The 136576-nt window shown below is 37.9% G+C and overlaps 12 protein-coding genes and 1 long non-coding RNA gene across 18 annotated transcripts; 6 read left to right on the top strand and 7 right to left on the bottom strand.

Moving 5' to 3' along the window:
- Window positions 1-24716: 24716 nt before the first annotated feature.
- Window positions 24717-29519, bottom strand: LOC110756254 (uncharacterized). 2 transcript variants are annotated; one of them, XR_002526650.2, is made up of 6 exons: window positions 29220-29519; window positions 28912-29107; window positions 28136-28691; window positions 27052-27470; window positions 25366-25695; window positions 24717-25096 (listed from the first exon to the last, which is right to left on the bottom strand). XR_002526650.2 is itself a non-coding variant. In XM_021957662.2 (5 exons), exons 1-5 carry the CDS (start codon window positions 29275-29277, stop codon window positions 24985-24987), a joined length of 1341 nt encoding a protein of 446 aa, XP_021813354.2. In that variant the 5' UTR covers window positions 29278-29515; the 3' UTR covers window positions 24717-24984. The 2 variants fall into 2 exon arrangements, 1 of the variants encoding a protein (XP_021813354.2); XM_021957662.2 differs by lacking the exon at window positions 25366-25695 and having other exon boundaries at window positions 29220-29515.
- A 3204-nt stretch (window positions 29520-32723) lies between these two features.
- LOC110756246 (uncharacterized) lies at window positions 32724-33467 on the bottom strand. The gene has a single exon (XM_021957648.2). The coding sequence runs from the start codon at window positions 33321-33323 to the stop codon at window positions 32802-32804; it is 522 nt and encodes a 173-aa protein (XP_021813340.1). The 5' UTR covers window positions 33324-33467; the 3' UTR covers window positions 32724-32801.
- Window positions 33468-45211: 11744 nt separating this feature from the next.
- On the top strand, window positions 45212-49068 carry LOC110756247 (protein FAR1-RELATED SEQUENCE 5-like). Its single transcript, XM_088245761.1, has 4 exons — window positions 45212-45656; window positions 46019-48313; window positions 48391-48885; window positions 48961-49068. Exons 2-4 carry the CDS (start codon window positions 46028-46030, stop codon window positions 49066-49068), a joined length of 2889 nt encoding a protein of 962 aa, XP_088101887.1. The 5' UTR covers window positions 45212-45656; window positions 46019-46027.
- Window positions 49069-50476: 1408 nt separating this feature from the next.
- Window positions 50477-51153, bottom strand: LOC110756241 (uncharacterized). The gene is made up of 3 exons (XR_015826118.1): window positions 51090-51153; window positions 50683-50818; window positions 50477-50504 (listed from the first exon to the last, which is right to left on the bottom strand). It is a non-coding gene; the product is annotated as an uncharacterized LOC110756241 (long non-coding RNA).
- Window positions 51154-53725: 2572 nt separating this feature from the next.
- On the top strand, window positions 53726-57250 carry LOC110756243 (leucine-rich repeat transmembrane protein kinase family protein). The gene is made up of 2 exons (XM_021957644.2): window positions 53726-56546; window positions 56735-57250. Exons 1-2 carry the CDS (start codon window positions 53981-53983, stop codon window positions 57040-57042), a joined length of 2874 nt encoding a protein of 957 aa, XP_021813336.1. The 5' UTR covers window positions 53726-53980; the 3' UTR covers window positions 57043-57250.
- Window positions 57251-57394: 144 nt separating this feature from the next.
- EMB3003 (2-oxoacid dehydrogenases acyltransferase family protein) lies at window positions 57395-61807 on the bottom strand. The gene is made up of 6 exons (XM_021957646.2): window positions 60727-61807; window positions 60019-60210; window positions 59833-59920; window positions 58243-58313; window positions 58044-58127; window positions 57395-57955 (listed from the first exon to the last, which is right to left on the bottom strand). The coding sequence occupies exons 1-6, from the start codon at window positions 61597-61599 to the stop codon at window positions 57851-57853; spliced, it is 1413 nt and encodes a 470-aa protein (XP_021813338.1). The 5' UTR covers window positions 61600-61807; the 3' UTR covers window positions 57395-57850.
- Window positions 61808-67463: 5656 nt separating this feature from the next.
- On the bottom strand, window positions 67464-68144 carry LOC148291296 (uncharacterized). Its single transcript, XM_088245760.1, has one exon. It carries the CDS (start codon window positions 68142-68144, stop codon window positions 67464-67466), a length of 681 nt encoding a protein of 226 aa, XP_088101886.1.
- A 4010-nt stretch (window positions 68145-72154) lies between these two features.
- LOC148291295 (uncharacterized) lies at window positions 72155-72895 on the top strand. Its single transcript, XM_088245759.1, has one exon. It carries the CDS (start codon window positions 72155-72157, stop codon window positions 72893-72895), a length of 741 nt encoding a protein of 246 aa, XP_088101885.1.
- A 41950-nt stretch (window positions 72896-114845) lies between these two features.
- On the top strand, window positions 114846-123051 carry LOC110756251 (5'-3' exonuclease family protein). Of its 3 annotated transcripts, XR_015826310.1 has the most exons (7): window positions 114846-115261; window positions 116134-116286; window positions 117104-117338; window positions 117739-117961; window positions 118100-118242; window positions 119449-121222; window positions 121401-123051. XR_015826310.1 is itself a non-coding variant. In XM_021957658.2 (6 exons), exons 1-5 carry the CDS (start codon window positions 114917-114919, stop codon window positions 118239-118241), a joined length of 1098 nt encoding a protein of 365 aa, XP_021813350.1. In that variant the 5' UTR covers window positions 114846-114916; the 3' UTR covers window position 118242; window positions 121401-123051. The 3 variants fall into 3 exon arrangements, 2 of the variants coding, with proteins under 2 accessions (XP_021813350.1, XP_021813348.1); XM_021957658.2 differs by lacking the exon at window positions 119449-121222; XM_021957656.2 differs by lacking the exons at window positions 119449-121222; window positions 121401-123051 and having other exon boundaries at window positions 118100-118298.
- On the bottom strand, window positions 119251-121231 carry LOC110756252 (D-cysteine desulfhydrase 1, mitochondrial-like). 2 transcript variants are annotated; one of them, XM_021957659.2, is made up of 5 exons: window positions 121136-121231; window positions 120607-120801; window positions 120424-120534; window positions 120062-120153; window positions 119251-119591 (listed from the first exon to the last, which is right to left on the bottom strand). In XM_021957659.2, the coding sequence occupies exons 1-5, from the start codon at window positions 121205-121207 to the stop codon at window positions 119570-119572; spliced, it is 492 nt and encodes a 163-aa protein (XP_021813351.2). In that variant the 5' UTR covers window positions 121208-121231; the 3' UTR covers window positions 119251-119569. The 2 variants fall into 2 exon arrangements, with proteins under 2 accessions (XP_021813351.2, XP_088101650.1); XM_088245524.1 differs by having other exon boundaries at window positions 119251-119498.
- LOC110756249 (DNA polymerase epsilon subunit B) lies at window positions 121815-126660 on the bottom strand. 2 transcript variants are annotated; one of them, XM_088245523.1, is made up of 15 exons: window positions 126455-126660; window positions 125312-125538; window positions 125013-125190; window positions 124767-124920; window positions 124535-124666; window positions 124209-124286; window positions 123813-123917; window positions 123627-123707; window positions 123398-123528; window positions 123207-123301; window positions 122988-123087; window positions 122647-122761; window positions 122418-122528; window positions 122136-122231; window positions 121815-121958 (listed from the first exon to the last, which is right to left on the bottom strand). In XM_088245523.1, exons 2-15 carry the CDS (start codon window positions 125478-125480, stop codon window positions 121815-121817), a joined length of 1689 nt encoding a protein of 562 aa, XP_088101649.1. In that variant the 5' UTR covers window positions 125481-125538; window positions 126455-126660. The 2 variants fall into 2 exon arrangements, with proteins under 2 accessions (XP_088101649.1, XP_021813347.1); XM_021957655.2 differs by lacking the exon at window positions 121815-121958 and having other exon boundaries at window positions 121986-122231; window positions 126455-126659.
- A 1546-nt stretch (window positions 126661-128206) lies between these two features.
- LOC148291294 (uncharacterized) lies at window positions 128207-130211 on the top strand. Its single transcript, XM_088245758.1, has 4 exons — window positions 128207-128992; window positions 129076-129228; window positions 129322-129980; window positions 130196-130211. Exons 1-4 carry the CDS (start codon window positions 128207-128209, stop codon window positions 130209-130211), a joined length of 1614 nt encoding a protein of 537 aa, XP_088101884.1.
- A 1-nt stretch (window position 130212) lies between these two features.
- LOC148291293 (uncharacterized) lies at window positions 130213-131607 on the top strand. The gene is made up of 5 exons (XM_088245756.1): window positions 130213-130526; window positions 130611-130695; window positions 130767-130862; window positions 131057-131211; window positions 131463-131607. The coding sequence occupies exons 1-5, from the start codon at window positions 130378-130380 to the stop codon at window positions 131605-131607; spliced, it is 630 nt and encodes a 209-aa protein (XP_088101882.1). The 5' UTR covers window positions 130213-130377.
- The last annotated feature ends 4969 nt before the right edge of the window (window positions 131608-136576 follow it).

Here is a 136576-nt window from a genome sequence, read left to right as displayed (position 1 = left end):
TGTTAGACTGTAAGGAAAATTCATTCATCAATATATCATACGACCCTTGATTTTCAAGGCGCCGGAGCATCATCCTTGTTATCCGCTCATTCACCCCATGTATCATACGACCGTCGCTCCCTAAGCAGCGCGCCGGAGCACCGCCCAAAACCCACCAACACCATCACTAAACGGCCTTGTAACTCAGGCCGTGAACCTAACAGCCGAGATTAGTTCCTCTCTCGGCTACAATCGTTTGATTAGAAGACGAGTCCAAACAGGCGCACCACTTAACCATTCTATCCACATCAACCATCTCGACACAAGGTAGACCGTGCTGGCACGCCCGCGCACAAATGCACTGCACCCAAAAGCAGGAAGCCGCGTGTCAACGCATATCCCCTCGGCCGGGAAACCCAGGCCGTGAGATCTGCGCGGTAGACAAGAGATTGTTGGGGTAATTTCAAAGGTCAGGAGTTAAGAAAACAAAAAGTTAGAATCTAAAGGGTTTAGCTATTATGTCTAGTTTATGAGTGGATGTTAATGTGAGGTTTAGTGGGTAAAATATTTATGATTATGTTTAATGTTGGGTTAATATTATAGCCTATAAATAGGCGTTGTATCCACTCTATGTATTGTGAGTACATGAGTGTATCAAGTGTGTGTTGTAGTAGAGTATTTGAAGTATCAATCTTATTGAAGTTTGTCTCAAGTAAGTTTGTGTAGGAGCTCTGTGTAGCCTTTGGGCTTCAGATCTCCAAAAATATGTTATTTATTTAGTCCGTTATATTGTATTTCCCCCTTCATATTTAGAGTGTATGAGCATAATGCTAAATCCACCAATAAAGCATAGAGGACAATTAAGAGTGATAAACAATAAAAGAAATCAAGAGCCAGTTTTATCAAGATTTTCATAACCCAAGAGGCAATTCTACTTATAAGACTTCCAATATGTCTTGATTTGACCTCAAGTGCTTGATTTGGATAAAATCCCATAGCTTATGAACCGCTTTCAATAGGTAAAATATAAAACATAGAACATCAACTTCCGAAATAATTTTTGTTTGAGTACCCTACACTGTTCATTAGAGGACTGTACAATATAAAACACAAAAGGGCCCTCATTTCAATATAAAAAATATGCAAGGAAAGAAACAATTTTTAGTTACCTCCCATCTGGATTATTTGGAGACGTTACGAATGTACATTTAGGTTTGTTTACACTACTACAAAAAGGGCAACAGACGACCAGTAAACAACGACGGTAGATCAAAAAACCGTCGTTGTTTTTTAAAAGACGACGGTAATATAAACCCGTCGTAGAAACATACTTTACACACCTAAAAAACCGGTACATGTATAGATATTTTTAAACCACGACGCACCAAATTAAAAAAGCGTCGTCTTATTACAAAGGTATTTTTCAGAGTTAAAATCTGAACCTAAAAACAACGACTGCATCTATGAAATCACCGCCGTAGAAAGTAAAGACGACAATATAAAAATAAGACGCCGTGTTAATTAATTAATAAACACGACCCAATTTTCTTAGTCAGCGACACATAAATTCAAAGGAATCTACGATGGTTAATTACAAAAAAAATCGCCGATTTAAATTAAGTTACCACGACTGTAAATATAAATTTATCGACTTTTTAATTATACTATACTACGACGGTATCCATAATTCTACCGTTGCATAATTTCACTAACCACGACGGTTTGTTAAATTAGCGACGTACAAATTTTTTACCATTATTCGTCTATCATTACCAGAATGAACTCTGTTCCTCATCATAATCGAACAATTATTCATTTTTTACCATTGTTCCTCATCATAATCGAACCAGAATGAACAAAGGCAATGCTTTAGAAGTGGATGATGTGCCAATTACTCTCACAAGGAGTTTGAGGGCAAGAAGCTTGTCTCAGCCGCCAAGGAAGGTCTCAAGCTTGATGAGAGTGAAGACGAGGCAAAGAAGAAGGAAGAGTTGAAGGAGAAGTTTGAGGGACTCTGCAAGGTTGTGAAGGATGTTTTGGGTGACAGAGTGGAGAAGGTTATGAAGGATGTTTTGGGTGACAAACAGAGGTGAGAAAAAGTTGAAACCCTAATTGAAAAATGAAGATGACAAAAAGACAGAAAACCCAATATTTATAAAAAATTCTTATATACCACGTCGGTTTTTTTAAATTACCGACGTTTATAAGATAACATAAACGTCGTTTAAAATTAAATATAGACGTATAAATAAATTAACAACGACGCTATATAAAAACGACGTTGTAATTTTTTGGAAAATTAATTTATTGTGTAATTAAAAAACTTACACGTCGGTATGAGTAATTAAAACGACGTGGTTATTATTGAATATAAGGTCGTTGGGTAAATTGGAAAATGACGATTCATCTTTTTGAAGAAAAATGCGTCGTGTAATTCGATTTAACAACGTCGTTTCATTAAAACATACCGTCGTGTAAAGTAATATTATAGGGCAGTGTTACCACTAGCACCGTATAATGTTTCATACTAGGGCGCATACTATTAATAGCGTCGTTTTTATGAAACGGTTTTTTATTATTTTAAACTTTTCGCCTTACTGACCCATACTTGCACTGTTTCCAAACCCAAGAAAAACTTTCAAGCTTCTCTCATTTTTCATTTTCAAAGAACTGTTTCAAACTTTCAAGCTTATCTCCGAGAGAAAACTTTTTGTCTTCCTCTCCTCTTCGTCTTCATCTCTGAACTGAAACACCAAACTCCAGGAGAAAGCTTTCATTGCAAGCAAAGGGTAAGCATTTGTAGAAGGATTTTTGTTCCTGTTTTGCATGCGCATATCATTTTCGTTTTTTTAAATCTTTTTACATTTTTTCTTTCCAAGTTTGATAAAATTTGCAGACAAAGACAGAAAGTTTCCAAGTTTGAACACTACTCTGGTTCTTTTACTTCAACTAAATAAGACGACTGTGGCTTGTTATTTACGTGGTTAGATATATAGACCACGACGGTTCGTCAGTCACCCTAGCGTCGTGTGAAAGTGTTCTTCGTTGTTTTTTAAAATGATATTTTTTTTTTTGTATTTGATTTTTAAGGATATATTCATCGCAGGTTTGATTTCTCTGAACAATGGTTTTTGTTTCGAAAATCTTTTTAATTATTTTTCTGTTGAAAATATTTTACGTTTTTCTTAATTTGTTTTTGTGGTAGAGACGACGGTATATTAATATTTACGTCGTTTTATTTTCATACCACGGCGAATTTTTATTATTAACGTCGTTGTAGTATTTAATACTCTGTTTTTGATTATATCATAAGACGTCGGTTTTTTATTATTGACGTCGTTGTAATATTTTATCACGTCGGTGGTTAATTACCGTCGTGAAAATTTATTATTACGTCGATTGTTTTGTTCTTACGTCGTTTGAAATATTATAATACGTCGTAGTTTATAAATAATCGTCGTGTTTTTTCTTAATTTCACTGATATATTTTCACTTGCAAGTTTGATTTGTCTGTAACCATGGTTTCTCAATCCCAAAGTAAGGAGTCTGGCTTGAAAAAAAATGAAAGTAAGGAGCTTAGAGTTGTAAATCCTCAAGCCAAGTCCTCGAAGAAGATGAAGTTTGTTTCATCTTCTAAGACAGAACCAGCCAGCACGGCAACTATTTCTGAGAAGGCAAAGTCAGGTCGGGGTATGAGCACAATGCCCCGTGTTGTGAAGAGAAAATTTCAGAAAATTAAGCCTGTTGTTGAGTACAATGAAGAAGGGAAACCATTTGGCCTTGCACATAGTGAAATGCAGTCCTACATTGGTGTGTTGGCACGCTCTAGAGTCCCACTTGTGGACAAGAAATGGGCTCAAATATCCAAGGATATAAAAGAGCAGATTTGGGAAGCCGTTGACATGGCTTTTGTGGTTGGTCAAGGGGGCAAGCAAATGGTGCTATCTTCTGCCGCCAAGAAATGGAAGGATTTCAAGTCTACACTAACGAGGGTTCATATCCTTCCATTCATCAAGGAGAAGGAGAAATTAAGGCAACCCCCTGAAACATACAAATTCATAGAGAAAGCTCAATGGGATGCCTTTGTAGCTTCAAGGTTATCTAAAAAATTTGAGGCTGTGCATGGGGTACAATCACAGAGGAGGGAGAAACTTGAGTACAATCATCGATTGTCTCGAAAAGGATATGTTGGTTTTAAGGAGCAATTGAAGGAAATCATGCCTGGGGTAGATATTGATCGATCTACCTTATGGAAAAAAGCTAGAGAAAGACAAACATGGTAACATCCCGGATCCAAAGTCTGCAGAGAAAGCAAAATTAATTGTAAGCCTACTCACTCTGTTTTAAAAAATTTATTACGTCTGCTGTTATATTTTTACGTCGTGTGAAAAATATTACTACGTCGAAATATTTTAAAACGCGTCGTTAAAGGTCTGAATCTGGAATCACTACTCTGTTTTTGTTTGTGCCTGATAAATCTCGGCCATCAGCAGGCCGAAGGAGCCTTTTATCTCGGCCCTGGCACTTGTTTGCAGAGGCTGAAACGCAGCGTTTCGACAGGGTACTTCGCCTTCTTAAAAATAAAAGAAGGAAATGCTAAGGCACGATCATCTCGGCCTCAAGCATAGACCGAGGCCGAGGCCGAACAAATTTGTGGCCAAGGCATTAAAGGCAAATCATCACGTGACAGCAGGGTCCCAGGCTTCATTTAATGAAGTAGTGCCCACTTGCGCACTTGCGCTCATCACCATACTTCACGATCCCAAATGTCGATTGGATTGCCCACTTGCGCTAATCAGACTCCACTATGCGTAAATTCAGCCTCGATTACTCATCCAGGGACTCTTCCTATAAATACAAGACTCGAGCTACTTTCAAAGGGTTCAAACACCAAAACAAGCCTCCCACGGAGCAACTTATTTTCTTCTGTAATGCACTTTCAATATCTTTACTTGCTTTCCTAGGAGTAGTGTTAGGTTGTAAGCAGAATCCATTCATCAATATATCATACGACCCTTGATTTTCAAGGCGCCGGAGCACCATCTCTGTTTGTTCGCTCACTCACCCCATATATCACACGACCGTCGCTCCCTAAGCAACGCGCCGGAGCACCGCCCAAAACCCACCACCAACACCATCACCCAACGGCCTTGTAGTTCAGGCCGTGAACCTAACAGCCGAGACCAGTTCCTCTCTCGGCTACAGTCATTTGACCAAGACGACAGATCAAACAGGCGCACCATTCACCCATCCAACACTCACCAAAACATCAACGCACGGTAAACCGTGCTGGCACGCCCGCGCACAACCGCACCACACCCAAAAGCAGGAAACCCCGTGTTAACGCACGTCCCCTCGGCCCGGAACTCCAGGCCGTGAGATTTGTGCGGCAGACACTTTTGGCACGCCCGGTGGGATTCTTGTCAAAAACTTATGATGGAAGCCAGCATTCCAATCACGACGGACCGCATGGCCAGGTTCATACAGAGACCAGCAGTGATGGAAGAACTGATGTCCAAGCAGGCCTACAGGATAGAAACATCCTTCACGGCCGCAATGGACAGATTCTCCTCCGAGTTGCGGACACTTTTCCAAGAGGAGATGCCGACGGCCTCGCCCGCATTGTCTCCTGGAGCTGGACAAAGAGGCCGAGAGCACGAAAGGGCCGAACCTGGTGACAAAAGCAGCAGTCTCGGCTTCTCTGACCATGCCGAGGTATTAGGTTACGGCCAGCACTCTCTACGACCGGCTAACAGCTGGGGGCAGGCCCAGCCTACAAGGGCGAACCCCGGGCCAAACCAACCGGCAAAGAAGGCATGTAGCCCACTCCACGCTCTAGCCAAGGCTTTGAGGGGGAGTCCTACGATGTCTACGACCGAGAAATTCGGCCCAACCCCTACTTTGGCCGATCAGGCACGGTCCGGCCAGAGCAGTATGACCGAAGCGTCACCACAACAATACGAGCAAAAAGGCACGACTGCTCCGCTATCATTGCAAATACACGTTTCGGCCAGTCAGACGACAATACAAACGCGCCCAGGTTCCCTCCATGGTATAAATCAGCAGAACCAGGTGACTATACCTCAATGGCTAACCGACCGAGATTATCTCGGCCAAACCCACGGCGTCTCTATAAAACAACTCGGCCCGGTTATGACGGCCGAGCTTTACGTTCAAACGGCCCAGCATGTAAGGCCGCAAAACGGCGTGCAACAGGACAGACCGCTTCAAAGGCTTCAATCCGAGCACATCCGGCCTGTCACAAAAGACGGTGTGATACAGGGGGAACCGGGGGCACCCGGTTACCCAAGACCGTGCCTACCAAGGGGACCTAGCGAGCGGCACAACTTGTTTCCCAAAGTTTTTTGGGCCAGCCGCGCCTCAGAGAATCCGGTCGTGGTCACGCCTCTCTATATCTTGGCCGACGGCCATGACCCTAATAAACTATTAGAGAGAAGGGTTCGAGTCCTTCGGGCTGTCGGGCAACGTGGCCGAAAGGGGAAGGCTCACTCACAGATGATGCTCAGGAGATCGAAGAAATCAGGGCGGTCGAAGCTCGACGACTACCACTCGGCGCAAGTTCAAAAGAAGATGGCACCGAGGACCTATGATAAAAAAAGTTAAGAAAAAGAAAAGAGGGAGGTAGGTGAACAATTCAAATAAACGGTGCGGTCAATATAAAGCGAAAAGACATGCATTCGGTCATTCAGAAAAGGAGGGATCCACCCTATATTCATGTTTTGAGAGATCATTTGTACAGAGGGTTAGAACGGCCAGTCGAGGCCGAAACGGTACACAGATGTGTTAGCCTAAAAACCAGGGTTTTACTCCGGCTTTCATAAACGTAAGGGCCATCACTTAGGATACAGGTGCGGCAGGGTAAACCCAAGGCCGTCATTACGACCAGTGGCCGGGCCGTGTTTCTGGATATAGGCGCAGCCAGGCGTGGCCAGGACCGGCACTTCGGCCACGTTAAGGGCCGTCACCCCGACCATGGTAAGCGGCCATTCCTCTGCCCACGGTAAGCGGCCGTCATTCTGGCCGAATTAAGGGTCGTCACTCCGGCCATATTGAGGGTCGTCGCTTCTGCCGTAGACGCAACCACGGTACTCAGCCGGACGAATACAGCCGTTTTGAAGTCATCATGCCAGGTCGTTCCATCTCCGTCAATCACTTTGCAGTTCCTCCTCCGCTTCGCACGAAGGAATGTCGTCTTCTTCCACGAGAGAGACGGAATCTCGGCCTTTTTTTGCCCCTGGCCCACAACGACTTTCCAGAATAAAAGACGATTAGTGGACGGCAGAGAGGGAGAAGCCATCTAGGCCAGGCCAAACTGCCGAGTCATGAGGATCAGCAGAGGGGATTTTTTTGGTTTTTTGGAAGGGCTGCAGCAGAGGCTATTAGGGCAGAAATTAAAAGAGAGGCTCGGAGTAGCTTTTTGAAAGGGATGAACTCGGGGATTTTTGGAGTATGAAGAAAGGGCGAAGGAGTTAGGTTTTTATACTCATACTGGAGTTCGAGATGAGGGGGTGTGATTCTCGTAAAACGGAATGGCCCGACAGCATATTCAGAGCACGTGAAGTTATGGCAGGAGCCTGGCGGCCGGCGATTCGATTCGCAAGAGAAATGATGGCTCGTGCGAATAAAGGGGGCAATGGCGTGTTAAAGGTCCCGCGACCGTCATTTCACTTGACAAGGTGAAGCGACGCCTTGGGCAATAATGACCTGTGCGATGTGCCCCGAAGCGTTAAAAGCGCCGACTGACTGACGCATTTGATGCCCCAGTTGTCAATCACTTCAGAAAGGAATGTAAAGGGTCCATCCCTTGGAATCCATTCGGCCCCTACCCATGCCGAGGCCGAAGAATCCAGGGATGTGGGGGCAATGTTTGTGCCTGATAAATCTCGGCCATGAGCAGGCCGAAGGAGCCTTTTATCTCGGCCCTGGCACTTGTTTGCAGAGGCTGAAACGCAGCGTTTCGCCAGGGTACTTCGCCTTCTTAAAAATAAAAGAAGGAAAGGCTAAGGCACGATCATCTCGGCCTCAAGCATAGACCGAGGCCGAGGCCGAACAAATTTGCGGCCAAGGCATTAAAGGGAAATCATCACGTGACAGCAGGGTCCCAGGCTTCATTTAATGAAGTAGTGCCTGTTTAATGCAGCAAAACCCATTGGCCACAAAGTAGCATTTAATGCATGAGGGAAGGTGGGAAGTGACTGAAGTCAGGATTTGGTGATGAAGATCAGAGTGATTAGACGTGGACATTCTCACAAAGATTCTGACAGCTTGAGATGTTGGTTCACCAGGTATCCAGGCAATAAATGCGTCTCCACGGCCAGAGGTTCAAAACCCACGATTGAGCGCAGCGGCCGAGATTCCAAATGTCGATTGGATTGCCCACTTGCGCTAATCAGACTCCACTATGCGTAAATTCAGCCTCGATTACTCATCCAGGGACTCTTCCTATAAATACAAGACTCGAGCTACTTTCAAAGGGTTCAAACACCAAAACAAGCCTCCCACGGAGCAACTTATTTTCTTCTGTAATGCACTTTCAATATCTTTACTTGCTTTCCTAGGAGTAGTGTTAGGTTGTAAGCAGAATCCATTCATCAATATATCATACGACCCTTGATTTTCAAGGCGCCGGAGCACCATCTCTGTTTGTTCGCTCACTCACCCCATATATCACACGACCGTCGCTCCCTGAGCAGCGCGCCGGAGCACCGCCCAAAACCCACCACCAACACCATCACCCAACGGCCTTGTAGTTCAGGCCGTGAACCTAACAGCCGAGACCAGTTCCTCTCTCGGCTACAATCGTTTGACCAAGAAGACAGATCAAACAGGCGCACCATTCACCCATCCAACACTCACCAAAACATCAACGCGCGGTAAACCGTGCTGGCACGCCCGCGCACAACCGCACCGCACCCAAAAGCAGGAAACCCCGTGTTAACGCACGTCCCCTCGGCCCGGAACTCCAGGCCGTGAGATTTGCGCGGCAGACAGTTTTTTGTAATTATATCATAAGACGTCGGTGGTTTATTACTGACGTCGTGTTAATATCTTAATAACGTCGGTATTTAGGTAGCGTCGTCTGAAATATTATATTACGTCGGTTGTTATGTTATTGAGTCGTGTGAAATATTATATTACGTCGATATTTTTATAAATACCGTCGTTTGTTTCCTTATTCTGACTTTTTATTATGTCTTTTTGTTAGGATGATTTGCAAAAGCAGGTCTCTGAAGGCACTCTTTCTCTGTCAGGAACCAATGATGTTTTGACATTGGCTTTGGGTCCCGAGCATCCAGGAAGAGTTAGAGGGATATGGGATGGGATTTCCCCTAAGCAATACTTCAATTTACCTAGACAACAGAAGGTAAAGTTTGCTGATCAATTGAAGGAAAGTGTAAGACTTGTCCTTCAAGAAGAGACTTTGAAAATGGAGGCTAGATCAAGGGAAGAGAGGTTAAAGATGGAGGTTAGGACTAAGCAATTGGTAGAAGCTGAGAGGGAAAATTTGCTGAGTCCGCTTTCCAAATACATCCCCAATTTTGATCCAAGCGTGCTGAAACTGAATACAATGTCCCAAATCCAAGGGCAAAGTCCCAAAAATCCAATGTCGGACAAAGCAAGCTGCTCTGGGGCACTTGATGTTAGAGCCCTTCAATTTGAGGAGGATACTGCCAAGAATGGGGAAAAGCATGAAGAAATGGTAACGTTTTTGAACTTTGAATTCTCTGTTTCTCTGTTTATATTTACCGTCGTGTTAAAGTTATACCACGACGCATTTTTTATTAAACCGACGTTTGATGTTATTTAGACGTCTGTAATTATTATACCGTCTTCTATTAACGTTTACCACGACGGTTTATTTATTTGTTTTTAATTTTTGTACAATATCATTTATATATTTCTTTATTTCTTAAAACAGATGTCCGGGGAAGTAGAAAAGAGAATAGAAGGAAAGATACTTGAGATAGTTGAACAGGTAAATTCTCATAACTTAGCCTTTTTCATTTTTTTTTCAATTCTCATTACCGTCGTAATTCTTTATTTAACGTCGTTTAATGAATTTTACACGTCTGTAATTATTACATACAGTCGTCTGTTATTGAGTACCACGACGGTTTAATTTAATTTTTTACTTTTTGTACAATGTCATATATATTTCTTTATTTCTTATAACAGAAATCCGAGGAAGTAGAAAAGATAGTAGAAAATATAGAGGAAAAGAAAGATGAAAAGGTAAATTCTCATAACTTTGCCTTTTTCATTTGTTTTCCAATTTTCAGACGTCTATATTTTCTTTAAACCGTCGTTTGTTTTAAATTTCCACTGCATTTTTTATTTAATTGAATGTTTAAATTGTTGTACAAGCTTTCTTATATATATATCTCTTTATTTATTAAAACAGCAATCCAGTGTTGGAGAAAAGCAAATTGAAAAGGTAAATTCATTAATTATGAATTTTGCATTTGAATTAGACGTCGGTTTTATTTAAACGACGTAATAAAGTATTCATTATGACGGTATTTTTTTGGGAGTTTCACTAAAATACCCAAAATGGGGGCTGAAATTATAAAAATACCCAACACCCAAAACACTTTATAAACATACCCAAAACTCATCATTACACACACTCAAAATCCATTTATAAACATAACCAAAACCCATCATTACACACATACCCAAAACCCATTTTGGGTATGTTTCTATGTTTAAATAGTGCTTGGGTATTTTTATAAATACATGTCTAGGATTGGGTATTTTTATAAATATCTATATTTTTTTCCCCGTCGTATAACTTAATTTCAGACGACGTTTTGTTATTTAAACCGTCGTATTTATTTATTTACCACGTCACTTTATCTTGCTTTATTTCTTCAAACAGGATACTGAAGTACCAGATTATTCAAAGCTAGAGTTGTCATCTTCTTTACAATCCCTTTGTAGCTATGTGGAATCGACACTAAAGCCTCAGGGGAAGGCTATGACCTTTACTATTGAGAAGGAGGTGTTTGGCATAGATCGTAATACCTTCGTCTTGCATGAAGATATTACCCAATTTGCTGGCATGGAGGAAATTGGGGCTACTGTAGTTGCAGTATATATGAGGTTTGTCCTTATTTTTATATTCATTTGACACTCGCCTTTATGTTGAAAAAAAAAAAACACTCATGGTTTCAATTCATATATTTAGGTGCCTATTTGATCATTTGAAAGCTGCAAATATGGTAAATATAGTTGGCTTTATAGACCCTGCTCTAGTTAGTGCCGACGCTGGTTCATTAACTGAAAGATCACGTATCGTATTCAGTCGACTTCAAAAAACAGATGGTGAACAGATTTTCCTAATGCCTTACAATCCAGGGTTAGTCTCCAAACAAAAAACAGTATTTTGTTTGCTCTGCATATAAAACTATTTAACCTTTATATTTATTTTGTGCAGCCGTCATTGGGTCTTGATCATTGTGAGAGCAAAGAAGGAGACCGTCTATTTTCTGGATCCACTGCCTGGCAATCGAGTTGTGGATGAGGAGGGGAAAAACATAGTGAACAGTGCTTTAAAAATGTATAATTCACATATAGGCAGAGTGGGCCGTAAAGAAACTCTTTGGAAAACTCTGCCCGGCACTCCAAAGCAACCAAGCAGCGTAGAATGCGGGTATTATGTCATGCGTTTTATGAGAGATATCATAAAGGATACTTCCCTGGAATTTGAGAAGATGGTAAGAAGAAAATTTTCATATTTATTTTTATGTGGGTTTTTATATTATCAACGACGGTAAATTAAAAATACCATCGTTTAATATATATACTACGTCGGTAAATTAAAAATAGCGCCGTCTGTGAGATTAATCTTTGTTTATGGACTGCAGTTTGCCAAGGGAAAGGATCAAGCGCCATACCCCCAAGCTGCCATTGAAGAAGTTAGGAAAGAATGGGCAGAGTTTGTTTGTGTTCATATGGAGTAGAGGAATTTTAGCATACTTAAACATTTTTATAAAATGTACAAATTTTGTTAGAATTAGACAAGTTTTTGTACAAAATTGGTTAGAATTAGACATAAACATTCTTAAACATTCTTTTTTTCCCTATGAATTTCAAATAGGTTTTCATTATTTTTAAAAAACGGAAATTGTGTGACCGACGTGTAAACGCACTTGCAACGACATAATTATATAGAATACCGTCGTCTTTATAACTATCAAAATTCATAATATTCATAATAAATTTAAAATATAACCAAAAAAGGCACCGTCAACCTCCCTGTAAATTTGTTGAGGTTTTCATGTTGTGAAAAACCCAAGATCATGCTGAACCAAATTTGTTGAGGTTTTCATGTTGTGAAAAACCGTAGTTTTTTAAAAAGACGTTGTACACACATAACAACGTCACAGTTTTAAAAAGCGACGTAAAAGGTTTTTCAAACGACGTTGTTGGTTCTATAGACGACGTTGTTTTCTTGATTTTAGACGGCGAGAAGTTAATAGTTGAGGTCGTGGAAAATGGTTTGTACGTCATTTTCTGTGTAAAAATGGCCATGGTTTTAACTTTAAACGACGTTTGTTTAAAAATTACGTCGTTTATTATAATTTAAAACGTCGTTAATTTATTAACGCCGACGTGGTTTGTGGGTTTTTAAAATAATATTTTATTCTATTTAATTCGAAATATTCATAATAAATTTAAAATAAATCCAAAAAATGCAACGTCAACTCCTATGAAGTCATTGAGATATTTTCTTCCCCCTTAAGCTTTAAAAAATTAAGTTTGAGTTATACAAATTTAAAATTACCACCAAAAAGAAAAATGCTTTCATGAGTCACAACATCACTTATACTTTAATGGTTTAGGGTTTAGGGTTTAGGGGGATAAAGGTTTATTTTTGGGGTTTAAGGTTTATGGTTAATATATATTAGGCAGTAAAACCATAAACCTTTTTCTAAAATTATTTAAACATATATAGGGTTTAGGGTTTAGGGTATAGATGTAATAAGCGTCATGTTTATTTATATTGTTAACGACGGTTTTTTTGTTTTCCGTCGATGATTATCGAAGGGCGCATTTCTAAACCGTGGTTTCTTTAAAATGACGTTGTACACACATAACAACGTCATAGTTTTTACAAAGCGACGTAAAAGGGTTTTCAAACCGTCGTATTATAAAGTTATAACGACAGTAAATAATTCATAACTGACGTAGTTATCACAACTGTCGAACAACTGTGTATTTTAATAAACCGACGTGGTTACTTTGGGGTTCTGAAAACGACGTCGTTCTCTTTTTAATACTCGCCAAATGAATTTTGGATTTCCGATGTAGTTATGACGGCGCTTGTTTATCTAAACTGACGTTGATTAGTCAAATATGACGTCGCTATGTATATTAGAACCGACGTGGAATCGAGGATATTTTGTTTAAATATGATTTTTTCACGCGTTTTTTAACTCTCAGTTTTCAATTAGGGTTGCAGAATGATTCCTCACAAGACCAAGCATGGGTTTGCTAAATCCTCCTGTGTAGCAAGGGTGAAACCAGCTTTAGAACCTGCATGGGTTTGCAGCCGCACTCAGGTGGTGGTGGCTGTAGTGGGTTCCTGATGCTCCTTATGATAAGATAAAGCCCTAAACACTCGCGGAGACGGACTCAGGTGGTGGCTGTAGTGGGTTCCTCCCAAATCAGAGAAAAGTCTATTCATTCTGAACCTCAAGCCCACTCCCAGCTTCTTCCCAGCCCCCACTCTCCCCACCCCAAAGGCACAACCCACAACAGGTTCTAAGGCTGGTTCCACCTTGCTACACAGGAGTTTTGAAGTTGATCACTGTGGAAAAGGGGACTACAATGTAACCAGGAATCGAGGAGTGAGCTTTTCACACTTTGTTGATTTTGATTTTCTGAAATTATTAGATATTCATCTGTGGCTGTGCAGGAGCTTGAGAACAAGAGGAAGGAGAGGGCCCAGCTTGCATATGAGAACAAGCTGAGGGTGAAGGCAGAAAAGAAACCACGATGTATTTGCCAAATTTGTGTACATATATTGTGTAAATATTGATCAATATTTAACACGAAGAGATTTGCCTTTTAAGATGAAAATGTTGTTGAGGATTGAGAATTAAATTTTGTTTTGTGTTAATAAAGATATTACCAAAATAAAAGAAAAATTAATTAATTTTAAAAAAGCTATAAAAATAAGACGGCGGTTTACAGAGAAGGCAGATAAATCCATAATATTAACGCCGACGTGGTTTGTGGGTTTTTAAAATAATATTTTATTCTATTTAATTCGAAATATTCATAATAAATTTAAAATAAATCCAAAAAATGCAACGTCAACTCCTATGAAGTCATTGAGATATTTTCTTCCCCCTTAAGCTTTAAAAAATTAAGTTTGAGTTATACAAATTTAAAATTAAAACCAAAAAGAGAAATGTTTTTATGAGTCACAACATCACTTATACTTTCATGGTTTAGGGTTTATATAAATTTAGAAAAGGGATTAGGGTTTAGGGTTTTATGGACAAGATATTTTAGGACATAAAACCCTAATCCCTTTGGAGAAATTATTTTTAAAAAATATATATATATAATTGTGGTTTTATTTATTAGGGTTTAGGGTTTAGGTTATATTTGTCTATTAGGGTTTAACGACGGTAGTTTGGTTTTGCGTCGTAAGGATATTTACAACGACGTCATTTTTTAAATAAGCGTCATGTTTAGGTTGAACTTTTAACGACGGTTGTTTTGTTGTTTCCGTCGATGTTTTTTAAAAAGCGCGCTTTCTAAAAATTTCACCTTGACCTAAAATTTTCAGATTTCGCTCTAACTCTTATACTTGTAACCCTGAACCAAGTTGGCCATAGTCTGTGACCTAAAACATTTCGCTCCGCTCTCTCACTTCAACTCTAATTCAAAGTTGGGCTCTTCGTCGAATCCAAGTTGGCCAAGTTTACAACTCCGTCGAATCCAAGTTGGCCATAATCTGTGAGCTCTGCCTACCTGTAAGTACAAACCTTAATCTCATGTTTGTAAATTCATTGAATGATATTCAGTTCTGTGGTAAAGGGTTTTGTGATTTTTTAATGTTGTCGACGGTATGGGTTAATGTGTTTAATGTTTAATGTTTTCATGAATCGTGAATGGATATAATGTTGTCGGATCTTTTAATCACTCTCTGTTATTATGAATCGGGAATGGATTTAATGTTTTCATGCTTAGTATATGTTGGCTTCGTGCTTAGTATACGTGTTCTTAATACCCAACATAAAAATTAATGTATATGTTGTGTTCTGAATATATTTTGGGTTCTTGAAAATAAACTGGGATTTCGATATCTTTTTATGCATACGACGACGGTTTTTTTAACAAACCGTCGTTTGTAAATATATACCACGACGCAGTTTTTAACTACCGTCGTGGTTCAAGTTCGCTGGCGTCTATTTCTTGCTAGCATTAGACGACGTTTTTTTAAAACCCGTCGTCTATATATGTGTAATACGTCTTTTGTTGTTTAAAAACCGTCGTCTGTATACTATATTATTTGCTATTAAAATCTTATATAATCTGCTATAGTGATAGTCATTGCTTGTCTTTTCACCTTATTATAGATAATAGGATATAGTGTCGGAGATGGATAAGTCATGGATGCACTCGGATAGAAGATCGAAGGCATATGAGTTAGGGGTGGAAGCATTTTTGCAATTTTCTGTAGAACATCTTCTAACTACAACGCATATCCATTGTCCATGTGTTAAATGTGCGAATTTGAAATTGTTTGGGGTTGGAATTATAAGGGATCACTTATACTTTAATGGAGTTGACCAAAGCTATAAGAATTGGACATTTCATGGAGAACCTTGGGAACCAACTACTAATGCTAGTAGAAATGTTGAAGAAGATGATGACCATAGTAGGTACAGTTTTGTGTCTGAAGAAATAGAGATGGATGATAATGATTTTGGTGATTTTGGATCCGATCCTTATGAGTTTGCTAATGTGATAATGATTTAAAATCTTTGTGGGATGGGATTAGAGGAGTGTATGATGCACACATAGGAGAATACTTTACACTCAGAGCTGCATTACTGTGGACCATTAATAATTTTCCCGCCTATGGAAACTTATCTGGTTGTGTTGTTAAAGGATATAAAGCTTGTCCAATATGCGGCGATGATACACCTAGTCACAGGTTGAAAAATGGCCACAAAATTTGTTACATTGGGCATAGAAAATGATTACCAATCAATCATCCATATAGGAGGCAACGTGCAGCTTTTAATGGGAAACCTGAATATGGCACGCCTCTGGAGCCATTAACGGGAGAAGAAGTGCTGCATATGGTTGAAGATATTAATTACATATGGGGCTCGAAAAAAGGGGGAGGTGGAGGTGAAAATGATGGTGACAGAGTTTGTTGGAAGAAGAAGTCAAAATTCTTTGATCTTGAGTATTGGAAATACCTTCCAGTGAGGCATGTCCTAGATGTTATGCACATTGAGAAGAATGTTTGTGATAGTATCATTGGTACATTGTTGGAGATCCCTGGAAAAAATAAAGATGGGATTGCTGCTCGGTTATCTTTATTGAACATGGGGGTCAAAACTGATTTGCAACCCGAGTATGGAGAAAGAAGTACTTGTTTGCCTCCAGGGCCTTGGAATTTGTCAAGAGCAGAGAAGAGAGCGGTTTGCAATTCTTTCTATGGTATGAAGGTCCCTGAAGGTTATTCTTCAAATATAAAAAATCTTGTATCTTTACAAGATTCAAGACTTCTTGGCCTTAAATCACATGATTGTCATACCTTAATGCAACAATTGCTCCCTGTGGCAATTCGTTCTGTTTTGGAGAAGCCTGCAAGGTATGCAATAACTCGTTTGTGCTTCTTCTTCAATGCTATATGTGCAAAGACAGTTGATGTTTCCAAGCTAGATAAGTTGGAAGAAGATGTAGTAGTTACTTTGTGTTTGCTTGAAAAATACTTTCCACCTTCATTCTTCGATATCATGGTTCATCTAGTAGTACATCTTGTCAGAGAAGTTCGTCTATGTGGGCCAGTATATTTTAGATGGATGTATCCGTTTGAAAGATATATGAAAGTTCTAAAGGGGTATGTTCAGAACCATACTCATCCCGAAGGTTGCATTGCGAAGCGTTATATAGCTGAAGAAGCTGTAGAATTTTGCACTGAACATTTATCTGATATTAGTACAATTGGAGTGCCATCAAGTCAGAAGATAGGAGTTTCAAAGCCATTATCAGGTTGCACAGTGAGCGTAGTTGATCGGGACCTGTTGAACCAAGCACATCTATATGTCTTGGAGAATACGAAGGAAGTCCTACCTTATATCGAGTATGAGTTTTATTCTTTAAGTTTCCATTTTAAATTATTCCTTATGTTAAATTTAAGGTATGCAATAATTGATTGGGACCGTAATGCTTGAATTTTTCGTGTCATGTAAGGAACATATGATCCACATTAAGGCCGCTTATCCAAAATTTAGAAAGAGAACAAAGTGGCTGCAAGATAAGCACAATAGCACTTTTATTCAATGGCTACACTTCAAGGTATATGTTATTCAATAACATATTGGACTTTTAATTTTCTTCTTTCTATGTTAGATTGAATTAAGATATGATTAATTTGAAGGTTCAAAGTGAACTTGATGAGGGAGGCAATGATGGGGTATCAGAAAATTTAAGGTGGCTAGCAGCTAGTCCAAACATGGTAGTGCCATTATATAGGAGCTATCTTATTAAAGGTGTTAAATTTAACATCAAGGCACAAGATGATGTGCGGACAGTTCAAAATAGTGGAGTTTATTTACTTGCACATACCATGCAAGTTGCTAGTGCCAAGGATAAAAACCCAATTCTCTCAAATATGGGTTTTTATGGTGTCATTCAAGAAATTTGGGACCTTGACTACCAAAAGTTTACAATCCCAGTCTTTAGGTGTGATTGGATAGATAGTACTTCCGGCCTTGTAGTCGACGAACTTGGATTTACCCTTGTAGATTTGAGTAAAATTGGACATAGGAATGACCAATTTGTTTTGGCTTCTCAAGTCAAACAAGTATTTTTTGTTGACGACCCGATGCATCATGGTTGGTCGGTAGTGTTATCAGCGCCTAATAGAGAATATAATGATGTTATTGGTGATGATGTCTTAGGTGATGTGAGAATTGAGTATGAGCCATTTACTAGAGGGATGCCAAATGTTGACACATTTGATGAACTAGTAGGTGAGTTTGGGAGTCAAAATATTCGAGATAGGTGTGAAGATATATGGATTGAATGATGCTCTTGTAATTTATGAAATTACTTATGCCCTAAACAGCACTACTGTATGACATTAATTTTGTAATAAATTGTAATGTGTTTTCTTCACTTTCATTATGCAGGTTTTGGCCACAAAACAATCAGTACATAAAATACTGGTTCAGTATTATAAAACGACGGTCCTCATAAAACTGTGAAAAACAGACGTCTGTTTTCATAAAATTGTCAATAAAAAACGACGTTTTGGAGCATTCAACGACGGCATTGAATTTACCGACGTCTAAAAGCGAAGTAAAATTGAAGAAAGACGACGGTATTGTGAAACAGTTATTAACGATATCACGTCGGAGAAGCATAAAGAGCCGACATGTAATTACAAATAACACGACTCCAGTACCATAATACCGACGTCTAAAAGGACAGATATCGAACCTGAACGTTACAAAAGACGACGTCTTAGAGCATGAACTCGTCCGTAACAAATCAAAAATCGTCGTCTTAAAATTTTACCACGTAGCTTGTTATATCAAAAACGAAGTAAAAAATAAACAATTCACGACGTAATTTGATATCCAGAGGTAAATTTGTCGACGTAAAAAGATATTTTGACGTCGTTCTTTTACAAAAACAACGTTATATTAAATATCCACGTCTCTTTTTTTATTCTTATGTCGTTACATATATTTTCCACGTCAATTGGCTGAAAAACTTCGCCGTCTCAGATATATTAGACGACTATTATTTTGGTAAAGACGACGTATAAATAGAGAAACACGGCTGTTTTTTACATGATCACGACGTTGTATATAAAATACGACGATGTTTATAGAAATAAATATGTCGTAAGTCATGAGCCTAACATATTTTCCACGTCGTTTATTTTATATACAATGAAGTGGAAAAACCATTTCACGATGGTTATATAAATATTCCCGACGTCGTATAGTTTAATAACGTCGTATTTTATTTATTTAAAGACGTATTGTATTTATTTACACGACGGAGTTTGTATAAAATAGGTCGTCAATTCTTATCCTTGACAATTTTTTGGCTCATTTTTCAGTATACAGACGTCGGTTTTTTTTTTGTAATGACGTTGTTTGTTAGAACAACGACGGTGATGTACCCTAACCGCTATTTCCACGTCAATATTAATGGAAAAAATGAAGTGGAAAAAGTATTTCACGACGGTTATATAAATACATTGGACGTCGTATATTTAAATAACGTCGGATTTAATTTATTTAAAGACGTATTGTATTTATTTAAACGACGGAGTTTGTATAAAATTGGTCGTTTATTCTTTTCCACGACAATTTTTTGGTTCATTTTTCAGTATACAGACGTCGGTTTTTTTTGTTCATGACGTTGTTTGTCATTACAACGACGGTGATTTCGCGTCGTGGTTTTACTTTGCAAAAGATGTCGATCGATTTTACGACGGTTTGAAAACCCGATACACGACGGTGAATTTCCGTCGTCTTTTGCCTTTTTTGTAGTAGTGTTATACCATAATTCTCGGGCCACTAAGGAGACGACACGTGAAATCGGTAAGGCATCGGTCGGCACCTTCGGACTACCGCATCTTGAACACGTGGAACATTCACAGTGAATGTCTACAATCCCACATTGAAAATCTACACAACATGCACACCTCCCAAGACTTATAAAAGGAGCACATGTCCCAAACCGGAGGTAACTTGAAGTTTCGGCATATTTAGCCATTACTTTGTCCACACCGGTGCCCTAGAAATGCATGGCTTAGGGTCACCATTTACACAAATGGGCCAGTCCAAGCCTACATGTACAATCAGGGCAACCTGTAGTTCAAAACATTAGATCAAGCTTAAGCCGGGGCATAGAGCATATCTTAACAAAATAATTTTTTTCCTCTCGCTCTCAACCCTAACCCCTTTTCCCTCCCCCAAACCAACTCCTAGTGCCACAAGTCTTTGAAGAGGGGAGGAGGTCACCCTTTCTCCTCCCTTCTCATTCAGTCTCTTCCTATCCTCTACTCTCTTTCCTTTTGCTCTCTTTTATTATGAGAGTTTTCTCTCTCCTGTGTGAGAGCTCTTTCTCTCCCTTTTGAGAGGTTTTTTTTTTCTTGTTGTTTGTGGTCGGCTCCTCCACACATAGGCGTGTTCTCCCGAAGCTATGGCTCGGATATGAGGTTGTCTCCTCCAAAGCTCTCTCCACTTTGGTCGATGGCAGCATCTCGGTGCCGGTTCTTAACCACTATTCTATGCTCCTCGACTCCACAGATGTTGTTTTCACTGGTCTTCCTCAGTTGCGTGTTGTGGTGTGGGGATGCTTTTAAAGTTCAACATGCACTAGATTCTTGGATTATGGGAGCATGGCTTGTTCAGCCCCATTCTTCGTTCAATTTTCTTGTTTGTGGTTAATCCTCCTTGGTGGTGGTGGTGGCGGATCTGCGATGGTCGTTGGTGGGGCAAAAATATTATTATAAAGACGTTCTTCTCACACACACATAACTATGATGTCATGGAAATTTGAACCTGAGACCTCTAGTTCACAAGTTAAGGCTCATTCCACTGGGCTAGACCCCTTTGGCTCTACTTTTGTGTGGTTATGGACTGTGTTTATGTATTTGAACCTTAACTTAGTAAATTTCTGTTTTGTATCTTTATGTTGGCCCATTTGCTCTGCTTGTTGAGATGGGCTACTTTGTTTGCGCATTCCAGATTTTTTAATTTAGGTTCACAAGTATTCAAGGTACAATTGATTCAACTAAAGCAAGTTCTTGTCATATCATATATCCATAAGAGGAAACTTGAAAATGAAATGAAGCCCCATGAAAACATGGTCCTTCCATCCAATAATCCAACTAGTTGATCCAGATTTAGTACCATTTCCTAGCATAATAAACATCATAGAGTAAGAAAAACCTTAACAAGATGTTCGTGTGCAGCAATGACGGTTTGGACCGTTAGATGTAAGCAGATCTAAGGGCTTTGTCAAAGAAGAAAATGGGAGCTTCACTATTATACCCACTATAAGGGCCTAAATTATATTTATAAAAAAAAAAAACCTACATGAAATGGACTTTAAAAACACATTCAAAACCCATTTACAACATAACAATGAGGCTCTGAAGTTCCTATAAATTACAAAATTACCATCAGTTTTCTTAAAACAAGTCCAACCCCAAAACTTCACCAAAAAAAAATCCAAAACACTCAAAACAAGTCCAGCCCACATTTTAAAAAAAAACCCAACCAAAAACAAAAGAAATTAATAATGCAAAATCAAAGCAATCATGCAACCCAAGGAGTCATTATCGTTGTTAATATACCTTCTACGACCGTTAATACACAACCCAATCACGCAACCCAAGCTGATTGTTAATACACATTCTACGACTATTAATACATTTTGTATTACAGTTAATACACTTTATATATGTGTTAATATCCTTTTTTATGATTGTTAGTACACATTCTAGATAATACACATTCTACCACTATTAATATGCATTCTACAACTATTAATATACTTTTTTATGACTATTAATACACAATCAAGATACTACACATTACGCAATACTTATTACAACATTAACTTATTATGCAAAACACGAACATATATTATGCAATACTTCATATTGTACACAAATCTTCTTATTAATTACGAAATTCTAGCATACATTAACAGTTTTGCTCAAGGATTTCATGCTATTTTGGTTTGGCACTAATTTCGAAAATTTTCTTTATATCAAGACATTGAGCTCGTCTCCACGAGCACATAGGCGCAAATGGCACGTAATTTGAAGTTCAAACGAGGAAGTTAAGTTGGTTTAAAGTTCTAGGGTTTTCAAAAAAAAAATGTGTTTAAATATTATACGTGAAAAACAGGGTGTTGAGGCCCAAAATGTCACGAGAAGTCCAAAGATATTTAAAGCCCAATATAACATATAATGTTGGTCATGCGTTAATCCAAAGATATTTAAAGTCCAAAGATATTTATTTTGAGAATTAATTCATTAAATAAATATAGAAATAGTGTACATGCCATGCCAAACCAATAATAAATTTTTCCTATGTCAATAGGTTCATGTGCTTCACAGGGCTTGCACGAGGGGTTGTGGTGTGGAAGGTTATGGAAGTCCGCAAGGCCCATGGAAGCTCTTGGATAATGGAGACTTTAGGCTAGCTACTTGGAAGCACCAAAGTCCAAGCCCATTACTTAGAGTTCTCCAATGTGGGTGAGCAAATGAGATATCCTTCAAGCACTCCCTCTGGAAACAAACCAATTCTGACACTTCCTTTTACCCACAGGAAATAGTCTTTTTCCAATGCCTAGCTTTGCCTATTGGAAATAAGAATGTCACAATGCTCCCTTTTATCCATTGGAATTAGGTTGGTTCTAACACTTCCTTTTACCTATTGGAAACCAAAAAGAGCCTTCACCTTCTATAAATTGGGAGGCATTGCCCAGGCAAAACCAACTCCTCTTGGTTGCTGCAAGCCTCTCAGCAACCATGAGAACTCACCCTTCTCTTAGCTACTGCAAGCATTCCAACAGCCATCACAATCATTCCTGAGCTATCAACCTCCATCCTTTGGCTGCTGCAAGCATCCCAGTGACCATCGACCAATTCTCTCGACTGCTGTAAGCTCCCAGCAGCCATCACAACCATGTCTCCTACTTTTTCATCCTTGAAATCTATCATCTTCTCTATAAAGCCTTACCAAGCATAACTCCAAGCCTTTCCTTCCTCCTAGACCAAGCTATAAACACCATATCCTTCAAGCCTTAAGCTTTTCCTCTCATCCTCTTTCTCTTGACACTCTTAAATCCCTATAGCCATAGCCACAAACAACAAATTCTCAACACCCAAACTCAAGCATATCCAATACCAAGCCAATCACATGCATTCTCATTTGCTAAACTTATGGGTCTTTAGCTCCCACACTCCAAGCTCTCATGCCAAGCTCACATAATCTCAGTTCAACATCAACAAGTCATCTTCAACCATCCAGAGCACGACCAAGCAATCGTCAAGCTGCTACAAAATCTACTCAAACCACTCATCCATTCATCCCCATCTCTCTCCCTTTCTCTCTCTCTCAAAAAGCTCCATGCCAGATCTGAAACACCCATCCTCTCTAGCTAAGTTGAAAGCATAGTCATCACCTTCTTGGAAAGAAAACGCAGACATCACAAGTTCATTGTTTGGCTGCCGAAAACACCCAAAATCTCAAGCCTTAATCCTATCTTTATGCTCATTTTCTCTTAAAAGACCATGCTAAACCCTAAACATCACCCAAGCATTTTTGTAAATCACCATCCTAAGAGTCAAGCATCATAATTAACTTTCTCTGTTTCAAGAAACCTATTCAAGTTGGTGGGAGCAATTCCAGAGCTGTCGGAAGATATAGTCTAGCTACAATTCCAAGCTTTTACCTTTCCAACTCTCTCTCTTGCTAAACTTATGGGCTCTTAGCTCCCACGCCACAAGCCTCTCATGCCAAGCCTAGTAATATCTTGATTCACCAAAGCAAACTCTCATGCCAAGCCTGTACAACATTAATGCACCATCTCCAACTCTTTCCAGAGCGGCCAAAAACATCAACGCAAAACACGCAGCCGCTGGAAGAAGAACAAAGTACTCCCCTGTGACTTGCTTCTCCCTCGGGATGCTTTGGGCCTAGTTCTCGCTAACTCGGAAAAAGGGGCAACGAAGGCTTGATTCACCACTCTATGGAGGTCCAAGAATCAACAAGCCTGAACAAGCCTGAACAAGCCTTCCAACGAAAAAAGACCCCAACACAGGGCTACACAACCCCTTGTTTTTCCAGCGACTTTTCGGCACCGTCCATTCATATTTTGGCCACGAGTCCTTCACAAAAGTTGCTCGTCATACCCTCCCCTATCATCTCCTCAAAAGACCTAACCCAAAAAGCCAATGTTTCCATCCAATTTTGGCTGTAAAGGCCAACGGTCGCTCAAGTGTAGCAGCACGACCAGCCAGCTTCTGACCCGTTTTTAGGCCGATACATTCATCTATTGCCAAAACAACTTTCTAGTTGACGACACCTTCATCGGAGAAACACAACCGCTGATAGAGGGCTCCAAAGTTCACTATGCCAGAGACCACAATTTCAATATCAAAATAAGAATTTAAAAACAAAACAAAACAAAACAAAATCTAAATCCAAATTAGAAGAAATCCAAAAACATCTCACCTAAAGCAAGGGGAATATAGGTATTTTAGATACTAAGTAAACTAATAAACTTGCCAATTGGCCAATTTTGGATTTGTTTTTTTAGTTTCTTTATGGTAGTAGTGGCCTAAATGTGTTTGGTTATAAATTTGTAAAAGAAAAAACCCATGTCCCAGGATCCTGACCCTTAGAAGGTCCAGAAAACAATTCAACAGTGGCATGTGACCTGGAAAAAAATAATTAAATTCAAAGTGTGTAACCAGATACTGCAACCATAAACTTCCTTTTATTGCCTCATAACATCTAATATTTCTTTCTTGAACAGTAATTCTGGGAGAGAAAATTCTCAAATACGAAAGATAATAAACAAAAAGCCTCCTCAAACACCCAACCTCATGTGAACCATAAACTTGATTGTGCAACTATTCAAATTTCAGCAGTATGTACAAGCTAGGTGTATTGACCTTATATGCCATCACCACCCTGACAAAACATTAACATACTAAAAGTTTCATCGTTACCGAGACAAAGATTACAGTTTTCTAAAGATACTGATAATGCCAGTAGCAAATGACTTCATATTCCCCCATAGAGTTGATTTACTTGAAGGCTCTGCATCTTCAGCCTGCCTACCAGGAAGGTCTCTGCAAAATGAATAATTGTGTATAACATCTTACGCAGAAGAATATATGGGTCCAAAAAATAAAGAAATGATGGGATACTTTTAGGTGAAATAAAAGAATTCAAGACATGCCCATAGAACATAAAGCTAAGTAGATTAGACATATTTCAGATGGGATTAGCCTATTAAGGCTTCAACTACATATGATTCTTGTATAATGACCCTTCGCCATGGCAAACAAATGTGACAAGGCAATAACTAGGTTAATTGGTTTTCTAACTATTGACTCACCCACAATCCAAGGCTGGTGGTTGAGCGGTTCATTAACATCCTCCAACCAGAGTAGAAGAGGTAAGATACCAAAGTAAGATTTGAGTTACTAAACTTAACTGCTGCCTGATGCACAAGGAATACAGCCAGAGCCTCAGAGACCAAACTAGAACTCATTCAAATAGACCCACCTAATCCAAAAATGAAGACCAATCCAGAAGAATCATATTCAGAAAATACAATCCTGTCATGCCAACTCCTCTTCTCTATCTTCAGAGAACCCTTTGTTCTTCTCCCACCAAACCACCCAAGTAGATGCCAAACAGCACAGTTCCTAACCGTGACATATATCTTCAAAAGATACAAAGAGAACACCATTGCAAATTAATTTGTCTGGGATCTTGACATCAAGCTATTCACACCACCTTTCAAACTGAGAGAGAGAGAGAGACAGAGACAGAGACAAAGAGACAGAGACAGAGACAGAGACAGACAGAGAGGCAGAGACAGAGACAGAGAGACAGAGAGACAGAGAGAGTGCAACTGCAAATCAATTTGCTGGATATCTTAATATCAAGCCATTCACCTTTATCTTGGATAAACAAACAAGAAACCAAATCATATTATTCTGTACATTCTTGGTGGATTGCTTGCCCGTGTTACTCTACAGTTTCTCTTGAGAAATAAAAATTTCATCTTTACGTTTTTTTAAAAAAACAGTAATCTTCCAGTAGACACATGTATGAGCAAAAGGAGAAAAAGAGGGCCACAAGGTAAAAAAAAAAAAACCAGAATAGTGACCCCCACTAGTAGTATCAATAGAGAAGATGTTAAAAGGTAATCTGGGGTCATAACTCAGAAGCACAGACCCACAAGAATAAATTCCATTTCACACATTAATTGCACATGAATGAGCAGCGCACAGTAGTCAGTTCAGAAGAATAGTTCAGGCGTGATCTTTGAGCTCAGATTGTAGACAGTCAATTTCAGTTATTTTCTTCACACATTAATTGAACATGAATCAGAAGCACGCTGAGTTCAGAAGAATAGTTGATTGTAGCACTTCAACTATTACCATATGCATGACAATCTAAGCTAATCATGGTATGAGAACCCAGGATGGGCCAGTTCTGTTTAGTTGTGTAGGATCAAGCAGGCACATTCAACTTTGTACTTACAATTTTAACCACTCATCTTTGCATTGGACATTTTACTATTGCGCACTCATTGACTGCTGAAACTTAAACAAAGTGCGAAGTCACTTGCTTATAAATATAGTAAAGTTATAGAATAGTAAGCTGAAAAGGAAGGGTTTGAGCAAATGGTTTCAAGGTCTTTCCTAGCATGTTAAATGGGTCCAAAAAGTTAAGAATGGCGGAACTGGGGACTAGAGTAGATGAATACAAAAAAATTTGTGTTGATTATGGTTCCAATTAATAAAGAAGCCAAATCCATAAACTAATGATGCACCTATCTCCAACGTTTTATCTTTCTGTCTGTGGTGCCAGCCTCCACAGCTTAGTGTGTCCAATACCATGTTTTAGCTCTATAGCAGCAAGCATACAACAAATGTCTATGATTTTCATGTGAGCACATCTTAGGGGCAAAAATACATCATCACATTGCTTGTGGAATAACAGCAGGTACTGCAATGTCAATGATAATGACATTACTAAGTTAATAACATACTGTACAAAAGAAACTTACTTGGGAAGTTTGTCTGGCTGAGGGATCTCTTCATATTTCTCTCTTTTACACTTTAAATCATCATAATATGGTAGATCTTCTAAGGCATGTTCTTGTTTTTTCATATCCTGTGTATCACCAAAACTTGGAGGAGAGGCTCTATTAGCTTCCCCTATTGGCAGATCTTGTTCTTTTGCAACAAAATCTTGTTTGTCAGCTTCAGCTTCCGCTCTTTCACTATTCTCAGATTTGCCAAATGGATGAGAAACAACCTCAAATCTTTCTTCTGACAGTTGACGTTCTTTAGAAATAGAATCAGAAAGATTCTGCTTAGCTTCCTCCTTACCATTACCAAGTTTATCAAGGTCTTTATAAGAAGATTCCACAGAATCCACTTTCAGCAAATTACTTTGTGTTACAACAAGATCAGAATCACTTCCCTGCAAAAAAAAAACACAAAAGATATAACTATAAGTTTACTAATATGGAACATCTTCCACGCATCGGAGAAGCAAAAGAAATTTATTTATGGTATAAACATGATATTCGACATACATGAAAATTTTAAAAGAATCAGTGAGCCAAGGTTTAATGAAGAATCTAGCCATGCACCTCAAATTCAAAGAACTTGTGTGGATAAGGGTCGATTCGATATCATAACACATTAGGACAATAATACAGACGAGAAGAAGAAAATAATGCTTAATATAAAATTCATGCAAGAACATGAAGAAGACTCAGGATGCAACATTTTTGTATGCTTCTACAAAGGTTATAATGCATAAGCATAAGTTATTAAAAGTTTACTACAGTACTGTAGCCTTAGTCTTGCATTAAGTTGAAATTTAAAAGAAGAAAAAAAATAATATAGTGTTATTGATATAGGACTTCATATACTAGGACAAAAATATGAGTGGTAAGAAACCAAGCCAAGTGATTCACATTAGGCTCCAGACAGACGCCATTTAAACCTCGTTGAACACAAGCCATGTGCAAATTTCAATTTTTTTTAAAATCCAAATAGGATATTATTGGAATCATACCATACCTGAACAATGGAAATATAAAGAATAAAACCAAAATTTGATTAATGCCATATACTTACTTGAGTGGTAACCTCTTCAGACAAGATCTCAACTGAGGAGGAAGCATGTGCCTCTTCATTGGCTTCTAAATGCCTGCCACTGGCATCTGCTGACACCCCATAGGTTGAATTATCTTCAACTCCAGTCAGAGATTCAATTTCTCCAACTTCTTCTTGTCCTGGAAGATCAGTATCATATGCCTCTTCAGAATCATTTTGAACACCCGCATCTGCGGACACCTCAGAGATTGAATTCTCTTCACCTTGAGTCAAAGATTCAATTTCACCAACATCCTCTTGTCCTGGCAGATCAGCATCATATGTCGCCTCAGAATCAGTTTGAGTGCTGGCATGTGCTGACACCTGACTGTTTGAGTTCTCTTCAACTTGAGCCAAAGATTCAATTTCTCTAACTTCTTCTTGTTTTGGCATATCAACAGTTACGGGAGACCAGGGAGACATCTTAGCTTTGTATTGTAACTCCTGAAGGATGCTCTTGACCACATAGTAAGAGCCACCCAGTTCTTTCTTAGCACATGAAACAGTAGGGAATGCCCCAGCATTCATTGCTCTGTACCTGAAAATAATGACCAAAGTACCTTCACTTAAATCCCTAATGATAGAAACCCAAAATGAAATTGCAACATTCTACAGCTTATTCAATTTCACCAAATTAATCAAAGCTCAAATTCATGACAAAACTCTCTAAACAACAAATGTCCATAAAAACAATCAAGATCAGCATTTCAAAGGAACAATCAAGATCAAACACTACAATATTCATATAATATACTTACTTGTTGACAAAGGGTTCAAGCATAGTTTGGCGCTCTGCTTTAGAAAGTCTTTTCCCTTTAACTCTGCGGACATTTGGGTTTGGTGCTTCTGCCACTGCTTCTGCTTCTGCTTCTGCCTCTGCCTCTGCATCTGCCTCTGCAGCTGCAGCGTTAGCGTTACCAGCGTACGGCCTTCCACGCCACCCACTCAATAAAACTGCCAAAACCCAAAAAGAAAGAAATACAAATAATCTTAATCACGCCATATTTTTCACGTACTCTTTCAAAAAATTATATATATGTGTGTTAATTAAGAGAAAAGAAATTACCCGATTTGTTCAGGTGCTTGTGGGAGTTGGAGGAAAAAGTGAGGCTTCTTCGTAACATGCTCTGTGGCGGTGCATGCCCTATCTCTACAAGGCTACAAGTACATCCATGGAAAGTAGGATTTCCATGTCGCTCTGTCTGATTGTCTAAAGCCTTTGATTTTCTCTGAAAGACAAGAGGAAAGAGAAGAGAACTCAGAGTAGCGAAGGGTTTTAGGATGTTTTTGTTTTGGGGGTCTCAACAAAGTTCAAAAGAGACGAGTACAAGAGGGGCTTCGGCTGTAACCAAGAGCCATTCAAGTTTGAATTCGTCCATAAGGCCCATACTTTGGAAGGGTTATTTTGAACCTTTTCTTTGCTCTATGAACCCAACTTTGTAATGAATTTTACCTTTTTTTTTTCCTCAACTAAAATAAAATCTGATTGTTTGGGAGTAATTTCACCATATAATCACTTTGGCTTATTTAAAGTAATGCCTCTCAAAATTCCAGTCAAAGCTCACTTTGCCTCACCAAACTTCAAATAGCCCATTTTTTCCCCTTTAACAAGGGAGTTTGGATCCACTGTCCCCAAATTGGTGTTCCCTCTATGTACCCTTTATGAAATCTTGACATATGTCCCTCAATTGAACAGAACTTAAACCCTGCATAAGGGCAGTTCCAGCAACAACGGCTAGGAGGGGGCGCTAAGGGGGTTTAGGCCCAAAAACGTTTCTAGCAACAAGGGCTGGGGGGGCAGCTACTGGGGCCCACGAAACCAGGCCAGCCCTCAGGCAAGATGAGCCCTAATTCAAGCTCGGGTTTGCTGACGTCAGCAACAACAACAAAAAATTAAAAATAAAAAAAATCTTCAAATCATGTTATCCATCTCTAGTACCACAGCCATTCACCTTATCATCTGTGCATCTCATCGTTCTTCCTTACTTTAGTACTTTTCTGATCTATTTTCCATTTGATTCTCAAAGTTGTGGCCAAATCTAAAGAAAAAGTTGTTATATTGATTAAAAAAACTCAATTATTCAAAGGCAAAATTCTCTCTCAAGCTTGGCCAATTTTGTTTTACTTTATTTGTTATGTTATATAATTGATATTTTTAATGTTTTAAATTATATAAAGGTAAGTAATTTTTTTTATTAATTTTTGGTCCATACTAGAGGTGGGTTCCACCTTACCTCATCATCAAGATTGGTGGATAATGTTTCATGTGTACGAAGTTACAAAAACACTATTGTCACGTCATCGAAATTAACATACTTATGGTTGGAGTTGACGGTACGGGGCAAAAAGGAACATCAAACCTTGGTCAATGTGGGCCATTTGAAGTTTCAGGGGGCATTCTTAAGTACTTCTTGGTCATATAAGTGCTCTTTGGAGAAGCATGTGATATGTGCTTCTTCAAGAAGCACTCCCAAATGCTTTTTCAAAAAGCACTCTCAAGTGCTTTCTTATGAAAATTTTAACATTTTTATAATAAAAGCACTTTTACTAGAACCACTTATGAGGAGAAGTGTTTCCTAGAGAAGCAGTCTCAAACGAATCCTAAGAGATTATGGGAAGAATTTGTTTGTGATAATATGTTAGGTGTGTGAAGCTTCATGGGGATGTGATTCAATGTGGTTGTGCATTTGATTTGTTTGGGGTAGGGGCAGGCTTAGGTGGCTGAGATGGTGGTTGGGTTAGGTTAAAGGGATGTGGTGGCTGGCCAGAGTTGGGCAATCGGGTTGGGAGGAGAAAGGGAGAGAGAGGTTTTATTTTAATTTTAAATTTTAAATTTAAATTGTTTATTTTAAAAAGGAATGAATTTTTTAAATAATTTGTAGACCGAAATGTCCTCAATAAGTAACAGCAATTAGAAGAACTTAGCAAAAATTGGGCAATGTCCTCAAATTGCTTGGAGTTGAAAACTACAGGGGCAAAAGTGACCAAATTGAAACCACATGAACCTTAGTGGTGAAAGTGGTCAACCACATGGACCAAAAATGATTTTTTGCCATTACCTATTATGAAGGTATTCTATCTATTGTTCCATTTATTTAGAGGGGATATTCTCTCTAGAGCACTGAGCTACTTTAATTGGCTCTAGAATAAGGAATTTTGAGTTTTTCCCCTCACGTCGTTTTTAGTTATGGATTATGACTAATTTAGTACTATGGGCCCGACATCTACTGGATGTCGGACATACATTGTGCTTCTCACAAGATCTACACAAAGACACTAGGTCTTGCCATTGCGTTGGGCATGCCCTATCTTAAATAAGCTAAGCACAAGCCCTACCTAAAGGCAAAGAATTTTTGGGTATAATTAGTTGGCCAATGGGCTAGGCCTATGTTGTCCTATTATATTTATAAGTACAAGAGATGGTTTATAGGGGGTTTCTCACACACACACAACTAAGATGTCATGGGGGTTCGAACTTGAAACCTCTGGTATGCAAATCAATGCCACTTTCAATTGGGCTAGACCCCGTTGGCAATGTTCCTATCATTTTATAATCATAATAAAGTTAAACTTTTTTTTTTTTTATCGAAGAGAAACTTGATTAGACTTCAAAAAATACAAGTAAACACATGAACATGATATATAAAATATGTTGAAGAATATAAGTCCCACATCGGAAATTTGACTAAATAAAATATAAGATATAATGAATGGTTCCGCTACTAATATCATCGAGGTCTTTTGTAATAAAACCTCACACCTATTGGGCTTTGTAAATGGTTAAGTTGGGTACAATATCGGTGTTGCTAGTAGTGGGCCGCTGACTCGTCTCTCTGAAATTTAACATGGTATCAGAGCGGGTTGAATGGCTGGGCCTGAAATATTGGGCATTTACCCTTACACCTTATCCAATATGTGATGGTCACATGTTGGGCTTCAATATTTACCCTTACGTCTTACCCAATACGTGGTGTTCACATGTTGGGCTTGAATGTTTGACTCCGATATGGACTTAACCACACGTGTGGCCCACTATATGGTGGTTCTATGTGAAGAGGTGTGTTGAAGAATATAAGTCCCACATCGGAAACTAGACTAAATAAAATATAATATATAATTAATGGTTCCGATAATAAAATCACCGAGGCCTTTTGTGGTAAAACCCCACACCTATTGGGCTTTGTAGGTGGTTAAGTTGGGGACAATATCGGTGTTGCTGGTAGTGGGCCGCTGACCCGTCTCTCTGAAATTTACAAAACACCAATGATAAAAGTAGACAAAACCAGAACTAAAACTACTGACCCACGTTCACCACTTATTATACTGAGAATTCATTTTATTATTCACTTTATTATGCAAGTAAATTACAATGTAAAACTAAGATTGAATGAAAGATTTCTTTGTATCAGAAAGGAATAAAAATACAAGCTTATCCTTACAGATTATAGAAAATGCACTGAAATGAGATCATATATATGTAAGCATGACTTGGTCAAGAGTGACACCTGATCCTTCTTTATATTAAACAAACAATAGTCTATATTTATGATCAAATTATTTACAATAAATCAGCACTAGTATGACCCCATTTTTTTTTATAAAAAAACAAGAAAGAACAAAAAAAAATGATTGAAGGTAGACAATTTGATCACCATGCATTTTTCTTGAGTTTGTGATGAGAGTTATGGAGGAAGAACAGCCTTTTCAGGACCTTCATAACCGCCACCACGCTAGGCTTCCTGGTCGAAAGCACATGATCACCATTTGTTTTGGTCAACTTGAAAGCTTTAACACAACCCAAGTGAAGCATCTCTCTTGACAACCCACCAGAATAGTCCGACGTCGTATTACTTCTTGACTTCAATTCTTCGTTGAAATCCTCCCAAAGCATGTCCATCTTCTCCTCCCCATGATCATGATCCCTACTCTCTTGATCTTTCTCCACCATTTTCTTGCCGCGTTCGATATACGAAAAGCTCTTTCTTCTCTGATCACAATACTTTACATTGACGTTGACGATCTCTTCTTCTTCTTCTTCCTCTTCTTCCTCGCTATGATTTTGATCATCTACTTTGGAGCTGCTGGCTGCAGGAGACAAGCGCCACAAAGGGGGTGAATCGATGGTGCAAGGGAATTTATGAGTGGGGAAGCTGAAATCTTGTGTGGCCATGGATTGGTTGATGGTATTGGAATGAAATAGAACATTAAAATGATGAATATACAGGAGTTGTTTGGTGGTGGTTGTTCCCTAAAGTTTTAGTTCAACTGCTTCTCCGGGTCACATTTCTTATTTATTTGATAAAATAGGATCAAGGGTTGGCATATTAGGGTCCCCTAGTTGTTGTATTTTCAAGGTAGATTTAATTTCTCTCAAGTGGACCCCAACACTTGCCTTAAATGGTTTTGGCACTGCTCAAATTTTAGGCACATCAAGGTTTTCTTTTCAGGTTCATTAGCAATGTAGTTTTTCTAGTTTACTCAAATTAGGATAAGACTAGAATTTCTATGTGCCTTTGTCAATGGCAATGAAACGATTTTTTTTTTTTTGGTTCAATTTGAAAGGAGCAAAAGGACATCTCATCTACCGCCGGATTGAAAGGAGGAAACACCTTCTCTTGTTTTGATATTTTCGGAACAGTGGTGTTGACTCTGGACTCACTGAAAGGGACTGCGTTGCCACTTTCTATTTTTGTAGGGGTTTCTACGCCTAAATTTCAGTTACTGCACCACCAAGTTAAACCAATTGTCTGGTACATCTCATGCAAGTCCAACTTCTAATGACAGCAATATTGGGCTGACGAGGCTCTACTTTTATTACGTGCAAAGATAGCTATGTTATTGGCCTAATTGTTTGATTTTTGTTTTTATAGAATTGATATTGGGGGACGGGTTTTCTCACGCACGTTGTTAAGGTGCCATTAAGGTTCGAACCTGGGGAGATTCATTATTATACCCAATATAGGAGCTCAAATTATAAAAAAAACCCGATATGAAATGGACTTTAAAACACACCCAAAGCCTATTTACAACATAACAAGAAAACTTTTAACTTCTTTTAAATTACAAAACTGTCATTGATTTCTTAAAACAAACTCAACCCCAAAACCTTATAAAAAAGCTCAAAACACTCAATAGGGCATCAAAGTAATTTAAAAATCAAAATTAAATTCAATAGGGTCAACTGTTATTTTTTGAGTTTTTTTTTGGATTTATTTATAGAAATTAAATGGTGTAGGGTTTATTTATAGTTTTAGTGCTAAGAATGGCTCATAGGTTTTTGCATACTGGGATATAGGTTAAAGAAAACATGTTTGGCTGTTAGGAAAGTGAGGAATCAACAAAGAAAAGATAAACAGGTGAGATGATCAAAGACTCTCATGCTTTTATTAGTTTTTTTATTTCTACACACAAGTGATATTAGGAAGGGGGGATTCAAACCCCTTGCTCACGCCTTTATTAGTTGGACTTGGACCAAACCCAACTGGTGATTTCCAACAGGTCTTTTTTTCGAAGAAAATAAACAAAACTACATGTGAGTCTAAATAAAACACTTCTGATCAATGAGCTCCTATTTGAGTCGATTATTTCCAAAATCTAATTCAAGTTATGAACAAACCAAGGATCTTACAATTTATAGTTTGAGGCATTTTAACATGTTGGTCCCTAGATAGGTGCATTCTCATTTCTAAGTGTGGCAAAAAAATTCATGCACTATTCAAATTGGTCAAAATAATGGTGGAGTCATGCATTTTTCATGGGAAGTAAAATATTTAAAAGATTAAAAGTTCCAAACAAAAATTTAGACAACCAAATACCTTTAGAATCTAAATAATAATAATAATAATAATAATAATACCATTCATAATTCATGAAAAAAAAAATACAAACAAGCTACAATTATTTGTAACAAAACATAAAGTTTCTTTGAGGTATTTAGTCGAATACATGGTGGATCCAGTGTTTTAAAACGTTAAGGCGTAAAGCAAGGCATTTTATCGAAAGCCTCATTGCGTTGAGGCGTAAGTCTTTTGATTTTTGTTTTTTGTTTTTTTTAAAAATGTATTAAATTATAAATATATAAACATATATTTACAAAACATGAGCATATATGTAAAATTATAAATACGGCATAGCAGTCTTGGGCCCTATATAGCTGGTTGAAGTTCTTGGGCTTAAGCCTCACATGCATGTTTAAAAGAAAAATCTCATTTTGAACAAACAATATAATTACCCAAAGCCTATTTTAATACTATTGCCTAAGACCCAATACTCATAAACAGACATAAATGAGGGGAGCTTCTCCAATGCGAACTCCAAGATGCGAACTCCAATGCGAACTTGTGTTTTAACTGTTGGATGAAGAGCGAAAAAAAAGAAAATAAAGCACACAAGTCATCCAACGGTTAAAACACAAGTTCGCATTGGAGTTCGCATCTTGGAGTTCGCATTGGAGAAGCTCCCCATAAATGAGACTGTGTTTCATAACAAGTGCACAGTGCACTCCACATCTCCAATCAAATTACAAATTAAAAAATTAAACAAACCTAACAGCACACAATGCAATGTCCTTTTATCTTCCCTAGTCAAATTATTAATTTTATATTTATTAATCAGTTCTTTCTCCCTTCTGATCACTGTTAAGCTCATAATTTCATACATATACATGCCCTATTTACTTACTTCTTTTGCTTAGTTTCTTAGATTTCTAAGTTATTTGCCTTCCTTTGTGTGTTTTGTAGGCAAATAGAGCAAGAGAGCATAATTCATGCAATTCAAGCATGTTAAGGCCTAATTTGGATGAAGGGAAGAAGTGCTTAAAGACAAACTCATTTTGGCTACAGCCCCCTGCCAGTCCAGTTCCGTAGGTCACATTGCAATATTTGTTTCAGCAACCTACACAGCTCGGATGAGGCCACATTCTTCATGAAAGTTGTTCCAATGGGTGTATACTATAACATATCCAAAATTCAGTCCCATTGGATAAATATGGAGTCTGTTACCTAGCAAACACAGAGCCATGCTCAGGATGGATTTTATCAGCGCGCAAAATGAGTTAGCAATTTGTTTTGGCCTTAACTTCCTCCTCCGACCTTGGATTGGCCCAAATGATATATGGCTGGAAAGAAGACATTCTGAACTTCAAGTTTGAGTGCTTAAAGTCTTAATTTGCTTAAGGGAAGCCCAATTCGTAAGCCCTTGAAGTTGCTGGTCATGCTGACCTCAGGATGAGCTATTATTTCTGGTTGGAAGCTTGGTCATGGTGACATGAAGATGAGCTAGGGCTGCTGGTGGGATTTATTAGTGAAGTGCATCAACCATTTCAGATTTTATAATGCAAGTGTTGTATGCATTAGTGAAGTGCATCAACCATTTCAGATTTTATAAAACAAGTGTTGTATGCATTAGCCATACTTAATTCAGATTTTCAGCTTCCTTAGGCCTATATATAGTGAGGTTTCCCAAGCTTGTAAACACACCCCAAGGGGGGGAGCTCTCAAACACTTCTCTAGAGCTCCTTTCCCTTCTCTCCCTCAAATTCTCTTAGTTTTCCTTTCTAGTTCTCAATTGATTGTAACAAAAATCCTTTTACTAAATTTTCCTTTAAGTCTTTCCAAGTTCTACTTTAATTTTCATCATTATGTAAATTCTTTTCTTTAGTCTCAAGTTTGATTAGTTTCCAAGTTTCAATTATGGTTCATGTTCTTATTCATTATGCTTATAAGTTAATATGCTAGTTTGAATGATTGATCACCATTAAGGCTTGCATGTTAGCTATCTTGGTTTGAATTAAGAGTATACACCATGCTTTAATTCGAATTGAACTATGAATAGGAAGAGTATGTATGGACATTCGACAACAGGGATTAGATACATGCTTGGTTGTTTAAATTGTTCTTCTATGCTTAATGGGTTCCTAATGCTTAATTTTAGGTTAGACAACAAATGATCAAATTAGGGAATTAGGAACACAAGGTTATGACCAAACACCATGGCTTAATCATACATTAGCTAGAATCAATCCGTTAATCTAATTGAACTTGGGAACTTATCTACTTGAGTTAGTTATTTTCTTTCTTTCTTGTTTTATTTATTTCCTTTCTTTTTCATTTCTGTTTTGTGTAGGGAAATGAATTGGATCATTCAATCACCAATCCTCGTGGGATCGACCTCGCACTTACATATGCTATACTACCAAACGGCTCGTGCACTTGCGAGTATCACAAGTTGAGGATGCAGTTGAATCCATTTTGGTGCAGCTGTATCTACGCAACAATCACCTAATTTTATATTTATTAAGGAAGTTGATTTTTCCACTCCCTTTTCCTCCACTTATACTCCTTTTATTAATTAGTTTTCTATCTTCCGTCCACTCACCTCTCTCCCTCTCTCCCAAATTCATCTTCTTTCCCACCCCCCATACTTGAAGAACACATAGAATAAATTTCTAGAAAACACAAAGAAGTTGAGATCCCAGCCCTAAGTAGCAGAGCAACTGTGGGAGAGAGAAATTGTGCCTCGATCATGCCTTCACGCCTCAACCAGCAAATGGGCAGATTCCGGCCTCTCCAGGGGATTTTCAAGCAAAAGAAGGTGCAATTGCACCTCATTGCGCCTTTGTGGCTCCACCACTAGGTCAAAACTAACTAATTTGAGCAATTTAATTTGGGTTTGGCAAAAACCAAGTTTTAGTTGTGGGCTTTGGGTGAACTTATGTTTGGCGTGAGCTGAGCTTAATGTTTGTACTGGGCCTTATGTCTAGTTTGGCCCTTTATGGCTTTTGTCCTTGGCCTTTTGTGGAGTAATTTTTTGGACCTTACCGAAGTGAGAAAGTTAGAGAGAGAGAGAGAGAGAGAGGATAGGCCTGCCTAAGTGACGACCTCTATGTAGTGGAAGTGTGTGCGTGAGTGTAAGTTTGTGGCTTTTTCAGCTCGTGAGGATGGCAAGGCAACCATGCATGCACACAGCCGTTTTACTGACCGGCTAACGTCTCCTTTGCCAAACCTGCCATACTTTCAACGGTCAAAAGTTAAAAATAAAAACAAAAACAAAAACAAACAAAAAAAGGAATTAACTTTTACTCCCATGAGAAGAAAATTTATTTATTTTAGTTTTGATATATATATTAATTTATTAGTACCGGTGTCTTCATAATTCTTTTGGAAGACAAAATTATATCATTTACCAGTTGAAGACATTCAATGAGTTAAAATAATGTGGTCCCTCAAACACTAATCTTCGTATCTAGTAAGTACCTTAATTCTGTGTCCCTTTAGACACCTCCTGCTTCATATGGTCTTGAGAAGGGAGAGTTCTTAGGAAAATGGAAGAGTACCAGCTCATGCTTCTATTCACGTGCAGAGCTTGGTCACCACCCTCCTACTTCTAACCTGCAGAATTTAAACCATCTAAAAAAAATTCTAAATGTACCCACGGAAATACTTTTTATACCCATATATATTACAAATCAATTTATAGATATAATTAAGACAATTTATGACCGTTTACCCTCTGAACTGTCACCTTAATCGAACTTACCCCCCTATATGTCAATTTAGCACCTGAACTACATGAATTTGCTTATAGATCTTCTTTTTGTTCTTTCAAATGTCGGAAATGGGTTGGGTCTGTCTTTTGGAATTGTTGTGGTGCTTTGATTATGTGAAATAGGGTTGGTGTGTTTTTATTTTTGTGCCAAGCTATTAGGGAAGATGAGGAATGGGAGGGAAATGTGTTAGAATGACTATATTACCCTCTAGTTATGTTCCACGTGAGGCTCATGTGTGAATTTTGACGGAATTTTGGATGAAATCATCTGAAATCTTACGGTAGGGGTGAAATTAGCAAACTCATGTAGGTAAGTTCGATTAGGGTCATAGTTTGAGGGGGGAAACGACACATTGCTCTATAATTAAATATTAAACATATAAACATATTTATTTACCAGCACATAGAAACGAACTCAAACATAATTAATATAATAATAATCCAGAAAAAATATATAGGTTTTCACAACCTACCCCCTTAAAGAAAATTTCATCCTCCAACTCAAACATAATTAATATAATAATAATCCAGAAAAAATATATAGGTTTTCACAACCTACCCCCTTAAAGAAAATTTCATCCTCCAAATTTCAAAACTAACTAGAATTAGAGAAAATTTGGTGTACTTGTTTCTCATCTCAGACTCTAATTCCCATGTAGCTTCCTCTACGTCTCCATGTTGCCACAAACCTTTAATTATTGGAATTAATAGTCTTCGTGCATAGCACTTGCTTTTTGTGATCTAGTATCTTAATTGGTATGTCCTCATATGATAATTGTTCATCCATCTTGAGTTCTCCCCAATCTATTACAAGAGACGGATCCGTTTCATACTTTTGAAGCATAGAAACATGTAAAACATTATATACACCCGAAAGTTGAGGTGGTAATGTTTACTTGTAAGCTACTTCACCTATCCTTTCCAAAATTTCAAATGGTCCAATAAACCTCGGTGCTAATTTCCCGGTCTTTCCAAACCTTTTCATTACTCTTTGTCTCGACACCTTAAGAAACGCATTATCATGTATATCAAACTTTATTGGCTTTCTTCTTCGATCTACATAGACTTTGGGAAGTTCAGAGATGTTGTTTAATAATCTTAATCTTTTCAATAGTCTCTTATACCAATTCAAGTCCTAATACAATTTCTCCCACTTATGTCCAACATATTGGACGAATGTACTGATAAGTAGTTTGATAAGTAGTTTGAGAGGTCCTAACTAGGTCGAGCAAGAGTGAGCAGACAAGAAGATGGACAACAAGGTGACCAGTAAGTTGGCATGTCACAAGCATCCGCAAGCCAAGGTCAGAGCAGGCGAAGTCTCCAATCTAGATTGAGTTCAAGGACCAACATGCGTGAAAGCTGAGCCCGCTACTCGACATCCTCGCTCGCCTGGACGCGCAAGTAAATGTTCATGAAAGGTTAGGCCCTCAAGGAGGTCAACCTAATGACCCTCACAATGAGGATCGTGAAGAAAAGAGCTTCTCCACTTGCTCCTGAAGAACCAATTCTCGTCGACAAGCCACAGGGAATCCCTCGCAAGCACAGTACACCAATATGCCACCTAGACTGGACAACCGAGAAGGTTAGCCCTTGCAAGCCAACGAGGAAGTCAACCAGCACCGCCCAAATCATGAAGGTCGCCGACGTGACCAGTAGGCCATGCGTGGAGAAGAAGTCAAGAAGCTCGTGAATAACCGGCTTTGAGACTTAAAGATTAGCATAAATTTCGAAGATGCTCTACACATGGAGGTAGACCAAGCAAACTCCACTCCTTTAACTGCTGAAATCAAGCAAGTTGCTCCCCCAAAGCGATTCTCAACTCATTCTTTCACACACTCTAAAGCACTTCAAGAGTGTTATGATTCTCTACAAGGCCGAAGACATGTTACTGTGCAAGGTGTTTGCAATGACCTTACGATGAGCAGCCCAAGACTAGTTCCACACCTTGCCATCCGGGTCAATCAGCAACTTCAAGGACCTAGCTTACGTCTTCACTCAGGAGTACACATCTTATCAAACGATCAAGAAGAACCCTGACCACATGTTCAACTTGTACAAGAAGTCCAATGAATCCCTCAGAGATTACATCAAGAGATTCAAAGCAGAAAAGACAAATATTGTAGGATGTGATGACCAAATCGCATCCTCTGTTTTCAAGAAAGGTCTTCCAATTGAGCACGACTTATACCGTGAACTGACTATCACTGCCAGCCATACTCTGGCAGAGGTTTTCGCGACCATAAAATGCTTGGCACTCTAGGATGAAGATCGAATCGCCACGAAAAAGTCTACTAAGTAGGAGGATTAGCCGACTAAGCAGGCAAGTCAAAGAATTGACAGGTTCAGTAGCAGGAATAAAGACAAACGCAAGTCGCGCCCACGATGAGACGCTGCAGTAAAAGAGAACTATACCAAGTTCTCCATCCCCATAAATCAAATCTTAGCCCAAGTGAAGGACAAGCCTTGAGTAAAAAGATCGACACCCTTGAAGGGAGACCCGGACAAGAGGGATACTAGAAACTACTGTGTCTTCCATGGGATGCATGGATACAACACGAATAACTGCTTTGCTTGGAGAATGCACCTTGAAAAATGCCTTTCACTGCCGCCATGCATCACCATGCCGAATGTTGATTCCTTTATTTCTTCCCCTGCTTTTGGTTCTACTTCACCTACTACTTCACCTACTACTTCTCCTACCCCTATTGTGATGGTTCATACTGAATCATCCACCAAACTACCCTTGGGATTCAAATTGAATGGATCCAACTATGCAATTTGGGCTTCGATGATCGAACTCTATGTGTTGAGGCCCAAAAAATCCAAGGCTAGGCCCAAATATAATCTCGGCCCAATGCTATACCTTATCGAGAAGAAACTCGATTTGGGCACACGAAAGTTTGTCATATGCGCTTGCACACATGCCACGCCAAGCAAATAAGCAACACGCCACGCTACAAGCTTAAGTGGGCCCAAGCCATGCAAATGCCTAGGGCTTGCTGAGCGGGTTGTGGTATGGATGGTTACGAGTATTTGATCGGTTCATAATTGTATATCATTTTGTACCCTTCTAGCTTATGATTTGGTTATGTTTTTGAGTTAAACTTGTGCTTTTAATCCTTTTTGTGTTTATCTTTCAGTTCATTGAGCTTTAGGTAATAATGATGGCTTTAGAGAGCATAATTCATGCAATTCAAGCATGTTAAGGCCTAATTTGGATGAATGGATGAAGAGCTTAAAGACAAACTCATTTTGGCTACAGCCCCCTGCCAGTCCAGTTCCGTAGGTCATATTGCAAGCTTTGTTTCAACAACCTACATAGCTCGAATGAGGCCACATTCTTCATGAAAGTTGTTCCAATTGGTGTGTACTATAACATATCCAAAATTCAGCCCCATTGGATAAATCTGGAGTCCGTTACCTAGCAAACACAGAACCATGCTCAGGATGGATTTTTGTCAGCGAGCAAAACGAGTTAGCAATTTGTTTTGGCCTTAACGTCCTCCTCCGAGCTTGGATTGGGCCAATACTTGTATGGCTGGAAAGAAGACATTCTGAACTTCAATTTCGAGTGCTTAAAGTCCTAATTTTATTAAGAGAAGCCCAAGTTGTAAGCCCTTGAAGTTGCTGGTCATGCTGACCTCAGCATGTGCTGGTTGGATGCTTGGTCATGGTGAGCTAGGTATGAGCTATCATTTCTGGTTGGAAGCTTGGTCATGGTGACATGAAGATGAGCTAGGGCTGCTGGTGGGATCTATTGGTGAAGTGCATCAACCAATTCAAGATTTTCTAATACAAGTGCATCACCCAATTTAGATTTTCTAATACAAGTGCATCAACCATTTCAGATTTTATAAAACAAGTGTTGTATGCATTAGCCATATTGAATTCAGATTTTCACTTCCCCTAGGCCTATAAATAGGGAAGTTCTCTAAGCTTGTAAACACACCCCAAGGGGGGGAGCTCTCAAACACTTCTCTAGAGCTCCCTTCCCTTCTCTCCCTCAAATTCTCTTAGTTTTGCTTTCTAGTTCTCAATTCTAGCTTTCTTTAATGTTTTCTTAGTTGTAATTTATTTTTCTTGTAATGTACATTCTTTCTTAAGTATTCAAGTTTAATTAGTTTCCAAGTTTCAATTATGGTTTTTGTTCTTATTCATTATGCTTATAAGTTAATATGCTAGTTTGAATGATTGATCACCATTTAGGCTTGCATGTTAGCTATCTTGGTTTGAATTAAGAGTATACACCATGCTTTAATTCGAATTGAACTATGAATAGGAAGAGTATGTATGGACATTCGACAACAGGGATTAGATACATGCTTGGTTGTTTAAAATGTTCTTCTATGCTTAATGGGTTCCTAATGCTTAATTTTAGGTTAGACAACAAATGATCAAATTAGGGAATTAGGAACACAAGGTTATGACCACACACCATGGCTTAATCATACTTTAGCTAGAATCAATCCATTAATCTAAATTGAACTTGGGAACTTATTTGCTTGAGTTACTTTCTTATTTTCTTCCTTCTTTCATGTTCTTTGTTTTTGTTTCTGTTTTGTGTAGGAAAAATGAATTGAATCATTCAATCACCAATCCTCGTGGGATCGACCTCGCACTTACATACGCTATACTACCGAACGGCTCGTGCACTTGCGAGTATCACAAGTTGAGGATGCAACTGAATCCATTTTGGTGCAGCTGTATCTACGCAACAGTATTCACAAGGCTCATTGATGGTCCAAGGAGTGGAAGTTTTGGGCTACTTGGGAGCACCAAAACTCAAGCCCATTCCTTGAGCCCAAACATATGGGTAAGCATGAAAAAAAAACCTAGTAGCCCATCACCTTAAGAAAACCTAATAGCCCATAACACGTGAGAAAATCCCACATTAGCCAAAGCTTCCAGCAGTCTGACGAAATCAAAGGGAACTCACAAGCCGCTGGAAACAAAACAGCCTAGCCCAGCACCTTATAAAATATCCAACGTCATGCATCTCTGTTAAAACTATATCACAACCAAACCACCAAAACCAAGCAAACCCATGTGCTGATCACCTTTTTGACCAAGCACCCTTACCCATTCTTTCCTCTTCAAGCTTTGGTGAGAAAACAAGAAACAAAAGTGGGCGGCTCCTCACCCACATGGAGAAGCCCAGCTGCCTGAGGACCTTAGAACCCCAAAAAGCTGCGTGCCTATGGGTTCAGGCTAAGGAAATTTCACCAAACAAGAGTAAATGGAAGAAAGTGAGGAAAAGGGGAGAGGGTGGCTTGACAAAATTAAGGTTTTTAACGCCTATAAAAGGAGCCACTTTCTTCCCAGCAAAACACACAACAAAACCGATCGAAGGCAAGCATCCCCTCTGGAATCCTTCAATTTCATGCTTTGTTCTTCCATCTTCCTCCTTTCTCTCGCTCAAAACCCACATCCAGAGAGAGCAAGCATCATCTCTCATCTCTGGAACCCTCCGATTTCAAGCCTTGTTCTTCCATTGCTTCCCATTTTCTCTTCTGTCAAATCGCCCAGGAGCTTGACGAAGCTTTCGTCAAGCTGCTGGAAATATGCTAAAGCCACCCATGCTTTCATCTTCTTCCTCACTTTCTCTCTCTCATAACACATATCCAGAGAGCAAGCTTCACTCTCATCTTCAAAACCTAGCAATTTTGTGCACTATTCATCATTCTTCCCCATTTTCCCTCTTGGCAGAACTGTTCCAGTACTTGACAAATCCTCCCAAAAACTCTCTCTTCCCCTTACTTCGAGCCTATGTTTCTCATAGGAAACCCAAGCCTTCTCTCTCTCATGCTAAACTCACAAATGCTCAGCTCCCATGCCACAAGCTTCTCATGCCTTGCCTAAATATTTATCTGCAAGCAATTGGTCTTTTTTGTTGGTGAAGATAACTAGGGTGTTTCCTAAGGCTACGCTACCCTTTCGAAGCACACTTGGGGTTTGATTCTCGAACTCAGACACAAGGGGCAATTCCAGCCATTTGCTCTTTACAGCAGCCCAAGCCCATTCGTCAAGCTGCTAGAACGAAAAAGCCCCTACACTATGCTACTTCACAAGGAAAATTGGGTTACCTAATCGGTGACTCTGATGCCCCAGATTCCAAATATCCACAATTTGGAAAGTAGAAAATTGACGATGCTACTGTGAAAAGTTGGATGTTGCGCACTATGGAACATTGCTGTGAGCTTTGATTTGGTTTGTCAGTTGTTTCACTAATGGTTTATGACAAGACCTCTACAATTGTGACCTTCTTTATAGTTGTTCAATTTGGTTAATGTCGAGTATAGTTTTCTATGACTTGCTTGTCAAGTTGGGCATGTGAAACATCTTTGTACCAACTTGAGGGGGGTGTTAGCGAGTCCTTACTTAGTTAGGATTTTGGTTCTTTATTATGTTAGGATTTTTGGTAATTTATTATTTGTCTAGTCCTATTATAATTGAGATTTATTTCCCATTGTAATTTAGATGTATTTTCTATTGTAATTTAGATTTCAATAACGCTACGGGCACCAACTTATTTACCAACTTTTGGATACCAACACATGTGGCACATGATATGGCAACACATGTCATCTGCCATCTCATCTATTTTAATCACATAATTTGTTATATAAATAAAAGAATTTCACACAGCAAAAATAAAAACAGAAATAAAATAAATTAAAAAAATAAACCCAGCCATTTAATATTTATTGTCCTTCCGTCTTCCTCCTTCGCAAACCCCCCCCCCCCCCCCCCCCTTCCTCTTCTGTGAAAAACCCTAGAATTTCAACAGTTGGCAGCCACCAATTGAAACTTCTCAAATTCAAAGCACCGAGCCTTTGTGGTTTAGCGTTAAACCACCTTCTTCCTCTCTGAAAAACCGTAGAAATTTAGCAGTCCTATTGAAGAATCGAAGCTGTAATCGCACCATTCTACACAACCACGATAACGTCGTCGATAGGTATGTACTTGAGCATATAATAGACAGTGATTCATATACAAATAGACATGAATATATGCAGATACGTTCTACAATAGCATTAAGCTTAATTAGTTGCAGCAATCACATGCGTTTTTCTTGTTGGACCAGCAATGGCATGGTTTTTCTTGTTGGACCCTTACGAATGGTTGCATAAGCTTATTCATAATGACATAAATACTCCTAAATCTTGATGACTTGATAATATGTCCTTACGAATGATTGCATAATCTTGATGTTTGTTTTTTATATGAGTTATTCTTTTTTCTTTTCTTTTTTTTTTCTTTTTTTGTACATTTAGTTTGTAAGGGTTCTAATTTGAGTTATTTGGCAACACTTACTAGGAAAAAAATATGAATAGAATGGAAGATATAACATCTTTAGAAGATAATTCAAGTGAGCTCAACGAAATAGAAGATACAAAATTTTTGGAAGAGAACTCAAATGAACTCAATGAAATGGAAGATGCAGCTAATTTGAAAGAGTATTCAAGTGCTGTGAATGAAATGGAAGATCCAACAAATATGAAAAATAAAGTGAAGGACCCAGAGGTTGGAGCAATATTTGATTCATTGGAAGAGCTAGTTGAATATTACAAAAATTACGGGAAAGAAAAGGGGTTTGAAGTTACTATAAGAACCTCAAGTAAGGGAGATGGTGGGGAACTGAAATATTTGACTTTGGCATGTTCACGTTCCGGAAAGTCAAAGTGTAATTCAAGGAACTCCCTTAAGTTGCATCCAATAACAAAAACAGATTGTCAGGCTAGAGTTAGAGCATGTATATGCCTTGATGGAAAGTGGAAGGTGTGCTCTTTTGTGCTTGAGCATAATCATGAGCTCAGTACTCCAAGTAAAACTCGGTTTTTTAGAAGTAGCAGAACAATCAAGCCATATATGAAAAGAAAGATAGAAGTGAATGATCGAGCTGGGATAAGACCGAATAAAAATTATAATTCTTTTGTTTTTGAGGCAGGTGGCTATGACAAATTACCCTTTCTGGAGAAAGATTGTAGAAATTATATTCAAAAAATGAGGCAATTACGGCTTGGAGAGGGTGATGCTACTGCAATCCAACAATATTTCATGAAGATGCAAAGTAGTGACTCAAATTTCTTTTATATTATGGATTTGGACCAAGATGGTCGATTAAAGAATGTGTTCTGGGTAGATGCAAGAAGTAGAGCTGCATATAGGGAGTTTGGTGATGTTGTGACATTTGACACTACATATTTAACAAATAAGTATGACATGCCATTTGCACCGTTTGTAGGGGTGAATCATCATGGGCATTCGACATTGCTAGGATGTGCATTAATCTCTAATGAGGATACTCCAACATTTACATGGTTATTTCAATCTTGGCTTACAAGTATGTCTGGATGTGCTCCCAATGGAATAATAACAGATCAAGATAGAGCTATGCAAAATGCAATCGAGATTGTTTTCCCTAATACACGACATAGGTGGTGCTTATGGCATATAATGAAAAACATACCTGAGAAGTTCAAAAGCTACACACAATACGAGCCTATCAAGTCTTCCTTCAAAAGTATCGTTTATGATTCGTTAACATGTGAGGAATTCGAAGAAAGTTGGAATAGATTCACTAAAACATATAACCTTCAACAAAATGAATGGTTAGATGGATTGTATAATGAGAGACGACGATGGGTTCCAGCTTTTGTGAAGGATTCGTTTTGGGCAGGAATGTCTACTACACAGCGTAGTGAGAGCATGCATGCATTCTTTGATGGGTATGTTAATTCAAAGACAACTTTGAAGCAATTTGTTGAACAATATGAGAATGCTTTGCATAATAAGGTGGAAAAGGAGAAGCTAGCAGATTTTGCTTGTTTTAATTCACGGGTTCCTTGCAAGAATCGCTATGAATTTGAAAAGCAATTCCAAGATGCTTTTACGATTGACAAATTCAAAGAGTTCATGGATGAGTTCGCAGGTAAAATATATTGTGGATTATCATCAGTTAAGGAAAATATTGCCCTTGCAGAATTTCTAGTATATGAAGATGTCAAAGTTTGGGAATGTAGTAAACGTGTTATTTTCAAGGTAATCTTGAATGAGGAAGCAAATGAGGTGAAATGCAATTGTCGACTATTTGAGTTTAGGGGAATATTATGTCGGCATATAATTTTGGTACTGATTGAAAAGCAAATTTTTCGTATTTCTGAAAAGTATATTTTCAGGCGATGGAGAAAGGATGTAAAAAGATGTCATACAAAAGTGAAAGTGAGTTATGCTGATTGGAGTTCCAAACCTGAAGCACATCGCTTTGAGAAGATGTGTAACTTATTTTATGAGGTAGCAGACATGGCAACAAAGAGTGATGAAAAATGTAATATGGTGATGGGGTTGGTAAATGATTTGAAATTGAAGCTAACATCGAATGAAGTTGTCAGTGAAAGTAATCAACATGAGACCAATGTGATTGATGGGGCTACACAAGTTGACAAGTTTGAGGATACTTCAAATGGGGGTTGCAAAATTCTTAGTCCACGAGTTGTCCGAGGTAAAGGTCGTCCCCCATCAAAACGGTTACAGTCAAAAGTTGAGAAAGTTATTCAAAAAAGAAAAGCAAAGAATATACAAATGAAGTCTAATGAGAAAAAACTGGAAAAGGTTAGTAGATATATTGTTATTGTTAAATTCGTTAAGTTTTTTTTTTCCTATTAATAATTCATATTTACATGCTGAAGGATTTTGGGAGAACAAAAGGTTTGGGCAATGCTTTTGATACATCGTTCGATACATATATGCATATAGAGAAATTCCCTGAGGGTATTAGGAAATATATCACTCACCAGACTGAAGTTCTTCCGGATGGTAACTGTGGATATAGAACCATAGCTATGGCAATGAGATTTGGTCATAATGAATGGCGTAGGGTACGCAAGGATTTGTTGCAGCAACTACAAGATATGTCTTCTATTTTTAAGAAGTGTATTCGGGAACATAAACGGTACTACGAGATTGAGCGAGCGCTAAATTATTTTGATGATGGATTTGCACCATTCTTTTCTTGGATGACCATGCCTGATATGGGGCATATTATTGCCACATGTTATGATGTGGTTTTAATTCTTCTAAGCATGCGTCAATGCCTTACATTTCTTCCTTTCTCAGTTCAATCAAGCGAAACCAAGCTACGTGAGATTGCTATTGGTTTTGTTGACGATGATCATTATGTCCAGGTATGAATTTATTTGTTTACGCTACATAGTTTAATTTTATATGCAATGCTTATTTGAATGAATTCTTGTTTGTAGGTTCATTTGTCTCCAGATCATCCTATTCCACCAGTTTCTAGAATGTGGCATGAACAAAGTGACATATGCAATGTAACACATTTGTACTCGAGGTACCAAGTGTTGTGAATTAATGACTAACTCACTGCCCTTTTAAGATCTTGTTGTTGATGGACTTTGGACAAAGAACTCAATGATGGATGAGTCTTACACACACACACAGAAATTAACCAAGCACAAATGACACAAGTGTTTATAGAGGTTCAGCAAATTGCCTACATCCTCTTTGGTGATCACCTTGAGAAATTTCACTAATGAAGATAGGTTACAACTTTGGTTTACAAAGGAAACCCCCTTAGAACACTACCCTCATAATCTGTTTCTCTCACACCTTTGCTCAACACCTTGATACACTTAGAGAACTCTCTTGCTCTCACCTTGGTTTTTCTGAACAAAGCTCTCTAAAAAAACTCTAACTTGTTTCCAGCTTTTGCCACTACATTAGTTCAACATTCTTTCTCCCTTGTGTTATCTTACTTCATCCCATTACCTACACAAGCCAATGGACAAGAGATAGGATATCTGATTGTCCTCCACGTTCTTTCCTTTTAGTCACCACTTAGACTAAGGGTCAGATTAGGTAGGTAATACAATCCCACTCAGCCACCTCCATTAAACCAGAAAATGGAGAGGAGATTAATCAAAATAGGATAACCAATTAGCCATGAGTGCTCTCCCAACTATCCAGCAGGTAGTCAACCCTCTTTTACCTCAGAAGTGATCCATTAAGCACCTGCAAACTCGTGGAAAGCGATAGCCATTGAAAAGACAGTTGAAAATACGTAAGCAAAGCATCACAGCACGACTGGAGCGACCGGTCGTCAGGAATGGGCGACCGGTCGCCAGAAGTTTTCCCTCCAGACTTTGAATCTGCTTCTAAGCGACCGGTCGCAAATGTCCAGCGACCGGTCGCTCGTGTGCCTGCGACCGGTCACAAAGAACTAGCGACCGGTCGCTCGTCGATTACTTACGAGACTTCGAATCTGCTTCAAAACGACCGGTCGCAAATGTCCAGCGACCGGTCGCTTTTAGGCAGATTCAAAATCATCCTTTGAGCGCCAAAAACTTTGTATCCTTTTAGGTGAGCCATTTTTTTCCAACACCAAGCGCGTGTGGATGCATTTCAACAACTTCCGGGAGTGGAGAATGTAGCGACTACAGATATGGTCATCCTAATGACTGACGAAAATGCACCCACTACAGAATTGCGATTATAAATCTAAGAATTCTAGTTATGTACTTATAGTTGTTTTCGTAGTGGGACAAACTTCATAACTAATCAAAACAATAAAAGTTCCATGAGTTCTAATACTCCATTTTGTTAATCAAGTTTGTATTGTCGGTGAACTTCAAATTGTGTGGGTGAAACCTTGCAAATAAGCTCATGTAAAGAAACCTTGCAAATAAAAAGAACTCTCATAAGCTTCTGAGAAATTGTCGATGAACTTCAAATTCAGCGTCTGAGACATGCAAGCTAAGTGATTAGAGGTCCCCAACATTGATACCTGCCCATAAAACAAGACAGAATCAAAGAATGGCATGGCCAAAGGTTATCCCAAGTGATTAGAGGTCCCCAACTTTAAATTGTCGGTAAATGACAACCATTATTCCAATTGCTAATGGCAAAATTTAAGACCCCTCCAGAAATTAAAGGCAAAGAAAAGATCATGCACAGAGCTTTACCTTCATGTGTTTTCTGATACATTATGTGTTCAGGTTCAGCATCCGATTTTGAAATCCTGTTTCTTCTCACCGCTATTCAATATGGATGTTAACCAAAGTACTTTCTGTTTCCATACCTCAGCTCAGCAAGATACTTCTAAATGCAAAGAAAAAGAAATTAGAAGGTGTTGCAATCATCAGGAAATCTGAAAAGAAAATATTATCGCGATAATTCTTCGAGAAGAAATCATGTGGAATACTTTCAATATATGTACGCATGCATTTACTGAATTCACAAATATGAAAACACCTCTGAAAGTCAAAAGAGCACCAAATAAACAACAATAGAGGAATGTGTCAATCCAGATACTCCAGGTGAACCTTTCCATCTCCCCTTGCAAATGTCTATGAACAATGGTAAACCCTACCTTGGAAATGACACGTAAAGGAACCTTGCAAATGAAAAGCTTTCCAAGAGAAGGTGTTGTCCTGCAAAAAGAGTATTAATTATTATTCAGCATTTGAGACTTACTAGAAGGAGAGAATTTGTTGAGCAAAATAATAATAGAAGGAGAGAATTTGTTGAGCAAAATAATAATAGAAATCAGATTGAGTTTTTGTGTGTTTTTCTGGAAAATGAAATTCTAGGGTTTTTCACAGAAGAGGACGACGTTATCGTGGTTGTGTAGAATGGTGCGATGACAGCTTCGATTCTTTTGCTAAATTTCTACGGTTTTTCAGAGAGGAAGAAGGTGGTTTAACGCTAAACCACAAAGGCTCGGTGCTTTGAATTTGAGAAGTTTCAATTGGTGGCTGCCAACTGTTGAAATTCTAGGGTTTTTCACAGAAGAGGAGGGGGGGGGGGGGGGGGGGGGTTTGCGAAGGAGGAAGACGGAAGGACGATAAATATTAAATGGCTGGGTTTATTTTTTAAATTTATTTTATTTCTGTTTTTATTTTTGTTGTGTGAAATTCTTTTATTTATATAACAAATTATGTGATTAAAATAGATGAGATGGCAGATGACATGTGTTGCCATATCATGTGCCACATGTGTTGGTATCCAAAAGTTGGTAAATAAGTTGGTGCCCGTAGCGTTATTGTTTAGATTTCTTTCCTATTTTATTTAGGGTTGTGCTTTCTCATAAATAACTCCATATTAGGGAAGAATACATAGTTGAATATTTGCCCTACTTTGTTTGACTACCAATTCCATAGAAATGCATATTTTCAGCTGGATGCAAAGCTCACATCAACTTCATCAAGCTATAGACTAGAGATTGATGATATCAATTGAGATAAAATATATAGCTAAGCCTAAGAAGATCTTAGATAAACAACATGTGTGATTTAGACCATCATACAAGATTCTTCTTGTTTGAAAATCAATTTTTCATTTTAAGAAGATGAACTTTTTCCCAAAACAACATTTGTAACGAACACACTAAGGGCCATCTACGACATTTTCATATACATAAATTGATTCTCCATTGATCACTCATGTGCCTCCATACGTCACTCATCAAACCAAATAATCAAAATATTCATAGGCTACTATAGCAAACACATAAGGCATACATAATATCTCGAGTCTAAGGATTAACTGTATTGTTGTAACATATAATCTCTTATTTGACACGTATATCATAGATTTATGCACAAAAAAAAAACTATGTCAGCATATCTTCTTCGGTGAACTCCTGCATTTTGAGCACTCGTGCACTTGTCTTAGTGTTTTCAAAAATGATCTCAAGACTCGTAATTGTCCCAATTGAACAATGCTAGTCTTCATGTATGTTTGTGTATATAATGGAAGTATGAATGTTTGGTCGATATTGTTGAAGAATATAAAGTCCCACATCAGAACCATGGCTAAATAAAATACACTATATATTGAGTGGTTCCACTATATATTAGGAATGTCTTCACATTCTCTGGGATCATATATTAGTGTGTGTGTTTTTTTGGGTCAAATTGATCATATATTAGTGTTATTCTTCATTGCCGCCCATGAACCTTATTTATAAATTATATAACCACAATAATGTTTAGCCATTTAATTCATTTATTAAAAAATATATATATATATATATATATATATTATAAACGAATTGTCTCCCATTATGATTCTTAGTCAAATGATTGACTTTACAGATTAGAAAGTGAATTGCGCACTCAGTCGTTAGTGAAGGAAAAAAGATCTCTTGCAACTAGACAGGGTCAAGCGATATTATATCTTGCAATTTCTATAGTTGCTTACCGCACCAATAACCCAAGCCGCCCTAGTTTTTACATCAAACCCTAAAAAAGGTTCATTTTCTCTTTCACGTAAAGAAGTTGACGTTTGATTTTAGGACCGAGAATTTTGTTAGAATCACAATGGTGGACATTAGACAATTTTTTATATATAAATATAATCTAAATTACTCTAAACTAATCTAATGTATGAAGAAGAGAATTCAAATTTGGCTATAAGGATACGACTACGAGCACACTGTCCTAACCCACGAGCGTGACATTAGACCACTTGTGGGAAAAAAACAATCAATACAATCAGCGTGACATTGGACCACTTGTGGAAAAAAAAACACAACCAATACAATCAGCAAGGAAAGTCATTAGCACCTAGTATTGTTGAACGTGGAAAAAAGGGCAGATGGAAGTCAGTCTTTTTCTTGTGCACACAAACAAACCCGGTTCAAACAAAGACCAACGGATCATTCACGGCATGATCAGATCATTCAATGGGGCACTTGTCTTCTCTCATGAGAGTAAAAAATTTTCCACAAACAAACGATTTTTAGTGGAAACTGCACAAAAAATTTAAAATTAAAAAGATAAACTCCCTCCCCTGTCTCTGGTGGGTTCACAATTTTCTAGTCTTCGTTTTTTTTGTTTCTCTTTTTTGTTCTTTTCCATTTTACGCGTTTTTGAACAAGCTTAGTAGTCAATCATGGGCTCCACACTGGCCACTCATTTTTAAGTCTGAGTCTCGAAGTCTTAGTCTTTGTTGAGACCCAGCAGTCCAGTCAACTCCACTCCCAACATTTTCTTCTCTTTCCCATTCCCACAAATTTCCATTTCCCCAAAAGCCACACGACACAAACATCTCTGTGTCATTCTCTTTTTCCTTAAATCCTTCTATATTTTAAGCCCTCTTCTCTCATTCTATGCTCTCTGGCCACCTTCTTTCTTCTGTCTCCTCCTCCCCCTGAAATCACATAAATTATATACAAAATCTAACTCACATGCCTTCTTTGGTAATAGAAAATTGACGTGCAAGATAAAGACACATTCTTTACTTTGGCACACAGCTGAAATGACCAGGTATGGCAGCACCACCTCGCTTCTCTCCTATTTCTATTTCTTCTTTTCCTTGTTTTTCTGCCCTATGGTGTTTTCTGAACTATCCTCAAACCAAAAAACCACTATGATCAATCTCTCCAAGAGTCTAAATGTCGCTAGTATTTCATGGGATATCAACAAAGAGCCAAACCCATGTTTGTGGAAAGGAGTTACCTGCCAGCCCCCCTCCAATTCATCTGTTACCCAAATTTCCTTATCTGATGTTCCTCTATCTTCCTCAGATTTTCTGCCCCTTGTTTGCCAGATTGAGTCCTTGCAGATTCTTGATGTTTCAGACAACCATCTGAGAAAAATCCCATCTGGGTTTCTCTCAGATTGTGGAAAACTTCATGGGCTAAGGCTACTCAATTTTAGCTATAACAATTTGGAGGGTTCTTTGCCTGTATTTGTTGGTTTTGCTGGGTTGGAGTTCTTAGACCTGTCTCATAATAACTTGACTGGAGCCATTGATTTAGAGTTAGATGGGTTAGTTGGGCTCAAAAGCTTGAACCTTAGCTTGAACCATTTCACTGGCTCTGTTCCTACCCGTCTTGGAAAATCCAAGGTTTTGAAGGAGCTTAAGCTTTCTATGAATATGTTTCATGGTATAATCCCTGCTGAAGTTGTGGGCTACCGCAATTTGACTCTGATTGATTTTAGTGTAAATAATATTTCTGGGTCTATTCCTGTTAGAATTGGAGAGCTCTCCAAGTTGGAGGTTTTGATTCTGTCGTCCAATAATTTATCTGGAGAAATCCCACAAAGCCTTTCCAATATCACAAGCCTTACCCGTTTTGCTGCAAATTCTAACAAATTCAACGGTCCAATTCCTGCGGGGATTACAAATCATCTGAGAAATTTGGACCTAAGCTATAATACCTTAAGTGGGTTGATTCCATCGGACCTTTTGTCTCCAACGAATCTGCAGACTGTGGATTTGTCTAATAATAGGTTAGAGGGATCGATACCGGCAGCAGCTCTATCTAAGAGCTTGGTCAGACTGAGATTGGGAAGCAATTCACTTAATGGGACGATCCCTTCTGCAACAATTGCAAGGTACCAAAACTTGACATACTTGGAGATGGAAAACAATAGCTTGAGTGGAAGGATTCCTCCTGAATTGGGTTCTTGCCAGAGTTTGGCACTGTTGAATTTGGCTCAGAATCAGCTGTCTGGGGCTTTGCCAGTGGAGTTGGGTAACCTTAGCCATCTTCAAGTCTTGAAACTTCAATTTAACAACTTGTCTGGTGAAATCCCAATTCAAATTACTCAATTGTCGAAGTTGTCGATTCTAAATATCAGCTGGAATTCTCTGAATGGTTCAATACCACCTTCGGTTGCAAGCTTGAACAATCTCATTAACATGAATTTACAAGGCAACAATCTCAGGGGTTCGATACCGAAAAATATTGTCTCCATGACTTCTCTGATGGAACTCCAACTTGGACAAAATCACTTGAGTGGTGACATTCCAAGCATGCCAATTACTTTGCAGATTGCTTTGAATCTCAGCAGCAATCTTTTTGAAGGACATATTCCGGAAACTCTTGCCAAGCTCACGGGATTAGAAATTCTGGATCTCTCAAATAACAAATTCTCAGGTGAGATACCCACATTTTTTGGGCAGTTGGGAGCCTTGACGCAGTTGATACTTTCCAACAATCAGCTCTCTGGAAAAATTCCAAAACTTGGTTCTTGGGTCTTCGTCAACGCAAGTGGAAATGAGGGTTTGACTAACTCTACGACACCACCAAGCACGTCACCGGAATCGAAAAAGAAGGGAAAACCAATTGCACTGACAATTGTTCTCGCAGTTGTAGCAGCTGTTTTTGCTGTTGGAGGGATCACCATCATTGCTATATCACTATCACGACAAACCACAATCAGGGTTAATGATGAACAACCACAATCAGAGGAAGATCTTCCTGTTCCTGAGGTCCTCCAAGGCAATCTCTTAACTGCAAATGGTATTCACAGATCAAATATCGATTTCACTAAAGCAATGGAAGCAGTTTCTGACCAGTCAAACATTGTACTGAAGACTAGGTTTTCAACTTACTACAAAGCCATCATGCCGTCTGGATCAAGCTACTATGTCAAGAAGCTTAACTGGAGTGACAAGATATTTCAATTGGGCAGCCATGATAGATTCGCAAACGATTTAGAGGTCTTTGGGAAACTAAGCAATTCCAATGTCATGACTCCTTTGGCCTATGTTTTGACTGTTGACAGTGCATATCTGTTCTATGAATTTGCTTCAAAAGGAACCCTTTTTGATGTTCTTCGCGGCAGCTCAGGTGATGACATGGACTGGGCAAGCAGATACAGTGTTGCGGTTGGAGTAGCTCAAGGTCTTGCTTTTCTTCATGGGTGCACCCCACATCCAATACTCCTCCTCGACCTGTCAAGCCGAAGCATTTTGCTGAAGTCCCTCAAGGAGCCTCTGATTGGAGAAGCTGAGCTCTGTAAGGTGATTGATCCCTCAAAGAGCACTGGAAGCCTTTCTACTATTGCTGGTTCTGTTGGCTACATTCCTCCAGGTCAGCAATTCTGTGACTTCACCTTGCAGTAACATAAAATTGTTTGTCATTCCTGACTTCTCAGTTTATTGGCTTTGTTTTCTCCTCAGATATGTGTTAAATTCTTTATTGCCTTGTACTTGAGTAATTTGGTGGATGTAAAAATCAGTTATTGTGTCTAAATGTTCTTTTTTTTTTTGTGGTGGCAGAGTATGCATACACTATGCGGGTAACAACGGCCGGGAACATCTATAGCTTCGGGGTCATTCTGCTGGAATTGCTGACCGGAAAACCAGCAGTTAGTGAGGGGGTTGAGTTGGCCAAGTGGGTCGTAAATAACTCAGTGCAGCAAGATAAATGGGATCACCTTCTTGATTACAGTATCAGCAGGACATCAATTGCCGTCCGAAGCCAGATGCTTGCGGTCCTGAAAATCGCTCTTGCTTGTGTTAATGTATCACCAGAAGCAAGGCCGAGAATGAAGGTTGTTCTTAGGATGCTGCTGAATGCAAGATAAAGTTTAAGCGCCATGAGAGAGTCAGTATTAAACAGCAGTTTCATGCATAAGATGAAACCCAAGTTTTCGTGTGTTCCTACTACTACTAGAATATTAGTAGTACTATGATGTTGTGAAAAGCTTATGTGCAACTATAGAAGTAAAATGTATGTAAAATATAGAAAAATTATTTACTGAACTGAAATAAATTTATGCTTTCCCACTTCAACTAGAAGACCAAAACTCAAGTTCCTGCCGGAACAGCATTTCCTCCATGAATGCTTTGAGCGGTTAGCTTTATGCTGGTCAGGCAATTTAGTAAGGAAGTTCAGTTCAATTTTCTCAATATTCCAACGTAAGTCAAATCGACAAATTTCCAGCAGAACTCTTAGAGAAAATTTTATTAAAAATAAATAGGAAATTACAACTAATCGCTTCGTGAGTGCATTTTGCAAATGTATTTGACTAGCAATACATTTGATGTTAAACGCTTCAGCTACAAATTTCATTCAATCGACCCATACATACTGTTACAACCCTCAACAGCCGGTTTTCATGCTATAGCCAACAGAAGAAACGAAAACATAAAAAGACTGATACTGTAAACAACGGCCAGCCGGAATTCATGACAACCTTTGACGAACTAAAACTAAAACTCAATATGCATTTATATTCAAAATTCTTTTCCTATTCTTCATTAAATTGACCAATTATCCCACCAAAGCTAACTGATTAACAATCATAGAAACATGACTGGGATCACATTGAGGAAAATCCCAGACAACGTGATAGACAAGAGGCATCCGTTGGTGCCAGGACATGTCAGAGACTAGAAGGTAAGATCTTTGGGGTCCTCAATAATCTTTGCCAAGGTTTGCAAGAATGAAGCAAGATCAGCACCATAAATTATACGATGATCAGCGGTAACATTTACCTGTAAATAATTGCATGTTGCAAGAATTAGATTTTCTAGTTAACTTTAATTTATTGTACAAATTAAGTAAAACTTTTGAATATGTTACCTGCATTTGGTTCTTCCTACCAATCCGACCATCCTTAGTACCCACAACAGTAGGCTGAGATGCTCCAACAGCCATAATTGCTCCCTGTGGAAATTGAAACCAGAAACACTCAAATATTAAAAACCACCGATTGAACACATACATCTTAAATCTCTAATAGATAATCAAGCAGGAAGAATGTATAAAAAGTGACGCTTACAGTTCCAGGTGGCAGAATAGCATCAAACCGATCAACACCAAACATCCCAAGATTAGAGACAGTGAAAGTACCTACAAAAAAAGAAAACAGTTATTCTACTGAATCAGACATAGAAAGTATGGCCACTTGTTTGAACGTCAAAAAAAAAAGGTATAAAAGATCATATAAGTGCATAATAAAAAAGTAACCATGTAGGCATACTGGCCACTTGTTTGAACGTCAATAAAAAAAAGTATAAAAGATCATATAAGTGCATAATAAAAAAGTAACCATGTAGGCATACTGGCCACTTGTTTGAACGTCAATAAAAAAAAGTATAAAAGATCATATAAGTGCATAATAAAAAAGTAACCATGTAGGCATACTGGTAATCTTGTAAAATTTCTAACTGCCTTCACCATGTAGCATAAAAACTTTTATAATTGCCACAAGTTCGGTAGTGATGGATCCAAAATCTAAATGATTGAATGATCATTATATCCCAGAATCCATCAACTAAGGTTCATACACCAAAACTTAAAAAGTAAAATTAGGAAGAAGAATGGCAGAAGCCCTGAATTGCCCAAAACCAGACACAGAAGGTCCTCAGGTACTCCACCATAGTGGATTTCTCTTAGTGCCTAATATAAGGCAGCCTAAAATTTAAGGGTCAGATCCTTAGAATGCAACCACACAAAATTGTACCACTAAGAAAACCTTTAGACACTGTTGCCCTAATGTGCATCCTCGCTATACTGATGCTCTGAATTAAAAAGAAAGACAATGAGGGAGAATTCTACTATCACAGCCAAAGCTTCTTTGTCAATCTTGGAGTCGAACAAAAGTTGAGACCTCAGAGAGCCAAGATTGAGTTGGAGCATCAAATTGAACCCACTTACGAATCCGGCGGGTATTAATTTGAGAACTGGAGGAACCTATGTGACAACCTAATTATACAAGTCAAGGAGAACATGAGACTGCTGATATGCAATGACCTTGTCTGGGCATTGTTGCTTGGGTTAAACAGACACAGAACTGCATGAACAATGCTCAACTTGTTCTCATTATTCAGCTGTGATATTCAATTTCATACGACGGTAAGGCATAAAATTTAGTTAGTCTTTATCATACTTTAGCTAAATTTACCATACTTTAGCTAAATAATTAAAAGTTCTGGAAGGGAAAATTATTGACATCCTACAGACTTAAGTCCGGGATATAATTCCAGATGTGCTGTTGATTTAATGGATGAGAACTTATGAGAAACTTAATCCTTGTTTGGATCATGCAGTAAGAATACACCAAAAAAAAAATCAAATCAAATGGAACGTCAGTGCATATAAATTTCTCTATTGTCCAAGTGAAATTAATTTCTTTCATATCAATTACATCAAATGAGACAGTAAACAACTGTCTTCCCACGTAATAAATTTGATAGAAATTATCATGCATTTTGAAGCATATTATAAAAGTTTTAAAAGCTTTTCACACGCAAAGGTCTTTCATTTTGCAAGTAACAGAAAACAAAACATGACAATGTAATGGACAATATACCAAAGAATCTCATGTGTTCAACATATTATTTATCATTTATGCAAGTAATAGTAGTACCTGTATTGTATTCATGAGGTTGCAGCTGCTTAGCCCGGGCCTTATCAACTAACTCCTTCCACTTTCTTGACAATGAATATATGTCAACCTGACCCATTAAATATTTCTAGCATCAGGACCACCAACCACCTTCCCAAAACAAAAGAAACCAAAACTGCAAAGCATGGAACATTTAAAGGCACAAACCTTGTCCGCATCCTGAAGCACTGGTGTAATCAACCCACCATCGATTGCCACTGCTACTGCAATATTAATGCTGCTATTATAGGTAAAGCTCTTACCATCCCTACAGCCAGAGTTGACAACAGGATGTTTAACCAATGCAAGTGCAGTCGCCTTCGCGAGCAATGCTGTCATGGTAACTCCCTTTGACTTGATCTAGAAGTAAATTATAACATCCACTCATCAGAACAGAATGACATGGTAGCATTAATTTATCAATCTACAATCCTGATTCAGAATGCTCAAACAGTGAGCCACATTCTCGATCAGAACAGAATGACATGGTAGAATTAACTTATCAATCTACAATCCTGATTCAGAACACTCAAACAGTAAGCCACATTCTCGTAAAAAAAATGCTACCTTAGTAAGGAAGCAAGCACATACTTTGGACTACAATAGTTTGCATTTAAATGGTGGAAAAAGAAATCTCTTTTTCATAAAAATGTCAAATTATCAAGAAGAGGTTCAAGTTTAATCAAGCAAACCATGGAAAATGTTGGAACCCAAATTACCTCAAACCCATACTTTCAGTGTAGAGCATGAAATCTTTATGAAGCAGTATGCAAATGTAATGAACACTGAATTTGAATTTTAAACTAACAAAATCCCAATAAGAAATCCGCATCTTTATTTGAGAATGTGAAATGTTTATATTTCGCCCAGTGTTACCTTTTTGTACAGAGCATCCAGAGCATCAGTGGTGATAGTGTATCCCACTCTGAAAGTAGGCACTGAGAGACTCTCAAGCATGTTCCTACTCACAGCCCCCTGCATTGTTGTAAAAGGCACCACCGTCCCCAACTCAATCCCCGCCTCAGCCGCCGCAGCAGAAGCCGACTTCCGAACGCTTGGTTCAGGAGCGACCTCCGTCACCTGAGCAGCAAAACCTTCCACATCCTTAGCCACAATCCTCCCCAATGGCCCAGTTCCCACCACTGCCCCCAAATCCACCTTCAACTCCTTTGCCAGCTTCTTCGCATACGGCGATGCCACAATTCTCTTTCCTCCCTCGGATGCCGGGTGAGTCGAAGATACCGCCGCCACAGCCGCCGCCTTAGGGACCACCGCGGGACCTACATTATCCGGAATTTTCTCCGGTTGCGGCTCCGGAGTTGCTGCAGCTGGAGCCACTGTTGGTGCTGCTGATGAAGAACTGGCCTTGGCCTTGGCCTCGGCGATCTCCTCTTCGGTCTCAGCCAATAGAGCGATAGCTGAACCGACGGCGGCGACGCCGCCTTCCTCGACCATAATTGAGGCCAAGTAACCGTCGTAGAAAGTCTCGACGTCCATGTCGGCCTTATCGGACTCGACGACGACGACGCTCTCGCCCTTGGCGAGCTTGTCGCCCTCGGATTTGACCCAAGACACGATCTTGCCCTCAGTCATGGTAGAGCTCAGCGCCGGCATGAAGATCTCGCGAATCTTGGCCTGGACTTGAAGCCTGCTCCGGCGCCCGGAAATGAGAGCCGGCGCAGAGGAACTAGGGCTCCGGCGGAGGGTTTGAGAGCTGGGGAGGAAGGAGGTGTTGAGAAGGTGAGCCATTGGTGTAGGCTGTCAGTGAGAGAGAGAGGGGGAGAGAGAGAGAGAGAGGAAGAGAAGCTCACAAATTAATGGGGAGGTTTTGTTTTGTGGGTTTATTTCATACTTGTCATTTGTTCTCGAATGCATCGAAACGATGGCGGAGGTTCCAACTACTTCACCGGTGAGTGTGATGAGGTGCCTTTGCTCTGCTTCGTTTTTGTAAACTTTTAAATAATAATTCGGAAATTTACATAAATACCAACTGAAATTTTAGCTTTGTGCACAATTAGCACCTAGATTTTTAATTTTTATTATTAACCACCTAAACTATGCAAAATGTTACAATTTATCACCTACCTTTAACTCTATTAAAGTTTCCGTTAAGTGGAGGAGAAATGTGTTGAAATGGAGCGGGGGAGGTGGTTGGATAATTAAGCTGGTTTGTTTGTTTATTTCTAATTTTTTTTTTTTAAGTTTTGTTAGTTGCATACTTACGTAATTGCCTAAAAAAATGTCATATATTTGCATCATGTGACTTGATTTAACGAAAACTTTAGGGCATGTTTATTAATCAAGAATCGGGATAAGCAGAAATCAAGTTAAATGAGAATCGGAGTCATGCATTCTAATTAAGTTGTTTACGAAGTGTTAGGCATCAGAATGAAAATAAAACTGGTTTCCATTAAAACCGTTTACTATTGTCCATAATCGTAATCAAAACCAATTTGATTACCAAAATGCCCTTGTATAAAACAATTTTTATTTTGTTAAACTAGTTACATAATTTATCAAATAATTTTTTTTTTGAGAGATTCACTATTATACCCAATATAGGAGCCCAAATTATTAAAAACAAACCTATATGAAATAGACTTAAGAAACACACCAAAAGTCCATTTACAACATAACAAAAAGGCTTTTAACTTCTTTTAAATTACAAAACTGCCATTCATTTCTTAAAACAAACTTAACCCCAAAACCTCATAAAAAAACCCAAAACACTCAATAGAGCATTAAAGTAATTTAATAATAAAAAATAAATTTAATAGGGCCAGCTGTCATTTTTTGGGTTTTTTTGGGGTTTGTTTATAGAAATTAAATGGTGTAGGGTTTATCTATATTATTAGTGCTAAGAATGGGTATATGACTAAATAACTTTTTTTAAGACACATTAATAATAAACCAACTTTATGTATTATAATAGTAACAAAAAAAAACTAATAGCAAAAAAGAAAAGAAAAAAAACGAGATCTGAACGTTTGGTAAAAAAAAAAAAAACGAGATATGAAATGGAAGAAGAAGAATGTGGCGATATGAGAGAGAGAGAGAGAGAGAGAGAGAGAGAACCCAATCCCAGTGAGGAGGCACACCACACACAAAACACAGGGGTATTTTTGTGTTATTAGTAAAAATAGTTGATTCCCTTTCACCCTTCTCCAATCCCACCTCCTGTGTTCTTGGAGCATTCGTGGGCTTGGCATTCGGCGAATGCTCTTATGCCTGATCCCCGTGTTCAGGTTAAGTGGCTAGGCCAGTTTTATTATTGTTGCGTGGTGTTTTATTCGTTCTCCCCTTAACTGATCTTTGATTCTCGGCCTATCTCAAGAACTATGTTTTCATAGGAGGTTTCCTTTATCAGTGTTGAGATGATATGGCATGTTTGGGGGCTTTTTTTATTTATTTTCTTTCCCTGGCCTATTTGCGGTAAGTCTCTTCTTTGTGTTGCTCCTTGCAGATTTCTCTTCTTTCATTGCCAATTGCTATTGGAGGTGGCTGGAGATGGTATGCTTAGTAGCTATTTTCTTTCGTCTTGGCGTATTGTGTTCTCTGTCGGATGTTCGCATTGTCTTGTGGTTGTGCAAAGGACTATGATTTCATAGTAGGACTCTTTTGACAGTTGGATTGTGTTGTAGTGTTCTCGTCGGAGCTCTTTGCATCAAAGGTCTATGTGTCAGTTTGTTGTTTTATTTTATCCTGCTCTAGCATTGGTCCTGCGTGACTGTTTCAGACTCTCTTGTTAGTCTATGACATGTGTGATACTCTTTCTTACCCCGAGGTTTGTCCCTCAGGAAGGTTTTAACGAGGCCATTATTTCGTGTCATTCTAAGTATGCTACTTTGATTCTATGAATGAATTCCATTTCTTAAAATAAAATTTAAAAAAAAAAAAAAGGCAATTCAAAACCAAAATTATAAAGGAACATAATCAAATGAGAAACTCAAAACAAATAAAACATACACAACAGTGCAAACAAACAATGCATATGAAACCAAAATTGAACTACTATGCAATGTTTGATATTGACACATAATCTGAAGCAATCAAACAATCAATGAAATAAAAAAATGAAGGCAGAATCTGCAATGCACTATCCTAAAAGCAACTCGAATTAAACCAAACACAATGGAGAATGAAAATTGAATAACATTATGATGTCGAACAAATGGCTGAATGGATTGAAGAAGAATTGGAGCGAAGAAGGGAAAAAGGAAGCAGCGGGAATTTACAGATTTGGCGTCCGAGCTTTGATTGGGTCGCATAATACCTTCTCGAAAAGGGAACGACGTCACGAGTCCAACTCATTTCTTTGCTATGACATATGGTGGATTTTGGGCTTCTGAGGTCGTTTGGCCTTCCAAAAGTGCATTTAAAGATTGTATTCAATTTACAGACTTTCCGTTTATTTTCTGTTAAGTTTTCAATAACTCCCCAGGTCAGTTTAATGGGTGAGAATGATGTATTTAGTCAGCCGTTATGCGTGGTTGAACCATTCTGAATTTTTATCAAATAATTCAAAGAGAATTTCTCTCTAAATTCCTGGTGGATTCCAGATTATTGTTCTTCAGGGTTTTCGCTTGAAAACCTATTTGCTTGTGCTACGTCACATGAAGACTAGTGTAGAAACATAAACGACAATGAAAACCAAAACCAAAAACATAAACTACATTGTATGCAAGCATAATCCCAAAACACATAAACTACGTTGCAGTGTCTTTTCGTCGATGTTGGTGGTCGGTCTTTCTAGTTTGTTTTCGATTTCAGAGAGTGAAATTTCAGAGTGAAATTTTCAGAGAGTTTTTTAGCGATATTTTGAGAGTGAAGTGGGAATATGAAGAAGAAGGGTTGAGCGATTTTTGATGTCGTAGCGTGAGTTTCGACGTGGGCGTTGCTGTCGTTTGAAGCTGATGTTGTTTTGGGTGTGGAAGTTATTGGGCATGATCGTGCTCTTGGACATTACGAGCATGGGCTGTCGTTTCATGTGAAAAGTTAGATCTTTTGTTGTCGTTTTGATGGTTGGTGGAAAACTGGAGGTTTTGACTTCAAATGAAATAACGAATTATTATAAATAATTATATAAAAAAGCTATAATTGCAAATGTTGTAATTTATAGGATTTGTTAGTTGTAGTTTGGTAATTTGACGTTAATTTATTAGTCATTAACCTAAAGTAAATTAGATGAAATTACTGTTAATGAAACTTTGGGCACAGAAAAAAGCTCGAATGCAACAATCTGAAGAACACCAAAATAATGAAACACAGAAAATGAACATCCAACTATAAAATTACTCCTCCATCATGGTGAGGCTTTTGTCGGGCTGCTGATGAGAAACCTTGACCTTGATCGGTAAGTTGAACAATGGATCTTGTTGTAGCACACTTGGAGCTTTGACAAGCTAATGCTTTGTTCCAACTCTTTTGCTGCCTCCCTATGCTTATTGGCCTTCTTGCCCTTCATCCTGCTCAAGTTTTTCGATAAATATCTTAGTATATAAAAACCAAAAACACCTATTACCAGTGGCGGATCCAGGATTATGTGGCCAAAGGGGATTAGTGTAAAAGTTCCAAAATTTTTCTACAATGAAAATAATGCTAAAAAGATAGAAAGATAGTACTTCCATTCAAAATTCATAACAAAACCAATAATACAAGTTGCATTATAGTTTCGTTATCAATACAAACAAAAACATATCTCTGTTGCTTCGGATTCACTGCACCAAAATGGATTCAGCTGCATCCTCAACTTGTGATACTCGCAAGTGCACGAGCCGTTTGGTAGTATAGCATATGTAAGTGCGAGGTCGATCCCACGAGGATTGGTGATTGAATGATCCAATTTGTTTCCCCTACACAAAATAGAAATGAAAAAAGAAAATAAATAAAACAAGAAAAAAAGGAAATAACTCAAGCAAATAAGTTCCCAAGTTCAATTAGATTAATGGATTGATTCTAGCTAAAGTATGATTAAGCCATGGTGTTTGGTCAAAACCTTGTGTTCCTAATTCCCTAATTTGATCATTTGTTGTCTAACCTAAAACTAAGCATTAGGAACCCATTAAGCATAGAAGAACATTTTAAACAACCAAGTATGTATCTAATCCCTGTTGTCGAATGTCCATACATACTCTTCCTATCCATAGTTCAATTCGAATTAAAGCATGGTGTCTACTCTTAATTCAAACCAAGATAGCTAACATGCAAGCCTAAATGGTGATCAATCATTCAAACTAGCATATTAACTTATAAGCATAATGAATAAGAACAAAAACCATAATTGAAACTTGGAAACTAATTAAACTTGAATACTTAAGAACGAATGTACATTACAAATAAAAGTAAAGTAGAACTTGAAAAACTTAAGGAGAATTTCAGCACAAATATTTCATTACAACAATTGAAAACTAGAAAGGAAACTAAGAGAATTTGAGGGAGAGAAGGGAAGGGAGCTCTAGAGAAGTGTTTGAGAGCTCCCCCCCTTGGGGTGTGTTTTGAAGCTTGAAGGCTTCTCTATTTATAGGGCTAAGAGGGAGGAACAACATGATGAAATCCAACACCACCATTCCTCATTTAATACAACCCATAACTCACACTTCATCTTGTCTATGTTAGTGTGGTTGGAATCAATCTCATCCCATACTTCTTTTGCTGCACCTCAAGCTTTCTTCACATGGGATCAAAGGTGACCAATTGTGGCTGCCTTTTGCTGCCAACCCATGTGGTCTTCTTTTGGTTGTTGAACAAAAACGAGTCTTCTGAACCAGACTTGGTGTAGGAAGGCCAGAGGTTTCAAAACTTATCCAATGGGGCTCAAATTTGGATATGTTATAGTAGACACCCATTGGAACAACTGCTATGAAGAAAGTATTCCCATCGGAGTAGTAGAAGTGTGCGTTTTGGGCCTTGTAATTTGGCTGCCGAACAGAGACTGGAATTGACTTCATTTCATTTATGCTTTACATGCATGCACATGCTTTCTCTTTAATAGCTCCATCATGTACCAACTTGATCCTTTAGACTTTCATAGCTGGAATGCCTCTCCACTTCACTCATTATGTTGGATCCAAAGTCAATTGCAGCATGGGTGAGGCACATGGCTTAAAGGAGGAGACAAGGCTCAAAGCTGGCAGCTGCAAATCCTCCTGAGCATGGTTCAGTCTTGGACGGGCTAAGGACTCCACATATGTTCAATTGGGCTGAATTTTGGATATGTTATACTAGACACCCAATTGAACAACTTCTATGAAGAATGTCTCCTCATCCGAGTTGTGCAGATTGCTGAAATGAGACCCGCAAGGTGACTTACGAAACTGGACTGACAAGGAGTGTGGCCCAACTTTGGTTTTGTCTTTAAGCTCTTGCTCTTATGCCAATCAGCCCTTAACATGCATGGATTGCATCAAATGTGATCTCTTGCTATTACCTACAAAACACACAAACAGAGGTAAGTGACTCAAAATAAAGAGAAACTAAGCAAAATCACTAAGTAAAGAAGGCAAGCAAGTGTATGAAATTATGGACTTATCAAAACAGAAAATGGATTAAAAGCACAAGTTTAACTCAATAACATAACCAAATCATAAGCTAGAAGGGTACAAAATGATATACAATTATGAACCGATCAATCTCTCAATGTAAACAATCAAGCTATCATTCAACCATTGATCTCCCATTCTGTTGCGAAGTGGATTTTTAATAATATTCATGGCGGAAAATGCCCTCTTCACTAAAGCAGTTGGAACCAGTAAAACCAAAGCCAATGTAAGAAGCAAATACACATAAGGAAATATTTCATGCATTCCTTTCTCCACCATTTTTTCCGCAAGACTACTAATCCCTTCCAATTGAGAAAAATCACCACTCGAATGCATATGATGAACATAAACACCAAGTTGATCTTCAAGCATCAATAAGTCTCGATCCGAAAACTCATGAGGATAAAATTGAGCAAGACGAACTAGCCTTCGTTTGTCAAAAGCTACAAAGTTATTTTTCGGACTCAAGCATGCCAAACAAGTAAGTAACTCAGTACTTACCTCGTTGAAGAGATCATTTAATTCCGCAAGTTGCCCATCAATTACATGAATAAAGATCTCCACACGATAACAATGATAATTTGTCTTCATTGGAGCATTACGCCGTGATCTCCCTGGAATTACATATTCCTCATCCATGGTAAGAACTGTAATATCGTGTTTGTCACAAAACGAAGATGCTCTATTAACCAATTCTTCAAACTCATTATCCCTCATCAACTGCAGGTTTGCCTTGCATGTTTTCACTAAACTCATTGCACTCACAATGTCTTGATCTTTCTTTTACAATGCTAGAGACAAAGTATTTGTTATTCCCAATATAGCTTTCATTAAAAATAAGTGAAACACAAACTCAAAAGATTGTATTTCTCTCCATAACTTATAGGCTTCACCCGAACTATCATTAGAATTATCATCAACAATCATTTGAAGCACATTCACCACATATGGGAACATAGAAATGATACTAATCAACGTACCATAATGTGAGTTCCATCTTGTATCGCCGGCACGTTTGAGACTAGTTTCTTGATTTAAGCCTCGCCCCGTTATAAGACAATCATTTTCAAAAGCTTTCACTAGCTCTTCTTGGTATTGTGCTCTAAGTGCATCGCGACGCTTACAAGATGCTCCAACAACATTAACCAAACTATTAGCCGTTGTGAAAAAAGAGTTGACATCAATGTTTTTCTTTGCTACCGCAACAAGAGCTAGTTGAAGTTGATGAGCAAAGCAATGAACATAAAATGCACAAGGTTGTTCTCTCAAAATCCTTGTCTTAAGGCCATTGAACTCACTTATCATATTACTAGCTCCATCATAACCTTGTCCTCATAACTTGAAAAAGCTCAAATTCCCGGAAGAAAAGAATTCATCAATGGCTTCCTTTAGTGCACTTAAAGTAGTGTCGGTTACATGTTGAACCCCCACAAACCTTTCAATTATTTGTCCTTTGTCATTCACATAACGCAGCACCATCACCATTTGCTCCTTTATTGAAACATCACGTGCTTTATCCACCATTATTGAAAAATATCTATCTTTTACATCACTCAAGATAAGACCAATGGTTTCTTTAGTACAACAATTGACAAGATCTTTTTGAATTGAAGGAGCTATTAACTTTAAATTTCCCGGAGCATTTTCCAACACAACATCCTTCACTTTTTCATCATGATCCGCAAGAAATTGCAAGAGCTCTAAATAATTGCCCTTATTACTTGATTGCGCACTTTCATCATGACCACGAAAAGAAAGACCTTGTCGTAACAAATACCTAGTGCACTTGAGTGATGCATTCAAGCAAGTGCGACAAGCCGTGCGAGCTTGATTTGTTTGCTTGATCACAATTGTTTCAATGTGTGTAGTTTGATGCATCAAATTGTAAGCAACTTCTCTAGCTTGGTTGTGAACACTACCAACCGGTCCAACATGAAGATTAAATCTTTCTTTCGTCTTCTTACAATTATTAAAGCCAACCTTAGTGAATGCATCACCACCCACTCGATCAAAATTAGATTTGAAGAGATAACAATGAAGACAAAAAGGTGGCGGACGATGGCACAAGGTGGTGGTGATTGGCACTGGGCCACCAGCGAAGAGTTGATGGAGGTTGATGGAGGTTGGGAGGGAGGTTAGGGTTTGAGAGGGTTGGAGCTGTGAAATTGGGACTGAAAGGTTTGGAGAGGCGCTGTGCAGAGTTGGGGTTGGGTAAGTGATGTTGTTCGTTTTTTTTTTATTATTTATAAACCTGGCCCAAAACAACGTCATTTTGAGGCCAGGTCAATTAAAAAAAAATTGATTGGGCCTTGGACCAAACGATGTCGTTTGGCAAGGATCGTTTAATAAATAAAAAAAAGAGCGCAACACGCAGCGCAGCAAACAGATGAATTCTTCGCCTAGGACTTTCGTCGAGCACTTGGTGTGCATACAAGGGGGATTCCAGCAACAGTCCAAGGGGGCTTTCATGGAGTCCCTTGCCAACTTTCCAGCCTTCCAAGAGGTCGTCTGACACCTCTTGTCCCAACGTGCGTCCACCCCTGCTTCCAGGCATGAAAGCGCGTGTGGATTGGCTAGTAAGTTATAATCCACGAATATCTACAAAAACTCATTTATGGTCAAATCGAATTGAAGATCCATCTTCTTAAACATTTCCAATGAAGTAAATCGAAATACAATCGGTTCTTAAGCCTTCCATTCACTTTGGATCTTAGTTACAACAAACTGACTCGGTCTATTTTGGCAGAGTTTGAGAATATGAGAATGCTCCACACGATGAACTTGAGAAACAAACAATCTATCATTTGGAGATATCCCTAAAGTTGTTTCCAAGATAATAAAAAAAATTCAAAAATGGGGTGCTAGCAGTTAGTATCGAAAGCCTGACCTCCAACAACCATGACTTTCCTTATGAATCCATTGTAGTAAAAACGCTACTTCTTTTCTATTTGCATAAACAACGTATTTAGATGCTACTTTTGTTTTTTTAATTGACCTGGCCTCAAAATCACGTCGTTTTGGGCCAGGTTTAAAAAAAAAAAAAAAAAAAAAAACCGAACAACGTCATTTACCCGAACTATCATTAGGATTATCATCAACAATCATTTGAAGCACATTCACCACAGATGAGAACATATAAATGATACTAATCAACGTACCATAATGTGAGTTCCATCTTTGATAAGGAAAGTTGATTAGTATCATTTATATGTTCCCATATGTGGTGAATGTGCTTTAAATGATTGTTGATGATAATCCTAATGATAGTTCGGGTAAGTGACGTCATTTTGAGGCCAGGTCAATTAAAAAAAACATAAGTAGCATCTAAATACGTTGTTTATGCAAATAGAAAAGAAGTAGCGTTTTTACTACAATGGATTCATAAGGAAAGTCATAGTTGTTGGAGGTCAGGCTTTCGATACTAACTGCTAGCACCCCATTTTTGAATTTTTTTTATTATCTGTGAAACAGCTTTAGGGATATCTCCAAATGATAGATTGTTTGTTTCTCAAGTTCATCGTGTGGAGCATTCTCATATTATCAAACTCTGCCAAAATAGACCGAGTCAGTTTGTTGTAACTAAGATCCAAAGTGAGTGGAAGGCTTAAGAACCGATTGTATTTCGATTTACTTCATTGGAAATGTTTAAGAAGAAGGGTGTTCAATTCGATTTGACCATAAAGGAGTTTTTGTAGATATTCATGGATTATAACTTACTAGCCTATCCACACGCGCTTTCATGCCTGGAAGCAGGGGCGGACGCACGTTGGGACAAGAGGGGTCAGACGACCTCTAGGAAGGCTGGAAAGTTGGCAAGGGACTCCATGAAATCCCCCTTGGACTGTTGCTGGAAGCCCCCTTGTATGCACACCAAGTGCTCGACGAAAGTCCCAGGCGAAGAATTCCTCTGTTTGCTGCGCAGTTGCGTTGCGCGTTGTGCTCTTTTTTTTATTTATTAAACGATCCTTGCCAAACGACGTCGTTTGGTCCAAGGCTCAGTCAAGTTTTTTTTAATTGACCTGGCCTCAAAATGATGTCGTTTTGGGCCAAGTTTATAAATAATAAAAAAACGAACAACATCACTTACCCGAGCCCAACTCTGCACAGCGCCTCTCCAAACCTTTCAGTGCCAATTTCACAGCTCCAACCCTCTCAAACCCTAACTTCCCTCCCAACCTCCATCAACTCTTCGCCAGTGGCCCAGTGCCAATCACCACCACCTTGTGCCACCGTCTGCCACCTTTTTGTCTTCATTGTTATCTCTTCAAATCTAATTTTGATCGAGTGGGTGGTGATGCATTCACTGGGGTTGGCTTTAATAATTGGAAGAAGGCGAAAGAAAGATTTAACCTTCATGTTGGACCGGTTGGTAGTGTTCACAACCAAGCTAGAGAAGTTGCTTACAATTTGATGCATCAAACTACACACATTGAAACAATTGTGATCAAGCAAACAAATCAAGCTCGCACGGCTTGTTGCACTTGCTTGGATGCATCACTCAAGTGCACTAGGTATTTGTTGCGACAAGGTCTTTCTTTTCGTGGTCATGATGAAAGTGCGCAATCAAGTAATAAGGGGAATTATTTAGAGCTCTTGCAATTTCTTGCGGATCATGATGAAAAAGTGAAGGATGTTGTGTTGGAAAATGCTCCGGGAAATTTAAAGTTAATAGCTCCTTCAATTCAAAAAGATCTTGTCAATTGTTGTGCTAAAGAAACCATTGGTCTTATCTTGAGTGATGTAAAAGATAGATATATTTTTCAATAATGGTTGATGAAGCACGTGATGTTTCAATAAAGGAGCAAATGGTGATGGTGCTGCGTTATGTGAATGACAAAGGACAAATAATTGAAAGGTTTGTGGGGGTTCAACATGTAACCGACACTACTTTAAGTGCACTAAAGGAAGCCATTGATGAATTCTTTTCTTCCGCGAATTTGAGGTTTTCCAAGTTACGAGGACAAGGTTATGATGGAGCTAGTAATATGATAGGTGAGTTCAATGGCCTTAAGACAAGGATTTTGAGAGAACAACCTTGTGCATTTTATGTTCATTGCTTTGCTCATCAACTTCAACTAGCTCTTGTTGCGGTAGCAAAGAAAAACATTGATGTCAACTCTTTTTTTACAAGGGCTAATAGTTTGGTTAATGTTGTTGGAGCATCTTGTAAGCATCGCGATGCACTTAGAGCACAATACCAAGAAGAGCTAGTGAAAGCTTTTGAAAATGATTGTCTTATAATGGGGCGAGGCTTAAATCAAGAAACTAGTCTCAAACGTGCCGGCGATACAAGATGGAACTCACATTATGGTACGTTGATTAGTATCATTTCTATGTTCCCATATGTGGTGAATGTGCTTCAAATGATTGTTGATGATAATTCCAATGATAGTTCGAGTGAAGCCTATAAGTTATGGAGAGAAATACAAGCTTTTGAGTTTGTGTTTCACTTATTTTTAATGAAAGCTATATTGGGAATAACAAATAGTTTGTCTCTAGCATTGTAAAAGAAAGATCAAGACATTGTGAGTGCAATGAGTTTAGTGAAAACATGCAAGGCAAACTTGCAGTTGTTGAGGGATAATGAGTTTGAAGAATTGGTTGATAGAGCATCTTCGTTTTGTGACAAACACGATATTACAATTCTTACCATGGATGAGGAATATGTAATTCCAGGGAGATCACGGCGTAATGCTCCAATGAAGACAAATTATCATCGTTATCGTGTGGAGATCTTTATTCATGTAATTGATGGGCAACTTGCGGAATTAAATGAAAGCTTTGTAGCTTTTGACAAATGAAAGCTAGTTTGTCTTGCTCAATTTTATCCTCGTGATTTTTTGGATCGAGACTTATTGATGCTTGAAGATCAACTTGGTGTTTATGTTCATCATATGCATTCGAGTAGTGATTTTTCTCAATTGGAAGGGATTAGTAGTCTTGCGGAAAAAATGGTGGAGAAAGGAATGCATGAAATATTTCCTTATGTGTATTTGCTTCTTACATTGGCTTTGGTTTTACCGGTTCCAACTGCTTTAATGAAGAGGCAATTTTCCGCCATGAATATTATTAAAAATCCACTTCGCAACAGAATGGGAGATCAATGGTTGAATGATAGCTTGATTGTTTACATTGAGAGAGATGTTTTTGCTTGTATTGATAACGAAACTATAATGCAACATTTTCAAGATATGAAAACTCGTCGTGGACAATTGTAACTTGTATTATTGGTTTTGTTATGAATTATGAATGGAAGTACTATCTTTCTATCTTTTTAGCATTATTTTCATTGTAGAAAAATTTTGGAACTTTTACACTAAGCCCCCTTGGCCACATAATCCTAGATCCGCCACTGGGTGCTTATATCAAATTAAAAAGAATATATGGTTTTGAACTGCAGGTCCAAATTTGTAGTAGTATGATATTGTTCATGATGTATATTTTTCAACCCAAAATCATAATACATATGCACTAGTTGCAATATCGATTTGGAGGTTGACACAATTAGAACTTCAGGTTCTAGAATTTACCTACTTTAATGCACATGTGGCCGAAACTTATAGTTTGGATTATACATAATAAGAACTTCGGGTTCTAAGATATTTGAACTTCAGGTCATATGAGGAACTTCAGTTCCTTAAATATAAATTATTGAAATGAAAACAAATAACTGAATATAACAATAAAAATAAAATAATAATTAAAATATTGGAATAAAATAAATTGTTGGAACTTCTGGTTCCAAGTTAGAGAAAAATCAAAGAACAGCAAGTCTTGATTTGCTTTTTGAGAATTGCAGAACTCCAAGTCCTTGTATAGATATTATATGGATTAAAAACTAAAAGACTTCGAATCTTTATTTAATTTTATAATATAGGGACTTCAGGCCCTTGCATAAAATGAAAATGAAACTAAAGAAAAGAACTAAGTAAAAAAAAATTACAACAAAAATTAAAATATTGCAATAAAATAAATTGTTGAAACTTGTGGTTCCAATGAAAAATAAATCAAAGAACTTCAAGTCTTCATTTGCCCTTTAAGAATTGGGGAGCTTCAAGTCCACAAATATTTATATTATAAGGATTGAAATCTAAGGATCTTCTAGCCCTTACATGATTGAATAAGAACTGAGGAACTTCTAGTCCTCCATTAATATTTATATTATAAGGATTGGAATTTAAGGATCTTCTGGTCCTTACATGACTGATTAAGTACTAAGGAAATTCTAGTTCTCCATTAATTGTATAAGAGTTTAACATCTTCAAACCCTCTGTCAAATGTATAAGAGATGGGGTCAAGGCTTCTCCTTGCATTTTTCTTTGTATTGTTGTCTATGTAGTCATAAGAATTAGATATTGTAATTCATATCACATTGATAAGTGATAGAATACAAAATCTTGATTTTAACGAAAATCATGATTCTCTTACAAAAAACAAAAACAAAATATAATTTCAATACTTAGGTAAGATAAGAATATGCAAATCAACGTAGTAATAGAAATTCAAATAAGAAACTTATCTATTTGGAATTCAATATTCATCTCGATAAGCTTTCTTCTCGTTACCACTGATCACATAATTGGCAAGCTCATTGGTGCTTGAAGAGTAATCGTGTTGATAACGTGTTATATAACTAAGGGAAATTTTTAGAGAGAATTGAAAAGTAGAGAAAGACAATAGAATTTGTGTCAATCAACTTGTATATCTCCTCCTAGTAAGACCTCTTATTTATCGGCTTACAGTGATAAGAAGACATTAACAACTCATAAATTACAAGCCCATAACTATGGTATTTAGTGTATAAGTTACATAGAATTAGAAAGGGTGAATGCTAAGAGGTATGGTGGTCATCCACCAACTCATGCATTTACAACAAAAAAAGCTATTTTAGGAGCTCTCTAAAATATCTCAACTCCAACCATACTCCCTAATTTGGAGAGTCATAAATGCTTTACTTTTTTTTTTTTGTCATAAATACTTTACTTCTTTTTAAATTTAATTCTTGATTTGCAATAAAATGTTCATATTCAAATACTAAATATTCCCAAATAATAAACTACAAAAACAATTTAAATTTAACTCCCCATTCGTTTTGCAAGAATTTCCATTTGGCATCCCCTATAATAATTTTCTAACATTGGAGGCATCCTAGTTGTATCTTGTGACATTATCCTTTCTTCCTCTTGCTCATCTCTTTGTCGAATTTTAGCTTGCTCAATGGTAATCTTTTCTTGCTCTTGAATAATAATCCGTTCTTGAAATTCCATTCTCTTGCGCTCCATTTCTTTTTTTCTCTTCTATGTATTTTTCTAAGAGTAATGAAGTAGGCGTAGTCATTTTGTCATAAATTTTAATGCATTCTAACGACTATAGCACCCAATATCATGTGCTGGTCTACCACTAAATATCATTCTCAAAAATTTGATTCATCTCAATTCATTTTCTTTTTTAATACTAGTTATGGCTATTTACCATTTAGTAGATATTCATGATGATAATTCTGAAGATGATATACTAATATTTGTTGTAGTGGCCACATAAGAAGAGCAATTGGCTTGTAACACCTCTGTCCCAATTTAATCGTTTTATTCAATTTATCTATTTGTGAAATTACAATTTTGCCCTTTGGGGCAGGGTCATTTTGGTCACTTTTTAATCTGTTAGGATTTTGGGGAATTGAGTGGCACAATTGTTTAGAGCTCGTCGATACGAGTTCGCAGACACGCGGCACACTCAATTTCAAGTTGTACCAAACTCGTAAAGGTCAGAAAACTGAGAGGACGTAACGGTAATTTCAAATTTGTCAAAAACCCTAAATACCCGATCAGCTCTTCTTCTCCTCAGGTTCTCTCTCTCTCTCTCTCTCTCTCTCTCTCTCTCTCTCTCTCTCTCTCTCTCTCTCCTGACTCTTTCTCTCTCTTCTCTCTCTCCTCATGCGTGACGCCGCCGTTTTAGACGACGATGAAATCGTCGTCCAGCTACCAAATTGAACAAAACCACCACCAAAATTCTCCCCTCTCTCTCTCGTCTACCCATCCCACCTCTTTTCCTAGCTTGAAAACCCGATTTGAAGCGGTTGCATCGACTGGTTTTTGAGCAGTTTTTAGGTCGCCGTTTTCGGCGATTCTTGTGACGATTTCCGTCAACCAAGGTATGGCTTCATCCCCTTGACGTGCTCTAGCTGTTAGTATAAATTTCTAGGATCGATTTTGAGGTTTTAGAGCTTGTTCAAAACATCCACTTAGGGCTTACAGTTTGGGTTCGATCCGGCTAGCTCTGACCACTTTTTGGTCGTGGTCCAAGAACCAAAATTACTCCTCTACTTGCACTTGACATTTTGGTATAGGTATTGTAGGGTGTTTCGAGAATTTTTCGTCACCGGAATTTTCTCAAAACGCCCATGTGCTGCTGGCGGCTGGTGGTGGCACGTGGGCCACTGTGTGGCTACCCATTACGTTCTAAAATATTCCCTCTGTCGTCCTAAGCCGATGGTATGCTCGGATTTGGAATTGGTTACCGTTTGACAGTCAAACGGTTATTGCACCTAATATGCCATATCCAGGTTTAATAGGTTTAGACCGTTCGATCAGTTCCAATTTCAAATATGTTGCTCTCTATACCTCTAGGATAGTGTAGGAACTCGTGGATAAAATCGGAGTCCCGAATACTCCGAATCAATGATTCTAGTATTAGGCGAAGCGATCGCTGTCTAATCATGCGATTGGCTTACATCAGACCGCTCGATCGAGACCAAACTTACAGGACTTGTTTAGTGGACTTTGATGGACCCATAAGAACTTTCAGATCGGAAATTTGAGGTCGTGGGCCCCACTGGCCCGGTTGACCAATATGGGAAGTTTGATGGCCTGGTTGACTGCTAGTTTTCCGAGGTCATTCCACCCATCGAAAGGCGTTAGATTGGCCTTAGAAACTCTCCGGTAGTCGTGCACACTTACTTTGAGACCTGGGAACTAGCGTTTGAGTTAAAGTTAGTTGTTGGGTACACGTATTAATTAAGTCCGTTTATTCTCTCGATTAGGTACTCTTGCTTTGCGTATTTCAGAGGAAGAGCTCTCTCAGGATTGAGCAGCGTGGACCTGTTATGAGTGGACATTTTTTTTTTTTAAATGAGCATTGTTTTTCAAATATGGAACTGCATGCATAAGTGAGATTGGGTTTAGAACTTGGCTTATTTGGTTTATTGGGATTTGATATATGTTTTGACTTTGGTTTTATAGTATCTTATGGGATTACTAGAACTTATTGTTAGTTATAAAGTAAACAAATTTTGGGTTTTGGATTATGATTGTATCGGAATGTGACATGGGTTTTCCAGGGATTATTATTGTTATTATGGTTATTATTAAAGTATATGGATTGGGTGATATGGGGTTTGATTATGAAAGTATTTTATGGATTGCCTTGCATATATATATAATTTGGATTATTTTGATTATTGAGTTTATGAAATTATAATATTGTTTATTTTGTGGATTATAGTATTTTATGGAATTATTGGAGTTTATGAATATTTTGAGTTATGGATATGATATATGGAATTATTTGATTTGGATATTTGTGAAAACAAGTCTTGGAGTTCGGCTATGTTATTGGAAAGAGTATAAATATTTGGGGATTGAGTTATGGATGCTATTAATGTTGGGATGTCTATGTATATGGGATTGGGTACATTGGAATATTTGGAATTTGGGATATGGTTATAGTATGTGAGTTGGGATGTGGAATACGTTATATTGGAGTGCTTTTAGCACCACCCTGTGCATCTCCCCTTGGATATTGGTTACTTTACCCACACGTGGCGTTGGATTTTCCGGCGTGTGGGCTCACTTGGTTAGTATTACTTTATCACACGTGGTGTTGAATTTTCCGATGTGTGGTAAAGATCTGGGCACCTTTGGTCGGGTGTGCCATAGGCCTTAACAGGCAGTTTGCGCACGTAGGACATGGTTTGGTTTGGCCACAAGTGGCGTTGGATTTTCCAGCGTGTGTGTTGTAGAGTGGTAGTCCCTCGGTTGGACAGCTTATCCATAAATGCAATGTAGAAAGTTGAAACCCTGCGGGCTAGTCAAACGATCCCCGTGTTGGATTGTTTCCCCAGTACAAGTATTGGTGTGGAAGTTATACTATATATATATATATACACTATTACACTTTTATTCTTATCTTGTTTAGTGAGGATCCTTCCTCACTTGTTGTGCCTACTGATCGGTTCATAATTGTATATTATTTCTTACCCTTCTAGCTTATGATTTGGTTATGTTTTTGAGTTAAACTTGTGCTTTTAATCCTTTTTGTGTTTATCTTTCAGTTAATTGAGCTTTAGGTAACAATGATGGCTTTGGAGAACATAATTCATGCAATTCAAGCATGTTAAGGCCTAATTTGGATGAATTGATGAAGAGCTTAAAGACAAATTCATTATGGCTACAGCCCCCTGCCAGTCCAGTTCCGTAGGTCATATTGCAAGCTTTGTTTCAGCAACCTACATAGGTCGGATGAGGCCACATTCTTCATGAACGTTTCTCCAATTGGTGTGTACTATAACATATCCAAAATTCAGCCCCATTGGATAAATCTGGAGTCCGTTACCTAGCAAACACAGAACCATGCTCAGGATGGATCTTATCAGCGCGGAAAATGAGTTAGCAATTTGTTTCGGCCTTAACTTCTTCCTCCGACCTTGGATTGGCCCAAATAACATATGGCTGGAAAGAAGACATTCTGAACTTCAATTTAGAGTGCTTAAAGTCCTAATTTGATTAAGAGAAGCCCAAGTTGTAAGCCCTTGAAGTTTCTGGTCATGCTGACCTCAGCATGTGCTGGTTGGATGCTTGGTCATGGTGAGCTTGGTATGAGCTATCATTTCTGGTTGGAAGCTTGGTCATGGTGACATGAAGATGAGCTAGGGCTGCTGGTGGGATTTAGTGGTGAAGTGCATCACCCATTTCAGATTTTCTAATACAAGTGCATCAACCATTTCAGATTTTATAATTCAAGTGTTGTATGCATTAGTCTTATTGAATTCTGATTTTCACTTCCCCTAGGCCTATAAATAGGGAAGTTCTCTAAGCTTGTAAGAACACCCCAAGGGGGGGAGCTCTCAAACACTTCTCTAGAGCTCCCTTCCCTTCTCTCCCTCAAATTCTCTTAGTTTCTCTTTCTAGTTTTCAATTGTTGTAATGAAATCTTTTGTGTTGAAATTTTCCTTAAGTTTTTCTTAGTTCCACTTTACTTTTCATTATGTAAATTCTTTTCTTTAGTCTCAAGTTTGAGATGGCTTTGCCCGGGTACGGATTTTAATTGAGGTTTGGATTTGAGGTATGAAACTAGACGGGTATGGTTTCAAGAAAAAGGGAGTTATTTAATTTTGTATTTTATACTTTATATAAATGGGGAGAATTTTGGACAATTCTATTTCGTGGATTTACATTAAGAATAAAATGAGTAAGTTTGTGGTTTCCAAGAATTGAGAAGTATTAATTAAATGGTTTTTCACCATCGTATATTCTGCTATAGGTTTACTGAAATGAATTATTTTCGAGTAACAGTTCGTATATATTATGTGTACAAAACGATTCCGTAGCTTAGTGTTTTTACATTATTTTCTAAAACGGAGGGGGTTATTATGTTGATTAAAGACTTATGTTTAAAGCTTATTTTTGTCCACTCACATTTCTATTTTACGCCCCACAGGTCCTAGAACTCCGAGGTCGAGACCACCATGTTGAGGCATCATGGCTAACTGCTCCTGTAGGAGTCCTGCCTTTACTTTCCTTTACTGTTATTTTTCTCGGGTTGTAACTATAATTCTTTAGATTGCTCTACAATGCCCACCAAGGGTTGAGGTAGAGGTCGGAGGCCTACCTGGTAATCTATGTGCTTTTGCTTTATGCATGCTGGCTGTTATGATATTTTCTACTGTTTTTGATAGGTGGAAAAATTTGGGGAAAGTCCACTTTTCAAGGGAGACTCTGTCGAAATTTCAGCAAAAGTCAACTCGTTTATCCTTCAAAGTTGGGGCTAGTAGGCGTTTTAGTAAAGTAGGTCCGGCATCAGGTTAGTGTCTGACAGGAAGCAGAGTTCGTCCCGGATTCCAAGGAGGAATCCGGGGCGGGTCTTGTCATGGCTAGCCAATTGACATCACGAGGTCGCACTACAGTTCCACCTAATAGAAATGGCGATCATCAAAGAATATATCGTGATTATTTTGTTGAAAGGCCTGCGTAATTCTGCAGAAAAAATAAAATAAAATTTAATACATCATTAAAATAAATGTTTAAAATAATAATAAAATACAGTAGCATTTAATTATAGGGAGTCAATAGGAGCCCTTTCTCTCTCCTCAGATTTAGGAGCTCCTAGAGATCTCCCTATTTTAGGAGCTAGATAGGGAGCTTGATTGGAGGTTGGTTTTTTCAATTCCTCCCTATATTTTAGCTAAAGAGGTGGTTTAGGGAGCCCATTGTGAATGCTCTTATAGACTTAGGAAAAGTGTGACACATTATGGGATTAATGTGGTAGACCAAAGTATCCCAAAATGGACAAAGGATGAGGGGGTGGGGCACATGGGTTCTTTAAGGGCACATGTGTAACGCCCCCGACCCAATTTAATCATTTTATTCAATTTGATTCAATTTATTTAATTGTGAAATTACAATTTTACCCTTATGGTGGGGTCACATTAGTCACTTTTCGATCCGTAAGGATTTTTGGGGTTTGCGTGGCACCATTGCGTAGAGCTCGCTCTCACGAGTTCGTAGACACGTAGTGGACTCAAATCGGAGTTTTAACGAAGAAGTTGTGGTCAACGGAAGTGCAATGGCACAACCGTAATTTTTTTGAAGTTGGATTTCAAAATCAGGTCAGCTCTCTCTCTCTTTCCCACGCTTTCTCTCTCTTCCCCCCCCCCCCCCCACTCTCTCTCATCCCGCACATCGCCGCTGTTTCAGACTGCGTTTCCGGTGCCGTCCGGCCACCAAATTGCGTAAGACCACCTCCAAAATTCACCTCTCCTCCTCCTCTACCCAACCCAGCCCTTATCGGAGCTTGAAAACCCCTGTAGCGTCGACTGTGTCGACTGGAAATCCCAATGGTTTCCGATGTCATTATGGCGACTCCGGCCTCAAAACCGGTCGATTGAGGTATGCTTCTTCATAGGGATGGAAATTTTCCCCGCGGGTAAGGGTCTTCGCGGGGATTCGACCCTAATGGGTCGGGTATGAAGGACAAAAAACCGTTATGGGGACGGGTACGGGGAATTTTTTGGGTATGGTGTTCGGAGAGGGTCAGGGATGGTATTTTAATCCCCAACCCAAACCCTCCCCGTTTAGAATATATATATATGCTATTAAAGTGATTGTACCGACTAAGTTTTATATTTTATATTATTATATTTTATATTATATAATTTATACAAATCTTAAGCCACACTACTTATTTATTTAGTTCACTTCCAATACATATATAAACATTCTTATATTGTCTTGTAAGTTTGTATTATATATATTCATTATCTTGTCTTAGTATTATTATTTTTTCAACGAAGAAGTTATATATTGGTTTTTTCTTCCCTAATGGGGCGGGTCAGGAAACCCATTCCCCAATGAAGGTGGGGATGGGGAATCCCCGATATGAATATTGTGGGTATGAAGGCGGGGATGGGGGAAAAAAAGCTTAATGAGGATGGGGATAGGAATGGCATACCCACCCCCAATTCGACCCATTGCCATCCCTACTTCTTCATCCATTTTTCGTGTTCTAGCTGTCTGCATAGGTGGTTTGGATCGATTTGGAGCCATGAGTGTTCAATTAGAAACCTAGGTTTTGTCTGACTTTGGTAGTGTTTTCCAGCAAGCTCCGATCACTTTTTGGCCGGGGTCCTGATCGGTGCATATTTACATATCATTTTGTACCCTTCTAGCTTATGATTTGGTTATGTTTTTGAGTTAAACTTGTGCTTTTAATCCTTTTTGTGTTTATCTTTCAGTTCATTGAGCTTTAGGTAATAATGAGAGCTTTGGATAGTAAATGATGCAATCCATGCATGTTAGGGCCTAATTTGGATGAATGGATGAAGAGCTTAAAGACAAACTCAATTTTGGCTACAGTCCCCTGCCAGCCCAGTTTCGTAGGTCATATTGCAAGCTTTGTTTCAGCAACCTACATAGCTCGGATGAGGCCACATTCTTCATGAAAGTTGTTCCAATGGGTGTGTCATATAACATATCCAAAATTCAGCCCCATTGGATAAATATGGAGTCTGTTACCTAGCAAACACAGAGCCATGCTCAGGATGGATTTTATCAGCGCGCAAAATGAGTTAGCAATTTGTTTTGGCCTTAACTTCCTCCTCCGACCTTGGATTGGCCCAAATGATATATGGCTGGAAAGAAGACATTCTGAACTTCAAGTTTGAGTGCTTAAAGTCTTAATTTGCTTAAGGGAAGCCCAATTCGTAAGCCCTTGAAGTTGCTGGTCATGCTGACCTCAGGATGAGCTATTATTTCTGGTTGGAAGCTTGGTCATGGTGACATGAAGATGAGCTAGGGCTGCTGGTGGGATTTATTAGTGAAGTGCATCAACCATTTCAGATTTTATAATGGAAGTGTTGTATGCATTAGTGAAGTGCATCAACCATTTCAGATTTTATAAAACAAGTGTTGTATGCATTAGCCATACTTAATTCAGATTTTCAGCTTCCTTAGGCCTATAAATAGGGAAGTTCTCTAAGCTTGTAAACACACCCCAAGGGGGGGAGCTCTCAAACACTTCTCTAGAGCTCCCTTCCCTTCTCTCCCTCAAATTCTCTTAGTTTTGCTTTCTAGTTCTCAATTCTAGCTTTCTTTAATGTTTTCTTAGTTGTAATTTATTTTTCTTGTAATGTACATTCTTTCTTAAGTATTCAAGTTTGATTAGTTTCCAAGTTTCAATTATGGTTTTTGTTCTTATTCATTATGCTTATAAGTTAATATGCTAGTTTGAATGATTGATCACCATTTAGGCTTGCATGTTAGCTATCTTGGTTTGAATTAAGAGTAGACACCATGCTTTAATTCGAATTGAACTATGAATAGGAAGAGTATGTATGGACATTCGACAACAGGGATTAGATACATGCTTGGTTGTTTAAATTGTTCTTCTATGCTTAATGGGTTCCTAATGCTTAATTTTAGGTTAGACAACAAATGATCAAATTAGGGAATTAGGAACACAAGGTTATGACCAAACACCATGGCTTAATCATACTTTAGCTAGAATCAATCCGTTAATCTAATTGAACTTGGGAACTTATTTGCTTGAGTTATTTCTTCCTTGTTTTATTTATTTCCTTTCTTTTTCATTTCTGTTTTGTGTAGGGAAAATGAATTGAATCATTCAATCACCAATCCTCGTGGGATCGACCTCGCACTTACATATGCTATACTACCGAACGGCTCGTGCACTTGCGAGTATCACAAGTTGAGGATGCAGCTTAATCCATTTTGGTGCAGCTGAAATCTACACAACAGGTCCAAGAACCAAAAATGCTCCCCTTGTTAGTCTGAACTTGTTGGTATAGGTATTGTTGGGTGTTTCGAGAATTTTCTATCGTTAGAATTTTCTCAAGACACCCACGCGCTGCCGGCGCGTGTGGAGATGCGTGGGCTACTGGGTGGCGGCCCATTGTATTCCAAAACACTCATGTCATCCTGAGCATGACGGTATGCTCGGATTTGGAATTGGTTACCGTTTGACTATCGAACGGATATTGCGCCTATTATGTGATATCAAATATTTTGTTCGGTTCCAATTTCAAATATTTTGTTCTCTGTACCTCTAGGATCATGTAAGAACTTTCAAATCGAAAATCGGAGGTCGTGGGAACTTTCAGATCGGAAATCGGACGTTGTGGGCTCCACGGGCCCGGTTGACCAATATGGGAAGTTTGACCAATCAGTTGATCGCGGACCAAAAGGTAAAAACAATGACGGAAATAAACATAATTCAAAGAAGAGAAACGAATCTGTCCAAATGGTGATAAACGGGTGATAGAAAGTGCTGTTTGTGTTTTTCTTTGGTTTATTGGTTTGTTTCTTTTAGTACAACAATTTATGTTGTTTGTTTGAATTTGTTTAGAGTACTTAGTTCATTTTCGTTTATGGTTTGTTGTTCCATTTTATCTTAATTTGTTTTTATTTCTTATCCTAAATTTTTTTTTTTTTTAAAAAAAAAGATTTTTCATATGAGCCGACTTATGGTAACCCCAGTGAGCACTTCCGTTAATACAGTGTCTAGGAGTTCTTTAGGCGACACCTTCGGTGTCTAAGAAGTTTGGGTTTTAAGCGGGACCATTGTGACCCCTCCAACCTTCCCGGATCCCCTGGCTGTGTTTTCTAAGGCCCTTAACTGGTCATCCGTGAGTTGCTTGTATATTTGTGTGTTTTAAAAACAATAATAATAAATATAAAAAAAAAAAAATTTGAAATTTGAAATTTGGGTTTTTATTTTTCCTTGTAAATTGCAATTTGGAACTTCTTTGTTTTCTTTTATGTTTTTTTTTGTTTTATTAGGTTAGTTTATTTATTTACGTGGTGTGGTTAGTTAGTTTATTTCTGAGTGTTAAAAACATATTTTTATTCAAACATTGCATTCAAAAAGATAAAAAGTTTAAAACAAAAAAACAAAAAAACATTCAAGTAAATTAAAAATAAAAACAACTTCTTCATCTTCATCTTCATCTTCATGGCATGCCTCTGTTTTCTCTTACTTGCAGAATCTGCAGCAGCTCCACATGGTCCTCATTTTTTCTCTGCAGTGCTTCCACGTGCTGATTGGCACAATAGAGTCGCTTCTGCAAGTCCGCCACCATAGCCTTCAAGGAAGCTATTTCCTCGCTCATCGCGGCACACTCCCGTGTTCTCGCCAGCAATCGCATGCCCAAATTGGTAGCCGAGACCGCGTGGAGTACAGTTAAATTGTGGGACTCCTCCACCGCTGCCTTGTCAGACCTCTGTGCCACATGCAGATGATCTGTCGGTGTGAGCTTGTTACCAATCATGCCTCCCAGCAGCGCTGCTCTGTTCGGCATTGCCTCAGAAAAGTTCGGTATTATCTCAGCAAAGTTTGAGGCCGTACCGTGATGATATGTGGAGTTTGGGAAGACATGGTTTGGAGGAACCCTTATCTGCGCATTCGGTGGCGCAAGGGACAATTCAAGGTTAAGATCATCAAGGTGAGTGCATGAGGATGCCATTGTTTTGTTTTTGGATTTTTTGATGTTTTTCTCTGAATTTGCAGGAAGAAATGCGGGGTGCTCTTCTACTTCACCGAGATGAGTTTAAATAGACTTATACAGACGAGGGAGCCGAAAGCACTTCGGATCTCGAGGGTGCTATCCTGTGCTCTTTTCTCTCGGATCCCTTCATTTCCGGCGCAAATTGCGAGCACGTTTTTTTTTAAAAGGGAGCATGCTTACACTTTCACTTACTTTTGCCTCCCTGTTTTCTGATGTTTGTGTTTTTGCTTTTTTCAGTTGTTATTTTATTTTATTTTTTTTCAATTGTTTTCTTCTTGTTTGTCAGGTTTCTCAAGAATTTAGTTGGAAGAAGAGACAAAATTAAAGATGCGTCTTGGACACCTGGTGCAAGAATCCCATCTCTTCTTTTAAATTCTTGTTTGAATTGCGTGTTTTATTTCAGTTTTTATTTATTTATTTATTTATTTTGTTTTTATAAGGTTTTATAATTTAAAACTCATAGGATATTCTTTGAAGGAGCTAAATTTTTGGTAACTCCAGTGAGCAACCGCAGTCTATACAGTGTCTAGGAGTTCTTTAGGCGGCACCTTCGGTGTCTAAGAAGTTCGGGTTTTAAGCGGGACCATTGTGACCCCTCCAACCTTCCCGGAACCCCTGGCTGTGTTTTCTGAGGCCCTTAACTGGTCATCCTTAAGTTTTTCTCTTAAAAGAAGAAGCAGCTATTTGTGTGTTTACTTAACTAATAAAAATTTCATGTTTGGGTTTTCGTGTTTTTGTTTGATTGTCATTCTTTAAATTTAGGGTCAATCGTCTCTTTGAGATAGCATAACATTTTTATATAAAATAAAAATTAAAAAAAAAAACTTTAAAAATAAATAAATAAATAAAAACTGAAATCATTTCTTCTTGGCGCTCGGTGTCTCGACCATAGGAGCTTTTAGTTTGGCCGTCTGGATGTCCACTTCTGGGTTTTCACGCACAGCCTCTTGGGGCTCATCACTTGAGCTCCCAAAGATCGCAATCTTAGCTTGAGCGTAACTACTCTCGTGATCTGCTTTCTTGCGTTTACCCGGTCGGTCTAGGTCCTCCAGCTGCTTTCGCATGTCACGAGAATACAACTCTACCATCTTTGATAGGTTTTTATTCTCGTCCCGCAATACTTCTAGCTGGTGTCGATTCACCTCCACTATCCTTGACCTTTCCCTTTTCAAGCTTTTTATAGCACTCTGACAATCTTCAACCATACTTCGCTCCGCCGCCAATTGAGCTTTGAGCACCTCCACCTCATGGGACTTCGCAAGTAGGCGATGACCCAAACTTGCGACACATGCTGTACTCTGCACGCTCAGTGCCAGGGCATCACTCGTGACCCGGTTGTCATCCCTTATCCCGAACACACGTATATCTTTGGGAGTCACTAAATTTCTGCCAACTCCAATAGCAACATCGTTGTCTAGGAGTATTGAGTCTTTGACAGACACAGGCCCCCGGGAGGAGCCAAAGTAGGGCATCCATACTGGTGCCGCTGCTTGGCCCAATGTCTGAGTCGGTGGAGCTAGGTTGAGATCCAACGAAAATGGGTAGGATGAGGCCATTTGATTTCTGATTTTTTTTTTTTCTTCTTTTCTCTTTTGTGTTTCTGAGTTTGTGGTTTTGTTTTTATCCCCATCTTTTTCCTTCTTATATACATAGTCTTTGACAAACCCTAGCCATTGCAGCGTCTAAGCATTTCTGAATCTCCAGCATTCCTCGAGTCCCACAACCTTCTCGCTTTCCAACCATACCCAACTCATTTATCACGACATGTCTTTTCTGAACGGACGCGTTCAGTAAAGCCTTCGCGCCTTTCCATGAGCCCGTAATTTCTGCTTGCGAAATCTGCGGCGCTTCTATCTGTCAACACGTGTCTCGCTCAGTCTGCCCATGACTATCCATGAGACGACATCAGGGACCACATTCCCTCTTTTTAGAAATCCCACTTTGCGCTCATAATTCACGTTTTATCTTTTTAAGAAAAAAATTAAAATTAAAACGTGTGTGCTTTGGATTTCATTGTGGGTCGGGTTTTCACCATTGTTTTGGTTTCAAAGTGAGTTAACTTTCTTTGGGGTTGGGCTTTCAAACGTTTGGGTTTTAGTTTGCGTAAGACTGTCTGTTTAGGGCTTACTGTTTTGAGTGTTTTACTGTTTCGTTATTTATTTATTTGTTTGTTTGTTTGTTTTGTAATTTTTATTTTTATTTATTTTATTTTATTTTATTTGTGTATTTTAATTCAAGTGTGTTTTGTGATTTATATTTACTTTAGTACCTTTCATTTCTTGTTATGACATTGTTTGTGGCTAATTTTTAAACATTGAGGACAATGCTCATTTCTAGGTTTGGGGGTATTGGAGTTTAGCAAGTAAACTTGGTTTTTCTTAAAATTAAAAATAAAATAAAAAAATTTAAATTTCTTTCTTGTTTTGAATCTTGTTTTGTTTAGTCACTTTCCGAACACATTTGATGAGATTGTGATAAATGTTTGCATGACTTAAATGAAAATTGGATTTCATATAAATAAATAATAATAAATAAAAAAAAAATTGGCATTGTTCTAGCATGATATGCTTGAAACCTTCTTTACACTTGCCATTTGTTTCTTAATTTTCCAATTAAAGGATTTGCATGATCTAAAGAATTGTATGAAGCATAAATTAGACTTATATAACCAACCATATAAAGTGAGCTTTTGAGCCTTGTACTTCAATTCATGAGTGTTATACACATACTCTTAATTTCTTGTCATCTAAGTTGTTGTTTGATCTCATTATTCATTGATTTGGTTGAACACTTAAAAGTCATTTATTCTTATGCAATTTGACTTCACGACATTTAAGAAGTGATATTAAGGCCCTCTTTGGATCGTTTGTGCCTTTCAAGCTAACCTTATGCATGCTTAAGCATGATTTTCCATTGTTAACCATTTTGAGCCTACATGTAAACCTTTTCTTTCATTTTCCAATTATATTTCCTCGCCTTAGCCCGAAAAACAAATATTTACCTTTCTAAGGAACTCATAGGGAATGGGTGTTACATTTCGAAAGAAAAAAAAATATATATATATCACACAATTGGTGAAAGAAAAGAGAAAAGTTGTGATTAAGTGGTGGTTGAATGAAATTTCATTTTTGGGTTTCATTTTTGGGCCTTCAAAATAAATTGGTGGTTGTTCAGGAAAGGAGTGAATCAATGTAAATGAAGGTATAAGGAGTTTTGATCATGTAAAAGAAAAATAAATTCTCATTGTGATGATTCGAAGTCTTGTAAACAATTGTTTTATGCTCTTATATTTTGAGTTCCTTGGACTTTGTTTTATCCATACCTTTCATTTCTTACTCACCTTACACCCTTGGCCCTATTACAACCTATGTTAAAGACCTAAATTGATCTTAAATGTCATGTGGTTGAATTGCATTCATTTTTCTACTTTTAAGTGTTTGGCATCCTTCTTGAGATCATATTGTTGCGTAGATACAGCTGCACCAAAATGGATTCAGTTGCATCCTCAACTTGTGATACTCGCAAGTGCACGAGCCGTTCGGTAGTATAGCGTATGTAAGTGCGAGGTCGATCCCACGAGGATTGGTGATTGAATGATCCAATTCATTTTCCCTACACAAAATAGAAACAAAAACAAAGAACATAAAACAAGGAAGAAAGAAATAAGTAACTCAAGCAAATAAGTTCCCAAGTTCAATTTAGATTAATGGATTGATTCTAGCTAAAGTATGATTAAGCCATGGTGTGTGGTCATAACCTTGTGTTCCTAATTCCCTAATTTGATCATTTGTTGTCTAACCTAAAATTAAGCATTAGGAACCCATTAAGCATAGAAGAACAATTTAAACAACCAAGCATGTATCTAATCCCTGTTGTCGAATGTCCATACATACTCTTCCTATTCATAGTTCAATTCGAATTAAAGCATGGTGTATACTCTTAATTCAAACCAAGATAGCTAACATGCAAGCCTAAATGGTGATCAATCATTCAAACTAGCATATTAACTTATAAGCATAATGAATAAGAACAAAAACCATAATTGAAACTTGGAAACTAATTAAACTTGAATACTTAAGAAAGAATGTACATTACAAGAAAAATAAATTACAACTAAGAAAACATTAAAGAAAGCTAGAATTGAGAACTAGAAAGCAAAACTAAGAGAATTTGAGGGAGAGAAGGGAAGGGAGCTCTAGAGAAGTGTTTGAGAGCTCCCCCCCTTGGGGTGTGTTTATAAGCTTGGGAAACCTCACTATATATAGGCCTAAGGAAGCTGAAAATCTGAATTAAGTATGGCTAATGCATACAACACTTGTTTTATAAAATCTGAAATGGTTGATGCACTTCACTAATAAATCCCACCAGCAGCCCTAGCTCATCTTCATGTCACCATGACCAAGCTTCCAACCAGAAATAATAGCTCATCTTGAGGTCAGCATGACCAGCAATTTCAAGGGCTTACGAATTGGGCTTCCCTTAAGAAAATTAAGACTTTAAGCACTCAAACTTGAAGTTCAGAATGTCTTCTTTCCAGCCATATATCATTTGGGCCAATCCAAGGTCGGAGGAGGAAGTTAAGGCCAAAACAAATTGCTAACTCATTTTGCGCGCTGATAAAATCCATCCTGAGCATGGCTCTGTGTTTGCTAGGTAACAGACTCCACAATTATCCAATGGGGCTGAATTTCGGATATGTTATAGTATACATCCATTGGAACAACTTGCATGAAGAATGTGGCCTCATCCGAGCTATGTAGGTTGCTGAAACAAAGCTTGCAATATGACCTACGAAACTGGGCTGGCAGGGGACTGTAGCCAAAATTGAGTTTGTCTTTAAGCTCTTCATCCATTCATCCAAATTAGGCCCTAACATGCATGGATTGCATCATTTACTATCCAAAACCCTCATTATTACCTAAAGCTCAATGAACTGAAAGATAAACACAAAAAGGATTAAAAGCACAAGTTTAACTCAAAAACATAACCAAATCATAAGCTAGAAGGGTACAAAATGATATACAATTATGAACCGATCAAATACCCCCAAACCTAGATTTTGCTAGTCCTCGAGCCAAACAACACAAAACAAAGTTAAAAACAAAACAAGAAGTTAACTAGACCACTTTCGTAGGTAACTCGATTGCATTGAGCGAATGCAACAAGCCTTTAAACCTCTAGGCATCCCTAGTAGGAGGAGTTGTGTCTCCTGAGGGTTTAACAGTTACGATACCCACAAACGTTTTTCTAACTCTACAAAACAAAATGGTTAGAAAACTTATTAGATTTGTTAGTTCTTAAGCAAAACCAAAACCAAAAACAAACATAAAAATAAAAACAAAACACAAAACACAAAAAACAAAAAAAACAAAATCAAAATAAAAACTCAAAACAATCTTTCCGAACATTTTGTGAAGAGAAATGACTCATGCACATGACTTAAACGTTTTGACAATAAAAGCTCAATTTTAGACATTATTCACAAAGCGGCAAAGTTCAAAACATAATATGCTCAAAGTGTAGTAGTGTGATAGCCAAATGCAACAAATTCCCCAATCTTAGTTTCCACACAATTTCAAAAATCATACCAAGTACAAATGCAACTTCAAATCTCACCAAAGTTGTCCTCTCACAAATGAATCACTCGGAAGAGGGCTACAATGCAATACTCAGTTATAAACATGAGGTTAGAGTTAAACCATAAGGACTTAACTCGAAATAAAAAGATGAAGGACTTGCATTAATATGATCTCAAGAAGGATGCCAAACACTTAAAAGTAGAAAAATGAATGCAATTCAACCACATGACATTTAAGATCAATTTAGGTCTTTAGCATAGGTTGTAATGGGGCCAAGGGTGTAAGGTGAGTAAGAAATGAAGGGTATGGATAAAACAAAGTCCAAGAAACTCAAAATATAAGAGCATAAAACAATTGTTTACAAGACTTCGAATAATCACGATTAGATTTTTTCTTTTACGCGATCAAAACTCCTTATACCTTCATTTACAATGATTCATACTCCTTTCCTTAAACACCAATTTATTTTGAAGGCCCAAAAATGAAACCCAAAAATGAAATTTCATTCAACCACCACTTAATCACAACTTTTCTCTTTTCTTTCACCAATTGTGTGATTTTTTTTTTCCTTCAAAATGTAACACCAATTCCTAAACTTAGTATGAAAAACACATCCCAATTAAAGCTCATGAGTTCCTTAGAAAGGTAAATATTTGTTTTTCAGGCTAAGGCGAGGAAATATAATTGGTAAATGAAAGAAAAGGTTTACATGTAGGCTCAAAATGGTTAACAATGGAAAATCATGCTTAAGCATGCATAAGGTTAGCTTGAAAGGTACAAACGATCCAAAGAGGGCCTAATATCATTTCTTAAATGTCATGAAATCGAATTGCAAAAGAATGAATGACTTTTAAGTATTCAACCAAATCAATGAATAATGAGATCAAACAACAACTTTGATGACAAGAAAATAAGAGTATGTGTATAACACTCATGAAATGAAGCACAAGGCTCAAAAGCTCACATTTATGGTTATATAAGTCTAATTTATGCTTGATACAATTCTTTGGGTCATGCAAATCCTTTAATTGGAGAATTATGAAACAAATGGCAAGTGCAAAGAAGGTTTCGAACATATCATGCTAGAATGATGCCAAATTAATCAATTAATTAATTTTTTTTTTTACAATAAAAACTTACAAGGAAAAAAAAAAAAAAAAATCAATTTTCATTTATGTCATGCAAACATTTATCACAATCTCATCAAATGTGTTCGGAAAGTGAATAAAATCAAAATCAAAATCAAAATCAAAATTAAAGCAAGACTTAACAAAATAAAATAAAAATAAAAACAAGCAAATAAAAAAAATTTAAAATTAAATTAAGGAAAAACCAATTTTACATGCTAAACTCCAATACCCCCAAACCTAGAAATGAACATTGTCCTCAATGTTTAAAAATTAGGAACAAGCAATGTCATAACAAGAAATGAAAGGTACTAAAGTAAATATAAACCACCAAAAAAAAAAAAAAAAATTAAATAAATAAATAAAAAATTACAAAACAAACAAACAAATAAACAAAAAAGAAAAAAAATGAAACAGTAAAACACTCGAAACAGAAAGCCCTAAACAGACAAAACAGTAAGCCCTAAACAGACAGTCTTACGCAAACCAAAACCCAAACAATTGAAAGCCCAACCCAAAAGAAAGTTAACCCACCTTGAAACCTAACAACGGTGAAAACCCGAAGCCCACATGTTATTATTAATTTATTTTATTTATTTATTTATTTAATTTAATGAAACGTGAATTGGGAGTGCGAAGGCGGGTATTTACGAAACAGAAAAAGTGTGGTCCTTGACGCCTTGGTTCCTGCGAAGTCACGGGGAAAATAGGTGAGGGACGTGTCGGCGTGCAGAGGCCGCTTTCACATCCCCCAAGCTAGAATTATTAGACTCGTAGGAAGGCGCGACGACTTTTTCACTTGAAGGTGGTGAAAGGTGAAAATGCAATTAAAGGGGTTGGGAAACGGGTGCGGCGACATATAGAGATAAGCAGTAAGGGCCGCACAGAACTCAGAACCGCAGCGGCTAGGGTTTAGCAGACTAAGTCTATAAAAGGTAAAAAGAAAGGGTAAAAAAACACAAACTCAGAAACACACAAAAGAGAAAAGAAAGAAAGAAGAAAAGAGAGTGAGAAATCAAATGGCCTCTTCCTACCCCTTTTCGTTGGATCTCAACCTAGCTCCACCGACTCAGACACGAGGCCAAGCAGCGGCACCAGTATGGATGCCCTACTTTGCTTCCGCACGGGGGCCTGTGACAGTAACTGACTCAATACTCCTGGACAACGATGTTGCCATTGGAGTGGGCAGAAATCTGGTGACTCCTAAAGATATACGTGTTCTGGGGACAAGAGATGACAACCGGGTCGTGAGCGATGCCCTGGCACTGAGCGTGCAGAGTACGGCAACAGTCGCAAGTTTGGGTCATCGCCTACTTGCGAAGTCCCATGAGGTAGAGGTGCTGAAAGGTCAGTTGGCGGCGGAGCGAAGTATGGTTGAGGAGTGTCAGACTGCTATAAAAAGCTTGAAAAGGGAGAGGTCAAGGATAGTGGAGGTGAATCGACACCAGCTAGAAGTATTGCGGGACGAGAATAGAAACCTATCAAAGATGGTAGAGTTGTACTCTCGCGACATGCGAAAACAGCTGGAAGACCTAGACCGACCGGGTAAACGCAAGCAAGCAGATCGTGAGAGTAGTTACGCTCAAGCTAAGATTGCGATCTTTGGGAGCTCAAGTGGTGAGCCCCAAGAGGCTGTGCATGAAGCCCAGGAAGAGGACAGCCAGAGGGCCAAACTCAAAGCTCCAATGGTCGAGACACCGAGCACTGTGAAGAAATGACTTCTACTGCATTATTGATGTTTTTATTTTAATTTATTTTATTTTTTTGGTTGTTTTTGTCTTTATTTTGTTTTGGAAATAAAAGAGTAAATTTGCAGAAGGAAAAAGAAAACGGAAAAGAAAGCACACTTTCCAAACTTAAATCAAACGAAGACGACAAACGGAAATGGAAGCACAGTTCCCTAACTAAAATAAAATAAAGATGATAGCCGAAAGGGAAAGGCAAAAACACAAAGCTCTAGAAAATGAAAGTAACGGGCAAAACAATAAAACACCAGAAAACACGGAAAAAAGAAAAGTAAAGTGAAAGTAAAGGTGCTCCCCCTTGAAGCGATTAGGTCGAGCATGCCCGGGAAATCCGAAATGGTGTTGGCACCTTCATCAGCATATGTCTATTTAAAGCACGCCTCTACAAGCGGATGATACCCAGCATTTCTTCCTGCAAACTCAAGGAAAAACATCAAAAAAAATCCAGAAACAAAAAAATGGCATCCTCATGCACTCACCTTGATGATCTCGACCTTGAGCTGTCCCTTGCACCTCCGAATGCCCAGATAAGGGCTCCTCCAAACCGTGTCTTCCCAAACTCCACATATCATCACGGTACGGCCTCAAACTTTGCTGAGGCAATACCGAACTTTTCTGAGGCACTGCCGAACAGAGCAGTGCTGCTAGGAGGCATGATTAGCAGCAAGCTCACTCCGACAGATCATCTGCATGTGGCACAGAGGTCTGACAAGGCAGCGGTAGAGGAGTCCCACAATTTAACTGTGCTCCACGCGGTCTCCGCTACCAATTTGGGCATGCGCCTACTAGCGAGGACAAGGGAGTGTGCCGCGATGAGCGAGGAAATAGCTTCCTTGAAGGCTATGGTGGCGGACTTGCAGAAGCGGCTCTACTGTGCCAATCAGCACGTGGAAGCACTGCAGAGAAAAAATGAGGACCATGTGGAGCTGCTGCAGATTCTACAAGTGCGAGAAAATAGAGGCAAGCCATGATGATGATGGAGATGAAGAAGATGAAGAAGATGATGATGAAGATGATGATGATGATGTTTTTTTTTTTTTTTTTTGTTTTGTTTTGTTTTGTTTTGTTTTGTTTTTTTTTTTTTTGTTTTTTTTTATGCAATGTTTGAAATAAAAATGTGTTTTAACACTCAGAAATAAACTAACTAACCATACCACGTAAATAAATAAATAAACTAACATAACAACACAAAAACAGAAACAAAACAAAAACAAAGACTCAACATAAAAGAAAACAAAGAAAATAAAAAAAAACTTAATTTAAAAACACACAATATACAAGCAACTCACGGATGACCAGTTAAGGGCCTCAGAAAACACAGCCAGGGGATCCGGGAAAGTTGGAGGGGTCACAATGGTCCCGCTTAAAACCCAAACTTCTTAGACACCGAAGGTGTCGCCTAAAGAACTCCTAGACACTGTATTAACGGAAGTGCTCACTGGGGTTACCATAAGTCGGCTCATATGAAATTTTTTTTTATTTTATTTTATTTTATTTTTAAATTTTTAAGATAAGAAACAAAAACAAATTAAGATAAAATGAAACAACAAACCATAAACGAAAATGAACTAAGTACTGTAAACAAATTCAAACAAACAACATAAATTGTTGTACTAAAAGAAACAAACCAAGAAACCAAAGAAAAAAAACAAACAGCACTTTCTATCACCTATTTATCACCATTTGGACAGATTCGTTTCATTGTTTTTCAGCTTCGACCTCTGTTCAGTTTTTAGGCTATAACTTTCCAACCGTAAGTCCAAATTTTACGTTCTTTATATGGTTGGATTCAGCATAGAAAAACAAAGAACTCAGCACTGACCAAAAGGCAAAAACAACTACGGAAATAAACAGAATTCAAAGAAGAGAAAGGATTGAAATGCTCCCCCTTGAAGCGATTAGGTCGAATGTGATGCACTTGGAGGTCGCGACTTCTCCCATTGCTCCACACTTCCCATTCTTTGAAGTTGCCATCTCTCTCCATTTTTATTGAGCTATTTACATTGCTAAAACAAACACATACAAAAACTTGAAACGGAATTAAAGGATTACGAAATATATAAAAAAAAAAAAAAATGAAAGGGAAAAATCAACACAAGTCCAATTCCATGCTTCAAAGCAACAAGCACCAATGGGTTGTGTAAGCTGGGACTTAAACCCAGTTCTCTTGCTTGTTGGGCAATTGTCCTTTTCTGTTGGACTACAAACACAACTTGTGTAAGTGCGAGGTCGATCCCACGAGGATTGGTGATTGAATGATCCAATTCATTTTCCCTACACAAAATAGAAACAAAAACAAAGAACATAAAACAAGGAAGAAAGAAATAAGTAACTCAAGCAAATAAGTTCCCAAGTTCAATTTAGATTAATGGATTGATTCTAGCTAAAGTATGATTAAGCCATGGTGTGTGGTCATAACCTTGTGTTCCTAATTCCCTAATTTGATCATTTGTTGTCTAACCTAAAATTAAGCATTAGGAACCCATTAAGCATAGAAGAACAATTTAAACAACCAAGCATGTATCTAATCCCTGTTGTCGAATGTCCATACATACTCTTCCTATTCATAGTTCAATTCGAATTAAAGCATGGTGTATACTCTTAATTCAAACCAAGATAGCTAACATGCAAGCCTAAATGGTGATCAATCATTCAAACTAGCATATTAACTTATAAGCATAATGAATAAGAACAAAAACCATAATTGAAACTTGGAAACTAATTAAACTTGAATACTTAAGAAAGAATGTACATTACAAGAAAAATAAATTACAACTAAGAAAACATTAAAGAAAGCTAGAATTGAGAACTAGAAAGCAAAACTAAGAGAATTTGAGGGAGAGAAGGGAAGGGAGCTCTAGAGAAGTGTTTGAGAGCTCCCCCCCTTGGGGTGTGTTTATAAGCTTGGGAAACCTCACTATATATAGGCCTAAGGAAGCTGAAAATCTGAATTAAGTATGGCTAATGCATACAACACTTGTTTTATAAAATCTGAAATGGTTGATGCACTTCACTAATAAATCCCACCAGCAGCCCTAGCTCATCTTCATGTCACTATGACCAAGCTTCCAACCAGAAATAATAGCTCATCCTGAGGTCAGCATGACCAGCAATTTCAAGGGCTTACGAATTGGGCTTCCCTTAAGAAAATTAAGACTTTAAGCACTCAAACTTGAAGTTCAGAATGTCTTCTTTCCAGCCATATATCATTTGGGCCAATCCAAGGTCGGAGGAGGAAGTTAAGGCCAAAACAAATTGCTAACTCATTTTGCGCGCTGATAAAATCCATCCTGAGCATGGCTCTGTGTTTGCTAGGTAACAGACTCCACAATTATCCAATGGGGCTGAATTTCGGATATGTTATAGTATACATCCATTGGAACAACTTGCATGAAGAATGTGGCCTCATCCGAGCTATGTAGGTTGCTGAAACAAAGCTTGCAATATGACCTACGAAACTGGGCTGGCAGGGGACTGTAGCCAAAATTGAGTTTGTCTTTAAGCTCTTCATCCATTCATCCAAATTAGGCCCTAACATGCATGGATTGCATCATTTACTATCCAAAACCCTCATTATTACCTAAAGCTCAATGAACTGAAAGATAAACACAAAAAGGATTAAAAGCACAAGTTTAACTCAAAAACATAACCAAATCATAAGCTAGAAGGGTACAAAATGATATACAATTATGAACCGATCACATATTAATGCAAGTTCTTCATCTTTCTATTTCGAGTTAAGTCTTTATGGTTTAACTCTAATCTCATGTTTATAACTGAGTGTTGCATTATAGCCCTCTTCCGAGTGATTCATTTGTGAGAGGACAACTTTGGTGAGATTTGAAGTTGAACTTGTGCTTTGTATGATTTTTGAAATTGTGTGAAAACTAAGATTGGGGAATTTGTTGCATTTGGCTATCACACTACCACACTTTGAGCATATTATGTTTTGAACTTTGCCGCTTTGTGAATAATGTTTAAAATTGAGCTTTTATTGTTAAAACTTTTGAGTCATGTGCATGAGTCATTTCTCTTCAAAAAATGTTCGGAAAGATTGTTTTTGAGTTCTTTTTATTTTTGTAATTTTTTTTGTTTTGTTTTGTTTTGTTTTGTTTTTTTGTTTTGTTTTTGTTAATGTAATTTTTTTTTTGTTTTTGTTTTTTATTTTGCTTAAGGACTAACAATCTTTTAAGTTTTCTAATTACCTTGTTTTACAGAGTCAGTAAAACGTTTGTGGGTATCGTATCTGTTAAACCCTCAGGAGACACAACTCCTCCTACTAGGGATGTCTAGAGGTTTAAAGGCTTGTTGCATATGCTCAATGCAATCGAGTTACCTACGAAAGTGGTCTAGTTAACTTCTTGTTTGTTTTTATCTTTGTTTTCCTTTTGTTTTGCTCGAGGACTAGCAAAATCTAGGTTTGGGGGTATTTGATCGGTGCATATTTACATATCATTTTGTACCCTTCTAGCTTATGATTTGGTTATGTTTTTGAGTTAAACTTGTGCTTTTAATCCTTTTTGTGTTTATCTTTCAGTTCATTGAGCTTTAGGTAATAATGAGGGCTTTGGATAGTAAATGATGCAATCCATGCATGTTAGGGCCTAATTTGGATGAATGGATGAAGAGCTTAAAGACAAACTCAATTTTGGCTACAGTCCCCTGCCAGCCCAGTTTCGTAGGTCATATTGCAAGCTTTGTTTCAGCAACCTACATAGCTCGGATGAGGCCACATTCTTCATGAAAGTTGTTCCAATGGGTGTGTCATATAACATATCCAAAATTCAGCCCCATTGGATAAATATGGAGTCTGTTACCTAGCAAACACAGAGCCATGCTCAGGATGGATTTTATCAGCGCGCAAAATGAGTTAGCAATTTGTTTTGGCCTTAACTTCCTCCTCCGACCTTGGATTGGCCCAAATGATATATGGCTGGAAAGAAGACATTCTGAACTTCAAGTTTGAGTGCTTAAAGTCTTAATTTGCTTAAGGGAAGCCCAATTCGTAAGCCCTTGAAGTTGCTGGTCATGCTGACCTCAGGATGAGCTATTATTTCTGGTTGGAAGCTTGGTCATGGTGACATGAAGATGAGCTAGGGCTGCTGGTGGGATTTATTAGTGAAGTGCATCAACCATTTCAGATTTTATAATGGAAGTGTTGTATGCATTAGTGAAGTGCATCAACCATTTCAGATTTTATAAAACAAGTGTTGTATGCATTAGCCATACTTAATTCAGATTTTCAGCTTCCTTAGGCCTATAAATAGGGAAGTTCTCTAAGCTTGTAAACACACCCCAAGGGGGGGAGCTCTCAAACACTTCTCTAGAGCTCCCTTCCCTTCTCTCCCTCAAATTCTCTTAGTTTTGCTTTCTAGTTCTCAATTCTAGCTTTCTTTAATGTTTTCTTAGTTGTAATTTATTTTTCTTGTAATGTACATTCTTTCTTAAGTATTCAAGTTTGATTAGTTTCCAAGTTTCAATTATGTTTTTTGTTCTTATTCATTATGCTTATAAGTTAATATGCTAGTTTGAATGATTGATCACCATTTAGGCTTGCATGTTAGCTATCTTGGTTTGAATTAAGAGTAGACACCATGCTTTAATTCGAATTGAACTATGAATAGGAAGAGTATGTATGGACATTCGACAACAGGGATTAGATACATGCTTGGTTGTTTAAATTGTTCTTCTATGCTTAATGGGTTCCTAATGCTTAATTTTAGGTTAGACAACAAATGATCAAATTAGGGAATTAGGAACACAAGGTTATGACCAAACACCATGGCTTAATCATACTTTAGCTAGAATCAATCCGTTAATCTAATTGAACTTGGGAACTTATTTGCTTGAGTTATTTCTTCCTTGTTTTATTTATTTCCTTTCTTTTTCATTTCTGTTTTGTGTAGGGAAAATGAATTGAATCATTCAATCACCAATCCTCGTGGGATCGACCTCGCACTTACATATGCTATACTACCGAACGGCTCGTGCACTTGCGAGTATCACAAGTTGAGGATGCAGCTTAATCCATTTTGGTGCAGCTGAAATCTACACAACAGGTCCAAGAACCAAAAATGCTCCCCTTGTTAGTCTGAACTTGTTGGTATAGGTATTGTTGGGTGTTTCGAGAATTTTCTATCGTTAGAATTTTCTCAAGACACCCACGCGCTGCCGGCGCGTGTGGAGATGCGTGGGCTACTGGGTGGCGGCCCATTGTATTCCAAAACACTCATGTCGTCCTGAGCATGACGGTATGCTCGGATTTGGAATTGGTTACCGTTTGACTATCGAACGGATATTGCGCCTATTATGTGATATCAAATATTTTGTTCGGTTCCAATTTCAAATATTTTGTTCTCTGTACCTCTAGGATCATGTAAGAACTTTCAGATCGAAAATCGGAGGTCGTGGGAACTTTCAGATCGGAAATCGGACGTTGTGGGCTCCACGGGCCCGGTTGACCAATATGGGAAGTTTGACCAATCAGTTGATCGTGAGTCTTTGAGGTCGTTTCATCTTTCGAAAAGCATTAGATTGACCTTAGACACTCCCCGTTAGTCATACACACACTTTGAGTCCCGAGAAAGTTAAAAATTTGTTTTAAAGTGCTTGTTCGAGGTGTTTTTATTAATTTAGTCCTCGTGTTCTTCAAAATAGGTACTCAAGCCCCACGAGCTCAATAGGCGGGACACTCTCAGGGTCAAGCAGCTTGGGATTATCTGTGAGTGGACTTTGTTTTGAATGAGCATTATTTTCAAAGATTGGATTACCATGCATATAATTGGATTATTTTGACTATGGAGTTTATATATTGTTTTAAGTATGAAATTATCGGATGTTATTGATATTTGAAGTTTTTGAATATTTTGGGTTTGGATTTTATGCTTTTGAGAGTTTGTTATCTACACTATGAATAAATATTTGGGTAGTGAGTTATGGACACTATTATTGTCCGGATGTCTATGTATATGGGATTGAGTACATTGGAATATTTGGAATTTGGGATATGGTTATGGTATGTGAGTTGGGATGTGGTTTATGTTATATTTGAGTGCTATTAGCACCACCCTATGTACCTCCCCTTGGATATTGGTTACTTTACCCACACGTGGCGTTGGATTTTTCGGCATGTAGGCTCACTTGGTTACTAGTACTTTATACATGTGACGTTGGATTTTCCAGTGTGTAGTAAAGATCTGGGCACCTTTGGTCGGGTGTGCCGTAGGCTTTGACGGTAGTCTGCGCGCGTAGGACATGGTTTGGTTTGGTTTGGTTTGGCCGCACATGGCGTTGGATTTACCGGCGTGTGTGCTGTAGAGCGATAGTCCCCCGGTTGGATAGCTCATCCCTAGATGCAAGGTAGAAAGTGGAAACCTTGCGGGCTAGTCAAATGATCCCCATGTTGGATTGTTTTCCCCAGTACTTGTGATGGTGTGAGGTTGTCTTATATAAATATTATATTTATACTTATGAACTTTGTAGTTTATACCTATACAGTCATGGGAGTTTTCATCATCTATTTTTATATATTTATATATATGTATACGCTTAGTTATTTTCAAAAGCTTTCCTTGCATATTACGTTTTGTAAGTCTATATCTTGGGAAGGGGTTTGGTTAGAGTTAAGAGAGTTGAGTTTGGGTGTTGCTATACTATATTGGGATTGTGGGATTACCTTGGTTTTAAATTGATTAGGTATGAATGGTTTCAATTGCTTATTTTTAGCATCGTTTTCCAAACGGTGGGGTTAGTATGTTGTTTTCAATTATGATAAAACTTTGTTTTTGTCCACTCACAATTTTCTGTTTTGCGCCCCCCATGCAGTAATTGACGCGAATCGAACAGTCAAGCCGAGCCTTCCTCTTCTCGTGCCTCGACTAATTTGTAAGACACTTGTGTCCATTTCTTCTAAACTTCTACTTTGATTGTTTAAGTAAAGATTCTTAGATTGCTTTGATATTGCCCGTGTAGGGTTGAATTTAAGGCCGGAGGCCTATTTTGTAATATGTATGCTATTGCATTGTGCATGCTGGCAGTTGGACTATTATTTCTGTTGTTTTTCACAGGTGGAAATTTTGGTAAAGTTCATTTTTCAGGGGAGACTGCTGAAATTTCGGTAAGAGTCTCGACCCTCTTTTCCTTTGTTTTCGGAGAAGAGGATGTGGTTAGGAAGTTGGCCCGGCATTGGTTTGATGTCTGAAAAACCACAGGGTTCACGGATTCCGAGGAATTCGGGCCGGGTTCTGTCAACATGTGTGACAATATGTCTCTATATATTCATAGCCATATCACCACACCTCCTTAGGGTTTTTCAGGTTGGATATTGAGGTAGAGAGGAAACATCAAACCTTCCTCCCTTGCTCTCTCTTGGCCAGCCACTCAAGGAAGAAGAGGCTAGCACCCATCTTCGCCTCAAGTTTCTTTATTCTCATATTCTATTGCATCCTTGGTGAAGATTCTTTGGGGAGACATAACCTCATTGTGCCCATTTGGAGAACAAAGTGGATAATCAACATCTAAGGGACTAATCCCTCTACATGAGCAACATCCTTGGTTTCAAGATTCTCTCCAAGGGTATGTGTTCTTAATCCTCTTTGCAATAGTTGTCTTAGAGAGTCATTGGTGCTATTTTCATAAACCTATAAAGATTGGGACCTAAGATGGGACTTATATGAATCTCTAGCTATTTCCTTGCTTCCGCTTGATTTGAATTCATATTTGATATGCATATGCTAGATAATTTGTTTTCTCATAGTTTCATGGGATTTTAGAAATCCCTACACAATAATTTCCCTTCAATATATATATAGAGCTTCAGTTGAAGGATTCCTCAAATAACTTATTTGAGGGACACCCTTGTAGGCTCACTCCAATTTGTATTTAACTAATCCAAACCGTCTATTTTGTAGATCTTCACTCAAAGATCATCTCTACAAAAAATCACTTGAATCCGATATCACTTACCACTCAATTAAATTATTGAAATTTAAGTACTTTCTAAAAGCACCATATTCATTGATTTTATTAGTCTCAGTTAGATGCCTTAATGATTTTCAATTTGCATGATTTTTTGCAAGGATGATCTCTGAATGAAGATGTGAAAATAGATTGTTTGGATTGTAGAAATTTTTTTCGTTGGGGACCCTAAAGGGTATTCCTCAAATAAAATTATTTGATACATGATTTCAAAACCTCTTTGCAATAAAATTTAAACATTGTGATCAAACTATTCATCGAATTTAAAAATTGTGCAATTTACTTAAAGTGGTGAACATCAATTTCAATATATTGTGTGTTTTATAAATTTTTATATTATTAATAATTTAACATACTCATAATAAGTCAGAATTTTCGAATAAGAATACATTTAATTTTTTTTGGAATTTTCAAATAGAAATTATTAGATAAGAATAGGTTTGGAACATTTTGGATCAAAATTCCCACAAGCATTCGGATTCCAATCCGAATTTTTTCGGAAATTTCGAATTTCAGCACTTATAGATTTCAGATATGCAGAAACCATATATTTTTTGGATATTTTCAGATTAAAATCGGTCAGAATTGGATTTTCCAATCCAACTTGCACCCCTATTCCTACCAGATTGAACAAGTGCAACTCATTTGGTAACATTTGTGGTAGCTTCAAGAGGATTATAATGAGACAATGAATTCTCAGCCTTCAAAGTAGGGGACTCAAATAAAAATTCCTTCTATGGTCATTAAAGATACCTCAAACTTCAATCAATTCTAACTGAAATGTTTTCAAAAGCAAAGTGCAAACCTTGGGTGTTAAGATTTTCAAGGTTTGGAAGTCTAAAATGTAAATCATTATAAAAGGTATTAATTGTCAATCTAGAACAATAATCAACCCCAAAACATATACTATTCAATGTCATCTAATAAATCCCAAAAGAAAAAGAAAAGCCACTCTATTCGTGCTACTCTTCATCACCAACTTAACAAACACACAATTGAAATTCAAACTGCAAGAGAATTGCATCAACAAAGTGGACAGACGATTAAAATGCAATATAACGACATCAATATATTGCATAAATAAATAAGGAAATATATATATATATATATATATATATATATAAAAGCGATAGAATTTTATCGAATCAATAGGATAGAGTTTTATTAAATCAATAGGAATAACAATACAAAGGACATAGACTATAAAGGGAATCATCCTAATAACAATATAGCAGGGGTAAAACTTCCAATTAAATGCTCACACGTATATTAACAATTAAACAAAATTTATTTCTAAATTTCGGTTTAGTACAAATTTTCAATGGTTTAGGTAGAATGAAATCCACTCTTTTAATCATTATTTTAGTTTTGGAATAAATTTTAACAAAAATATTTTAACCACACCAAATCATCGCTTCAGTATGGACGGTACGCATGCGAATTTTTTGGATGAAATGCCCAACCCTAGTGAGAGATAACAGAGAGTTAAAAGGGATAAGAGAAACAAAGAGAAATGTCATCCCAATAAACCCCAAAGTGACACAATGGAAGCAACATGTAATTTTTCTTTCTTCCTTTAATTTTATGTAACGATATTGGAGACGGTCAACTCAAACACATGACCTCATATGTAGGGGTAACTAACTTGAGTTATAACATATAAGCCCCTTGCACACAACCTAAATGGAATGATTGTGTTGAATTTTGAAATTATTGCCAAATATTTATAATAAGGGTTAATTATTGTAGACGTCCTTGAACTATGGCCCCAATTGCAATTGGGTCCGTGAACTAAATTTTGAGGCAATTAAGTCCTTTAATTAGACAATAAGTTGCAATTAGGTCCTGCCGTAACTGAATCCGTCGAAATTGACCATGTGAGTGTCACGTGCTCTTGTTGTTTGGGGTATCTTCGAATTTTCGTTGTTTTGAATGAAACAAATCCAATGTAGCGCTGAAGAAAGGGGGAAAGCACGTGAACTATCCCTTCTGAGGCAGCCATTGGAGTTGCATACGGTGAGCTATCCCTTCTGAGGCAGCCATTGGAGTTAAATTTGCTGCAGCAGTGACTGAGTGATTGAGAAATTTTCTGTGTAAGCTTCGAAATTTGGGGTTGATCGAGGGTACAGTTAAAGGTTAGGGTTTCATTTTGGGGGTAGTTGGGTTTTTGGTCCTTTTGGCTGATAGTGATGGAAGAGTTTGAGTTCCGTTGGGGTGGTGTTGCTCCTAAATACAGTAAGTGATTCTGTCTGTTTGAATACTGTTAAGCTCATAATTTCATACATATACATGCCCAATTTACTTACTTCTTTTGCTTAGTTCCTATAATTCTAAGTTATTTCCCTCCCTTTGTGTGTTTTGTAGGCCAATAGAGCAAGAGAGCATAATTCATGCAATTCAAGCATGTTAAGGCCTAATTTGGATGAATGGAAGAAGAGCTTAAAAGACAAACTCATTTTGGCTACAGCCCCCTGCCAGTCCAGTTCCGTAGGTCATATTGCAAGCTTTGTTTCAGCAACCTACACAGCTCGGATGAGGCAGCATTCTTCATGAAAGTTGTTCCAATGGGTGTGTACTATAACATATCCAAAATTCAGCCCCATTGGATAAATATGGAGTCTGTTACCTAGCAAACACAGAGCCATGCTCAGGATGGATTTTATCAGCGCGCAAAATGAGTTAGCAATTTGTTTTGGCCTTAACTTCCTCCTCCGACCTTGGATTGGCCCAAATGATATATGGCTGGAAAGAAGACATTCTGAACTTCAATTTCGAGTGCTTAAAGTCCTAATTTGATTAAGAGAAGCCCAAGTTGTAAGCCCTTGAAGTTGCTGGTTATGCTGACCTCAGCATGTGCTGGTTGGATGCTTGGTCATGGTGAGCTAGGTATGAGCTATCATTTCTGATTGGAAGCTTGGTCATGGTGACATGAAGATGAGCTAGGGCTGCTGGTGGGATCTATTGGTGAAGTGCATCAACCAATTCAGATTTTATAATGCAAGTGTTGTATGCATTAGTGAAGTGCATCAACCAATTCATCTTTTATAATGCAAGTGTTGTATGCATTAGCCATATTGAATTCAGATTTGTCACTCCCCTCTCCCTATAAATACCACATCCATTCCACATTCAAGACACAACAAATCCTGAGATTCACAACCCCCACAATTCACTCCAACCATCCTCAAACACTCTCAAAATCCCAAACACTCCAACAATCACCAAAACAACTCCAGCAAACCTCTCTTCCATTTCCCTACGAATTTCATCTTCCTTAGCCATCACCACTCACTCAAACTCATCCCAAATCACCTCCATATCCTTCATACATCTTTCTAGAAGTGGGGAAGCTCTTGGAGAAGCATTAGAAGTGGAGAAGCACTTGGAGAAGCCTTGGACACCACAAGAACTTCAGAAAAAGGGTTTTTCTACTCTTATTGTATTCATTATGTTTTCTCATTTCTGTTCAAGTCTCTTTTCCATTATGAGTAGCTAAATCCATAACTAGGGCTTCGATGTAACCTAACATGAATATTCTGGGTTTATAAGTTTGGAGTTTCAAGTTTGATTCATGATTCATGTTCTTATTCATTATGCTTATAAGTTAACATGCTTGTTTGAATGATTGATCACCATTAGAACTTGTTTGTTAACTATCTTGGTTTGAATTAAGAGTATACACCATGCTTTAATTCGAATTGAACTATGAATAGGAAGAGTATGTATGGACATTCGACAACAGGGATTAGATACATACTTGGTTGTTTAAAATGTTCTTCTATGCTTAATGGGTTCCTAATGCTTAATTTTAGGTTAGACAACAAATGATCAAATTAGGGAATTAGGAACACAAGGTTAGGACCAAACACCATGGCCTAATCATACTTTAGCTAGAATCAATCTTTGAATCTGAATTAGACTTGTTACTTGAATCTTTATAACCCAGAATTGAATTGTTATGGTGATTCGAATGCCCTAGTCTCAAAATCTGTTTTCCAACTCTTAAAACCACTCTTTGTTACATTTGTTTACTTGTTTTTGTTTGCAATTTCATTTTGCTTCTTTTGTTCAACAATCACAACCACTCTTGTTTTAAATTCTGTTTTAGACATAACCTCCTACTTTCTTGAATTTGGTAATCTAAGTACATAACTAGTTTTAACTTCTCAGTCTTCGTGGGTACGACCTCGTACTTGTCTTGCTATACTACTAATTGCCCCGTACAATTGCGAGTTAACATAATATTAACAACAAATACGTATCAGTTGGTTTTGTTTTCATCTGTGTGGTCCATAGCTTTTAAAGATTCCTTACACGCTTTGCTTTATACTGTCCTTGACTGCAACAATTAGGGTTTTTTTTATCCCTTCTTGTCTTCTATCTATGCCTCACACCAAATGGACTGAAGTTATTCCATAGCAATTTAAAAACTGAACGAAATGTGTACTATATATTTTGGTTTTGATGCAGAACATTGAATTAAAACATGGTTTTGTCTGATTTTATGATTCCAAAACAGGTGTGTGTGTTTTAGCATTGTTTTGACCATTGTTTACTGTGCAGGTAACCATGAAAATTGTACTTTAGAACTTCACCATGGGGGTGTGTTGGAAAGTGGGGAGTATAAAAATGGAAAAGTTTGTTACTTGGATAATGTTGTACAAGATTTTCTGTCATTGGTGGACTTAAGAAAGGTAGGGAAATGACTTGGTTACAATGTAGACATTTCCAACCCCAAACCAAATATGGAAATATGGTATAGGAAGGGTGGAACCCTAAACCCCATGGTGTAGGTGGGCTTGAACTTATCAGCTCTGATGCTAAATTGGTTGACATGCTGGGCCAAATGCCATGTAATAGGATTGTTGTGTTGTACTATACTGAAGTGGGCAATTCTAATATAGTTTGGAGTCAAGCATCTTTTGGGTGCCAAGGTTTGGATGGTGCAGACAATTATGCAGAGGTGCAACACAATGTTCAGGTGGAAGATGAAACTGGGGTGGAAGATAATGTTGATGTTGAAGATAAAGATGAAGCTGAGGTTGTAGACAGTGAAGAAGATGATGGAGAATTTGTTGATAGTGATTACGAGTTCAGTGAAGAAGAATTTGGGTTTAAGACAGTTGAAGTGCCTGTTCATGAAGGGGCAGAAGGCACTATGAATGGTAGCAATAGGAGGCCTGGTTTTGAAGCTCCTGGAGAGGTGTCATCAGATGGTGAGCACACCTCAGATTTTGATACTGAAAGTGAGAGTGATGGGGATGATATGGAAGGGGATAATGAAGGGACAAGTAAGGTGAGAAGGAAAAAAAAACTGCCTCGGTTTTAGCAGTATAGAAGGGAGTTGGACTTAAAGAATCCTGAGTTTCGGCTTGGGATGCAATTTGAAAACAGACAGGTTCTTACGGAGGCACTCAGGGAATATTCCATTATTCATAGAAGGAAACTGTTCTTTGAAAAAAAATGACAAGACGAGAGTAAAGGCAATTTGCAACGGAGGATTAAAATGTCCATTTGTGGTTTATGCTTCACAGATTAACCAGGATGTGCAAACATTTGCAATTAAGAAGTTGAGCTTAGAACACACATGTGGGAGGGTGGAGAAATTGAAGTTTTCTAATCCCAAATGGATTTGTGACAGATTTTCTAGCAAGATTAAGAGAAACACATATTGGAATCTCAAAGCTTTTCAAGGAGAAGTTTTGGAGTCCTATCATGTGAGGGTGTCCAAAACTCAAGTGTATAGGGCAAAGAGATTGGCTAAAGCACAAATTGAAGGAAACTACATACAACAATATGCACGGTTGTGGGACTATGCAGAGCAGTCGAAGAAAACCAACAAAGGTAGTATAGTGAAAATTAAGTGTGATATGGTTAGGGGTGAAGCAATATTTCAAAGGATTTATGTGTGTCTGGCTGCTTGTAAAAAAGGGTTTTTAGAAGGGTGTAGGCCTGTAATGGGGGTTGATGCTTGCCATTTGAAAGGTCCTTATCCCGGGCAAATATTGACTGTTGTAGGAGTTGATGGTAATAATGGTCTTTTCCCAATTGCATATGCTGTGGCTGAGATTGAAAACAAGGACTCGTGGATTTGGTTTCTGTCTTTGTTGATTGAAGATTTAGGTATTAGAAATGGTTTATCCTGGGCTTTCATAAGTGATAAGCAAAAGGGGCTCATACTTGCCATTGCACATGTACTACCAACTGCAGAGCATAGGATGTGCGTCCGGCACTTGTACAATAATTTCAGAGCAACACATGTTGGTCTCACTCTTAAACACATGTTGTGGGCAGCTGCCAGAGCCACTACTATTCCTTGGTGGGAAGCAGAAATGGACAAGATGAAGGAAGAGGACTTGGAAGCTTGGAAATGGTTGGTGCAGAAACCACCCAATAATTGGACTAGATCTCATTTTCATCCAAGGTATAAGTGTGATCTTCTACTGAACAACCTTTGTGAAAGCTTTAATGCAGCTTGTTAAGCTCATAATTTCATACATATACATGCCCTATTTACTTACTTCTTTTGCTTAGTTTCTTAGATTTCTAAGTTATTTGCCTTCCTTTGTGTGTTTTGTAGGCAAATAGAGCAAGAGAGCATAATTCATGCAATTCAAGCATGTTAAGGCCTAATTTGGATGAAGGGAAGAAGTGCTTAAAGACAAACTCATTTTGGCTACAGCCCCCTGCCAGTCCAGTTCCGTAGGTCACATTGCAATATTTGTTTCAGCAACCTACACAGCTCGGATGAGGCCACATTCTTCATGAAAGTTGTTCCAATGGGTGTATACTATAACATATCCAAAATTCAGTCCCATTGGATAAATATGGAGTCTGTTACCTAGCAAACACAGAGCCATGCTCAGGATGGATTTTATCAGCGCGCAAAATGAGTTAGCAATTTGTTTTGGCCTTAACTTCCTCCTCCGACCTTGGATTGGCCCAAATGATATATGGCTGGAAAGAAGACATTCTGAACTTCAAGTTTGAGTGCTTAAAGTCTTAATTTGCTTAAGGGAAGCCCAATTCGTAAGCCCTTGAAGTTGCTGGTCATGCTGACCTCAGGATGAGCTATTATTTCTGGTTGGAAGCTTGGTCATGGTGACATGAAGATGAGCTAGGGCTGCTGGTGGGATTTATTAGTGAAGTGCATCAACCATTTCAGATTTTATAATGCAAGTGTTGTATGCATTAGTGAAGTGCATCAACCATTTCAGATTTTATAAAACAAGTGTTGTATGCATTAGCCATACTTAATTCAGATTTTCAGCTTCCTTAGGCCTATATATAGTGAGGTTTCCCAAGCTTGTAAACACACCCCAAGGGGGGGAGCTCTCAAACACTTCTCTAGAGCTCCCTTCCCTTCTCTCCCTCAAATTCTCTTAGTTTGCTTTCTAGTTCTCAATTCTAGCTTTCTTTAATGTTTTCTTAGTTGTAATTTATTTTTCTTGTAATGTACATTCTTTCTTAAGTATTCAAGTTTAATTAGTTTCCAAGTTTCAATTATGGTTTTTGTTCTTATTCATTATGCTTATAAGTTAATATGCTAGTTTGAATGATTGATCACCATTTAGGCTTGCATGTTAGCTATCTTGGTTTGAATTAAGAGTATACACCATGCTTTAATTCGAATTGAACTATGAATAGGAAGAGTATGTATGGACATTCGACAACAGGGATTAGATACATGCTTGGTTGTTTAAAATGTTCTTCTATGCTTAATGGGTTCCTAATGCTTAATTTTAGGTTAGACAACAAATGATCAAATTAGGGAATTAGGAACACAAGGTTATGACCACACACCATGGCTTAATCATACTTTAGCTAGAATCAATCCATTAATCTAAATTGAACTTGGGAACTTATTTGCTTGAGTTACTTTCTTATTTTCTTCCTTCTTTCATGTTCTTTGTTTTTGTTTCTGTTTTGTGTAGGAAAACTGAATTGGATCATTCAATCACCAATCCCTGTGGAATCGACCTCGCACTTACATACGCTAAACTACCAACGGTTCGTGCACTTGCGAGTATCACAAGTTGAGGATGCAGCTGAATCCATTTTGGTGCAGCTGTATCTACGCAACACAGCTATAATTGATGCCAGAGATAATTCCATTTTGACATGTTTGGAAAGTATTCGAATGTATGTGATGCTTAGGATGGCTAATCGAAGGGCTGCTTGTGGTAAATGGAAACACCGTGTTGGCCCAAGGATATTCAAAATAATTAAGAAGAACAATATGGGAGCTTCTCAATGCATTCCTAGATTGGCTGGGGATAAAATGTATCAAGTTAGTCACATGTATGGTGGGGAGTTTGTTGTAGATCTTGCAGCAATGTCTTGTAGTTGTAGGAGATGGGATTTATGTGGCATACCTTGTGCACATGCTCTTTCAGCTATATTCCACAGAGATGAAAACCCTGTTGAATATGTACATGAGTGTTATAAGCCAGAGACATACATGAGGTCATACAAACCAATAGTTCACCCCATCCCTTCTATGGATCAGTGGGTTAAGGGTGGCTTGCCTCCAATTAGACCTCCATTTCATAAGAGTCAACCAGGAAGACCCAAGAGAGTGAGGACCAAGGAGGCTGCTGAGGTTCAATTACCAGCCCCAAACCCACCAAACCCTTTGCCTCCAGGTTACACTACTCCAGCAACAAAACTTAGAAGACTCTTCATTAAAATTAGATGTGGAGCATGTGGAAAAGAAGACCACAATCGAAGAGGATGTGGAAGACAGGTTGTTTAATAAAAAAGGGTTTTGTTATGCATTTTAATTATTTGGGTTGTGGTCAGCTGTGGTTGTGATTTTGTATAGCTGTGCTTGTATGTTGTGCAGGCTGAGGCAGCCCAAAATGGGAATGTTGGCCAAAATGAAGTTCAAGCAGCTGATAATGGAAATGCAGGCCAAAATGATATTGCCCCAGCCCAAATTGACACTGCCCCAGTCCAAACTGACACTACCCCAACCCAAACTGAAACTAATGCTGCCCTAGCCCAAATTGAAGTTATTAGGCGCAGAGGAAGAGGAAGAGGAAGAGGCTTATGGAATCCAGCTGCAAGGATGTCATCTTCACAACCAGTTAGTTGCCTATTATTCTGGCCCAACTCAGATTTTTTATGTTTGCCTATATAGTAATATATTTTGTTTGTGGTTTTTATCTTAGGTGGTAAGTGATATCAGTCAAGGAAGGGCCAATCTGCCAATGACATACTCACAACAAGTGCCCTTGCAACCATCATCCTCTTCACTTACTCAACAAACCACACCCCATAGAGGAAGATTCAAATACAGTGTCAAAAGAGGAGGACAAGTATAGACTGTGAAGACATATTTTGTGGACTTTTAAGACCTATTTTTGGACTCTTACGTACTTACTATATGGATGTGTATTTTGGGTGAAAAATTATAGACTCAAGTATGCTATTTGGTAATGTTATTTTGAAGGCTCTTTTGCCTATTCTATGTAATGTTCAGGTGTATTTTGGATTGTATGTAATGTGCAGTTGGTGAATGTTAATTGGTAATTGAAGCCTTTTGGATTGTATGTAATGTGCCCCTGTTCATTTGGTATACACTGCCAATTCAGCACAAAATCAGCTTATATAGCAAAACATCTGATACATTGCCAAAGAGGGACAAAATAACCTTAGCCCAGGTTTCTGCCCATTTCTATACTACCAATTCCTGCCCATTTCTACACTATGCCCATGCCATCAAAAGCTGTTCAAGAGTATATACAACATTATGCCCATTTTCTGCCATTTCTACACTACCAAATCATCCATATTGATGAACAATATCACAATCATTAAACACAACAGAACAACAACCCAGAACCACCTTTGTCTTTGTCGATAACTCAAAATTTCCCCTTCTAGTACAACAACTTGTTGACCCATTCCCAGATTTTGTTTTTTCAAAATCTTGATTTCTTCTTCCTCTTCTCTCAGTTTTTGCTCTAATTTATTCTTCTCTTCTTCCATCAATATGAAATTCTCTGTCGTTGCTCTCAATTCGTCCTCCATTCCTCTTACTCTTCTAAGTAACCCAGGCAAGATTTCCTTTCCTCGTGGGCATGTTTCATTCTCCACCCATTTGAAAAAATGCAACCCCCTCTTACTATTCTGCAATTCAAACAAAACGAAACACCAATTTCAGACCCAAAAAACCACCAATTTCATTCTCCAACCGTGCAAAAAAACGAAACACCAATTAACCCTTATGCAATTCAAACAAAAACTTACCCGATTATTGCAACATGCCTCAAATCTTCTTCCAGGATTTAGATCTGTCCATGAAGTCCGGCGTTTGATTTCCGACCCACACTCGCAGTAACGACGGCTGCAATTTGAATCTGTCGAACTCTCCGACATTTTTCCTTCCCTCACAGCCCCTTCTCAGTTCTTCAGTTCTTTAGTCTTCATTTGGGGGTCAAAGCCAAGGGTTTAAGGCGAGGATGGCTAATCGAAGGAGAGTCTTCAGACTCGAAAGGACGTTTTTACCCCTCATTTTGACGGACAAATTGACAGAGTTGGACGGCAGGACCTAATTGCAACTGATTGTCTAATTAAAGGATGTTATTGCCACAAAAATTAGTTCGCGGACCCAATTGCAACTGGGGCCATAGTTCACGGACGTCTACAGTAATTAACCCTTATAATAATAAAAAAAATATCATAAATAACTAGCCCCTTGGCAAAGAGAATCCAACAAAAAGAAAAAGAAAAGAAGTTGTGTCTGTATCCCATGAAAATAGGACCCATGTTCTTATTTTTGTTTTTATTTTAAATTTAGGTAATATGAAAAACAAAAAGTTAATTTACTATATTATCCTTATTTAATGAAAATTTTAAATGCTTAATAAATTCATTAACTAAGGACAATTTTTAGTATTTTGAATGTTTTACCATTTTTTGAATTTTGCTTTATCTATATATATATATAAAGCAAAAGGCAGAAAATGGTAAAACATTCAAAATACCAGAAAATGCCCTTGGTTAATGCAAACATTAAGAATTGAAATTATTAATTAAATGAGGATAATATGGTAAATTCACACTTTTTTATATTAAAAAAATTTTAAATTAAAAGAAAATTCAGATAATGGATCTTATTTTTATGGAACACAACTACCCCATCATTTTTTTTAATTCTAAAATAAATTTAAATTTTTTTCTAAAAAAAGCCTATCGCAAGCGCGGAAGCGCATGCAAAAAGATTAGTTTATATATATAAAGCAAAAGGCAGAGAATGGTGAAACATTCAAAATACCAAAAAATGCCTTTGGTTAATTCAAACATTAAGAATTGAAATTATTAATTAAATGAGGATAATATGGTAAATTCACTTTTTTTCATATTTTAAAAAAATAAAAATAAAAATAAAAATAAAATCAGATAATATGTCCTACTTTTATGAAATATAACTACCCATGTTATCTTTTCTTAATTCTAAAAATAAAATAAAAAATAAAAAATAAAACCAATTGGCACATGTGTGAGCGTGTGCTAAGGGGCTAGTATATATATATAGAATATAGATGAAGAATTTGACACAATGATAAGTTCGCCATGTGTAACCTCCACTTTGTTAATTTACTTAATTTGCTACAAGGACCCACTAGTGTATGTAGTGGTTTGGAGCAATTGCTCCCTCTAAACAAGGTCCTGGATTCGAGTCTTAGCATATTATCGCCCCTCCTAACAGTAAAGGTCCTACAAAAGGAAAAAAACCTTAATTTGCTTTGTTCTGGATAAATATCCAGCTTGTAAAGTTGTAACATCGAAATTTTTGCAAATGGTGGAAGTTGCAGTTCCTACCCGAGTTCATATCACGCCCTTTCTTTCTGTAAGCCCAAATCTTCCCATTTGTCGCAAAATAGTGGTGACAAAAGTAGCAAGGAAGATTTCTGGAGTTGTGGCATCTTCTTCTTCAACTTTGTCTACTTCATCTGGTTTTGGGTATAAACAAAAGGTTGATGATGGGCAAGTCCTGTTGCCAAAGAAGACAAGCAAAGAAAGGGTGTTCTTTTTAGACGTTAATCCTCTTTGTTATGAAGGAAGCAAACCCAGCTTACAATCTTTTGCTCATTGGGTCTCCTTGTTTTTTAATCAAGTTAGCCTCTCTGACCCTGTTATTGCTGTAAGTCCATCCTCTTTCCCACCCCACCATGTGTTCACTGAAATGTTTCACTGAGTTTTTTCCTTTGCCTTGATTATGAAATGAGTACTAGCTATAACTCACTCCAATAGACTACATTTAGTTTTAATTTTATATATTTGACTCCCATAAGCTGAATATGCTCTCTCTCTCTCTCCTAATAAGCGGAACTCAAAGGTTCCATCAGTATTTTTATGGCACCAATTACTCTGCCAGATTACTTTTGTGGTAGGAAATCTGAATTGGCTAAAACTCTACAGATGCTTCAGTAGTACATGGGCCACTTTCGTGATGCTTTACAGGGAAAGTTTTTAATGTCCTATTGAGTATTCACAACAAGCTTTTTGTGGTCAAATTTTAGATAGTTGTGTAAGTATATTCGCGTTATAAGCCACTTATGCAGAAGAAGCAGAACATACTGCCCTATTGTTTATAAGATAATAGGTGGCCGTGCCATTGTTTTACTCTACAGAGCTTAAGAATGATAAACACCAACAAAAGCATATTCTTTTCTATGCACGAATTCACCTATTTGCATGAAGGAAATAGTGATAAGCGTTGGACCCAAGGCTCCCAACAAAGATAATCTTTTATTTCATTTAAATCCTGGCCCTAATCACTGAAACATTTTAGTCCTGATTATAAACAGCATAGCCTTAGGCATTGCTTCATTAACATAGGTCTCTTGCATCTTAATTGCCTTGGTAGTCATGATTTTCAGTTGTTGATGGCTGAGATTCCAGGCAGTTGATCATCTTAACTGTCATTAAATCACAATTTATGCTGTACATGATGGTTGAACTCAGTAATGGTAATATATTTGCTTCTCTTATTTCTATAATGTGCATTTGCAGGTCGTTGATGGGGAAAGAGGAAGTGAGCACCGCAGACAGTTATTACCTTCATATAAAGCACATAGGTGGAAGTTCTTGAGACAGTTTTCAAAGGGGCATGTTGGAAGGTCACATGGAGTCATCACAAATGTTCTTAGAAAATGCAATGTGCCAGTGAGTTAACCTTTATTTTGGTAATGTCAAGTGTGTAATGAATCTTATCTAATTACAGAGGTGGAAGCATTCATCAAAACTGACTTCTTTTTTATTTATTTATTCGATAAGTACTAATTATGGGCAAAGATAATGAAACCATTGTCTATTAGCAAATCTAAGAAACTATTGAATATAAACCTAAAACCTTGGACCAAAGTTGGCTCTTAAAAAACTTATCAAATATTAGAAATTATAAAGGTATATATGCAAAGGTTACAAATATCAATTGATGATTAACACTACACCTTGCATGGATAAATCATGTTTTTTCAGAAGTTATCTATTTGTTTGTGAAAACTATTTGATAAACTGTTCAGGTTAAAGCCCTGTAGTTTTGGTTTTTCATTTTTCTTTTCCGGGAGATCTGGGAAGGAGTAGAAACTTTAAAACAGCTATAATATGTGAAAATAACAATGAGCCTTTGATAGTATGGGAGATCTGTTTCTTTCCTATTTATCAGCTTCATGTCGCTGCTTCTGTATTTTGTACTGATATCTTATGACAGAATATGGAATGAATACTTTCCTATATAAATACGACGTACTTTTAAACATGAATGGGTTAGGGTCTAGCTTTTTGATAAAAAATTTAGTAAACAGTTTGTTCTCTATTTTAAAATGGTTATCATTTTGACACATCGTTTCGGATGCCCTTCCAGATACTTGCTCGCATATTAGATTTTCTCCCAATAAAAGGGCTGTAGATGATAAATTCAAATGCTTGTTTTTTTTTTTTTTTTTTTTTTGTTCTGTTAATAGAACATAAATTGATGCAGGTCATAAAAATAGAAGGCCATGAAGCTGACGATGTTATAGCCACACTTGTGGGGCAAGTTCTACAACCAGGATATCGGGTGGTAATTGCGTCTCCTGATAAAGATTTTAAGCAATTGCTTTCAGAAGATGTTCAACTTGTCATTCCCCTGGAAGAGTTGGAACGCTGGTCCTTTTACACCCTTAAGCACTACATGGCTCAGTATAATTGTGATCCGTGCTGTGATTTGAGCCTTAGTAAGTATGAAAAACAATGTGGTGGTATTTATAAGTCAGTTAATTGTGTTAGTGCTACATGTCTTTAATTAACATATATATTCAAATGGAAATTGTATTCAGTTTCGTTTCATGAGCCGGTATATGTTGATGCATCTTGGGATGTCATAGAGTGAGCACTGAGATTGTCAGATAATTTTACTGAAAGGATGAAACTTTGTACCATAATTGCACATGTATGTTTTGAAGAGCAGATGAATCACATATGCACTTAAAGAACACACAATGAGTATCAGATATATGTTTCACCGGTGGGTTTACTAGGCTGCATTTTGGTATGATAAACCAAGCGAGCCCCTCTTTATTTAATATGAGTTCGCCACCATAACATGTTTTGCATTTCTGTTCACTTAATGTCTAGGGTGCATTGTTGGTGATCAGGCTGATGGTGTTCCTGGGATCCAACATCTGGCTCCCGGTTTTGGTCAGAAGACTGCCCTAAAGCTCATAAAAAAGCATGGTTCATTGGAAAATCTACTAAAGACAGCTGCAGTCAGAACTGTGGGCAGACAGTATGCTCAAGATGCTCTTACAAAACATGCTGATTTCCTAAGGAGGAACTACGAGATTCTTTCCCTTAGGAGGTAATTTATGTGCTCTCATGTTATTAATTTTATTTTGATGTTACTTTTCCAGGGATAATGCTGTTATTCAGTCATCTTATTACCTTGCTCTATCGTGATCCTTAGTTCTTGATATTTCTGGGTCACACTGTTCTGCAGGGATGTCGATGTTCGACTTAGAGAGGAGTGGTTGGTTAAGAGAGACACAAGCAACGATTCAAGAACGTTGTCTAACTTCTTTAAATTCTTGGAAGAAACCCAAAAGTTCAGTCATTATAATGTATCTGTCTCAAATGGCTAAGGTAATCTTTTAGCTGTCTATATGACAAATAAGTTAGATGATTTTCGGTTTTTGTTATCATTTTTTTTGGGCTGGTTCAATTATACTTTTTGAGACCGTTCCTACATTTTTGGTCTTCATTTTAAATTAAAGGCATAGGTCTTTTAATTTTGGGAGATTCACTATTATACCCAATATAGGAAGCCCAAATTTAAAAAAAAAACTATATATGAAATGGACTTTAGAAACACACCCAAAGCCCATTTAGAACATAACAAAAAGGATTTTAATTTCTTTTAAATTACAAAACTGCCATTGATTTCTTAAAACACACCCAACCCTAAAACCTCATAAAAAAAGCCCAAAACACTCAATAGGGCATCAAAGTAATTTAATAATCAAAATTAAATTCAATAAGGTCAGCTGTCATTTTTTGAGTTTTATTTTGGGTTTGTTTATAGAAATTAAATGTTGTAGGGTTTGTTTATAGTTTTAGTGCTAAGAATGGGTATATGACTAAATATCTCTTAAATATTCGTATATATTTAAAGAGTACAACGGAGATACGCTTATTATTAATATAGCCGCTCGGCTATACTTTTAAAGTATATTAATATTTAAAGAGTTAACAGCATTGTAAAGTAGATTTTAATTAATTTTAATAAATATAATTGCAAAAATTTATTAAAAAATAATATTTAATTCACTGTCACAATTTTACGTTCATATGGTACTGATTTATGAACGATTGTGATAGAATTTTAAAAAAGAAAAAACAAAGTCCTCAAAGTAATTTAAAATAATTAATTACTATTTATTAAGTATTTTATGAAATTAGTAAAATATTTAAATACTAAGTATTTACTAAAGAAATAATAATTAGAACATAATTACTAATTAAAGTAATTAAAAAAGGCTATACGTAAAAACCATTTTGTGAAGTATAACCGTGCATTTTAATTCTTGTATATTTAAAGAGCATAGCCGCGTGACTACTTATTTTTCTTACACGAGACATGACTCAGAAAAGAAACAACAATTATACATCCATTTTCACAAACCTTACACCATTAAAGCACAACGAAATACAAACCTCCTGTAATTATCTTATTTGATATGAGATCGTTTCTTATGCATCGTTCAGTACAGTATACACTGATTGGGGATTTTGATCTCATCTCTATTAATAGAGCACTGGACTCTTTTCTTTGCTTTCTTGAAACACTAGAACATTTTCCCGATACCATCGCTCCGGGGAACAGATTCTTGGAAAAGCACCTGCCACAAGCAACAACAATATCATCAAACTTTACTTTGTCGGTCCCACTCTGAAGCTGCTCCTCAATCTCTCAAATTGCTTCAATATACCCCCTGAATATTAAAAAAAAAATTTACGCAAATGTGATAATATCAACAAAAAAGAAATGGAAGCCGTCATAATCAACTTTGAACAGGAAACTGAAACCTCACAACCCTCACCTCTCCCTTCTCCCTTCTCATTTTGAAGACCCCAACCATTAGGTTTATACCATATGAAAAGAGTTATGATGGATTAAAGTGAAGAACAGGTACCAGATACCATATTTCCAATACAGATTAGAGCTTTAAAAAGTCAAGAAAACTAGAAAACTTGGGGTTGGAAAATAGGAAATACTTCTCATTTCCACTGTGAAGCAAAGAAATTGCATCAAATTCTAGGAACCCAAAATGAATACTTATAAAATATATGGCAGATAGAAAGGAGATAGAGGGAAATATACAGCAGTTAAAGTGCACAGAAACAAATTATTATTAAACAGACAGTTTATGCACATTTCAATAGAAAGGCAAACCAATCTCACCAGGTTCCTAGGGAGTTTGATCCACCAACAGGAATAACATATGGCCTTCTTCCTTCTTTTAGCAGTCTTTCCTTTAAGAGATTAGTAAGAGCCTGAGACCAAATTGAATATAAAAACCCAAATCACGAGAGATTTAGCAAAGGTAATCTATAAATTCATTAGTATCAGAAATGCATGCAGTTTATAAAACTGCGTCTTAAAAGAATTACTTAGCCAGAGATCGGCGTTTCAACTTCAGACTTCAACCAGAAAGAGTAACATTGCTAAAAAGACTAAAGGAGGAACATTCAAAACGCTATAAGAAAATGTGTGTTTAATTAAAAAATACATGGTAATTCAAAGGAAAAGCAAAACTAACACACCCCACTGCCGAATTTTGCATACTCTTCTTTTGAAATTAGTTCAACATGAGCTCCAACTAGACGTTCAACAAGGAGATTGCCTGTCAGTCCAGGATCGTGGTCCACGAGAACCTGCAGTGCATCATGAGGCATTAAGCAAAGAGATGGGGAAAAAAGTGCTAAAACTGAGAGATGGAAGTTCACCTTAGAGGTACGTAGAATGAGATAACAGTCAAGATTGAGATACTTGGCAGCCACTGCAGTTGCACGACAGTGGCTACTTTGGATGCCCCCTATCGTTATGATACAATCAGCACCCTTTGCTACGGTATCCGCCATCAAGAATTCCAATTTTCTGACTTTGTTACCACTCAGTTGCATTCCCGAAAGATCATCACGCTAGATATTTGCAAATATTTCTGTCAGTGTAAACCAGGAAAGTGAAAACACAAAACCAAAGCAACAATTCAACGACTTAAAGCTTATTGATGGTTTAAAAAAGAGAAATTGCATACGAAATTTTACTACTTTACATTTAAAGGTCTCAACTTTTGATTAAGTGGAAGTTTCAGAATTGATCAGTCTATAAGGGGACTCAACAAGTAACAGACACAGTCGACAATGCCAAACATTTGACAAAACCCAAATGGGATTTTTGGGATTTTTCTATATGAAAGCAAATATAAGTGAGGAGAAAGAGAAAACATAAGAGAAAAATGAGAGAGGAAAATACCTTCAACCAGAATTCAGTATTGGTGGGCAAATTAGGAAGATTCCATTTGTGAATTGGAGTGGGAAGCTTCATCTTCAACAGCTTGAGGTACTTTGCCTGTATTTCTGTTGATAGTGTAAAGTGTTTAAATCTTGAATACATTAAAACCTTTTTGTATCAGACCATCATTAACTGCTTTATATTGTGTGCTAATGATATGGACAGGCACAGTAAAAGATGCATTGTGCCCTTCAAAGAACTGACTAGTTTTCTCTGCCATTTACAGGATTGTGAAGTGCCTTATGTCACAGGGAGGAACTCTGATCGTAGGTAAAAATGTTGTTTCAATTGTCATCGCCTAATCGATTGTTTCTCACAGCTCTATGGTGAAACTAATCCAATAGATTTAGTTCACGTGTGTTTCTGTCTTGTGATTAATTGTTAAGTACGTATGTTTATACCACTGTTTCTTCGATGGTTTTGCATATCTCGATTACACTCTATAGGCTTGTTTCACCATAGAGCTGTGAGTAACAGGTGAGCTGTTACAGTGATATGTATACCAAAGGTTACTCTGATATGCATGACTCCTTCGTTTTGGATTCAATTCCAATTGGTTCAAACAGTGGTGATGGTGATAGTGCTAATGCTGGTCATGATGAAAAACATGCTGAGAAGGAAATTTTCAAGATAGATATTTCTAAACCTCCTGGTTTGAGTTCCGAGAAGGGACGTTTTTCTTGTCAAAGATTTTTAAATGATGTTGTAGGCAATTATGATCACATTGAGGAAGCAAGGCATGGTATTCAGGGTTGTCGCAGTAATGACATGCAATTGGTTGTGCCTAACAAGAGAAGTAAACAAAACAAAGTAAGCACTGCGAACTGCAAATGTCTCTAAATTTGGAAGTAATGGAAATCTGCATATTCACTACAAACAAAACAAATTAATTTTGTCCATCAATTGATGATTCTGACTATAAGGATGACAATTCAACTTCCTGATTGTCAGGATGGTATACCACAAAGGCGCCATCGCTTGAGAAGGAACCAGGATTAAAACAAGTGATTCCTGTGTATTTGAAAGCCTTTTGCTCGCTTCTGTCACCTAAAACTATCTGCACATGAAAATCAAAGGTCTGTCAAGACTTATTAATGACTTAATGATTTATGACAGTCCAAGTGTCTTCTAAAGTTTCAGTTTTAGTAGATAGGAATTGCTTTGTAAAACACCACTCCTTATCATGGAGGAACTCCACGGGAGAAGGGAGGTGAAATGGACAAGAAATGGATATCAGTATTACCGTATGTGGAGTTGGATAGAGGTACAGGGAGTGATCATAATTCCAGATAATCGGTTGTACAATAAGAGGGAGAGGGCAGAGATGACATTGATGGGTTATGGTAGCAACCAGCTGTGACAAAAAAATGAGAACCCGTTAGTTTTCTTAGTAATTATGCACCAATTAACAAGATATTAAGAATATATGTACATGTATATATTATAGAGAGAGAGAGAGAGAGAGAGATCACATGCTCAAAGTCATCGGTAGTTTCTTCTGTAGAAGGGGGCATCAGACATGAACGGCGCATTCTGTACAGCAGATCCTGACGGAAGAATACCACCTCTTGGCTACAGAACTTCATTCTGCATTCAAGTATGGCAAGTCATTGATCAGAAAGCCAACTGAAACTACAACCAGAGAAGACGCACTTTGCACTCATGAATCCCAATGTGCAAGGTGAGAAGTAAGCTCTTTTGTCTTAGAATTCATAAAATGTGAATCTAAATACACCAGAGTGTGCAGTTATCTGCAATAAAATACTTATCTCATCATTTATACATCAACTCATCAGTGATCAGAAAAACATACCTACAAGGATTACTTGAAAATATGGCATTTGGAATGTGATTTTGAAGCTCTTCTCTTAAATATTTTGGTAAAGAAGGCCTTGGTAGAACAGTTGAAGGGCCTGAAATTGTCAAAAAGCAGAGAGTACTAAAGCAAGTGTGATATACCCGAACTATAGGCCCATTTTTTAAGAAACATATTCTTTCTTTGGAGAAGCATGTTAAAGCAAGTGTGATATACCTGCATCATCGGGACCTGGGATAAATAGAAAACAACTACCCTCTTTTAGCCGTGGATGGGCAGCAATCATTTGCCCTAGCTTGCCAAACTGCGACCTGCACATCCAGTTTGTTCACTATTACTGTTAATTATTAAAGAAAGAAAAGACTGTTTTCAGTCAACAAAATAAATCTTAGCAAAATATTTCTCACCTGAGATTGGAGAAGGAGTGGAAACCAAGATTACATGGATGAGAACAAAAATTCCCCATGAGTACAAATAAGCACGGTACAAAGTCCTCATTCTCAAAAGCATCTAGGACTCTCTCCAGCTTTCCCACAGCCTTCTCAAATAAGAAAAGAACTATCAATTAATGTCAAGTACAGTACTCTGAGAAACAAAAGAAGTTATAACCATCTTTACAAGAGAAAGAAGAATAACCTCTTCATTGTCTAGCCAAATGTCAGACAGTATGACAACATTCCCATTAACTGCTTCTCTTTCCAACTTTGCAAGTCTGAGCTGTTTGAAGTGTATAGGAAACTATACATTCATAATAATTGGCTAGTCTATAAAGTTGAACAATTAGACAATTTTGAATATCACCAAAAAGCAAGTTTAGGATACCGTCTCCTGTTCTGTTAGTGTACCACTACCAAAAGAGTCATGTCCTGCAAGAAATTGGAGTGACTTATCTCTGCCCTCAAGCGGAGGAAATCCGCAATTAAACACCTTCACAAAAAGTAAGTGTTAGCATCTCTTTAAAGATTAACTTCATAAATTTAATGTTTACAACTCATACATATACATTGATCCAAAGTTAGGAACCTGATCCCTGATGCAATCTCATGGCAAGTAACTTCACTTGATTTACTTTTTATATATACTGATTTGCTCTGGATTAGCTAAAGGGATTAACATATTATGAATTTATGATATATTGATCCAACCTCATATTAAGAGTAGTAAAAGGATGTGCAATTTCTTTTTAAGAGTAAAGAGAATAAAAGAACGTTAGCTAACCTGAAAGACACCCTCTAAGAGCATCTCGCCTTCTGCAACAACTATTGTGTTTTCTACAAAAAATCCTGCAGTTATCTTGTATATATTGTCAAGGAAAATGATGATTTCATGCTTTTGATTTGACTGAACCTCAACTCTAGCCTTTATGAGTTCAGGCATAGCCATAACCTCCCACACCCATGAGCCATTATCATAAAGACAAGGAATCAATGCATTTCATCAAATGACAAAACACCAGTTAGTTGCTCTGTATTAGATGCAAACAGAACAGCCCAAAGGTCAAGCGTCAAGTGTGAAGTTATAAATGATGAGTGTGTAAAGGATATTGCATTGGATAAGTTGATTTCGACAGAAGCAGAAAGGTCTTCCAAATAAAAATGGCCATCCTCCAACTGAGATATCAGACCCATCACCCATCTCCTTCCAGTTTGCCCAATCAGAGACTGAATTGGAGATATCTGACCACCATACCATACAGGAATTTATTTAATTGAACTTTGGCATTTAGGAAAGAAACCCAACTAGATTTCGTCGAATAAAGACAATGTGAGTACCAACCTCACAGCGTCCGAAATCTGACAATTCAGAATCAAAGGCTGGTTTGGAAAAATCCTTATGGCGAGAGAGCATCTGGGAGAGCAAGAGAAACCTATCCTTATACAGAGCTGCTTTCGAAAATGCATCACCATGAATGGGTAGGCTCCCAGTATGCCTAAAAAGTTCCTCCAAAAAAAAAAAGCATTTTCAATAAATTTAAACTACTCACTATAAAGAATTAAGTGGTTGGCAAAAATTGAAACATACTTGTAAAAAACCTTCTTGATGGGATCATATCGGAACTTTGGGACCTTGGAGGCATCAATTATGAGCAAATCAGAGGCTCTTATAACATCATCACCATCGCCGTCGGGGGTTTCGTTGATGGCCGCATCAGCACCCAATATACGGGTAGCAATGCGGTGCACCGTCTCCTTGTCTTTTACTGCCACCCCAAGAAAAAGAAGAAAAAGAAACAAGCTTTACTTTAAGGAAAAAGAAGAACAAGATGAAAATGATTGACTTGTGAACAAATAATAAGACACAAAAGAAATGGGGGGAATTACTGGGCTGGGTCGCGAGGAGGTCAAGGAGGATATCGACGGGATCGTCCAAAGCAGAGTCGTTGTAGAATTCGGATTCAAAGGAGAGGATCTCGTCGACGGCGTCCAATTCAAGCGTGTAGCCTCTGATCTTGCACTTCTTCAGCACCATCTTCCTCGTGGAGCTGCTCATCTCTCTCTGTGGGTTCCGTTTGCTAACCTAGGCTTTTCGCCGTTGCTTTTGTTAAAATCTGGGTAACATGGACAACAAACTTGTGAGATTTGTCAATGGAATCGTTTGAAGATTTTATTTATGGGAAAACGATTACAATATGGCGACAATATTATTACGAAAGAAATGTAAAATTATGAAATCAATCTATTGGCTGAGAGTGTTGAGAAATGTAAAAATATAATTTCAAGCACTCAAATTTTTCAAAACTTGATGTATGTTAAAACAACTGCTAGGGCAGAACTGCAGATAGACTAATGTCAACCCTAGTCAAGTGCATTTATAAGCATAGCTAATTGAAGCCTATACGAAAAGGCTTTCAGCAGCCAAGCTAAGCATAAACAGCATATGTCAAAGAGGATAATGCACACCAAAAAAGCCAGAGATGCTTGATAAAGTTAAAAATCAGAAGTGGGTTAAGGTAGGCTCAAATGTAGATATAGTAAATCCTCCAATCCAAAATGCACACATATTTTGGGAAATTAGTCACTAACTTCTTACAAGTGAGAAACTTCTGTGGCCCTCTTCTTGCCCAAGATAAAGCTCACCAGTAAATCCTCCAATCCGAACAAAAATGACGCACAGAGACCCTAAACGCAGCGAGCGCATTCAGGGGCTGCGATAATTTGACCAAATTGAAACAAGGGGTCCCTAGAAATGGCACCAGGTGATAAGACGAAGATGCAGAGAGCATATAAGTTCGAACATGAGATATAGGTTCAATCGGGGATCTCACATATCCAAAGATATTAGCATTAGAGCAGCAGAGGGTTAAGGAATGATTCTTGAAAGGGAATAAATTGATGAAATATGGGCCTCGCGTCGAAGCAATTGAAGTTTTGAGATACTGGTTCAGCATTTTGTTCAACGGTAGAAATGGTTTTCTAATCTAAAAGAACTATTTGAGAAAGTAAAAGGGAGAGGACAAGGATTACCAGGCACGATGACAACTCTGCGACTTGTTCCCCCCTTACACGCTGGATGAGGCTCCGGGTACTGAGTAAGTTGGAAAATGATAAACCCAAATACCCAATACCAATTTTTGAGAGAGAGGGAGAGGAGCGGGAAAAATTTGCAGAGAAACGGAGAGAGTCACTCTCAGTCGAGAAAAGGGGAAACCAACATGAAGAAGAGACTGAGAGAGAGAGAGAGAGAGAGAGAGAGAGAGAGAGAGAGTGAAAGCTCTAAGTGGGGCCTGGGCATTTTGGGCTGGGAGCCCAACATTAACAAATGTATTTTTAAGCCCACAAGACAAGGACCAAGTGAAGGCCGATTCTATAGTGAGTGGAAACTTATAAGTGTTAAGTTATAAGGGGTTCACTTTATAGCCATCAGATCAATCTAAGGGCTAGGGAGAATTGAGATAAAGTTTTGCAATCGGGTAGGTGAGGAACCCAAACCCGAATTTAATATCCAGCATTGAAGTTGGTTCGAAAAATTAAAAAAAGAGGCAAGTTTGAAGTTTGAACAGAAAAAACCCATCGCTCTAAAACCCATAGCTCTGAGAAACCGCTAAGCTCTGAGAAAAGGTTGAAGGCAACTGTTAATCACGGTTGAAGGCAACGGTAAACGATGGTTGAAGGCAACGGTTGAACGCAACTCCTTTCTCTAAACCCTTAAAAAGTATTTATTTTGAGTGGAAGGGGCAAAGGCGTGGATTCCGAAACAGTGAAGAGGCGAAGCAGTGGAAGGGGAAGGAGAGAATCCGTAGTCGTTGGAAGTGATAGGTTCCATTTGTGTTGCAAAGCCGCACAAAGACCCCGCACAGACACCTTGCGATTGTTCAATAACCAGCATTTGGTGAGTAATTTATGGAATTTGTGTTTAGGGTTAGAGTAAAGGTTTTCCCCAATTTGTACCATCAATGTTGTTGGATTTGGCATCTCTTCCTTGTGCTTCACTTGCATGTTAATTTTTACTTGTGTATATGTTAAAAAATGAATGAAAATCAAGTCAATAACATATCAATAACATATCAATAATGATATGAATAAGATAATGGTGTTGAATTGGAGGAGACCCTCAAGTCAATAACATGTTAATAACATGTCAATAACATATCTCTGGCGCTAGAATATATATATTTTTTGAAATAAATATTATTTCCCTTGTTGCTAAATTTGCCTGTGAAAAATGAGAAGATATAATAATAAAGTCATGAATAAAAGTGCAAAGCATTTGAAATGAAGGTTGATCCATGACCATAGTGGCTGACTGAAGAAAAAGCTAGAAAGAAAGAAGGATGTGGCAATGGCTTAGCAAGCAGATAGCAGAGCAGATGCTTTGCTTTGCTTCCTTCCACTATCTTTCTTATTTATTTATTTATTTATTTTGTGTTGTGTATGAGATGACAATAATTGTCATGTGTGTGAAGTGCAGAACTTGCCTAGATTGCACTCACACTCACTCATGCATCAACCATTGATTGGAGTTTGTATCCAAAAATAAAACACATGCTATTGGTTGTAATTCACAGAATCATTGCATTAACAGGTATTTGCACAAAATTTGTCATATTGCTTTGATGATGTTAAAGGCTGTGATCAGTAATCCCTATGCGCATGTACTTCATAAAATTTGTAATGTGCCTGGTTGACTAGTTATGTAAATACTAAATACCAATATGATTGTGCAAATACGTGGTGGTAGTATATGTGTTAAGGTTATTTCATCTTGTATTTTAGGAAATGGGATCCAACGTGCAGCTGGTATGGCCAGAGTCAGAGGCATATGCGTCACGGGTGAACAACTGCTCACATGCAAATTCAACCCTAGCTGCAATTCGAGCGAAGTTGAGTGCGGAACAATTAGAACAATTCAAGACATCATGCTTTGGCCATCTTCTGAATATAGACAAGATTCAGTTTAGCGGGCAGATTGTGCATGGAGTTGTGTTGCGTCGAGTGGCGGGGCAGGGTGTGAAAGACTTGGATGGACTGAGTTTCTTAATAGGGTGCGACGTTGCTCAGTTTACTCGTCAGGATTTCTGTTTGATCTCGGGGCTTCGTTTTGGGGAAGTGCCTGAAGTTTCCAGTGGAGAAAGTGCTGAAATTAGACTTCATAAAAGATATTTTATAGACGAAGGAATTACATGTAATGCTTTAGAAGAAGCATTTATGAGGTGCAAAGAGAGAGATGACGTCTACAAGCTAGCTCTTGTTTACTTTGCTGAGTTAGTGGTTTTGGGAAGGGACAAGCATTTGAACATCAATGTAAATTACCTGACCCTTGTAGAGGACTTGGATGCGTTCAACAGGTATCCGTGGGGTTCGGTGTCGTTTGACAAAACCCAAGACAGTCTATTTTCTGCACCAACAAAGTATACGAAAAGCTTTGAAAATGAAGAGGGAAGAGAGAAGGGGAAAAGTAAGGTAACGGGAACAAGCCGGAAAAATGAGAAGGGCAAGAAGCATAAGCATGGTGAAGTGCAAAGGGGTGGGTGGAGTTTTAAAGGTTTCACGTATGCTTTCCAGGTACATGGTAATAATGTTCATGTCAGTTATGCTTTGTGAACTTTAAAACTTAAATAATGACTTTTGTCCTGTGAATTGTGTAGATTTGGGTATATGAATTAATTCCTAGAATGGTGGACCTGAATTACTGCAAGGTTGTTGATCCAACAGCTGTCCCGCGTATTTTGCGATGGAGAACGACTACGTCTATGCCCGAGATGAGGAAGTTGAACAATTATTTTTTCCAGAGCAAAGAGGTTTGGTTTGCAGCCCTTGAAACTGTTTATAAGATTCAATGAAATTATAAAGTAGAATGATTGAATATGAATATTGTCTGTATTCTGAAACAGTCAGTTCAGTTGCGGGCGCTACATCCTAGTGAAGAGGAAATGAGACAATCATATTGGAGTTGGCCACAGGATCGCCCTGCTGTTGTCTCGGCAGAGTCAAATCCTTCTTCATGTGCTGATCTTGATGAGTTGAACAAGCTGGTAAGCTTGTTGAGGTCCGAGTTGTTTCAAGTAAAGCGGGAAAATGACGTCCTTGAGTTAAAGGTCATACGGATGGAAAAACTTTTGGACCACTGTTTAGGTCCTCAGTTTGAGCAGGAAGTAAGGAGGGACCTAGCTTTACTGAAAGAGAGGACGAATCGTTGTGCCATCTCACATCTATTTAAGGGATCTGATGAAATGGATGACAGTGAATGGGATGAAGGGCCAAGTAACAGATATGAGGGAGAGGAAAAGGACGAGGAGGGGATTGAAGGGGGTGAAGTGCAAAGAAAACCAAGTGAGGTAGAGGAAGCGCAAAGGAAAAGAAGAGAGGGAGAGCAAGTGAAAATAAAAAGCAACAAGGGAGAGGAAGCGCAAAGAAAGAGCAGTGAGGGAGAGGAAGTGAAAAGAAAAAGCAATGAGGGAGAGGAACTGCAAAGAAAGAGCAGTGAGGGAGAGGAAAGAAAGAGCAGTGAGGGAGAGGAAGTGAAAAGAAAAAGCAATGAGGGAGAGGAACTGCAAAGAAAGAGCAGTGAGGGAGAGGAAGTGAAAAGAAAAAACAGTGAGGGAGAGGAACTGCAAAGAAAAAGCAGTGACGGAGGGGAACTGCAAAGAAAAAGCAGTGATGGAGAGGATCCGCAAAGAAAAAGAAGGGAGGGCAAGGAAGTGAAAAGAAAAAAAAGTGAGGAAAAGGAAGTGCAAATAAAGGAACGTGAGGAAGCGGATGATGAAGTTGTTTTGGTTTGTGATGACATTGGCGAGAGCACGGCGGGGACAACTGTTGAGTTTACTCTCGGGGATATTGATTTGGATCAACCTACAACTGTGCTATCTGAGTTGAACGTTTGGTTGAATGATAAAGGTAAAGTTGTGGAACAAGGGGTCCAATTACGAAAGAGAAAGAGGATTATTCCTATGTGGAAGATCATTGAAGCTAGTGAATTGGTGAAAAAAACTGTGCCAGAGACAACCCGACTTCGGATGTTAGACCCAATGAAGGCGATTCCGCATGATGATATGGTGAAATTGCTGAAACTTTGTTGGGAATGGCGCCATAACCCAAAGTGAGTCCCTTGTTTTTTGAGATAGAAGGCATTAGTGTATATATTTTTAAATTGTTGTGATCTAAAATTTTGTTATATTCACAGTTTAGTGATGCAATTTGGCCACGTGGAAGCTGAGATTGAATTCTTCGCTTCCCTCGTAAAAGCTGACGATTGGCTGATAGGAGATGTAAGTTTAATTGATTATGCATTTGTTTTAATGTACATAGATTATGAGATTGACTAGAAAAACATGTGCAGCACATTGATTTGGGGTTGTATCTCATCCGGAAGCGACAACAAGATTTGGAGGTTGTAGAAATATCGAACTGGACAACGACCGATGTATTTTTCATGGTATGTCATAGGGCTTGACCAAGTGCAGTTAATAATTACAAATTATCCATACTTGCTTTGTGGAGGTGTTTAACTATTGATTGTTTTCTATTTCACAGAATCACATCCATACTTGCTTTGCGGATAATAAAAGAAAGAAAGAGTAGGCTGGGTGGAAAATTAGAAACAGTTTAGTGAACGTTGTAAATGGCAAGGTTCCGGTGTGTGGGGTGGATTGGCAGAACGTGTATAAGGTGTATGCCCCTTGTATGTTGACGAAGCATAAGCATTGGGTGGCTCTAATGATTGATCTGGTTAAGTGTGAAATCGCAGTGTACGATTCAATGGTTTCACTTATTCCAGATGAGATGTTAAAGGAAGAACTCGCCCCGCTTTCAATTACGATTCCAAATCTTCTCAACTCCATCGACTTTTATGAAGAAGGTGTTTACGCAAACAACTGCAGCAGAGATTAGTGGTGTCCATGGCCAATAGAACGTGTGGATGTTCCACAACAATCTAATCAGTGAGCACAACTTTTTCTTTAATTTTATTACTTGAAATTGTCAATTACGTTACAAAGTCATTACTTGAATTGATCGAGTTCTTGATTTGCTTCAGAGGCGATTGTGACATGTTCGTGTTGAAGTACATTGAGCTTTTGAGCGCTGAGATTTCGTTAGCTACTTGCACCACGCAGAACATGCCCTTTTTCCGGTTGAAGTTGGCTGCAGAGATATTACGGGGAGATGCTTACATGCCATGATAGTGGTTGAAATGGGTTCAGGTACGTGATGATTAAATTGGTTTTGGAAATCTCCAATTTGAAAGTCATGTAAATACACAATACAGATCCACGGCTCCTTTTCGAATTCTACCTCTGCTCCTCAATTCTTCTTCGTCTTTCTCAATCTTAGTGTATTTTTGTACATAATTTTAAGTTTAAGTTATTGGACAACAATTAGAACCAAAATATTATTATAGCGGATGCATGCTTTCATTTTGATTAGTGTGATACTACGCTACGTTTATTCTCATATTGGGCTAAATGTATATGGTAGCTGGATGCAGAGCATAGACAGAAAAATGAAGAATCTGAAATGGAGATGCAGAGGCTTAGTGAGGAGAAAAGTAAATGGATCTGTAAATCTAGTGCACGTGGGCAAATGTAAATGGATAGGCATATGCGTTTTTGAAGTTAGGCACATGCCATTCCCATACATAGAATGTGCATCTGGAGTGTAAAGTTTTTTTGGATTTAATGAAACAAATATCTCTGTAATATTGCCCTAACTCCTTCACGACATTTACATAACCTTAACCAAACTGCATTGAATTGGGATTGGAAGACTGCATATGTGAACAATGACTGATGGCTTTTTAAAGTGTATTACATTATTGCAAAGTAATATATCATTATTTATCCAAGCCACCATTCCAAATATCAGATCCCAATCTTTAAGCCGTTCACCATGCCTTAACTTAATCGCAATGGGTTGCGTGTGTATTGATTGTAATTCTGTAAGGGAAATAGGCGGCTATGCCCTCGCCTCCAATGTTTTATTCAACCATGCCCTCTTTATAGAAACACATGCGATATACATGCAGTAAACCTTCAGTAAACATTCAGTAAACCGTCAATAAACCTCAATAAAACTTCAATAAACATTTCTCATCTGCAATGCTATAAAAACTTCCTATTGGTTCCGTACCGCCCATCGGGTTTGAATCCCTCTTTCCTTTATAATCGGTTAATAAATTCGTTGATTTTCTTTATTTTATTGGTCTTGGGCAGCTCAGTAGCATAAAAGTAATGTATATTGGTGCATCTATATTGCTTGTCTATTGCGTCTATATTGCTTGTCTATTGCGTGCATAGCGTACATTTATTGCGTGTGTATTGATTGTTTATTGCTTACGAAGGAAATAAACAACAATACACAGGCAACAGACAAGCAATATACACGCAATACACATGCAATCTATACGCAATAGACATGCAATATACATCAGTCCCTAATTTCACTATCCATAAGGGAGTCGTATCGATTAGGAAATTCTACTGAATAGTTGTTCTTCCTACTAATAAACAATCAATAAACCTTCAATAAACATTCAATATCGGACACTAACATGCGAAATACATGCAGTAAACAATCAATAAACCTTCATTAGACATCCAATATCCGATAAATAACATGCGATACAGATGCAGTAAACAATCAATAAACCTTCAATAAACATCCAATATCCGATAAATAACATGCGATACACATGCAGTACACAATCAATAAACCTTCAATAAACATCCAATATCCGATAAATAACATGCGATACACATGCAGTAAACAATCAATAAACCTTCAATATACATCCAATATCCGAGCAATAACATGCGATATACATACACTAAACAATCAATAAACCTTCAATATACATCCAATATCCGAGCAATAACATGCGATATACATACAGTAAACAATTAATAAACCTTCAATAAACATCCAATATCCGCGCTATAACATGCGATATACATGCAGTAAACAATCAATAAACCTTTAGTATACGCCAATAAACAATCTACCTATTTCAAGAACAATAATTTAAACTCAATGCCAATCCACCTATTTCAAGAACAAATATTACAAAATGGGTTTGAAAACTCATTGGTGGTGCGTGCAACATGTCTTTCTGGGGAGAACTTTTACAATCCTTGAAACTGTGCACTTAATTGGTCATTAAAAGAACAAATAATATTAAAATTGATAACAGTAATAAAACTAATACCAAGTCCTTAATGGACTTCAGCATATTCAGCACCGTAGCATCATACGTGTCATCTGGCTGTTCTGCTTGAGCGGAAGTTACATCAACCCATTCAAATCCATTGCAACTGGTGGCTCCCTAATTGCAGGCATCATATATGCAAAATAATTGTGTCAGAGTTAGACCAAGGTTTTTTTCACCCACATACATATTCTGGAAATGAAAACTTACATAGGAGGTTATGCACTTCCAAAATGGCTTCCCTCGATTTTTTTCTGATTTTGAAACCCGAAGCACCATTGCAGCTCCACAGTACGGACACCTCTTTGTTTGAGCAGGAGATGAAGACGAAGACATGTTGAATCTTCTCACTTGTACCTTTTCTCACTCAAATCTTCTCACTGAAACCTCTTCGGACTCATACCTTCTCACTCAAACCTCTTCGGACTCAGAGCTCTCTCATCTCTGCCCAAATGCGATTATATCCTCTTTTCTGTCTGTGGGTGGATTGGGCATGCTTTCGACACATGTACCGTCAGATATGGGGCACCGTTTACCCCATAAATCAATATAATATTTAACTACCAAAACCCAATATGAAAATTGAGGGAAAACTGCCCTAAACCCTATATTATTTTCATTATATTTCATTAAACCAACTAGTTGGATAAACATCCATCACATTTTAATAACATTACTACTATATTTCGGTGTGGGAAAATGAAAAGTTATGTGATGGGACGTTCTGTGACTAGTCAGTAATCCGTCACATTTGTTTCATTGACATAAAAATGGCGGGAAAATCCTAAAAATGGCTATGCATATAGGTTCTTAATTTACTTTTTGACTGTCTGACTTTGCATTTCGATGACATTTTCCTTCTCTTCTGTTTTTCTCTAGTTTTAGGGTGTTGGTTCAGTTTCTTTAAAAAGGGTCAACTGAGAAAAACCTCAAGTGGAAACACATTTTCCAAACGGTACAACAAACACACCCTATAACAGAACCAAAACCCAATCTATTCTCATTTCTCCCCTCTTCCACTCCTCAAATCGTTCCATTCCAAAAAAATAGAAACACATGAATTCCAAATATTTCACTACAGTCGGAGGAAAGAGAAGGAAGCATATCCATTTGGAGATGCCCCAAGCCTTCATCCCGGAGTTGGCTTGGTTTAAAGTGATGTTATACGTGGCAACCCAATCTTCGGAAGATCTCTTCCGTATGGCATCTGTGTGCCCATTATTCCGGACGTTGGCAAACACTCCACAAGTGTGGAACACCATTTCAATGGCTAAGTATCCAGACCATTGTTGCATTCCTAAAAGGACACAAATTAATGTGCAAACAACCAATTAAAAATACCCGCAAGTGCACGAATCTAATGAAGTATAGATTATGTAAGTACGGGGTCGATCCCACGAAGAACTTGTCGGTTTCCTATAAGTTCTAATTTGAGTACGTAAAGAACACTAATTTTACACAACACACAAACACAATACAAATTGGAAACTAAAAATGAAGTAAGGAAGATAAAAGAAATGAAACAACACAAGAAAACAAAGAAAAACACAAACAGCACTTTCTATCACCCGTTTATCACCATTTGGACAGATTCGTTTCTCTGTTTTTCAGTTTCGACCTCTGTCCAGTTTTTGACCTATAACTTTCCAACCGTTTATCCAAAATTCACGTTCTTTATACGGTTGGAATCAGCACAGAAAATGCAAGAACACAGCGCGGACCAAAAGTCCAAAACAATTACGGAAACAAACAAAATTCAGTGACAAAGACACAAAACGTGTCAAACACGCAACTCACACACACATTGGGGGGGTTTTTTTGATTTGGTTCAAGTGACCTATTTCTATTGCATGAAAGTAAATGGACTTTGAATTTAAATGTGAATGGCAGAGATGAATTATCAAAAAGTGAAATTAAAATGTAACAAACACTAGGGTTTCGGAATCCACCCTAAACAATTCTACCCATGTTCATGGATACTCAAGTGATGAACTCTAAATGTATTGATGAAGATGTTCGCAATCAAGACCATGGGTTGTGGCTCAAGACGCATTGATTCTCTCTAATATACGTAAAGTGCATGGTTCGTGCTACAATACTTGTGCCCTCCTCATAACCGAACCTAGGTATGGTTCGTACTTCGATTCGATTGCAAGGAAAACCCATTAAGTTCAAAGAGAATATGAACATCACAAGAACCCTAATAGCATGGTGTTTACATTAGGTATTCAAGAAACCAATTCACATGGATGGTTCTTACTCCATCCATCTATTGCTTAGGAAAACATGAAGATACACATAATCCCAACAACCTCAAGAAGCATGCTTTCAAAGGTAATCAATCAAGGAAAACACACATCAAGGATAGATTAATTTGGTGAATTGGAATTCATCAATTGTTGTCAAGAAACCAATTCACATGATACTCACTTAAACAAGTTCAATCATTTGTTGCTAATTAGAAATTGTGTTCTTGGTTATCTTACACAACTTCTCAACTTTAGCTACATGCATACAACCTAAGGTGATTAAGTAAAGGAAGCAAACACATATCATAAAATTCAATTAGTGAATGGGGTTCATCAACAACATCTAGAAATTCATACACTCAAGCATCAAAACAATAAGGTAATCATGTTTAGGGCTTCAACCTAAGCCCTAGCTATGGAGTTTAGTTGCTCATACTTATTCCAAATACAAACTCGAAATATAACTAGAAGGAGTTTACAGATTTGGAAATGATGAAAGCTTGAAGTCTTCAATGGTGGAAGTCTTCTCCTTTCTTCCTTGGCTGCACCTCCTTCTCCTTCCTTGCTCTTAGCTCCCCAAAAGCTGCTCTCAAGTTGTGTAGAATGTGGAATAGCCTCATTTCCCACGATCCAAAAGGCTCCCAATATCAGATTGCAATTTTGACTTCTCCTCCCTCTCTCCTCCTTTCCAGCTTTTAC

Source organism: Prunus avium, chromosome 8 (assembly GCF_965620075.1).
Source record: "Prunus avium chromosome 8, drPruAviu1.hap1.1, whole genome shotgun sequence".
Classification (NCBI taxonomy): Eukaryota; Viridiplantae; Streptophyta; class Magnoliopsida; order Rosales; family Rosaceae; genus Prunus; species Prunus avium.
Note: the sequence above shows the minus strand (reverse complement) of the source record. Positions and strands in the feature narration are given on the sequence as shown.

Bases quoted from the DNA above. Each gene is read 5' to 3' on its own strand.
- LOC110756254 (XM_021957662.2), bottom strand. From the start codon at position 29,277: ATGTTACGAAGAAGCCTCACTTTTTCCTCCAACTCCCACAAGCACCTG. The intron at 29,108-29,219 runs GTAATTTCTTTT...GGGTTTTGGCAG, and splicing joins CAAGCACCTGAACAAATCGG to TTTTATTGAGTGGGTGGCGT. The intron at 28,692-28,911 runs GTAAGTATATTA...CATTATTTTCAG, and splicing joins CTTGAACCCTTTGTCAACAA to GTACAGAGCAATGAATGCTG.
- LOC110756246 (XM_021957648.2), bottom strand. From the start codon at position 33,323: ATGGCCACACAAGATTTCAGCTTCCCCACTCATAAATTCCCTTGCACC.
- LOC110756247 (XM_088245761.1), top strand. From the start codon at position 46,028: ATGAATAGAATGGAAGATATAACATCTTTAGAAGATAATTCAAGTGAG. The intron at 48,314-48,390 runs GTTAGTAGATAT...TACATGCTGAAG, and splicing joins ATGAGAAAAAACTGGAAAAG to GATTTTGGGAGAACAAAAGG. The intron at 48,886-48,960 runs GTATGAATTTAT...TCTTGTTTGTAG, and splicing joins ACGATGATCATTATGTCCAG to GTTCATTTGTCTCCAGATCA.
- LOC110756243 (XM_021957644.2), top strand. From the start codon at position 53,981: ATGACCAGGTATGGCAGCACCACCTCGCTTCTCTCCTATTTCTATTTC. The intron at 56,547-56,734 runs GTCAGCAATTCT...TTGTGGTGGCAG, and splicing joins TGTTGGCTACATTCCTCCAG to AGTATGCATACACTATGCGG.
- EMB3003 (XM_021957646.2), bottom strand. From the start codon at position 61,599: ATGGCTCACCTTCTCAACACCTCCTTCCTCCCCAGCTCTCAAACCCTC. The intron at 58,128-58,242 runs GTAAGCGTCACT...CAATTTCCACAG, and splicing joins CTATTCTGCCACCTGGAACT to GGAGCAATTATGGCTGTTGG. The intron at 57,956-58,043 runs GTAACATATTCA...AATTATTTACAG, and splicing joins GTAGGAAGAACCAAATGCAG to GTAAATGTTACCGCTGATCA.
- LOC148291296 (XM_088245760.1), bottom strand. From the start codon at position 68,144: ATGAGTTTAGTGAAAACATGCAAGGCAAACCTGCAGTTGATGAGGGAT.
- LOC148291295 (XM_088245759.1), top strand. From the start codon at position 72,155: ATGGTTGATGAAGCACGTGATGTTTCAATAAAGGAGCAAATGGTGATG.
- LOC110756251 (XM_021957658.2), top strand. From the start codon at position 114,917: ATGGTGGAAGTTGCAGTTCCTACCCGAGTTCATATCACGCCCTTTCTT. The intron at 115,262-116,133 runs GTAAGTCCATCC...GTGCATTTGCAG, and splicing joins TCTCTGACCCTGTTATTGCT to GTCGTTGATGGGGAAAGAGG. The intron at 116,287-117,103 runs GTGAGTTAACCT...AAATTGATGCAG, and splicing joins TTAGAAAATGCAATGTGCCA to GTCATAAAAATAGAAGGCCA.
- LOC110756252 (XM_088245524.1), bottom strand. From the start codon at position 121,207: ATGAAGCTTCCCACTCCAATTCACAAATGGAATCTTCCTAATTTGCCC. The intron at 120,802-121,135 runs GTATTTTCCTCT...GCAAATATCTAG, and splicing joins ATACTGAATTCTGGTTGAAG to CGTGATGATCTTTCGGGAAT. The intron at 120,535-120,606 runs GTGAACTTCCAT...GATGCACTGCAG, and splicing joins TCATTCTACGTACCTCTAAG to GTTCTCGTGGACCACGATCC.
- LOC110756249 (XM_088245523.1), bottom strand. From the start codon at position 125,480: ATGAGCAGCTCCACGAGGAAGATGGTGCTGAAGAAGTGCAAGATCAGA. The intron at 124,921-125,012 runs GTATGTTTCAAT...GGAACTTTTTAG, and splicing joins ATCAAGAAGGTTTTTTACAA to GCATACTGGGAGCCTACCCA. The intron at 122,232-122,417 runs GTAATACTGATA...TTTCATGTGCAG, and splicing joins TCTATCCAACTCCACATACG to ATAGTTTTAGGTGACAGAAG.
- LOC148291294 (XM_088245758.1), top strand. From the start codon at position 128,207: ATGGGATCCAACGTGCAGCTGGTATGGCCAGAGTCAGAGGCATATGCG. The intron at 128,993-129,075 runs GTACATGGTAAT...TGAATTGTGTAG, and splicing joins GTTTCACGTATGCTTTCCAG to ATTTGGGTATATGAATTAAT. The intron at 129,229-129,321 runs GTTTGGTTTGCA...ATTCTGAAACAG, and splicing joins ATTTTTTCCAGAGCAAAGAG to TCAGTTCAGTTGCGGGCGCT.
- LOC148291293 (XM_088245756.1), top strand. From the start codon at position 130,378: ATGTGGAAGATCATTGAAGCTAGTGAATTGGTGAAAAAAACTGTGCCA. The intron at 130,863-131,056 runs GTATGTCATAGG...GTAAATGGCAAG, and splicing joins CGACCGATGTATTTTTCATG to GTTCCGGTGTGTGGGGTGGA. The intron at 131,212-131,462 runs GTTAAAGGAAGA...GATTTGCTTCAG, and splicing joins TCACTTATTCCAGATGAGAT to AGGCGATTGTGACATGTTCG.